This window comes from Girardinichthys multiradiatus, chromosome 7, assembly GCF_021462225.1.
Source record: "Girardinichthys multiradiatus isolate DD_20200921_A chromosome 7, DD_fGirMul_XY1, whole genome shotgun sequence".
NCBI classification, from domain to species: Eukaryota; Metazoa; Chordata; class Actinopteri; order Cyprinodontiformes; family Goodeidae; genus Girardinichthys; species Girardinichthys multiradiatus.
The window spans coordinates 24,316,133-24,459,442 of NC_061800.1; the positions used below are offsets into that span (position 1 = coordinate 24,316,133).

Genomic DNA, 143,310 nt, shown 5'->3' on the forward strand with positions numbered 1-143,310 from the left:
TTCCTCAGCTGGATCCTGCAGATTTGAATGCCTAAACTCAGTGAATCATCGGGATAACCTTCAGAACTCAGCTTTGTTCTGGATTTTTGGTGGAAACATCCAGAAACTCCCCATAAAGGAGGGGTACTGTGACGTTAACGTTTCATTAATCACGTGTTTTTAGTTTTGTATAATTGTTTTTAGTTTTAGTGAATTCTTGTGTTGGTTTTGCAATGCATGCATTTGAGTTTTTGAGTCATTCTTGTCTTGGTTTGGGTTCAGTTGGTTTTGTTGGTTTCGTCCTGGTCCTTTTGTCCCAATGCTCATTTCTTCTCACTACTTTCCCTTATGTATTTGCTCTATGTAAATGTATACACTGAAAAGTATATAGTCACTGAAAAGCAGATAGGATGGTGTCTCTCTGCTATTGCAATTTGTCCACATTTAAAGGCTATGAATGCATTTAGGGAATAATCTTCCCATATTTATTCAATTGCATGCAAATTACTCAAGGGGAAAAAAAACTTAATGTAGGAGAAAAAAAAAAAAGGCAAAGAAGGAAAACTAGCAATCTGCTGCACTGGTGACAGGAACACCAATAAAAGGTATCATTTATATTTTCTTGCAGTAAGGAAAGTATTGTTGCAAATTATTTCTGTCATCTTTCATTTTTAAGTTGAAAGAACATCATTCTTTTTCTGACAATATATCACAAATTAAATTAACCTAGACTAACTTTAATAATTGTAATTGTACATGCTTTCTACTTCTACTGCTTTTAACCTTTGAGTGAATCTTCAGCTGTACTTGTTGACATCTCTTACTAGTTTCCCAAACCTATTTTTTCCCTGATACAGTCAGGTATTTAGCTTTGAGGATGTACTGCTAACCTTAACTGTGGAACAACATTTCCAAAGCCATAAAAATGTCAATCTAAAGCACAAGACTCCAAGCTGCTCACACTTGTCTCATTTACACTTGTTTCTCCCAGCATATGATTGTGCTATTTGCTTTGTTAAATGGTCATTCATACGGAGTATGTAGCATGCAGAAAACCACTGAGCTCATACTCTGTGTTGCCCAAACGTAATGGATAAAGTCCTGTTATTCATGAAATTTGCTTAGTAAAGACAGTGTTTAAAATTTGTCGTGCATTTTACAGTTGTCAATGTAGTTTTTCCTTGTGTAAAAACATTGATAAAGGCAAATGTTTCATAAATCTCTGAACACTTTTGCTACACATTTAAAGTCGTTGAAACTCTGATTGTTAGGAATTGCAGCTGCACACACAAACACAGAAAGCTACATGCATTTATTCCTTTTCAAGGGGTTCAACAAGAGTTTTGCTGCTTGGAACCGATACCATTCACGCCTCCTCCTATCTATTAGGTGTACAGTTTGTCTGAGGAAAACTTAAACACACCACTTAATCTGTAAAAGGTTGTAAGAAACAGTTTTTACATTTCTGGATAGAAAAGTTAGACAAGTCTAATTTGTAATGACAAATGGCAATGAATCATCAGACAAACAGATGGTGTAAGGAGTCTGAATTGGTTCAACATAACTTTTTTTACTCACAAGAGAACTTTATTATTATTAAATGTAGCTGGGGCTAAGTACTAGAAGTTGTGGAAATTTATTCATGCCAGACATTTGGATTTTTTTTATTCAATGTACCTTAGAGAGTATATTATAGTCCACTAGATGGCAGCAGAATATCATTGCTTTTCCACACATAAAAACTGAGAATCAATAATTTTTCAAAAGAAATAGTTTTACAAACCACAAATCTGTGGTCAGATATTCAGTATGTATCAATTAACATTATTTTTAACACAGTCCCTGTGTTTGGCTGCTTACTGGCCAGTATGTTATGGTGAGCAGGTTTAGGAATTGTTTTCATCAGTAGTAGGGCAATATTTACTTTACATTCCTGTATTGTTTTTCAGTGATAATGTGAAGCTTAAATCAAGCTACTCCAAAGTTCTTTACATTCTGAAGATGGTTTGGGTGGAGATACATTTCTTCAACACTTTTGTGCATCTCAAACCACAATGATCTAATTGCAAGTACAAGAGGAGAACACTAGTCCAGAATTAATTTCACATCCTGTTCCCAGGTTTTCACAAAGGCTGTTTTGTTGCTGCATTTAGCCTGGAGCTTTGGGGATTCATAAATCATATCAGCTTAACATTGCCTATATGTTCATCACTCCACTCTAGCTGCTGGAGTTGGTCACCACAGCTTCTCCACTGTCTGTTTGGACCCAGGGTGTGATTCATAGTATTTGCAGAGCAACAAGCAGAAGTTGACCCATGAAAACCCTTCCAAGGAATGACGTCTGATTTGCTAATCACTACTCAAAGACAATCAACATTTAAACGACAAAAGAGGAATGCAAGTCTGATTAGCCTAAAGCAGGCATTGTGTTTTACAGACAGAGAAGTTAATCTTTAAGTTTTAAAAGACTTAAGACAGGTTATACAACATATTTTTTTCTCTTTTTCCCTAAGATGGCAGTGGAACAATGTTTTCAACCTTTTTACTTAAATGCAAAACCAGATGTTGATTCCCCGCAGAAATCCACATGAGGTCAAAGCTAGTTTCCTAGCTTTTTTCTCCCTAATTTTCAACGGAGTTCTTTACGTATGCTCATACCAAGTGCTTCAGCATGTATCTGACATTATTGTATGAGCTTTAGTTAAAGAATAATCTCTCTGCAGACATTAATCTGTAAGTGTATGAACGTTCTCAGCTGTGTATTTAAACATATATATACAATCATGCTTTTACAGTGCGGATAGCTGACAGGAATTCCATAACACAGAGCATGATCTGGGATGGTCATTTAAAGCATTGCAGTTATTACTTTTCTGTGACATAAATAAACATGTGACAAGGAGAAGAATTGTCTCAGATAACTCAGCTAAAAGCTCTGGCTTCCTCCTCATTCTCAAGTCTTTCTTCCAGCAATGCCCTGTATTTTCCTCCAATCATATCTCCTTCAACTCTGACTAGCTGCCTTGTTGCTGCTGAAGAAAGGCATCCCCAAAGCCTCACCATGTTTCACCAAGAGGATAGTGTGTTCAGAGTAATATGCATTGTTAACTTTTCTGCTACACACTCCGTTTTGCATGTAGGCCACAAACGTCATTTCTGCTACCATCTGAACAGAGCACGTTCATCTACAAGTTTGCCGTGTCCCCTACTTGGAATCTTTATGTCTTCCTTTCAATGACAGCTTTCTTCTTGACGTTATTTTATAAAGACTGGATTTGTGAAGTGCACATTTTGCAGTTGTGCAGCTCCTCCAGAGGTACCACAAACCTGTTGCAGATGATGGATTGAACAGTGCTCCATGAGTTGTTCAAAGCTTTGGATGCTGTTTTATAAGCTAACCCTGCTTTAAACATCTCCAGAACTTTATCCCTTAGCATTTACAGAGTTCCTTGGTTTTCATAATAGTCATAATAGTCAAACCTCAGATTTTCCTTCCACTTCACAATTATATGATACTTTGTGTTGGTCTATCACATAGCATCCCAAGAAAACAAATAGAAGTCAGTGGTTGTAACATGACAAAATGTGAAAGGGTTCAAGGGCTTCAAGGCAGTTTCAGAGCCTTGCGTTTAACCCATGACCCTCCCCTAATATTTGAGGATTTCTGTCTTTCCATTGAGCTTTCCCATTTTAGCAGGCATCATTATAATGTGCATGAACCCATTTTATAATAAGAGTCCAAAGACTTCTGCTGATCCCACCCTATTAAAGGTTGGACAGCCTCCAGCCTCTTGATAAACCTGGTACTAAAAAGGAGTAAAGGCATTTCTTATAAACCTTTTTGATATGTGTTCAGAGTATATAATGCTTTTACATCTCGTAGTGACTCACATAAACTCAAATTCATGTTGGCTCAAATTAAAACTCCTGTTTCATCCATTACTGATAAAACTGGAATGCAGAATAAACCTCAAAACATTTGAGCTGGAAAGGTTTCAGTGCAATAAATGAAAACAAGAACAACTTTTTAAGCTTTTTTTCTGCTCACATTAAAAAAAACGTATTTTGTAACTAACAGTTACAGGGAGCTTTATCATTCAGGTTGCATTTTCTATTTTTCTGATGACCAAAGAAAGGCTTTTGAACCATGGTTTTATTTAATCTTTTCCACATTTTGTCAACCATGATCATGTAAATCCCTGGTAAGAGCTCTGGGGAACTCTAAAAATATCTTGATTGGGGTATTACAGTCTACCTCTTATTTACATGTGAAACATTAGAGCCTATTTTCTTTGTAAAACTACGTGGATTTTCACATTCAGTTGTTCTCCATAATGAGGTAACACATTTTAAAGATCATCCGTAACTCATTGTTGTAGCATATGATCTAATGCCAGCTTTGCTCTCAACACACATTAAACTACCTCCCATTCTGAGCCCATTTTCAGCATCTGCCATTTTCCCAGTGCTTAGTAACCATAGTGGCTGTTATGTTTGGTGTAGATCTTCAGCAGCTTTTCTTTATTTGCAATTAAGTGTCACAGAATTGCCTCAATTAGCTCCTAATGCTTGCCAGCATCCCTGTTTCACAGTGCTTGCTCTTAATTAGAAACACAACATAAAGTACAGCCAGGAAAATGTTCATAGAAAAGCTTGATGTTCAGTTATTGTTGGTGTTTTTATTCTTAGAAATATATTTGCTGTATTTGCCCATAGGATATAATTGGACACTGCCCTTGCAGCGATCAAGTCAACCAATAAATAAGTGAGCTGAAGGACCACAAACAGAATGTTCTCATTGTTAATAGGTTTGTGTTTTCTTGCTGTTTTTTGTTAGTCGTTATTTCTCCCTGTAGATTGATTGCTGAGCCACCTTTATCAGCAACAATAAAATGTTTGACGTGAGAGACTTCACTAGTCTCTAATGTCAGAGTGGAAGAACGAGAAAATCTCTTCTTTGAAACTGTGTTTAAGTTCATTAATGTCTGAGGGTATTTGTTTTTTTCACAGCTTTCTAAGGTCCCACTACAGCATTTCCATCAGGTTCAAGACTGGACTTTGACTGGACTATTACAACATCTAAAATGTTCTTTTTCAGCTATTCAATTCAATTCAATTCAGTTTATTTATATAGCGCCAATTCACAACACATGTCGTCTCAAGGCACTTCACAACAGTCAGGTACATACATTCCAATTAATACTAATCATTGAACAGTGCAGTCAGATTCAGTTATTTATTCAAATTGGATAAAAAGTTTTTCCGTCTAAGGAAACCCAGCTGATTGCATCCAGTCAGTGACTTGCAGCATTTCCTCCTCCTGGATGAGCATGTAGAGACAGTGGACAGTCACTGGCGTTGACTTTGCAGCAATCCCTCATACTGAGCATTCATGTAGCGACAGTGGAGAGGAAAAACTCCCTTTTAACAGGAAGAAACCTCCAGCAGAACCAGGCTCAGTGTGAGCGGCCATCTGCCACGACTGACTGGGGGTTTGAGAGAACAGAGCAGAGATCCAGGAGTCCTTTCTATGTGAAGGAAAAGTAAATGTTAATGGATGTAGCTCCTTTAGTTGTTTCACCTAGAAAGAAAGAACAGATCAACTCTGAGCCAGTTTTCAAGGTTAGAGTCTGAAAGAGAGCACATATAATTAGTTACAGTTAAGCTCAGTCAATCGCCATGTCTAGGAGAGAGAAAGGGTTAAACACTGAAAGACAAGGTCATGTAGATCATCGGTAGAGGGTGAGCATTAAGTTGTTGCCAGCAGAAGCTTGGACGATGCCCCTCTCCAGAAAGGTGTCACATGTAGATGCAGAGCCAGGCCAGGTGTAGCTTCTAGGAAGAGAAAAGAGAGAACAAAGTTAAAGGCTGAAATAACAGCAAAATAATATTCTGTTGTAAGATTGCGGGTGTACCCCGGACGATTGTCCTTTTGATTACCTCATTCTGGCAATGCCCAAGATGTTGGAAATATGGCCTCACAGCTGAGCCCAGAATAGTGTGGTTTACAGTAGAGCTCTGTAGCTGCCCAAGAAGCCCAAATCATCACTCCTCCACCTCCATGCTTGAGTGGGATGAGCTGTTTCTGTCGATATGGTATGTTTAGTTTTTGCAAAACATGACACAAGGCATTATGGCCACACAACTTTCTTTGGACTCATCTGTTTAAAAGGCATTGTTCCAGAAGTCATGGGCTACATTTAGATTGGACTTTGCACTTTTTTTTTTTTTAAGAGAAGATGCTTTTCCTGTCAGTTGTTCCAAGCAAGATATACTTGTTCAGTCTTTTTATAATTGCACTATCATGAGTTTTTGTGAACCTACGTAGTCTGAGGTAGAGCTATCTGGACTGTTTGCACTTTCTTTGAGCAGTGCCCACTTTGACCCTGGGGTGGATTTGCTGAAACATCCAATCATGAGAAGATTGGCAACTACCTTAAATATTTTACCTTTTAATAATCTTGGATCTTGGATGGCATAATGATCCTTCACAGACTGATCGGAAGCAACAACAGTTTTCCAAAGCGTCTTAAAGGCACACGTTTTCTGGAGGTGCTCAAACCTCGGTTATTATAATTAATTGTCTTTGATCAATAGCACTTGATAGCACTTGTCTGGGTAGCACAATTACCCAGACAAACCCATAGACAGGGACACTATGCAAACTCTCCACAGAAGGCTACACCCTATAGCTTTGAACTTAGGACCTTCTTGCTGTAAGAAATAGTATTATCCATCTACTCTCCTGCAGAAATGAGAAGTGTTTTTATTTTGATAACCAAATATATCCCTTCCACATTGATGTTACTGTGCTGGTATTGTTTTGGCAACAACAATAATAAAAATGAACCTCCTTAGAATCACTAAGAGTCCACCTGGGAAGTAAAATATCACATGGATGTGTTGTTATATAAGTGAGATAGCTCCGATTGAAGAATAATGAGAGATTAAAAAGCTGTGTATGATGTATTCTGTTTTTCCACGGTTCACTAGTATGCCTGCTGTCTGCCAGCTGCTGTAACAGCCAGTGCATTGCTGGAAGGTTCCCATGCAGATCCTCTATTCAGCAATGGCCTCACAGACACAGACCTGCTGCAGCTCCCAAACAGAGACACATACATTGAGCTTGCCACCATAATGCAACAAACCCATGCTATATCAACTAAACTCAATCTCTGCGTTGTTTGGCAGAAATTGCAGGGCTTATGGTAAACACCTGTTTTTTTAGCACATTTAATCTAAAGGGAAATATTAAGGGAAAAATAAGTGCATACCAACATGTCACAGTTAAGAAAAGTTTAAATTTGGATTTTTTTAGTTGCTGAATCTTTTTGCAGAATAGCATAGTGTTTTTAGCTCTGAAGTTGATTGGTTAATTCTTTGCCTTTCAGCCTCTTTTGAGTTTGTCATGTTGGGACGATGCCCTGTTAGACCATGAAACAAACCAGCGAGAAATGCCCTCTTGGCCAGCTTTGAAAAGACTGGACTGGATTAGCAGAGGGGAGGAGCACTAGAACCTCCTTGGATACCGGACACCAGTGAACTGGACTGATGGTGACTGGTATTGTTTCTTTTTAGGGTCTCATTTTGTGAAAAGCCTGCCTTTTCATCACAGTTCACAGAAGTAACGTAAGCATGAGAGGATTTAACAGAAGTAAAATCAAAAAGTTCAGGCATTTATAATAAGCTTGAAGTAATAATAAGAAAAAGTCACTTTTGGGTCGTTTTTTTGTCATGGACCCTGCAGATGCAAAGGTGCACAAGTTGTGCAAATGTGTGTTGAAATTATTAAACAATTTTTAGTAAGAAACAAATCGTGTTTCTCAATGGAGGCGTTGCTGTGGGTTGATTGTCCCTTTTTCTATGTGGGTTTTCATTTTAACCCAGAAAACATTCATAGGAATGGGAAATTATCATGTCAAAGTAAAATCACATCAACCAGTGCAATTTTTTCCAGAACATAAATTATCAGCGATTGTTAAAACTTACAGGAGATCATTTGGTAGATGTAGCTTGTACAGTAGTACAGATTGTATTCTTTAAATGTGGTGGTCATTGATATAGCACTGCATCCAGGTCACTATTGCATTTGGGGTGGCAACAAAAATAAAGACAAAGTGGTTTTCACTTAGTTGAGCCTTTTTCTATTGTTTATTTGCATGTTCACTCAACAGGGAGAGGGCACATCCCCCCTTCATCCTAAGGAGACACGTGTGGTTCTAAGTTTTATCTCAAAATATCTCTGACATAATGTTTTTTAAATTAACTTGTGATCTTTTTGTACATTTTTGTCATATTTTTATTCATCTGATGGTGATTTTTTGTTGCCATTTTGTGAAATTTGGAGTATTTCATGTTCAGTTTGTTTCACTAAGATTTTGCCTTTAATATGAGGCTATGTTGTCTGGGGCCTAAATGCCCCTGGTAGGGTTTCCCATGGCAAACAGGCTCTAGGTGATGGGTCAGACAAAGGGACAGTCGGGGACAGTGCCTCTGGACTGGCAGACTGGGGTGGTGGTCCCCCTTCATAAGAAGGGTGTGTTCCAACTACAAGGGGATCACACTCCTCAGCCTCCTTGGTAAGGCCTACGCCAAGGTATTGGAGAGGAGAGTCCGACCGATAGTCGAACCTCGGCTTCAGGAGGAACAGTTTGGTTTTCGTCCCGGCCGTGGAACACTGGACCAGCTCTATACCCTCTACAGGGTGCTCGAGGGTTCATGGGAGTTTGCCCAACCGGTTTACATGTGTTTTGTGGACCTGGAGAAGACATTCGACTGTGTCCCTCGTGATGCCCTGTGGGGGGTGCTCCAGGAGTATGGAATCGGGGGCCCTTTATTAGGGGCCATCCGGTCCCTGTACGAGCGGAGCAGGAGTTTGATCCGCATTGCCGGCACTAAGTCGGACCTGTTCCCGGGGCAGGTTGGACTCCGGCAGGGCTGCCCTCTGTCACCGGTCCTGTTCATAACTTTTATGGACAGGATTTCTAGACGCAGCCAAGGGCCGGAGGGGGTCTGGTTTGGGAACCAGTGAATTTCGTCTCTTCTTTTTGCGGATGACGTGGTCCTGCTGGCCCCCTCTAGCCAAGACCTACAGCATGCGCTGTGGCGGTTCGCAGCCGAGTGTGAAGTCGCTTGGATGAAGATCAGTTCCTCCAAGTCCTAGGCCATGGTACTCAACCGGAAAAGGGTGGCTTGTCCTCTTCAGGTTGGAGGGGAGTTCCTGCCTCAAGTGGAGGAGTTTAAGTATCTCGGGGTCTTGTTCACGAGTGAAGGAAGAATGGAGCGGGAGATCGACAGACGGATCGGTGCAGCTGCCACAGTAATTGGGGCACTGTGCTGGTCCATTGTGGTGAAGAGAGAGCTGAGCCGAAAAGCAAAGCTCTCAATTTACCGGTCGGTCTACGTTCCTACCCTCACCTATGGCCATGAACTTTGGGTCATTACCGAAAGAACGAGATCCCGGATACAAGCGACTGAAATGAGCTTCCTCCGTAGGGTGGCCGGGCACTCCCTTAGAGATAGGGTGAGGAGCTCGGCCATCCGGGAGGGGCTCGGAGTAGAGCCGCTGCTCCTCCACATCGAGAGAAGCCAGTTGAGGTGGCTCGGGCATCTATGCCTCCTGGACGCCTTCCTCGGGAGGTGTTCCAGGCACGTCCCACCGGGAGGAGGCCCAGGGGACGGCCCAGGACACGCTGGAGGGACTATGTCTCTCGGCTGGCCTGGGAACGCCTTGGGCTCCCCCCGGAGAAGCTGGAGGAGGTGTCTGGGGAGAGGAACGTCTGGGCGTCTCTGCTGAGTCTGCTGCCCCCGCAACCCGGTCCCGGATAAGCGGAAGACGAGTATGAGTATTTTTGGTCATTTGACAGTTTTTTTGTTGTATTTTACAGTTGTGCATGTACTCTTTCATTTCATTAACGTGTGCATCACATTTTGGGGATGTTTTATTTTGCAATTTGTGTTTTATTTTGACATGGTGGAAGAGTTAAATGTACTGAGGATATGCTTTATTTAACTTTTGCTATATTGATTTATAAAAGGCATTATTGAATGAATCTGTTCAGTGTCATTTAATGTCTCATTTTCATTGTATTGAATGTTTTTGCAGACATCTTGGCCATTTTGTGGCTCATTTGAGACACTTTTCATATCTCTTTATATCTTTTCTATATTTGTGTGGTCAATGTGTTTCACTTTAAGGGTGCCCTGTGTCACTCATTGTGTGTTACATTTTAGCTGATTTATAGTACATCTCTTTGTAGCCATTTTGTTTCATTGTGGTCATTCTATGTTTCTTATATATGTGCCTTTGGAGACTGAGTGGATTTATTTTTCCTTCCCCTGTCTAGCATAAAGCAACATTTTCCAGGATAAAAGCAGGAACCTGCAGACAGAGAGCCATGGAGACCGTGGGGGCCTACAATCTCTCTCTTAATAAGTTCAAATCCAGATGTGAAAATGAGGCTGAAAAAGATCTTCAGAACTGCAGGAGAACATTTTCAGAAGCTTAAGACATTGTAAAACATATGCTCCTTTATCATACTAAAAAACAAACAACACTGCAAGTTCAGTTTTAAGAAAACTCCTGAGTGACAAAGACTTGAGTCAGAGTTCTTACAGAATCAGGGCTGTCGTGCAATTTGTTTGTTATTTGACATACAGTGCCTTGCAAAAGTATTCATACCCCTAGACTTTTTCACAGTTTGTGACAACCATAACTCCAGTTTATTTTATTGGGATTTTATGTGATAGATCAACAAGTATTGGATTATTGTAAAGTGGAAGGGAACTGATGCATTGTTTTCAATTTTTAACAAATAAAATTTGAAAACTGTGGCCTGCATTTACATCCAGGCCCCTTTTACTCTTAAATCCAGTGCAACAAACTGCCAACAGAAGTCATCTGATTAGTATGTGGAATCCATCTATGTGTAATGTAATTTTAGTATAAATCCATCTGTTCTGTGAAGGTTTCAGAGGTTTGTTCAAGAACATTAGTGAACAAACAGCATCTTGAAGACCGCTACAGACAGGGCTAAACTGACAAGCCAGAGTAATGGAGCATTGATTAAAGAAGCAGCCAAGAGAGCCATCATAACTGTGTAGGAGCTGCAGAGAAAAAAAGACCACTTCACATCATCTTGAACATACCATCCCCGCCGTGAAACATGGCAGTGGCAGCATTATGCTCTGGGGGAAACTGTTGAAAGTTGATGAGAAGATGGCTGAAGCAACATGTGGTAGATTGTGGAAAAAAAACCTAAATCCAATTAGTAACTGGCAAGTCTTGAAATTGATGTTTACAGATGCTCTCCATCTAATCTGAGTGAACTTGAGCTATTTTGCAAAGACAAAAAATTTTGTCTGTAGAGCTGCAATGCTGCTAAAGGAAGACTACCCTAAAAGACTTACAGGTGTATTAGCATTGAAAGTTGGTTTTACAAAGTATTTAGTGAGGTGGAGACAAGCTTTTCAGATTTGTATTTGTAAAAAAAGAAGCTGATAACCACTTCAATAACAACACACTTGGTTGTAAAGTTACAATATGGGAAAACGTTGAAGAGGTTTGAATACGCTGTGGCACAATCACCATAGGTTATGCTTGACCAACAGATCCCAATCTTAGCAGAAACCAATGTATTTGTTCAGCCTGGGGTGTGATAACCCTGGAATGTCAGACTGGACTTTGCGCACATGACAGCACAACAAACGACGGTCCAAACTTCTTGGTAAGGGATTGAGAAAACGAGGAGGGGGGAGGCTGTGGTTCCCATCAGTAATCCCCTCAGTGTTGACGTCAGCCACGCTGCCTCCTCCGCGGGGACGCAGTGGATGAGTGTCGGAGCGGAGCAACCTGCGGTCATTGTTCATCCCAGGACGCGGCGTCATTGTAGCTGGGGCTCAACTTTTCAACTCATCTCTTTCCACTTCGTGCCCGTTCGGAAACTTTAACAATGGGTGAGTTTTTGATAAAAGATTAAATAAAGTAAACGGCGTGTAAAGCTGTGAAACGGGTAGTCCGTGGAGACTTTTTAGTGATTACAGCGTGGGTTAAAAACCACGCAGCTCCTCAAACTTCTCAGAGGTGCCGATTGTGTTTGACAGGAGCGAGGATTTAGCTGTGAAACAGACCCGGGCTGTTTATCTGACCCGCTTTTGTAAGGATTGGCATTAGAGCAACCTACATGTTGAGGAAAGCGATTAGTGAGATTATGAAGATTCCTCCAGTCAACTCAGAGCGGAGGTGTTAACTCCAAGCCAGCGAACCGTCTTCCCTGTTCCCTGCAGATAGACAAAAAGGACACAAAGACGATAAAATTGGTAAAAACTTTTCATTTTTGCAAAGCCCTCAGCATCTATTGACACTAGTTCTCGGGACTGGTTGACTCTGGCCAGGGGCGTTGCTAGACATAAAGCCTATAGGGCAAAATCGAATTGCCCAAATTCACTTTCAGTTGCTAAAATTTCACTTTCAGCTTAATTTAATTGGATATTTTCTAAAAATGTTGTGTTACAACTTATTTGTGTTTGTTGTGGTTCTGGTTCCTGCTTGGTCCAGTTGACAGGACAGGTCTTTAGCATGGGTTGTCTGGAGCCCCACATTATTTTTTTTATTGTTTTAAATACGTTTTTTTTAATGAATAAATGTTTTTCAGGCAGTGTTTTATACATTTACAACGAAAACGTATGAGCTTATTTCATTGCAAAGTGTTTTAATTCCTTGAATTTTTGTGTAGAAAACAAATATGCTACTTTTTGAAAATGATGTCATAGACACACCTCTAACCTAACCATAATAAGCATGGGTAAAATAAGCTTGTGTGGGTAGGGCACCAATACTGGCTCTAGCCCAGGGGCCCACATCCTCCTAAATCAAGCCCTACAAGTTCAGTTATAAAATATGAGAGATTATGACTCTTGATCAAACAAAAAATATATACTCTAAGCGACCTTCTTATTCGTTATTTGTTTCAGTCAGCTGAGTATTAGTAGAAAATATAAAACTATTTTAAATCCGCAATTGTCAAAGCAGTTACAAGTTGACATGTTTGGTACAACACGTCCTTTGAAAGATTGCTTCTTTTCAGGCAGCAAAAACTTAAGTATGAAATGGTCAAACTACAAAAGAATGAAATGGTGGTCGGGCAAAATAACCAACATCTGCTTTAAAAACAAAATAAACTAGCCTACATATGAAATTAGATAGAAGGAGCAACATTTATGGACAAAACAAACAAACAAAAAAACTCTCTTTAACTGTTTTACATTAGCCTGTTGTCATCTGGACTGTCTTGTAATCTTTTAAAATTTATCTTTAGGCACTTTCTTGCTTATCAGTAGCAATCTTTTTCTGAAATATGATAGGGTTGGAATTTGGTCTGGCAACACAATGATTTGTATGAAGGTTAAAGGTTAGTGTGATATTTCCCACCCAAAAACTCAATATGTTTTCCCTAAAAGATGATGTTATTGGAAGCATCTTGAAGCCTGCATTCTTTTGAAAGCTCGTAAAATACAATCTAAAGTTCAGAGGGAGACGTCCCCATCTTTACATGAGGGCTGACCATCTGTGCTCCAAACCCGAGGGGTGAAAGATTCATGTTTGGAAACTTCTCACTCATGTTGAAACTATGGTAAACTGAGACACAGTTCATGCAGAATAGAACAAACGGACTTAATAACTGTAGGATTTTGAGTGGTGGAGCTGGGTTTTGGAATCTTTTTTAATAGCTGGTGTTGTTCCACATGTTGGAGCTGAGGCTGTAGGGAAGAACGCTGTGAGAAAGTGTATCAATGCTCATTAATTCACTCTGAAGTTCTCACAGAAGCGCCTTTGTGCTCCTAATTTGGAGCCGCTCCTTTGTGCGACTTCAGTGGCTCTTAATGTAGAGAGAGAAGTTCACTGAACTGCAAGTTTCATAGCGGATGCCCTGTGAACCAATTCCCCACAGACCCTCATTCTCTGTCTCAGAGAGGATATTACTTTGCATAGCAATCAACCTTTGTGCATTGTCTGTTTTATATTCAAATATTCTCAAAGGCTGTTTTCATGATAAAGCAGCGTAGCCTGTTGTGAACACGAACAGATTCACTTGGAGACTTGTTTGCTTCTTTAAAAAATCCTCTTTGGTAATCTTAGTTCTCTGTATCATGAGAAATAGAAAATAGATGAACTGTGAGCACAGCCCAGAAGAAACAGGATTTCATAAAGCTGATTGTGCTTGGAGCTGTGATGTGAACCTAAATAACTTGCATCTGATTTATATTTTTGCGGAGACTCTCGCCTCTAAGAGGAGCTTTTTAACTCTTGAGGATCACTCCATCCTTGCTCCAGGTGATTTATTTGTGCACTACACTGTGAAGGTTTTGAGAAGGTTACCTGACTTGAGTTAAAGCCAAGCCACCAGTGTTCAGTTCTGTGATCCCGACTGGGAGTATTTGGAGAACATTGTGTTAAATTTTGCTTTTACAATAAAAAATCTACAATGCACAACACATCCAGAGGATGAAAGCATTTACATTGTCGCTCTAGTGTTTCTATTTGTTACCGATCCAAATTCCTAAGGGTGTGATACAGCAAATTTTGGAAAGTAGTATTTCATTGCTTGAAATGGTAATCAAACAACAGATATTTAAGCTTTTTTCTTTATTTCTGACTGGTTATCACTGAATATTTTTGTAGCTTATGTAGAAGTCTTTTAGGTGTTTTTTTTTCTGTCATCTGCATGTACTCTCCCCTTCTCCTGTCCAGTGGGTGGTGATCGAGTGCTTGCAGTCTGGCATGTCAGTTGTTAATTTAAACAGAAAGGAAGTTTGAGTGATGTCTCACTAGTAGCTGTTTGACATAACCTAGAACTATGGATGCTGGGGGCGGTCAGTTGTACAATTTGTGGAGACCGGGTAAACTCTTTTTGAATGCAGGAGCTGATGTCAGGTCTTAAAATATTTTCGCTCACTCTACCCTCGACTCTCAAAGAAGTGAACAGAATCAGCTGTACATTTAGACTATATAGGATTATAAACAGTTTATTTTACTTCTGTGGATTTCTAAAATTGCAAGGATCTTGTGGGGCTTCGGAGCGGAAGCAGGGTCTCAGGATTGCATTGGGAGTCTGCATATTTTTGGATTTTTCCTTGTACAGCATCTCGTGAAACAAACATCTATTTTGTTCTTTTTTTACTGCCAGCGGGTGGACTTGTGGTCCTCTTTGTCTGGTCTGTGTCTTTGGTGCCCTCTTTTTGAATAGCAATTTTGTGATGGGGGATGTTAATTTAGCATTCAGATTACGTGTGATCCTAAAATTGTGGTCTGCTTGCAGCTGGTTGCAGCAAGACCTTGAGACCCCTTCTGGACTGGCTGCAGATAAAGACATTAACATCACGCAGGGCTCGTGGTTTAGCAGACAGTAAAACCAGGAACTGATTTTGACTACAGGTTGATTTTTGTGTCACAAATCTTTCCCATGACTAAAGTGAAGTTTTCATAGCTGAATCTCTGTCTCTTGCTGTTTCTGAGCTGTCGTTGTCGTGTGCTCTACAATTTTGCAAATTTTTCGGTCAATCTGAACTGAAGGTGTCTGGGATGTGTCACTACAGTGAACTGTATTTGTTGTGAACTTGCATCCTGAGTCCAAGGAGAGGAAAAACCTGTGACTGGTAGTGCTGTGTAAGCCAGGCGCTTTGGCACAACAGCCACTTGTCAGCCGGGGGCAGAGCAATAATAGTCAGATAAGCTCTTCCTACTTTCAGTTGACTTATGATTCTCTTGCTCAGAGGCAAATTGGAGGTCACAAGCACATTCTTCTCTTCCTAAGAAGTGTAATAAAAAACAGGATTGGACAATGAGTTGCTCTGGGGGTGATAAGTGGGTGCTCAGAGCAGCAGTAGCTTTGCTATTTAAATAAAAAAATTGTTTTTTAGGCCTTCTTTGAATTTTACTCTAAAACATGTTTCCATTATGTCAGTTTTAAAATCTTTCAAGACCTAACATGTTTATATCACCATCAATAATCTGCAAATTGCTCTCCGTCTTTGCTTTGCAGTCTTTAATTACAGTGAATATTCTCCATAATGAGCTTGCCACTGTCATAGTTATGTGATTTCTGGGCCTCTTTCCATTTGGCATTGAATGTGACCAAGCATCTTAGATGATTGTACAACAGATGAGGCCCATCTGAGCACTTTCTGCAGCTGTGGAGCTCTGAAAAGAACCATTTTAGTTCAATCAAAAACTTTGTTTATCTCTATCCACACCTTCTCCTCATCTTCCTCCTGCTCCACTCTGTTTCCTCTGAAATCTTACTTCTTCAGGGTTTCTTTCATCTTCACTCAGCTCTGCAAGCCTGCCAGAGCGGTCATGTTAATTTGCTGAGCTAATAACTCCTCAGACAACAAAGAGAGCCACTTTGTGACATGACATGATAGAAATTGAGGTTTTATGGTGGGGATTCTTGCTCAAGCATGTGCTTCCACCTTCACTAAAAGCCTAATAAACAGAAGTAATGGAAGGTGGTGTGTGTGAGTGGCAGTGGGATTATGTGTGATAGACCAACACAAAGTGGTACACATCTGTAATGTTGAAGGGGAAATTTTTGTGTTGTAAAATCTTTTTTACAAATAAATTTTACATTGTGCCATGATTTTGTATTTTTTCTCCTCTAACTTGATACCCCTAAATATAATTAATTGCAACTAACTGCTGTCATAAGTCACCTAATTTCTAAATGGAGTCCACCGGTGTATAAATCTCAGTAGGCTATAAATACAACAGTTTTATAAAAATAGTTTTTAGTTAATAAACATATGTGGAGCAGATGTTTGCCTGCCTTAAAGCTGATGAAAATATATCGAACATATTGTTAGAATGGCCTAGTTAAAGTCCAGACCTAAATCCAAGTAAGACTGTGTGAACTAGGACTGAGACAATTAATCAGATTGATCTTGATTATTGAAATAATCGTCAACTAATTAAGTAATCGAATAATGATTAACTGGAGTATACAGACTCTAAAACATGCAATTTGGTGAAAGAACAACCCACTTAGAGCTGTAATTAGGCCAAAACTGTTCAAAAATATGTACATTTTGCATTTAAGATGAAAAACCTTCTCTGTCTTTAAATTTGCTGTATTCAGAACTCCTCGACTGACAGTTTTAGCTTCACCTGGTTCAAATTCTGTGAAATATCTCCTACCTAACTCCTTTTTGCTCTCCGATTAATAATCGATTCATCAAAAAAATAATGGACAGATTAATCGACTTAGCGAAATGATCGTTAGTTGCAGCCCCAGTGTAAACCTAAAAATTTCTGTTGACAGATGCTGTCTATCCAAATTGACTGAGATAAAACTATTTAACAAAGGAAAAAACAACTTTTTTTTTGCAAAAATTCCCTCTCCTGGTAAAATCATTCACTACTTTGTGTTGGTCTTTGACATCAAATCCCAATAAAATACATTGAAGTTTGTAGATTTAATGTGAAATTATATCAAATAGTTCAAGGGATGTTAATGCTTTTGTGCTGGCACTGTATGTCAGAGTCACTGGGTATAATACATATTTAGAGGTTAGCTCTTAAAATATCCTCTCTATGCAAAAAGACACAAGTTTTATGATATCCACATGCAGCTGTAGGTTTGTGTAGAATAAATGATTCCTTTCATACAATCTGGCTTTTATCTGCAAATTTAAGAGCACATCTGATTATTAAACTTAGGCTGATGAATACAGTTTCCTTTTCAGTTTGACATCCTACTGGCTTTACTTCATATATTTAGCGCAAAATGGGGTTCCTTGTTAGTGGGGCTGCAGTTTGGATCACTGTTTTGTTCACAGTCAGATGATTGTTCTAGAAGGCCTGGTGGACATAATGGGTGACGGTAAGCGAGGAGATACTGCAGCTGATGAACATTTCACTGATCCAACAGGCATTCAGCCTCGCTGCAGTGCTTTCTGCTATGTGTGCCGCTTTATATAGCCACATCTTGCACAGCACCACAAAAAAAGATAAAAGGACTGTTTGTACTTTGCTGCTCTTCCTCTGATTAGACTATCAGTAATTTTCTTTTCTATAACACACATCTTTCTTTCACCAGCACTCAGATTACACTACAGACCAAATGTTTGGAATCACCTTGAAGTTTATGTTTACAATGTCTTTCATGCATAAAAGAATGTGTTTTATGAATTTTGTGATATTCGCTGCATCATCAAACTTTGATTTCATAAATATACACCATTTCTTCCAATTTTCTTTTAGTTTATATTAATGTTACCAGACCACAGCTGAAGAAATGTTTCAAAAGATTAGGGCATCGCTTAGATTTAGGTTTGGGGATATTTGCAAGAGTCATAACTTTGGTGCAAAAGTAAAAAAAAAAAAAAAGAACAAATCCGAGTTTCATTTATGCAATTCTGACAGTGACCTTTTAATATAATTAAGTTTATTTTGTCGCAAAGTATCATAATGAAATATATATATTTTTAGACGAATTTGATCTTGCTTCCGAACTTTTGCCTTGTAGTAGTGAAGGTTTCTGTGGAGTTGTTGCCAACAGTAAGTGTCTTACCTTGCATAGATACTCGATTTAAGACAAAAAGACTAGGTCTAGTCATGCTAACTGCTAGTCCGACCAGGGTCACTTTCAAAGTGCATTTCTTCCATCGTTAAGGACATCAATTGCCATAATTGCACAGCATTTCACGCAAAACTATTGTTCTGCATTTACACCATTGTTACTTTGGTGTCACTTATTGATTATTTACATAAAAATCAGTAGTAATTTAGACTTAATTGGTCCTCTGTCTGTTGTCCAGATGTTACAAAAAACGTTAACATGACTTCTCCAGAGAAATTATAATTATATAAAAACTACATTTTTAGCGATATAGGAAAATGCTGTGTTGTTGATCTTTTTTATTTGCAATATTGGGATACTTGATACCAAGTTTGAACCAACAAAGTCTTCAGTGAAACCATCCAATGAAACAAAGAGTTGTTTAAAAAAATTACTTTGTGACATTTCTTTGACATTTGCGTGACTACAAATAGCATGTAAAATTACTTAGATGATCTTATTAGAAATAGGGGCCCCAGCTTTTGATCCTGTAAGATACCCTGTCAGGAGCAAAAGCCGACTGCATTAGTCTGCTTTTCAGCTGTGGGATCCTATAAGATTGAGCTGTTGGCTGTGTGCCTGCTGAGTGTATTCAACCCTCCACAGATAGGTCTTTGTCCTCAGCCCTTTAACGCGGCTGCTAAACAACCGTAAGACAAAAGCATCTGGGGTACCCCGGCACACCAGTGAGAAATGGTCTTCATACGAAGAGCCATGCCAGACAGCCTGGGACTACTGGGAGACAGCCAAACGCAACAGTGGGGTTGAATTGAGCAGCAATTTAAATGAATTCCCAAGCAGCTCCATATAAATATTTCTGCAACTCCATATTCAGAATTGGGTGTCAAATCCCACTGAAGATGTTTGCTTCATAGCACTGTTATAAATCTTGTAGAGATAAATCTGCAATGACTGGTGTTTGGGTTACACAAGATGCTGGATATGAGCATGACTCATTTTTTCTATTGTTGTGACAGGTTATAATAGTTAGGAATCATTCTTTCCTACCAGAAATTTTTTTTCCCCACAAACAAAAAAGCTTTCCGAATGAGAATTTGCATCGTCTGTTTATTATCTTTTAAAGATGGGCTCGATAGAAAGGACGAGTCACTTCTGCCAAGCAGATGAGTCTGAAAGAGCTGAGCTTTTATAACGGGACAGCTGCAGGAAATATAATAGCTCAGGGAAAATGTTTGGGTAGGTTCAGATGCAGAGAGCTTGGAGATGTGACAAAATGGATTTTAATTTAATTAGATTGCTAAAAAATAGAAAAAGATCTATTGAGTAGTTCAGTGATGTTTTTTTTCATTATGTGTACAGTTTAGGATATTGTGTGTCACTCAGCAAAGGTTTACTACAAAGTAAAGGAGAAAAAAACTCCAGCTAAGTGCTGCTTCAGGACAGAGGACATCCCAGATTTTTCTATCTGAAAAACAGCTTAGCTCTGTAACCACACACAGGCCAGAGTAGAAATCAGCTAGCTGTATGAATATTATTGCGGCACCACCCAGGGGTCTCTTAAGTCATTTTAGCTTTTGGCTTCTAATATATGGGAAAACAGTAAATACAGTAAATGTAGAGCAGCAACAGCTGTAAAGACATTTTTAGAGGCAAAAAAGCTGCAAACGTTCTGCATCTAGATAGATAGATAGATAGATAGATAGATAGATAGATAGATTTATTATTATTTTTGAAAACAGTCTTTTCCATGAATTGCCTGGTGTTTGTCTTGCTGAACATTTCCTTTTTGCCACAATTGTAATATTTACTTTCATGCATGCAAACTAGAGCTTTGTAAACATGATTACGGGGAGTGTGTACAGTTGAGAATGTTAACTTGAAGATTACATTACACTGAATGTTGCCACAAATGGCTTCTTATTATCGCCTTGTCATGTGAAGATTTATGGAAAATAGATGTGCATCAATAGACTGAGCTCATGATATGAGACAATGCACAATATTTGGTTCACGGTAATGAGATGAGACACGTTTTTCACAAATATACTGAAGATTTCACAAGGCGCAGAATAATAGGTTGGTTTGGATATGAATAGCTATTTACAAGGGGCAATTATTAATAAAGTTAAGAATTTTAATCAAAATTAACCCGTTTGCCTATTCACACAGAATGCCAATCCTGTCAGCCCACACAATACTGAGCCCACAGACTCACCAATGCAAGACTTTTAACAGATGGGAAAATTGTTGCTTGGTTTAAGTTTCAGTTGCAACTGGGACATTTAGAGAGTAGGGTGATAAATATAGGTGTCAACATGAAAACTTACACCTTGTATCATCGGTTTCGGCTGGTTATGGGGATGTAATGGTCAGTCAGTCAGTCATTTTCTACCGCTTATTCCATAGTGGGTCGCGGGGGAGTTGGTGCCTATCTCCAGCAGTCTATGGGCGAGAGGCGGGGTTCACCCTGGACAGGTCGCCAGTGCGTCGCAGGGCAACACACAAACAACCACACACACTCATTCATACACCTAACATTAACCTAACAGGCATGTCTTTGGACTGTGGGAGGAAGCCGGAGTACCCGGTGAGAACCCACGCATGGGGAGAACATGCAAACTCCATGCAGAAAGACCCCTGGCCGGGAATCGAACCCAGGACCTTCTTGCTGCAAGACAACAGTGCTACCAACTGCACCACCATGCAGCCCGCCTTGTATCATCAGTTTCGGCTGGTTATGGGGATGTAATGGTTTTGGGCATATTTACTTGGCACACTTTGAACTAACTAAGCATTGTTTAAACTCCACAGCCTACCTGAGTATTGCTATTGACCATGTCCATCCCTTTAATGACCATGGTGAACCCCTCTTCTGATGGCTATTTAGACAAGAATAAGGCACCATGTCACAAAGCTCTAATCACTTTAAACTGGTTTCTTCAATATGACAATGAGTTTACTGTACTCCACAGTCACCAAATCTCAATCCAAAAGAGCACCTTTGGGATGTGATGGAACATCACAAGAGATTTGCAATATAGGTGTGCAACTTACAAATTAACAGCATATTTATAGCCATAATCATGCAATAATGTCAAAATGGACTCTGAGGAATGTTTCTAACACCTTGTTGATTCTATGCCATAAAAAAATGAAGGCAGTTCTGAAGGCAGAAGGGGGTCCTAACCAGTACAAGCAAGCAGCACTTAACATAGTAGCCAGTGTGTCTTTTTTCTTGCTTATCCTAATCTCAAACTGTGTTTTAAAGAATCTTCTGACACTGTGGCACTCAAATGCTGCCAGATAAGTGGCTTAAAGGTGATGGAGACGTCTGGGATGCTTTTGTACCTGGATCAAGTCTTTGTTAGTTGATTCTGCCAATACAACAGGTCAACTCAAGAACGACTTTCTTTTTTACTTCAAAATTAGCCTCCAAACATATACAGGTCCTTCTCAAAATATTAGCATATTGTGATAAAGTTCATTATTTTCCATAATGTAATGATGAAAATTTAACATTCATATATTTTAGATTCATTGCACACTAACTGAAATATTTCAGGTGTTTTATTGTCTTAATACAGATGATTGTGGCATACAGCTCATGAAAACCCAAAATTCCTATCTCACAAAATTAGCATATTTCATTCGACCAATAAAAGAAAAGTGTTTTTAATACAAAAAACGTCAACCTTCAAATAATCATGCACAGTTATGCACTCAATACTTGGTCGGGAATCTTTTTGCAGAAATGACTGCTTCAATGCGGCGTGGCATGGAGACAATCAGCCTGTGGCACTGCTGAGGTCTTATGGAGGCCCAGGATGCTTCGATAGCGGCCTTTAGCTCATCCAGAGTGTTGGGTCTTGAGTCTCTCAACGTTCTCTTCACAATATCCCACAGATTCTCTATGGGGTTCAGGTCAGGAGAGTTGGCAGGCCAATTGAGCACAGTGATACCATGGTCAGTAAACCATTTACCAGTGGTTTTGGCACTGTGAGCAGGTGCCAGGTCGTGCTGAAAAATGAAATCTTCATCTCCATAAAGCTTTTCAGCAGATGGAAGCATGAAGTGCTCCAAAATCTCCTGATAGCTAGCTGCATTGACCCTGCCCTTGATAAAACACAGTGGACCAACACCAGCAGCTGACACGGCACCCCAGACCATCACTGACTGTGGGTACTTGACACTGGACTTCTGGCATTTTGGCATTTCCTTCTCCCCAGTCTTCCTCCAGACTCTGGCACCTTGATTTCCGAATGACATGCAGAATTTGCTTTCATCTGAAAAAAGTACTTTGGACCACTGAGCAACAGTCCAGTGCTGCTTCTCTGTAGCCCAGGTCAGACGCTACTGCTGCTGTTTCTGGTTCAAAAGGGGCTTGACCTGGGGAATGCGGCACCTGTAGCCCATTTCCTGCACACGCCTGTGCACGGTGGCTCTGGATGTTTCTACTCCAGACTCAGTCCACTGCTTCCGCAGGTCCCCCAAGGTCTGGAATCAGCCCTTCTCCACAATCTTCCTCAGGGTCCGGTCACTTCTTCTCGTTGTGCAGCGTTTTCTGCCACACTTTTTCCTTCTCACAGACTTCCCACTGAGGTGCCTTGATACAGCACTCTGGGAACAGCCTATTCGTTCAGAAATTTCTTTCTGTGTCTTACCCTCTTGCTTGAGGGTGTCAATAGTGGCCTTCTGGACAGCAGTCAGGTCGGCAGTCTTACCCATGATTGGGGTTTTGAGTGATGAACCAGGCTGGGAGTTTTAAAGGCCTCAGGAATCTTTTGCAGGTGTTTAGAGTTAACTCGTTGATTCAGATGATTAGGTTCATAGCTCGTTTAGAGACCCTTTTAATGATATGCTAATTTTGTGAGATAGGAATTTTGGGTTTTCATGAGCTGTATGCCAAAATCATCCGTATTAAGACAATAAAAGACCTGAAATATTTCAGTTAGTGTGCAATGAATCTAAAATATATGAATGTTAAATTTTCATCATGACATTATGGAAAATAATAAACTTTATCACAATATGCTAATATTTTGAGAAGGACCTGTATACTGAGAGTCAACCTAACATACCAACTTTCATATCTGGAGCTTATATTAATGCTTACACTTGCTGCACCAGATGACGTCACATGCTGACTGTAGGTGAATAGCGCTTGGTTGCAGACTTCACTTTCACAACACATATTGTGGTGTTTTAATATCGCAAGATTGTGTGGCATGCAATTTCTCTATCAAATCAATAAAGGAATGGGCTGGCCAGCTCTTATGGAGACCATTCAGAAATTGAAAATATTTCTAGGAAGTTGTTATCATCAGACCTTACCAGTATTTGCCAATTATTAGGGTATCATTACTTAAAGGGACAGACACTTCTTTGCTGGGGTTGAGGTGTCAGGTTCAGGTTATGATACAGATTATGATTCCAGGATACAGTTTCAGGATGCCTAGCCTTGGGACTCCACGGGAACTTTATGCAACAATGGCATTAAGGTGATCTGCGTATTAGACGCTTTGTTGTCATAGTGCTGTCAACAAACCGTGACACAGAAGAGTCGAGCTGGCACAAAGGAGGGGGGTCTTTGCCTAATAAAGGTTGGGTAAAAGACCCAAGGGTTTTGAAAACAGTTGAGGTCTAATGTCAAGGGTGAAAGGTTGGCAGAGTGAGGTGGGGGACAATGGGACTGAGGGGAGTGTAGCAGAGAAAAAAGATTTCTAGAGCAGCTGGGGTGCAGGGTACGTGGAAGGATGGGGCTGGTCATGGGAAGAAACCTACAAGATTAGCCGACGGTCTCGTCTGCTGCTTCAAGAGCTCTGGACTTCATTATGTCTCTATTGTGCTGCCCGTGTTCACATGCACAGCGCAGTGACGTTGAAAATGGAAGTTTTCTTCCACTGTGTTATTTGCTGCCCAGGCAACTACAGTGTGAGAACCTTTACATATGTAAGAGCCTCACCTGAGGATAATATTTGAAATCTGATATTTGTTTGCCATATCTTTGACCCCTGATTTCAAATGTTAGACTCACCTTTATATGGAAATATATGTCACTAAACTGTACACATTTAGCACATAATTCCTAAAATACAAATTTGATGGACATAATAATTGTAATAAGGAGCACACATTCCTTTATTTACTGTAAGAATATTCAGTATTGACAGCTTTCCTGTCACTAATTTAGCATAAGATTCAACAAAGTGGTCTTTGTGCTGAGCTCAATACAAAAAAGCATGTAAGATAATACCTTTTAAAGGAGAAACACATTAAAATTAAGGCCCGTCAGATACCAGTCCAGGGTAGTTATAATGAGTTTTATTTTACTCAGTTTTCCGTTTATTAATTGTAAAATTAACTAAGGGGTGAATCCCTGTTCACAATTTATGTTTCACGGTGACAGACACAGGTTGTGTATTTTGTTTTCTTCTACCCATAAAGGCTTTAAGAGTAATCTTCCTAACACTAAGGCAGCAGGTGTCAACTGATGAATCTAGTAATGTTTTTATCACATAAGATCTTGAGACCTAACTCAAACTTCACAGATTTTAGTACCTAAACTCAAGCTTGCAGCGACTGAAATAACATGAAATGAAAGTGAGCCAAACCGAAAAGGTGGCTGGAAGTTTGTTTTTATTTTTTTTGGCCAATTTGCCCATTTGTACCTGTGTTTTGTACCTAACCCATTGGCATGTCGCCCCTTCCTACATTTGTACTTGTAAATGAGCAATTTTGCACCCATGTACTTAAACCAATGCATCTCAGTTAGTTTTCTTTGTAGTTAAGTGTTATAATGAATTCTAGACTTAAGTGCTTATAAAAAGCTCAAATCTCACATGTGATTTAAAAAATATTATCTGATAACTTTGTATTTTACATTACTGCTCCAGCACACCTGATTCAAATTCTGACATGACCTCCTATACAGGCATCAAGAATGGAGGGTCAAACTGGACAAAATTAATACAATAAAATCATCATCAAATAAATAAATGTTGTGAATGTCCCATAAATGAAGTAAATGTAACATGAAAGAAATGTAACATTACATGTGCCATTAAATTAAAGGTACCATTTATTTATTTAATACATCATTAGAAACAATAAATGTACAATTATAACATCAAATGGACTATTATGCAATTAAATGTGCCACTGAGTAATAAATTAAGTATAATTTTAAAGACGACATAACGTAATTAGTGGTACACTTAATATTTAATGATGTATTAAATAAATTGTACTTTTAATGGTACATTCAATTTTTTCTATTTAACAACTTATTTCTTAAACCTTTAGCGCACATGAAGCAATTTTGTTGGTCAGATGAGACTTGACACATGATGGTACTTTTCGTTTGACGAATGAAGAGACGCAGGGCTGATTTAATCCAGAATTTGCCTTCGTGTGGCTTAATCACTGATGTACTTGATTACGACTAAACACATTTTACAAGCAGCAGACTGCGTGTTAAGACTGCTGCATTCAACTCTCCTGACGTTCGGTAATATTTGCGACTTTCCTGTCAGCTCTATGAGTTTAATAGATAAGTCCTTATTTCTGACTTTACGTTACAAATCCAATTTTACCACGTTCAGTTCTCCACCTGCGTTTGCTCCCTCCATCCTGAACACAGGTGGAAAACATCGATCAGAAGCACTGTTGGCTTGTGGGTCGTGTAGTTTGTTTGACTCATTATAGTATAGGCTTCTTGGAAAAAAACTACACAATCCCAAGTTTTTTTTTCTTAAAGTTTATAACAAAGTCTCAGTTTTACATTTCCAAGGACAATTGATCCTAGTTTATTTTCCCTCCTATTGGTTAGCTCCCGCTCCCGTCTGCTCCCGTTAATTTTTTATCCTGTACCGTCCCAATCATGTGATCTTTACTGATGCTGTCTCCCATCCCACAGGATTCACATGGGAATCCCGTGACTCGTCGGATTCCCGAAAAAATGTCAGCCTCTACCGTAGATAACGCCAAACAAAAAGGGTGAAATGATCAATTTACGACACTAATTTTGAGACATTTAACAGAATGCCTTGGCATTTTATCCCTTTATCGCCAGCCACAGTATCAGGAATGCAGTATTATGTGTTTCACTGAGACTTTACTTCTGGATCATATCCCTGACACCAGCGTCACTCTGCCAGGCTTTCTGACCATACAAGCATATACATATTTAAAGAGGAGCGACAAAAACAAAGGAGGTGGACGTAGTGTTTGTGAACAACAGCGGATGTAATTCAGGAAATTTTAACAGGAAGTGTCATGTCTGTAGCCGGATATTGAACTGTTAGCAGTTGGTTTTCGTCCAGATAATTTACCAAGAGAGTTCACCACTTGCGTTCCAACATTAGCTGTTGCCAACACGGGATGGGATGTCATCAGCTCAGTTACTGCTAAGTTACAGACACAACACCCCAATACGTTTATGGGAATATCTGGTGATTTTAATCATGCCTCCTTGTGTGCTACAATTCCAATGTTTTAACAGTTTGTCAGCTGCTCTGCCAGAGAAAACAAAACTTTGGATTTGTTTTTGCAAATGTCAATGATTCATACATCTCTAAAGCAAGACTTCCTCTAGGCAAATCAGATCACAGTCTTGTTTTTCTTGAAATCTAAATCCCTTGTTCAGAGGCAACCTGTAATGGAGAGAACTGTCAGAAGATTGGTCACAGGAAGTTGAAGAAGCCCTGCAGGGTTGTTTTGAGGCTACAGACTGGGACGCACTGTGCTAGCCATATGGAGAGGACATCATCAAAAAAATAAGAGGCAGCAGGGAAGTGTACAGAAAAAAGCTGGAGAGCAAGCTTCAGCAAAACAGTATAATATATATGTGATCAGAGATGAAGGTCACCGGCTTCAAGTAAAAGCAGGAACAGATAGATGGAGGTCTGGACAGAGCAACTTGTTCAGTTCAGATGGCTGCTGCGCATGTATGACTTACAGAACGTTGCGAGTATAAACAGTGTTTTTGTGGCTGATGGCTGTTTTTTTCCACTAAGCCACCAGTACACATACATAGTATTTTATTACCGCTATTTGTAAAAAATATACTATCTGCATTCTGATACAAAAAATGGAGATAAATAATTTTTTATACCTTGTATTGCTGGTAGTAGCTGCAAATTAGCAAATTGGATGCAAATTTCCAAGATAGCATATTCCTCTGGTTTCCCTATTTTTACCCAGAACATGCCAAACTTGGATGCACTGCCATTCCCAAATTTGTATTATGACCTACAAGAAAAACATAATGCACAATTATTATAGCTTAAAATAATCTTACAAAAGCTATTTCATTGTGGTCTTATGAGCTACTTCTTATCACAGAATTGAGTAAAGTAGAGTAAAAGAGCACTGGCTGCATTATTATGAAGCAGAAGTGTTTTCTTCTTATGCCTGTTACTGATTGATTTGCTCTATAATCTTACTGTGGCAGACTACAATCACAGCAAATGCTCTTACAGATGAGAGACATCATTAAAATGTTTGGAGCAGACTGAAGGACAAACAAACAATTATACAAGGACTATTTATTGTCTCTAAAGTGGTGGTTTGTTTTTCGTGTAGGGAAATAGAATGGGTGAAGCAAAAATTTCCAACAGATTTCCAACTTTGGGTTCAGACTTAAATTACATACTTTTAAGGTTATGCCTTTTATGCATTAATATGATATGGCTTTCTGCTTGTCCAAGCCACTGTGGCAGTGTCTAAAGTCTTGTAAGTTAGAGGGTCTGGATAATAGGAAGCATCTGTGTTTCTTACTTTGCCTGGAACACACATTGGCCAAAACCACAGTGGCTGTGGAGAGTCAAGGTTGTCAAGGCTGTGAAGTTGTTTTTTTAAGAGGAGAAAAAAATGGGTGCCAGGCTTCTCTGTGTGAATGTTATTCCATATCCAGACCTAAGACGATATTAGAAACATGCAATTAAAAAGTGCGGAGTCAGATTTCTTGGGCATTGTTTAGTAAAGTACTGGAGCGAAAAATAAAATCTGGAATTAAAGAAATGGTAGAGATGCCAAGATGTGAAGTCTGTCTTTGTCATCAGGGATTCAAACTTAATAGTTGACTGATTGGTTTGTTTGCTACTGTACAGCTCAATTAGATGTATTGTGTAGCTTTTCTTTTCAAGAAAGAACTCTTGCGCCTGTGGTAAATCGTTTCGAACCACAGGATAAGTTGTGACATCAAGTAATGCACAGACTGGTTTTTACGTAATAATTCTGAGGTTTAGTGATTGTTTGCTACATAAGAATGTTTGTTTAAACATTAGTGGACATCTTCACCCAGGCTGAAAGTCTATCTTTTTTGTGTGTAAATGAAATGTCTTGCAAATGCATTCTTCCTACTTGAGGTTTTTCACATTTTGCCATGTTACAACCATTTAAATGTACTTTATTGGGATTTTGTGTGATAGAACTACACCAAGTACTGCATTCTTTTGCCAAAAATTCAAAAATATTATTTCAGACCCATTTTTGATACCCCAAATAAACTGCAGTAAAAGCACCTGCCTGTAGAAGTCATCTAATAAGTTAAGAGTTCACCTTTATTTACGAGTATGGCACGACTACATAACTACCAAAACATGACTTTCGACCTAAATTAAGGACATTTAAGGACTGGCTTTATTTAGAGAACCAACCAAGAGGCCCATTGTAACTACAGAGGAGCTGCAAAGATCCACAGCCCAGGTGGAAGAATCTGTCGACAGGACAAGTTTTATTCATCTACTTCACAAGTCTGACCTTTACGGAAGACCAGCAAGAAGAAATCCATTTTAAAAGAAATTCACGAGTAGTTTCCCAAATTACAAATGGAACTGACACTTCACATCACTCTTAACATACCAACCCCCGACCCTAAACGTACAGCCAGAGCTATGATGGGATGACTTGGATAAAAGAAAATGAAAAGGTTAGAATGGTCCAGGTAAAGTCTAGACATAAATTCAATTAAGAATCTGTGGTAAGACTTAAAATAATTATGATTGCGGATGATCTTTGTGTAATCTGAGGGGGTTTGTGGGTTTGCAAAGAAGAATGGGCACATATTTTCAATCTACAGTTGTGGAAAGATGGTACAGACATACTCCAAAATACTTGCAGCTGTCATTTTGAAAAGGTAGTATTACAAAGTATTCACTCAGGGTGGCTGAATACAAATACACTTGACACATTTTCAAAGTTTTATTTGTAAAAACTTCCACTTTACAATTTTGCACTACTTTGTGTTGGTCTCACATAAAATCCCAACTCAGTTAACCATTTCAACATTAAACATTACAATCATGACAATAATCTTTGCTGATTTAGGAAAAAAAATATTTTAGTTAAAGTGCCAAATGGAAATTGGGTTATAAACATCCAAAAGTGCAGTGAAACATCAAAGACAGTAAGTCATTTAAAAGGCTTCCACTTGAGCCTTTAACCTTTACTATGGTCAAAGACTGAGCTTATTTCCTGTGCTTTCTTTGTACTGCTTTTCACACAATGACTCTGGAAAGAAATGAACTTTTTACCCCTTGTCCATGGCTTTTTCGATGGAACAATAGGAAGCACAAGGCTCATTATAAGTCAGGCAGGCCACTGTGTTTTTCCCTCTTCACTCTCAATATGTCCTATGATTATTTAGGATGGTAAGCTAAATAAAATCCAGTAAAACATGAAGAGTTTTTCTGTGGTTATTTGCCTTTTAGTAGCTGTACTTTTAACTTTCCAAATCTTGTAAGTCTTTTGTTCTAGAACCTACAGCAGAAAATGGGTCAACAAACAAATGTATAGATCTGTTTAATGGGTTTTTGGTAGGGAGTTGCTGTAAAACAATCAATAGCTTGAATTCATGCCAAACATGTCAGGATAAACACCACGCAGGCTGACCTACGAAGAGGGACTGTATTTCAAACTAGGTCAGTGATGGTCCTCTGGAATGAGACTCACTTACTGCAGCAAATTGCCAAAACAATGTTTACAAGAATCTCAAACCCCAAGACAGTGGATGTTTTTGTTATGAGCAAAAATGTTTCTGGAATACTTTAATGGACTGTTTGCTTGCTGTTCTTGGCTTACTTTTCCTTTTCAGCAGACACCAATGAGTCATTCCTCATATGGTACACACCACACACACACCCATCTGTCCTAATCTGTCTCATTCCTCTAGTGTCAAGGCAGACTTTGCTTTACAGACTTCTAGTTGGTGCAAGTAGGGCTCAGGGCTCGTCATGGACCTGGTTCCCTGAGAAATCCATTTTTAGTTTGAGCCAGGAAGGGTGCAGGTCTTCATGGGTGGCTGAGCACTGAGGAGCATTCAGGGCTCTCAGTCTCACAGAGTGAAAGGTAGATCCACAAGGAGGCCTGTTTCATTCGTGTGAGCTTCATCATCATGCAGATTGTGTCCTCCAGTGGGGTGGGGTGGGGTGGGGTATTGGGCACGTCTCAATGCAGAGTCTTGAGTTTCCAGCCTTCAGGCTTTGTCGCCTATATTCATGTGGATGTTCCCACAGTCACTGAGCTTATTATTGCTTTTGGTAAAGCTGATTCCAATTGTTATGTTTTACTTGATCAATTCCAGTTAATTGTGCACTACTTTATTTTAACAGAATATCTTAAATTCTTATAATTAAAATTAGGGGTGTAGTGTACATCTATATATAAGGAGTAAATGATTGGGGTTGAATGAGACGAGACAAGGCAAACTTTGTTTTAAAGTATCAGTATTCATTGTAGAATATTCTATTACAGATTTCCATATATTGTATTTTTTTTCTATATATTATTCTAAGGTGGTCCAAATGCCAAAAGCCATTGAACATCCTCCTGTTTTCTGTTTTCGTAAATTTAATAAACATCTCATAGAACTATGTGTTTTAAAAAACTTCTGTTAAAGCTTTGAATTATTTACTTCAGGATCTAAGCTCTTCATACCAGGGTAGTTCTGGTGAGTCCTGATCGAGTGGGTGGGAAATGCCCAAAGAATTCACACCTTCATTTGCTTGGGTCACTTTCACACTGCACATCTGAAAGCACATTCGAACCATTAAAATGACTGGTCATATTGAGCTCAATTACAAGAAGCTGCCAAGTATGAGCAGCACGTAGGTACTGAAATGTATTTTAACATTTTATCAAATAATTACCAAGGTTTATACATACCACTTTTTCACAAAATGTGTCTTAACTGTCCCACTTATGAGCGCATACTGTGTAACGAGTCAGATATCTAGGCTCTGATATTTTTTGTTTGACGATGCTTATTTGCAAGAATATAAAGATATTCTTTCATTTGTTTCTCTAATTCTTGTGACTAGGATATTGTCCACACTAGCATATTTTCAATAACATAGATATTCCTGCACTTGCACCTACCGTCCAATGAAAGTTGAGTTTTTGTTGTTGTGACAAAACAACTACTTTTATTAACTTTTTAAAGTGTCAAAACATTTGTGGAATATCTGTGTAGACTTGATATCTTGAGATAGAATAGACGAGAAAGACGGAAATCCATCATTTCTTTCTGTGTGGGGATTCTTCACATCTGTCTCAACTTGTTCAGATTCTGTCTCTATTAAACCTCAAATGTTAGCTAAAGAAGGTAATGATGGCAAGGAAATGGCAAAGGGAGTCAGAGAAAACACTAGCAGATGTTTTGGTGGAGTCTAGCACTGCTTTAGCCATGCTCATGATATTGTTATTTTTTATTTTGATGCTGCATTTGTAAACTACTACCATTTCCTTGCTGGAAAAATGCTGGTAAATTGACAGGTTTTAAAAAAATGGGATGGGAATCGTTTTTGCATTATTTTATGGATGTACAGGGTGGGCCATTTATATGGATACACCTTAATAAAATGGGAATGGTTGGTCATATTAACTTCCTGTTTGTGGCACATTAGTATATGTGAGGGGGGGGGGGAACTTTTCAAGATGGGTGGTGGCCATGGCGGCCACTTTGAAGTCGGCCATTTTGAATCCAACTTTTGTTTTTTCAATAGGAAGAGGGTCATGTGACACATCAAACCTATTGAAAATTTCACAAGAAAAACAATGGTGTGCTTGGTTTTAAAATAACTGTATTCTTTCATGAGTTATTTACAAGTTTCTGACCACTTATAAAATGTGTTCAATGTGCTGCCCATTGTGTTGGATTGTCAATGCAACCCTCTTCTCCCACTCTTCACACACTGATAGCAACACCGCAGGAGAAATGCTAGCACAGGCTTCCAGTATCCGTAGTCTCAGGTGCTGCACATCTCGTATCTTCACAGCATAGACAATTGCCTTCAGATGACCCCAAAGATAAAAGTCTAAGGGGGTCAGATTGGGAGACCTTGGGGGCCATTCAACTGGCCCACAACGACCAATCCACTTTCCAGGAAACTGTTCATCTAGGAATGCTCGGACCTGACACCATAATGTGGTGGTGCACCATCTAGCTGGAAAAACTCAGGTAACGTGCCAGCTTCAGTGCATAAAGAGGGAAACACATCATCATGTAGCAATTTCGCATATCCAGTGGCCTTGAGGTTTCCATTGATGAAGAATGGCCCCACTATCTTTGTTAACCTCTGCGACATGCCAATGGCTGTAAACAAAGAGAAACTTATAAATAACTCATGAAAGAATAAAGTTATGTTAAAACCAAGCACACCATTGTTTTTCTTGTGAAATTCCCAATAGATTTGATGTGTCACATGACCCTCTTCCTATTGAAAAAAACAAAAGTTGGATTCAAAATGGCCAACTTCAAAATGGCCACCATGGCCACCACCCATCTTGAAAAGTTCCCCCCCCTCACATATACTAATGTGCCACAAACAGGAAGTTAATATGACCAACCATTCCCATTTTATTAAGGTGTATCCATATAAATGGCCCACCCTGTATATTGAGTCAATTAATAAAACAATCGCTATTGAATGCAGTATACCTGTTGCTGTAAACGCTGTGTTTAAAATGCATTCGAAGTTCAAATGAATTGCTCCTGTCAAAGCCTAGGAAACCTTGCTTTATTTATAAAGTACTTTTTTTACTTAAGTAAACAAAAACACACTGTAAGCAAACTCAATACCGTGATTCATTTTTGTTCTACAGTAAACTACTTGTTGTCTGTAAACTCTAACACTGGAACACTGGATCGCTTTTAATCTTTTATATTCCACTGAAATGAGTCATCGCGCATCCTTTGTGTACATATATTGTTCCGTTTATGATCTATCTCATTTGATTCTTTGCTCAAACTGCAAGCATTTATGTGGAAAACTTATTGGATGTCACTGAATGATCTGGAAAACCTAGATAGAAAGTATTTTTTTTCTATTTGGGGGTCAACGTCTCAACCTAACGACGAAGATGTTAGCTCTCCGAGTATTTACAGAGTTTTTGGGAGAACTGCTTAAACATTAGCGTAGCAGTTGCTGTTGTGGGATCCCCGCTAAGTTCACTTCCCCTGACCCCTGAGGCTCCCCTCCCCCTCTGACCCCCTTTATCTCTGAGGTCTAGTATCCGTGAGAAGAGCCCACTCTAGCTCTACTCCAGCAGCCTCCACTCTGCTGAAAGGCCTCTCTCTCATTAGCATACCCCTGGGGCTCCTTAGCCTGTTATTGCCAAACAAACACAGCCAAGATCTTCTTCTCTCTCTACCTCGCTCTCTTTTGTTCTGTCATTCCTCATCATGCATCTTCCCTGTCTCTGTTTTTATCACAAGTCTCTTATCCTATCATTGTTTTTGGCACTTATTCCCCCATGTCTTTATTTGCTTCATTGTTTTTAGGTTTTTACATTCCTCTGTTTATACAGTTATCTGTTTCTCCCATTTTCACATGCTGTTTCCTGTGTTGTATCTATCAGTGCAGAGGATACTCTGCTTTTTTGTTCAGGAATAGTAGATTTGCTGTTCCGCTTCCGGATTTAAGAGTCACCAGATGGTGGAACAACAGCGGTCAGGGCGTAGTTAAGTATAGGGTGTCTAAAAATTAAGGGATCACCGTTTGGCATCATTCTTCAACAGTGTTGTTGTGTAGCAGTGCAGTGTTTTTCCGATCTCAGTTACACAATTTAGAAACTGTTTGGGAAGAGAAGAAACCAGGTCATGTTCTGACGCTGGTCATCTTCACGAAAATGTTCCTTTATGACAATGAACTTTTTTTTAAAGCGGTGACAGATGGTCATTGTGTGTCAGCAATTCGTTCAGAGGAAACTGATGATAAATGAGCTGAATGAGGAAGATGGAGAGAATAATAAATTATTTAGGCATCAACACTAGGCAAATATACACAGTAATTTGCAAAGGTATTCACAACCCTTGAACTTGTTTAGATTTTGCCTTACTGCTACGATCTTTAATGCATTTTAATGGGATTTTATGATACAGCCCAACAGAAAGTAGGGCAGAATTATGAAGTGGAAGGAAAATCATACATGTTTAAACATTTAAAAAAAAAATAATTCTCTGAGAAGTGTTGCATGTATTTGTATTGGAGGAGCTACAGAGATCCACTCCTCAGGTGGGAGAAGCTCCTGACAGGACATCAATTAGTCACACACTTCACAAATCCAGCCTTAATGAAAGAAAACCACAGTTTAAGAAAGCCATTACAACGCCCATTAGTTTGCCTACAGCCATGTTGGGGATGCAGCAGCATGTGGAGAGCAGCCCTCTGGTCAAACATTCCCGTTATTGGTCTACAGGAAAAAAACTGTGTGGCAGAACAGGAACATTGCACATCACCCTTAACACATTATTTTGATGGTAAAACCTGGTTGTGACAGCATCATGCTCTGGGGTTGTTGTTCTTCAGAAGGGACAAGGAAGCTGGTCAGATCTGATATGGAGATGGATGGAGCTGAATACAGGGCAATACTAGAAGACCACTTCACCTTCCAGCAGTACATTGATGCTAGACTGACAGAAATGTCTACAAGAAAATGCTTTAGGTCAAAGAACATTAATGTGGGTGTGAGAACAGTATCCAAGTTCTGCATCAATTTAATAAAAAAAAAATGACCAAAATGTAATGCATTATTTGGTAATTGTGTAATTACAGTAAATCATTGTTTTCTAGATGTTAAACCCATAAATAACCTTAATCATCTTTATCACAACAGTTAGTTTTGCATCATATCTCATATCCACCAGACATAGAAAAGTGATACAATATATTTTGACCATACAGAATATTTGATTAATTTTACTGTATTATGAACTAAATCTAAATAGATTGTATTATCTGCAGGGTTTATCATTATTTGTGCCAAGCCACTAATTGTTTGCTGCAGGTTTAATTAGTACAGAAACACCGGACTGCCCCTGAAATATAGTTTTGTGTAAGAAAACAAGCATGCCACTCAGTGGGGTTTATGACATGAACATTTTTTCTACTTTAGTAGCAGTCAACAGTTGCTAAAAATTAGAGTTAACGTTTTACCTTTCAGAAATGTACTGGCTGAGAAGTTTGCCCCTAACATCGAAGGTTGCTATTATGGCATTTTTAAACATCTCTCCTTTCAGTAGAAGATGGAAAATGAGATGTTGTTCTGGCAGTTTGCCCCAGTGGGGCAACAAACAACAAAACTCAGCTGTAAACAGAGACATCTGTTAGCAATGAGTCTGGATTTCAGAGTGGACCTGGATGGTGTTTTTAAAGATGCTGGAAGGCAATTTGTTGTTCAGGACTCACGAGTTCCAGAGTGTGGGTGTGAACTCTGTTTGTTCTTTGCTTTTCCATATTATAATAATAATAACATGGAGCTTGTACTTGCGTTTAGTTAAAGCCATTGTTTTTGGTGTGTCTGTGTTTGCGTGTGCCTTGGAGGAAGGATTGAATGGTTTGTTTGAATCTGTATCACATCTTTTTGATGTTTCTCGAAACAGTTATGGATGGACATACATGTTATTCCACTTTCCAGCCGACATAAAGTTGAGCAACTTGTTTATTGTGTCAACTGGTTGTGCTTGTGATGGCTGTGGTTGAGGGATAAAGGTACTAAATAGGGCCAGCTGCAGGGGTTAGCGATGAGTCTGAGCTCAAGCCTGTTGCAGTGACTCATAGTCAGACGTACCTGATTAGAGGCAGAAGAACAAACGTGTGCTTTGAGGCACAACATAAGAAAGTGTTACACAAAATGCTGCTAGATCAGTATTTTGCATATTACACTATAGTTTTATGTTTTTTAAGATGTGTTGCATTTTCTGCTTTGTTGACATGCTTTTTATTTTTCCGCAGTGATGACCATTTTGTTTTGTGCAAGATCCTTTGGGCTACAAAAGGGGTAATCTACCACATTTCACACAAAAAGGCTTAATTTTTACCCAGGTAATTTAAAGCAATTTTTTTTAACTTGCTCATCGTTAACTGTAGGCATTGGAGGGTATAAGATAACTTTGGATAAAAGATATGGTATTTAGACAAAGATGCAGACAATGTTCTATTTCTTCATGGTACAAACTGCAGACATTGAAAATTTGAGGTGCATGTGTTGGGGAGGTGTCTGCTAGGCTAATCTCTTTTACAAGACCAGAATTATAACATTAGGGTACATGGATCTAAAAACTATGAGACAAAGGCTGTTGAGCTTAGTAGTAGTTGGAGATTTGTTGAAGATAAAAGATGCTTGCGTCTGAAAAAAATCTGTTTTTCTAGGGCATTTGTGGCAGAATAAAGCCTCCAATTGTTTTAATTCTGCTTTTTCCTGCAAACATTCTGGACCTTTAAAAACAATTTTTATTAAGATAATTCTCTTCACACACCCAAGGGATAAGAAATCATCCCACTTTGCTATCTACTCATAGCTTTTCAACTGTAGTGTTGCCATAACAAGAGTGTAGAGTGATGTACCTTTAGTTTCTACCCAATGACGGTTCTTTGTTTTTCCAAGTATTTCCAAACATATAAAATAGGGCTGCAAAAAATATTGCAACTTTATTAATATCATTATTCATGGTATGTATAACTGCAAAAAACTACATTGACTGCTATATATGTTAGCTAATTAAGTACCATGCATTTAAGCTCTCTATTTCTGTATATTTTGGAGACACTTATTTTTAATGCAGCAGAAAACTTTTTAGAAGGTAAAGAAGTTGTAAAATCATTACAAAATTACAACTTGGTTGTTTCTTTTCCAAAACACCCAGGTAAAATCAGCATTTTTCAATTAGACCTCATTGTTTAGATGGAGCCCTGCAATGGACTGGCGACCTGTCTAGGGTGAACCCAGCCTCGAGCCCATAGACTGCTGGAGATAGGCACCAGCTTCCCCGTGACCCACAATGGAAGAAGCGGTAGAAAATGACTGATTGACTGACTGTTTAGATTTAAGTAATAATAATAATAATAATTTATTTAATTAATTAATTGTCTAGAGTATTCCTATATGGTGGTGTAGTGGGCTAAGTCCGTGTATTTGTTACAATGCCTCCCAGATTCGAATCCCTGTTTCGTCAGGAAGGGCGTCTGGCGTAAAACCTCTGGGGTCTATATTTGTTCTGACCGAAAGAAAAAGAGCCAGTAACACTTTTTAATTCTTTGCTTATTTATTGGAAGTCCCATCTTTATCAGAATATTCACCAATATTATCACTCGTCACGTTTTCCTAAAATTGCACAGTCCTAATTCAAACTCAGTCAGCATAAATATAGAAACCTTATTTCAGCCAGCTGACCATTGATGAGCAGCAACAGGTGGGGGAAGGACATCTCATTTTTAGTAGATACTTCAAAGAATGATATGATGTAAACTTATCAGTGGTTTTAAAAAAGTAACTTTATAAAGCCCTGGTATAACTTCATAACAGAAACCAGTGCATGCTTAGTCTACTGTATAATGATTGTTTATTTACTCAAGTAAATAATATCTACCGGTAAGAGCTTGCCCATTGTTATTAATCTCTCATATCAAATAACATTTGTTAAATTGTTTGGGTCAGGTAACCTGATTTAAAGAAAATAGGACTAAATATGACCAAAAAGAAGAAACTCAAATGCAATGTCTGAAGTCATGGGGTCGAAATGGTTGATTACGGGTAAAAAATATTGGACATCACAACATGGGGCAAAAATTAATGAAGGGGTCAATTGATTGAATTGGCATTTCTATTTGGATTTCAGGTTTTTCTCCAGTTTCACCTTATTTTCCGGCTGTTTCTTTTTTTTTTTCCGATCCCTACGGCGTTTGTATGTAAGCTTTAAGGTATTTTTTTATAACTATACTACACCATTAAGAAAACTACACCTCAACCAGAATAAATTGGATGGTTGTAATGAAGTGTTTTAATGGTTACTATTTAAACTTGTATCTCATATCAGTCTTGTCCCTTTACTGACACAATTCAGAAACAGGATCCTCGGAGTATTAAGGGGCTGTTATGGACTTTGCACTGTTCTGAAGGCTGGTTGTACAAAGGATGAAGCTCAGTGGTGGGTTTATCTTGGGCGTCCAGCCTTTGGGCCGGAAGCACAGAGTCGTGGCTTACTGCTATTCTGAATAGCCCCTGAGAGTCCAGTGTGATGGACAGTCTGTGGCTATACACACTGGCCCTTTGTATCAAGACTTCTTGGACTCTTTCTGTTCCTTTTTTTTTTCTTTTTTCTGAGTTTCTCACACAATGTCACACACATTCACACATTATTTTTCTCACACAATAATCTTTTTTCCCCCTGCTTTCCTCGTGATCTTGATGTGGCAAATCAAGCTGCTGCTTTGAGGCCAGACATTGTTGGGTCAAGCAAACTTGTCGGTGTTTCTTGCTGTTACTGTGGTTTTGAGTTCTATCTTTTCTTGTTTCGATATGTTCTGTGACAAAGACGAAAACACAGCCACTAGAAGGGGCCGGAGGTCTGACCAGGAGTGTTGGTGAGGGACTGGAAGCATGTGAAAGTCATCAGAGACCAACGTGACTGTCATTTTTGGTTATTCAGTCAGAACAAGACTGCAGTTTCTGCCTATAATTTCATGTTTTCATATTTAGTTGGTCATTGTTAAAATCTGAAAATGGGAAAACATGTTTTTATCTTTTTTTCATTTAAAAAACTTATCTGAGAATTAGCAAATTAATCATGCATTAATCCTTCTGCTGAGAACTTCTTTTTTGGTTTTAGCTGCTATAGCTTTGCTCTCTCTGCCATAAAATTCAAGTACAGTGCCTCCAGACAGTTCCACAGTCACTACATGCATGCTCAATATGAGAGATTGCTGCAAAGCCAACAACACAGTGCCAGCAACTGTCCACTGTCGCTAAATGCTCATTCAGGAGACTCCTCCTGAATGAGGAGAAGTCACTGACTCAATGCAATCTGCTGGGTTTTCTTAGAAAACATTTTATCCAATTTGAATAATAAACTGAGTTTTACTGCACTGTTTGACAACTAGGATCGATTGGAATGTACCTGACTTGGAATTTATATGAATCGAATAAACTGACTTTGTAAAGTGGCTTGTGAAAACATATGCTGAGAATAGGCCGTATATAAATAAACTGAATTGAAATTGTATTCAATTGAGTTCAAGCTCACTCAAATTAGAGAAAAAGCATATGTCAGCATAAACCTTTAAGTCTTGCAACAATTTTTCTGGTGGTTTTAGGTCGATACTTTGACCAGGCCTTTATAACATTTATGCTCTGAGCCAAGTCATTTCACATTGCATTGTAGCTCTGGGTGTAGGTTTAGGATCAGTATCCTTTTTGAAGACAAACCTCTGCACCAGTCTCCAATCTTTAGCAGTGTCTAACAGGATTTCTTCCAGCATTATCCTCCATTTAGCTCTATCCATCTTCCCGCTAGGTCTGCTTCCCTGTCCCCCTGAGTGTCCACCCAGCAAAATGCACCAACCACAATGTTTCACCATAGGAATGGTGTGCTAAACCTGATATGCAGCATTAGTTTTTCATCACACAGATGGCTTTGCATGTAGGCCAAAAGGTTTAAACATGATCTCATCTGACAAGAGCATCTTCTTCCCTTCCAAATGTTTGCTGTGTCTCCTGCATGGCTTGTAGCAATCTGCAAACACAACTTCTTTCTTCTTGCCGCTCTTCCATAAAGGCTAGATATGTGGATTTTTATACTGATAGTTGTCCTGTCAACAGCTTCTCCCATTTGACTTTTAGAACTCAGCAGCTATTATAAATAAAGCTACAGATACTTAGGCAGTCATGGATATTTCCCACACGATATAGATTAATAATAACTATAGTGCCCACCAATAAACCTACCATACCACTTAAATTCTTGCCTGCTGTCTTTTAGTTTAGCTATAAATTTAAACCCCAACCACACATAACACATTGAATCATTTGTCGACTTCAGGAGCGTAAACATTGCAAAGAAAGCTTTTTATGGTTGTGTAAATGGCCCTTTGCAGTGTTGAACGGTCAAACTGAGTTGACCTTAAGCTAATATCTTCTACTGTTGGTACCATGTAAAGCAGGAGCAGCTCTTTCTTCAAACTGTTATTTACTTTGGAACTTGGCTCAATATCCCGTCGAGCTGGATGCTCCACCACCCATTGTCCCTGGCTGACATATTTGTCAGAGAAATGTAGTCGACAGTTTGAGCTTGCAGCTCCGCAGTGGGCACACTTATAAAGATGTGGTTAACATGCTGCCATGGCAACTCCTATGCACACACAATTGGAGAGAAATGTTTTTATCCCCCGGTACACCACAAACATCCCTGATGAGGCCACTGACACCAGAAGTATTGGCCTAGCAGCAGTTTATCTGTTTTAACTTCCTTTATCACATAAAAATATAAACAGTGCAGAATGTTCAGGATGGTGACTTTAGAAAAGAGGCACAAGGAAAATACATTGCTCCAGAAACCTTGTGGTTTGTTCAGATGAAATTTTCAGCCCAGGTAAAGAAGAGTAACTTCTGTTTAAACTCAGCATAAAGGCATGCTGTGCTGCACCTTCAAATGGGCAGCCTAAAACAACCATCCATCCTATTTTGAACAGAATCACTGGATCTAAACACTATAATTGCAGGTTTAAAAACCAACAGAAAGCATCAAGGAGCTGGAAGAGTAAAAAAACTGGGAATAATCACTATCAGTGACCTTTTTCTTAAAAAATGAATGTAAAAACATTTCCTATGTCAGTTTTAAACATTTAATTTACATTGTGACATCAGGCAATGGCACATAGCTAAAACATAAAATGACCTAGTTTTCCCTTGACTCTTTATTTCCAGTCAGACGCATGTGGATTTGATTTGAAGCGCGGAGCTGCTTGTTAGCTCATGCTCACAGACAGGGCATTGTCGTAGATGACTCCACCTCAGAAAGCATAAGAACCCATTGGATTAGACAGACCCATCTGGGTCAACTCACTGCCCTCATGTTCATCTGCCATAGATTTCCTTTACAGCCATTAGTGCCCTTTAAAAGTAGTGGTGACTTGTCAGATAAACACAACAAAGGCACCATGTGAGTTGTGAAACCACAGGGGCACACAGCAAGCTGCTTCCGCCGGTGCTTTACATTACATATATTTGTAGACATGGTTGACAGAATGTGCTTCCTCTCCAGACAAACTGTGGGTTAAAACATGAGCCATACACAGACATGAGGGCTTATGTTGATCTCACTTTTCTTCACTTTTAAAGCAAATGGGATAAAATTTCAGTTGCCTGTAACACATCTTTTCTCCTTTTTTTGCATAGGTTGCTTTGAGTGCTGCATCAAATGTTTAGGTGGAGTGCCGTATGCGTCACTTGTTGCTACGATCCTCTGCTTCTCTGGTGTTGCCCTGTTTTGTGGATGTGGCCATGTGGCTCTCACTGGCACTGTGAGCATCCTGGAAACCTACTTCTCCAAGGTCACAACCGATCATGCCATGCTCACTGATATGTAAGTCACCCCATATTCTGGTTTAATACTGCTGTACATACAGTTCCTCTTTAAAAGGTTCCTCATGTTACAATTAGGAAAAGCTATTGTATTTTATTAGAATTTGATGTGATTCACCTACTTAAAGTGAATTAGAAGAAAAATGATTTGTGGTTTTCAAGTAGGTTTTTTTTTTTTTTTTTACAAAAGTTTTTGTGTGCACTTGTGTTCAACCCCCCTCACTATGAAACCCTTAAATGCACACAAACAATGTCCAAAGCTTCACACAGAACATAAACCTTACTTTTATGGAACGGTGGTAAGTAAAAGCTATTGTTTGAAAGGAAGTCATAAGAAGTCCCATTTAAAGTTTGCCTTAAGCCAAACATGTAATATACAGCCACAGCTACAGTGGAATAGTTAAGTTGGAATGGTCCAGTCAAAGGCCAGATTTGAATCTATTGCAAGAGTGGAAAATTGCTGTTCATAGGCACTCTATGTAAAGTGTGAATTCGCTGGAAACATTTTGCAAAGGGAGAAAAGAAAGGCCAAGTATGTAATTCTTTAGGTGTGCAAGGGCCATGCATTCATGCCACAAACCCTTCAGCTGTAACTGCAGCAAAATTTGGTTTTATAAATTTTGACTCAGGGGATCTAAAAACAAACGTTTTTTTAGATTTTCTTTTAACTGATGTATCATTTCCTTCCTGTTCACAATTATTCTGTATTTGTTGTTTATTAATCACATAAAATCCCAATGAAATATACAGTATCTAAATACCCAGAATGTGCCGAAATATAACAATATATTTGTGTGATTGTAACATGACGAAGTGTAAAAAAGTTCTAGGGGTATGAATCCTTTTGCAATGTACTCTATTTGCTTTTGAGAATTGCTGCTCACCATTTTCTAAAAATGCAAACAAGGGGAACATTGTACATTTGTAATCTCATTTTAGGATCCTTTTTCCAGCATACTCACAGGAATATATGCTTCTGGGTTTGCATCACAATAAAAAGTAGTCTATATTTTAACAGATAATTGCAGTAAAGAAGGTTTGATATGGGGTATTTTTAGCTGACATTGTCTCCCACATTTATCTGATCCTTGAGAACAATCCTAATATGGATCTCTTTTAAAAGCACCCTCATTTGTCCAGTTAATAAAAAAGGATGACATTAGACAGGGCTGCACATGTGTTTTATGTTTAGCACTGTTTAATTTAAGATGTCTACAGTTTGTCTTTTGCCTGGAGGATTTCCAGAGACATGCATCACCTGTTATCCCCACATTTGGACTTGCATCTCTCGTCACGTTTTGCTTAATCCCAACCATCTGTTTATGGTTTTCAAAACCCAGATTTCTCATGTTTTAAAGACTGAACGGAAAATAAAAACTCTGCTTGCAGGCACCTTTCTTTTTTCCACAGCAGTGGAATCTACAGAAGCGTCACCTGCACACCAAAGCCTAACTGTGACCTTGCCCTTTAACAGAATACAGCTGATGCAGTACATCATCTATGGCATCGCTTCGTTTTTCTTCCTGTATGGAATCATCCTGCTTGCCGAGGGCTTTTACACAACCAGCGCCGTCAAGGAGCTGCACAGCGAGTTCAAGACCACCATCTGTGGACGCTGCATCAGTGGAATGGTATGTTAACACAACCACACTGTTCTTATTTAAACAGGACATCTTGGGAAATAGCCCTTATAAGAGGCGATAGATTGTAAAAATCTAGAATGTTCTTTGGATTACTTTTTATAGCTGCTTCCTTCTTTCGTTTATATATCCTTAGTTTGTGTTCCTCACGTACATCCTGGGTGTAGCCTGGCTCGGTGTATTTGGATTCTCAGCTGTACCCGTCTTCCTCTTCTACAACATGTGGTCCACCTGTAACGCCATGAAGTCTCCGATGGCCAACCTCACAAACATCGACTCCATCTGTGTGGATGTTCGTCAGTACGGTAAGAGAGCCACACATTGTTTGTCTTTTAAAATTTTAGTTTTAGTTCATTTTAGCGGAGATCAAACACGCATGCAGTTTGAAACCAAGAACCACAACAACAATTATATGAAGGATTTGAATGTTGTATTTTTGGCTTGAACGCTCTTCACACTTCTAAATTTTTGGGAGGCTTTGTTATCCTTTTATATGTGACCACTTCAGTTAAACATTCTTGTTTGAAGAATTTTAAAACTGGAACTGGTAGTTTATGCATTTTTAAATAAATTTTCAGGTTTTTTCTGCAGGATAAAATTACACCATACTCATATGGTGAGAGGGTTGAAACCCATCAGAATTCTTGTAGTTCTTCAGTGCCAGAGTACATAGCAAAAGTACTCTTGAACTTTTCCATATTTTTTCCTGTTTCAACCACAAACTTCAATGTATTTTTTAGTGGTATTTAGTGGGATGATAGATCAACATAAAGTGCTGCATAATTGTGAGATGGAGGGAAGAGGTTGCTTTTCTTTTTACCTTTAAATGTTTTTACATTTATTAATAAAAAATAAAAAAAACATCTATTCATTGTCTTTTGCTTATTCGAGACCAGGTCGTGGGGGCAACAGGTCCGGGAGGCAACCCCATACAACCCTCTCCCCGGTGACATCCTTCAGCTCATTCTCAGGGATCCCAAAGCATTCCCAGGCCAGATGGGATATATAGTCCCTCCAGTAGGTTTTGAGTCTTCCCCAGGGTCTCCTCACAGTGGGAAGTACCTGGAAAACCTTTAAATGGAAGCACCCAGGAGGCATCTTAATCAGATGCCCGATCCACCTGAACTGACACCTTTCGATGTGAAAGAGCAGTGGCTTTACTTCATGCCCCCATCCCCCAATAAACTCTTCCACTTGTGGCAGAGACTAAACCAAAAAGAACAGGGGGCAAAGAGGCAACCCTCTTGCTAACCGGAGAAAACTCCAAAATTGAAGATCCCAGCCAGGGTTTGCAAGAATTCTCACATGCGCCAGACACGTCTCTCCCTAGACACAACCTAACACAACAGCTCTTGTTCCTTGACCTCCAGTGAGGTGATGTCTCATGACCTCAAGACAGATTATGTCACTAGGAATTAGCACACCAAGGCTCCTGCCGCCCTGCTACGTAATTTGTAAGGTACCTGATCCCGATGTTTGTTTCTGGGCCCACATTAGGGGGGGCTTCCTATAGCTTCTTTGGGCTGACCCTGGCCATAGACGACCAGGCTCATCGGGATCATTGAATCGCTGAATCATAATTCCTAGATGAAACCACTAAAGGAGCTACATCCATTAACATTTACTTTTCCTTCCCATGGAAAGTACTCCTGGATCAGTGCTTCTGTGTTCTTTTTGTGTCTCTGCTCTGTTCTCTCAAACCCCCAGTCGGTTGTGGCAGATGGCCGCTCACACTGAGCTGGTTCTGCTGGAGGTTTCTTCCTGTTAAAAAGGAGTTTTCCTCTCCACTGTCGCTACATGCATGCTCAGTATGAGGGATTGCTGCAAAGTCAATGCAAGCGACTGTCCGCTGTCACTACATGCTCATCCAGGAGGAGTGAATGCTACAAGTGTCTGACTTGATGCAATCTGCTGGGTTTTCTTAGATAGAAAGGTTTTTAACCAATTTGAATAAATAACTGAATCTGACTGCACTGTTTGATAGTTGGGATTTATTGTATGTACCTGACTGTATGATTCGATTGAATTGACTTAGCCCATTTTAAAGTTACCCACCTTTCACACAATGCAACAGGAAACAACACTCCAATTATTTTTACCTCTGCCTTCCTCCCTCCCTGTTGGATGGAGTAAGGTGGAGTCAGGTTTAGCCTAAACCTCAGTTATGGTTGAGGTGCAAACACACCCTCCGTTTCTGCTACCTGTATGACCCCTTCTCTTTTCCAATGGTTATAATCAGTCTGACAGAGAGAGGTATCCCCAATCCTTGTGGTTTTTAGTATAACAATGGCCACCAGTGGGCTCTAGATGGACAAACTTTATCAGTTTATTATTTAACTTAGTACCCCTACACATAGCCCATTCTAAAATGGCCAAACTCAGTAGTTTATCCTAACCTCCCCAACAACCCCGCACCATTCCAAACCCTCTGTGAAGTGCCTTGAGACGGCATGTGTTGTGAATTGGCGCTATATAAATAAAACTGAATTGAATTGAATAGGGGTACACAAACCCTCCACCATGTTAAGGTGGCAATTTAATCATGTATAATGTTTCTTACTACCAATAAGTATGTGATGTTTTGTGTTGATCTATCACATAAAATCCCAATAAAATACATAGAAGTTGGTGGTTGTAATGTGACAAAATGTGAAATAGTTTAAGGGGTATGACTACTTGCATGGCACCTTAAAACTAGTGCTAAATGGGCGTGGCGCTGGTGTTAAGGGCGCAACTACGTGCAGAGGCTATAGTCCTCGGCGCGGCTGTCCCGTATTTGAGTCCTGGACCCGGCGACCTTTGCCGAATGTCTCCCCCTCTCTTTACCCTGCCTTTCCTGTCTACCTACTATCGAAAAAATGAAAAATAAAGGCCTCTAGTGTAGCGCAAAAAAAAAAAAAACTAGTGCTAAAAACATATTTTTATCTATTGGCATTTGAGTTCATTTAATGTTTTCCCTTTATCTATTTGAGGGACTCTTTAGCAGTTCTATTCCTTTGTTTTCTTTTAATAATGTTATAAATAAAGTTGTAATTGAGGTCCTCATTCCGGAGAGAACCTGCAGAGGTTTTACATCTCCTTCCACATGATGTGTGAAACTTCCTGTAAAAATAAAAGTGTGAAATCAGTGGAATGTCCCTCTGACACTTTAAAATATTATGTTTTGGCACCTTCTACTTGAGTGACATTGTCCCAGTAGACTGTAGCTCGAGATCTGTAAGTCACATGTTTTCCTGGTATTGACAAAAGGGACATGTTGAGAACATAAAAGTAATCCTCTGAATCTTGGCTGCAGGAATTATCCCATGGAACGCCACACCAGGAAAGGCTTGCGGATCTACTCTTGGTAACCTCTGTGCCAGCAATGAGGTATAATACTGTTAACTTTGCTCACAAAGTTGTAATACAGGTCCTTCTCAAAATATTAGCATATTGTGATAAAGTTCCTTATTTTCTATAATGTCATGATGAAAATTTAACATTCATATATTTTAGATTCATTGCACACTAACTGAAATATTTCAGGTCTTTTATTGTCTTAATACGGATGATTTTGGCATACAGCTCATGAAAACCCAAAATTCCTATCTCACAAAATTAGCATATTTCATCCGACCAATAAAAGAAAAGTGGTTTTAATACAAAAAACGTCAACCTTCAAATAATCATGTACAGTTATGCACTCAATACTTGGTCGGGAATCCTTTTGCAGAAATGACTGCTTCAATGCGGCGTGGCATGGAGGCAATCAGCCTGTGGCACTGAGGTCTTATGGAGGCCCAGGATGCTTCGATAGCGGCCTTTAACTCATCCAGAGTGTTGGGTCTTGAGTCTCTCAACGTTCTCTTCACAATATCCCACAGATTCTCTATGGGGTTCAGGTCAGGAGAGTTGGCAGGCCAATTGAGCACAGTGATACCATGGTCAGTAAACCATTTACCAGTGGTTTTGGCACTGTGAGCAGGTGCCAGGTCGTGCTGAAAAATGAAATCTTCATCTCCATAAAGCTTTTCAGCAGATGGAAGCATGAAGTGCTCCAAAATCTCCTGATAGCTAGCTGCATTGACCCTGCCCTTGATAAAACACAGTGGACCAACACCAGCAGCTGACACGGCACCCCAGACCATCACTGACTGTGGGTACTTGATACTGGACATCTGGCATTTTGGCATTTCCTTCTCCCCAGTCTTCCTCCAGACTCTGGCACCTTGATTTCCGAATGACATGCAGAATTTGCTTTCATCCGAAAAAAGTACTTTGGACCACTGAGCAACAGTCCAGTGCTGCTTCTCTGTAGCCCAGGTCTGGGGAATGCGGCACCTGTAGCCCATTTCCTGCACACGCCTGTGCACGGTGGCTCTGGATGTTTCTACTCCAAACTCAGTCCACTGCTTCCGCAGGTCCCCCAAGGTCTGGAATCGGCCCTTCTCCACAATCTTCCTCAGGGTCTGGTCACCTCTTCTCGTTGTGCAGCGTTTTCTGCCACACTTTTTCCTTCCCACAGACTTCCCACTGAGGTGCCTTGATACAGCACTTTGGGAACAGCCTATTCGTTCAGAAATTTCTTTCTGAGTCTTACCCTCTTGCTTGAGGGTGTCAATAGTGGCCTTCTGGACAGCAGTCAGGTCGGCAGTCTTACCCATAATTGGGGTTTTGAGTGATGAACCAGGCTGGGAGTTTTAAAGGCCTCAGGAATCTTTTGCAGGTGATTAGAGTTAACTCGTTGATTCAGATGATTAGGTTCATAGCTCGTTTAGAGACCCTTTTAATGATATGCTAATTTTGTGAGATAGGAATTTTGGGTTTTCATGAGCTGTATGCCAAAATCATCTGTATTAAGACAATGAAAGACCTGAAATATTTCAGTTAGTGTGCAATGTATCTAAAATATATGAATGTTAAATTTTCATCATGACATTATGGAAAATAATTAACTTTATCACAATATGCTAATTTTTTGAGAAGGACTTGTATGTTCAACCAGAGGTGATAAGTACTGGATAGAACCAAAAAAAAGATGGTTTCAAGGTTTAATTGTAAAAAAATTTACTTTTTCAGTTCTACCTATCTTACCACCTGTACATCGTGGCGTGCGCTGGTGCTGGTGCCACTGTGATCGCTTTGGTAAGCTGCCCTCTATTTTTTTTATCCTTTAGCTCATCTTTGCATGGTTATTATCAGCAGATTATGTGTTGAGTGCTCCTCTCTTCATTGCTGTATGGTTTATGTAACCACACCAAGGATGGTCTACCATTGGCTTTTTCACAGCTTCAAACCCATTTGCTGTTTACCATTTGCTTAAATGCTCATGGCTGTGTTTATTTTTCAGGATGGGTGGGAAAAATAACTTTAATTTCCACAATATAAAATATATATATTTATTGTTCTTTGACATTTTATTTTTAAGAAAACGATTAATCACTTTATTACCCAGCAAACATTTACGGGTGCATCTCAATAAATTAGGATATCATTGAAAACTTAATTTATTTCAGTAATTTAATTTAAAAAGTGAAACTTATGTAGATTTATTAGATCCAGAGTGATATAGTTCAAGTGTTTATTTCTGATAGGTTCGATGATTACGGCTTATAGCTAAAAAAAACCCATATTAATCTTCTTTAAAAATAGAATATTACATATGAACAATAAAAAAGATTTATAAAACAGATTTTTGCCTAATGAACAGTATTCTACAGTATATACACTCAATGCTTGGCTTTTTCAGAGCTTCAATTTTCTTTTTGCATAAATCATTGCATCACTGCAGCATGGGATAGAGGCAGTCAGCCCGTGGCTCTGCTGAGGTATTAAGGAAGACAAGATTGCTTTAATCACAGCTTTACGGTGGTCTTCATTGTTGGCTCTGGTGTCTCTCATCTTCCTCCTGACAATACTTCATGGATTCTCTGTAGGATTTAAGGTCAGGGGAGTTTGCTGGTCTATTGAGCACAGTGATAACATGGTCCTTGAAACAGGTATTGGTTCTTTGGCAGTGTGGGCAGGTACCAAGTCCTGCTGGAAAATAAATCAGAATCTCTGTAAAGCTTATCAGCAGAAGGAAGCATGAAGTGCTCCACATTTTCCTGGTAGAGGGCTATGCTGACTTGATGATAGCGAAGGATAAAACACAGTGGACCAACACCAACAGAAGACATGAGTCAGCCACTGACTGTGGAAACTAGACTGGCCCTCAAGTAATTGGATTCTGTGCCCTTTCAGTATTCCTCCAGAGTTGGCGACCTTGATTTTTGAAGGAAATGCAAACTTTGCTTTAATCTGAAAAAATGACTTTTTGTGTTTTCCACTTCTTCTGACGTTGCCTCTAGTTCAGAAATGGGTTTACACAAGGAATGCAAAAGATGGAGACTATATCCCACATACAGTACGTCTATGTGTGATGGCTCCTGAAGCACTGATTGTAGCTACAATTCACGCCTTCTAAATGAAGCTCTTAAATGGGCTTGCCTTTACAATCCTCCCATGGCTGCGGTTATCCCCGTTTCCTTTCCAGCAACACTTTTTCCTTCCATTCAGCCTTTACCTTTGCATACAAATGCTTGGATGCAGCAACAACCATTTTGTGTCAGGGATAGTCTACTGGACATCTGTCAAATCAGCAGTCTAACTCATGATTCTGTAGGCCATAACATAATGATAGCATTGCATTTTTGTATTCAAAATGCTTTTTTGTAGGTCAATATTGAAATATTGAAAATTTGAGAAACTGAATTTAGGGTTTTATATTAGCTGTAAGCCATAATCTTCTAAATGAACATAAATAAACTTTTGAAATATTCTGTTACTGATTACTGATATAAATGAACTTTTTGGTGATATTTCTAATTCATCATGATGCATCTGTAAGTGACAAAGAGATCATCAGCATGTGCTCTTATCGCCTTTTCTGTTCTCTTCCACCAGCTGATCTACATGATGGCTACCACTTATAACTTTGCTGTTTTGAAGTTTAAGAGTCGGGAAGACTGCTGCACTAAGTTTTAAGCTAGTTTAGGAGCCTGGCCGTGACTGTGCTGATTAGACAGACACCACTGACAACAAAGAAACTAAAAATACAAAAACCTGAGAATAGAGAAGTCGACATCTCTTCATTAGTTATCACACAAAGTGTAAATAGCTGATTGTGTGCTTCTTTTAGCATTTGGTATCCAGGGAGTTTCCTTGTCCTGATAAAGTGGTTCTCATATTGGGGTACTGCTTACTCCACAGGTTTTCCATGACACTTTGCTTCTACAGATTTGTCACCACAAAACATTTAAGGGAAAGTGCAAAGCTAGAAATCTATAAATAGAGGTATTTAAATTTGATACATGTGCAGCTGTTTATGGCCTGTATAAAGGCATTGTCTGAATGAGTAAATTAGATCATTGAAACAAACATGATTTACAGCAAGCAGCAACCCGCTGTGCCAGAACCGGTTGAATTATATCACAGTAAATTGCAAATTTGTGAATCACACGTCAAACATAATGGTGTGCAGGTTTTTAATACTGTTTTTAAAGGCCTCACATTGGCCTTAAGACCGTAACAGGAAATACATTGTACCAGAAAGCTGCACATGGCCTTAAAGTTAAGCTAATGAGCAGATCAAATCATGAAAAATATAAAAATATTCCCAGGGTTGATATTTTAAATTGCAAGATTGGCAGTTTTGGTGTGTTTTCTGGAGATACATCTGTAAAAAGATGTGCATCATTGGCAAAGTAGCTTTACCCTTTTTTTGGTTCCCTTTTTCAGTTTATTATTTTGATTTATTTGAGATATTTTGTGCCAAACAATCACAGAAAACCTTCAGTATTATATTTTTCATTGCAAAATGGATCCTAAACAGACTTTCATCCACTGTATTATACTAATGCATATTATGTTGATCTGTTGTGCATTGTAGATTTTAAAGTAACAACTCCTCCGTCAAAGTAGCGTAGGCCAGTACAAGTGGTATACTTCTGCATGAGGCCTCAGTTTATAAGATGTAAGAATAATTTCTGTTTTAAAGTAGCATATATGTATTCTGTTTCCTACGACAGCTGATCCTCAGCTTTGAAAGATGCTCCTTTTATTTTTCTTCCTTCCTCAAAGTGCCATTAAAGAGACGTCTGTTGATTTTAACACAGCGCCTGCAAGCTTACAATTTTCATTCGTTGATCTGTTTATAGTGACTTATACTTCATATTGCATATATTTAATTTTCTTTAAGTTTTACTAGACTGTAGCTTTTACTTTCTACATAAATAAACAATCTTTGTTTACAAAAGTATCCCTACTTGGTCTTTTTTTTATTCTAAAGCTCACAATGGTATGCAGTGGCTTGCAAAAGTCTTAATAAATCTTCAACGTTTTCGTTTTTTTTTCACCTTAATTTGACAAACTCCAACATAACTTGGGATTTTATGGGGTAGACCAACACAATGTAGTGCATAACTTTCAGGTGAGAGGAAAACAACATAAGGTTTTCAAAACTTAAGTAAAAATAGCTCCCAGATGACAATTTACTGTTGTCCTATTACAAAATATTATCTCCTGAGCTGTTTATTTCTGCAGTTCCTCCAGTGTTGCCATGGGCCTCTTGGTTGCTTCTCTGATTGATTCTTGCCCCACCTGTGTAGGTCTTGGTGGGGTTGGAGTTGTGCCATTCTCTGTTTTTGAACTCCATTGGAATATCATTCTGAGCTGACCTTGCTTTAAACTCTTCTAGTGTGTTGAATTTGGGTCTGGGCTTTTACTCAGTAAAATATAACAAAGTATATTGAACTTTGCAGTTGCAACATGACAAAATGTGAAAAAGTTGCAGAGATATTAATACTTATGCAAGGTGTTGTTAATCACGTAATGAGCGCTGTATGAAGCTCAGTCAGGTTTACAGAATGCAGAATCTCAAGCTTTGCACTAACCTCCCAGCTTTTAATATCTGCACCACTTTGCACTTTATTTCCTGTCACTCATTTTCCTACCATAAAAGTGTAATTTCTCTTTTACTTTACATAGAAAAGTAGAAACACCTACAGTAATTGTAACTATAACATGTTTTTCTTGTAGGATGTCATGTTTTATGCTGTGTGTTTTGTGTACGTACCATAGCCCTGTTTCCTGTAGCTCGCTTTGCATCTCTGACATGCTCACCAGCCATCCACCTCACCCTTCTTTTGCAGATCCACTACCTTATGATTCTCTCAGCAAACTGGGCCTACCTTAAGGATGCCAGTCAAATGCATGCCTACCAAGACATCAAAATGAAGGAAGAGCGGGAGCTGCAGGACATCACCTCGCGCTCTAAGGAATGCCTCAATTCCTACACATAAGGATGTAACACCCTTACAGAAAAAACAAAAAATAAAAAAACAACAACCATGCAGATATGCTTATGAACACTATGACCAGCCACTACAGGCCCCTGTTTTGGACCAACACTCAGCTAGTATAACCTGCCAACTCTGTGCAGTACTAACCCAGCTCCTAACAAACTAATGCATAAGAGCTGCTTTCTGTACTAACCCACCAAGACGTGTTTCAGGACTGCTACATTAAGGTATTTTTTCATTTTCTTTGTTGTAGGGAAATCCAGTGTAGTTCTGACATTCATGCTGTTGATTTTTCTTTTTGTAGCCCTTTCTATAACCAGTCTCTGCTGGTGAATGTTAAGACTTTGCACTATTCTTACACAGCAAATAACTGTTTTTTTACTGTCTGTTTTGCTCTGTCTTTTGACCCTTTGTGGCAAAGTTTCAGCTGTTTTTCTGCCATTTTCCTAATAAAGAAAATGCTAATGGCTTGTACACAATAAGGAAGGCCTTATGTCCATTCTCAGTTAGCGTTTTCAAACTCTAATTACTCTGACGTTGCAGGAACTGCAGCATGTATGTAACATAAAACAGACCCAGCTAGGCGACCTACGTAAATACAGAGTCCAATCGAGTAATATGTGCAAATTATACTGCATAATCATCTTAGCTGCCAATCATTTAAGTGCGAATTAGTTTTGGATTTCAGTTCCATTAGGATGTCCAGAAAAACAATTGCCTGCATTAACACTACCTCAGGTATGCACTAGAACTTATAGACAACATAATTAAAAAATGTCATCTTGATTAGAAATGGGATGTATTTGGAGCAACACAAAGCATTCATGCAACCTGATTAGATCTTATTTATCACGGTATTACTTAATAACAGTTCATTTCTTATACTTGATACATGAATGGTGCAAAGTTTAATCAGAATACATGTAATATCTACTAACTTTGGTAAATTTGCATTTAGCCAATTTAAAGAAAAAAAGACTTTTGCCAATGAAGTGAGGCTAAGATTTCAGATGTCTTTCTCAATAAATAGCAGTTTTGTATTGTAAATCAGAACAATACAAAAGTTTGCTGCTTTTTGTTTTGGCTCCTATAACATGAATAAAACTACCCCACTTGTATTGGATTTAAAAGCAGCCAGAATTCCAGTTTTGAAGTGTAAATATGCTACGATTTACATTGTCTTTTTAAAAATTGAAACCTCATACTTTTCTAAAATTGCATTCATTTTAATGTGCAATTGTTATATTGTTGATATAATTACTCATGTAATCTTTTATTTGCTTTTAGTGAAGTTACAGGGATAACTTGATGTTTTATTGCATGAAAACCATTGTTTCTGCAGAGACACGTGTGATGTACGGTTAGGTATACTGACATCAGTAGTAGGCAGTGTTTGCCCTTTTTTAACTGTTACTTGCTTTTATATAGCTAATTAGTTATCAATATTTTTAGACTCTTGTCTTTTTAAAGTTGTTTTGCATAATAGAACAGATGTTTTCTACAAATGTCAAGGGCTTCCTCAAGATTACCTAAAAAACAATTCATTTCAGTTAAAACAATATATAAATGTAAATGTAGCCAAAGTGTTAAAGCCAATGCTGTCCAATGTATAAAACAGTATCTTGTGATATTAAAGTCAGTCTTTGTTTCCTGCTAACTAGATAGATGTACAGTGGCACCGCAGAGAAAGGTGTGGCATGCAATGCCTCGCAAAAGTATTTTCACACTTAAGCTTTTATGTATCTTGTGATGTAAAACCCACAAACTTTAATGTATCTCATTTGTGTGGAATGTGATGGACCAACACATAATTGTAAAGTGGAAGGATTTGGGTCTGGACTTTAACTGGGCCTTTCTGGTGTCTTGGTTAAGACCAGCTTTCCTGTTGCTGCTGAAAAAACAACACGATGCAGCCACCACCATGTTTTCTTATTTGGATGGTGTGTTCAGAGTGATGTTTGAATTATACAGCATCTTCCATGTAGACAAAAGTTAGATTTCTATGGCCCCCCTACATGACTTTGGCTTTCTTTTTGTCACTTTTCCATAAAGGCTAGATTTGTGCACAACTAATAGTTTTCCTGTCAACAGATTCACCTGATTCCACCTGAGCTGTGAATCTCTGCAGCTCCTTCAGAGTGACCATGGGCCTCCTATCTGTTTTTCTAAATAATGCTCTTCTTGACCAGCCTTTCGGTTTAGCTGTAGGGCCACGTCTTATTATAGTACAGAGATTAAATTGAACATACATGGACTCAGTTTACAAAACACTGATTTCTGAAGGCGGTTGATTGCGCTGGATTATATTTCGCTTATCAGATAAAGGGGGTTGAATACTATTGCACAGCAAATATTTGTTAAAAACAAACATCATTTTTTTCCACTTGTCAGCTAAGCATTTCTTTATGCAGGTTTCTCATATAAAACCACAATAAAATACATTGATGTTTGTGGTTGCAACAAGACAAAACATGAAAATGCTCAAGAGGTATGGATTCTTTTGCAAGGCATAGTACAGTACATCATGATAATGTACATGACCTTTGATTGTTTGTTTTTCATACTGAATGAACCAAAAGAAAAAAAAAATGTCTATGAATCACCAGGAGGACATCAATCAATCAACCAATCAATGAGCACCATGTCTGACTGGAAACACAGCTCAACTGGCCTGATGACTGTTTTTATGAAAATAAAGAAAACATAAACTTAAAAATGTTGTGAAGTGTGTTTCTTTATTAGAGCACGGTTAGCAAAATTCGTTTTTCACATTTGCAATCCTTGCAAATAGGCCAAATAGAAAAAAACGAACAAACTTAAGGTTAAAAAAGTGACAAGCTTGAAATTTGTTGCAGAACTTTGATTCAGCTTATGAGACGGCTCACCAGAACTCATCTTCTTCATCCTTCAGTGAGTATGCTGCGATGCTGAAAAAGCAAATGGAATTAATAAGTCCTTAAGGGACAGAAAAAAAGCATAACCCAACAGAGAAAGGTATTTTTAAATTAACTTGAAGTAATTCTAGAGCTGATAACACTACCCAGCTATCAGGAGATGAGAAACCACAAAAGCAATTAAATAGTATTGAGATTTCATCATGTGGCCTTGTTCTTTTATTAAAGCTTTCTAGAGTAACAACATATCTTTTGAATTAGAAAATAGACTTGTTTTACATGCAATAAATTAGTACGTATATATATTAAATTCTGTGGCCTTGTAAAGGCATGTGTTACCTTTCATCTTTTTCTTCAAATAAACTCTTGACGTCCGGGCTCATCTGTCCTCCTTCCTCTATTACAGGCATCTAAAAATGCAAATTAAAAAAATACAAATGTGAGGTTTAAGTAACATGAGTTATGCATGAGGTTTTGGCTAATGCGGATGGAACTGACCTGCTCATGCTGCTTCTCTCTTGCTTCCAGTACCATCTTCATGTATTTCTCCAGTGGATTTTCTACTTGTAGCTCTTCCCTGCTGTGCTCATTATCTTCGCCTTTCTTAATATCTGTTTCTTCTTCCTTTTCCGGTTGCACCACCTCTTCCAAAAGCTGGTTAGACAGAGATGTTGTCACTGCGGATTTCAAATAATTGTTATCTTTTAAGGATCAGCGTGCTGGATTAACAGTTACCATCTCCTTCTCCAAACATTCCAGTTCCTGTCGCTCTCGCTCTTTGGCTTCTTCTAGCTCTCTCTGCCTTTGTTCTTGTTTTTCTTTTCGCTCTCTTTCCCACCTTTGCTCCTCTTCTTCCTCTTGCTCCTTGACAGATTCACCTGAAGTCTCTTGAACTTCTAGATAAAAGTGGAATGACATCAAATTAGGATACAGGAAATGAGCGAAACATGGTACAACTGGTACAGCAAGAATGATGACATTCAATATAAAATGACTGCATATCGTCAAGGGTCAATCAAGATCAAGGGCCATTTCTGGGCGGGTTGACTCACCAGGCTGGCTGTGCAAGTGTGTTGGGTCTTCTGGGAGGTCCTGGGGCTGGGGGGTGGTGGTGGACCTTTCAGGGGCCTCCTCAGAGAGAGGGACAGCAGTGTCCAGGAGAAGCTCTGGAATGTGGCCGGGCTCTGGAGGGAGACGTTGCACAAAGAGATCTTTTATGCTCTACCATAATGCAACTGAGCCAGAGAACCAGCACAGAATACATAATCAGCTGTCCTTCATCTTCACCATTGGGTAGGGCTGCTGAAAGGACATGCTAGGGGCCAGATTCATACTCATTAAAAATACAGAGAAAAACCCCTATGTCTGTACGTGGCACCTGTTACAAATAACAGCAACAAATTGTTTGAAATGTTCTGCAGAAAATGTGCAACTGGAAGGTGGAAGATGCAAATAGTCTTTACACACTGTTAATTTCCTGCACAGCAGTCAAACTGTGTAATGCCTGAGTACACCACTAAATTCTTTACAATATCACAACCACAAATGTCTGTGTTTTTCAATGGAGTTTTATGTGACTGGCCAACACAAAGCAGTACACAATTATGAAGCTGCAGGAAAATCATTCTTGGTTTTTACATTTTTGTCAAATAAAAATCCAAAAAGGAGCAAATGTTCAAAGCCACTTCTTATGGTTATCATGCAACAGTTATTGTTGTCATGTTCCTACGTAGGCCAGGTTATCACAGTGCATGACACATAGTTGTCATAGTTACAATGCCCTCTTCTCAGGCCTTCATATTCCAGCTGTATTTATACTTAAATATTAAATTACACACAAATGCACTATATTAATTAAGTGACTTCTGAAGGTGCATGGTTACAAACGAATCCCATACTTTTCAGAATTTTATTTTTAAAAAAATATTAAAATCAATGCATCTTTTCCTTCCCCTTCACAATCATGCCCTGCCTTCATTGGCCTATGACATAAAATCCCAATAAAACAAAATACGTTTGTGGTTGTAACGCAACAAAATGTGCCATGAATACCTTTTCAAAGAACTGTATATAATGTATGTCTGTTAGGACGGAGTGCACAGTCTCGTATTTTTAGTGCTGCAATGTGCTTCTGTGGCACATCTTTTCCACATGTTCAACAATCAGCGTTCAGCAGAACTCTTGACAGACTTTAAGTGCTAACACACGTGAAAAATCCATAGCAAATTAAGTTAACTTTACTTTAAAATGAGGAGCATGTAGAGATGAAACCAGAATTAAGAAGAACTAAACTGATTCGCTTGTCTGTCACAAACAGAAGAAATATTGAGATTAAAAACATGCACCATGACATGACTGTTCATAGTCTGGAAAACCTTGCAATTCTCCCATTAGATCTTCAAGGTTTATCTTCTCCGGCTGCGGGGAAGTCTCTGAGCTGGAGAATACAGGCTGTACTTCGGGTGGACTTGAAAGAAACAAGGGCAAACAAGACATCATTAGAATTCATAACCATAATGTGAAATGCGTGTCCTTGTCTTAGCTGCGGCAGATGGTACCTGAAGTGGCCCCGTGCTGTGCTCCTGTGCTGGGGGCTGTGAGGTGGACTGAGCTCAGGAGAAAAGTCACCTGTGGTTGTGACAGTGACGACAGAGGCATGAAAGAGCCGTGTGTCGGGTGGCGGCGGCTGGGAGAACGCCGTTGGAGACACAGCTGGTTATAAGATGGGGGCAAAGATTTATAATATGAAACAAGACTAAAAGAGGAGAAATTTTAACTAAAAATAATTGTGGTTTTGGTATTCTTTGACAAATATATAAAAAGAACATTTTTTAAAGCTACCTTCTGCATTCTCCTTCTGAAGTCGCCCTCTGGAAGACAATTGTTTGGATGAAACAGAGCTTTCATCAGGACTTTGTCCATCTCTTAGAAGTACAGGTTTAGACAAACCATTCTGACTGTGGTCAGAGACAAATGGGGCCTGGGGCTGATCACGGACTTCTAAAGGTGGCATGATGTTTCCGGTGTCGTGGGATACCAAAGAGGGGGATTGGACACATTGAGGAGTGAGCTGTTTGAGTAAAGTCTTTGGCCTGTGGGTTAAATAGTCGTGTGAAGGCTGACAGTCTTTTTTCCTCGAAGGGAAGCTGGGGTAATGTGAAGAATAGGGTGGGGAGAAAGGCCTGTGTGAGATGGTGGAGTGCACTGCCCTCTGCTGGTATTCCCTGTAAGCTTCCTCTAAGCTTTCGGCCTCCTTCTGCAGCTCCTGGATTCGAGCCTTGGCTTCTGCCACAAGCTCCACGTCAGAGTTTGGAGAATCCCTCCAAGGAGACTTGTGTCCTTGCGACGGCCCACCTGCTTCACAAACATCATGGTAACTCACCCTGGGCCTTAGCACAGATGTGTCCACATAGATGTTGGGTGGAACCAGCTTGTCAGTGATGAGCTCCAGAACAGAGCGATCAACAAGAGAGGGCTTGGGGTTACGCAGCACTTCATTTTCCAGCGCTGTCATTATTGATGGAGTCACATGGAAGGACATGAAAGAGTAAAAACGAACAAAGGGGGGGGGGGGTTCAACATTAACACAGAAGACCACCACCAGATAAAATAAATAGAGTAGATTCGCAAACAAGTTACTACCGTTTAACAGTGGCTTTCTGTTTTTGGTTTAATTTTGTTACAGTGCCTTACAAAGGAGTTCATGTCCCTCTGAACCTTTTCACATTTTGTCCCAAAAAGCGCAAACTTTTTTTGTTGTTGTTTTTTTAGCATTTTAGTTTGATTTTACAGAACAGACCAACACAAAGTAGAACATAATGGTGACGGGGATTTGGTGGAATGATTTGGTTTTCTAAAATGTCTACAAATAGAAATCTGAAGAGTGGTGCATGTTTGTATTCAGCCCCTTCTACTCTGATGCCTATGTGTGTACTTTTATCTCAGTATATATCCAGCAGTTTTGCCAAGGCCATTAGAACATTAGTTAACAAACAGCATCATCAAGACCTAGGACCACAGCATACAGATTTGGGATAAAGTTATGGGGCCATTTAAAACAAGGTTATGTAATAAAAAAATATCCCCTAGCTCTGAACTTCTCAAGGAGCACTGTTCAATTCATCATCTTCAAAAAGGTAACACTACAATACAATTGGAAACCTACCAAAACACGGCCATCCACATAAACTGACAGGCGGGGGCAAAGAAAACATGAATCAGAAAAGCAGGCACAAGGCCCATGGTAACTCTGGAGGAGCTGCAGAGATCCATAGCTTAGACATCGACAGACATCTAAGCTATTTTACACTCCACAAATCTGGTCTTTATGAAGAGTGGCAAAAAGAAAGCTATTGTTGAATGAAATCCATAAAAACGTAATGTTTGTCACAAACCATGTAGGGGAAACAACAAACGTGTAAAAGAAGGTGCTCTGTTCAGATGAGACCTAAATGTAAAATTGTAGGTCTATATGCAGAAGACAAACTAACACTGCACATCAGCCAGAACATACCATCCCCACTGTGAAACCTGATGGTGGCAGCATCCTGCTGCGGGAATGTTTTCCTTGCAGGGAAGCTGGTCAGAGTTGATAGGAAGATGGATGGAGCAAAATAAAGGGGCAACCCTGGAAGAAAACTTGTCAGCAGCTGCAAAAGAGTTTAGACTAAAGAGGAGGTTTATCTTCTGACCCTAAACGTACAGATAGAGCTGCAATGGATTTATCGCCATATTACAAAAATGATACCTATGTGCTAAAATGGTCCAGTAAAGTCCAGACTTAAATGTTAGACTTGAAAATGTTTATTCAAAGCTCTTCGTCGAATCTGACAGAGCTTGAGCTATTTCGCAAGGAAGAATGTGTAAAAACTTCAGTCTCTAGATGTGTAGAGACATACCCCAAAAGACTTGCAGCTGTAATGGCAGCGAAAGGTGCTTCTACATGGAATAGACATGCGGGAGCTAAATACAAAAGCATGACCCACTTTAGGTCAAGACTTTTGAAGCCATGTCTCACTTTCCTTCCACTTCACAGTTATGTTCTACTTCGTGTTATATGAAATAATTACAAAATGGGGTATGAATAGTTTGGCAAAACACTATATGGGGAAAATATTTGACAACTGAAAATATTTTCACTCGAAAGTCAAACTGTTGATAAAGAGTTGAAAACTTGACAGCACAAACGCTACCAATTCTAAAATGCATAACTGAGCCTGACACACAGTGACAAGCCAAGCTGACACATATCCAACACGTTCCACCACATGCTACCTTGCTGTGTTTGGCGGAGCTGCATCTTTAACTCCTCAAGATGTTTCGTCATCCACACTGACCTCGTCTCACACTCTGCCAGTTGAGCTTTAAGCTCGGCGCATCGTTCCACCTGCAGGGAAAACATTTTATTATCACACACTGTCTTGCATTGTTTAGTATTTTTACCAGAGGCACAAAGGCAAACTAGGAAATAAATATAAGTCACATAATCTGTCAGTAATCTGGTATGATAGGATTCACCTCACTCTGAAGCTGCGTTTGCAGAACCTGTTTCTGGTTTTCAAACTCCTCCTTGTCTAGTGTTTGAGCGTTCTGCAGTCGGCGAAGCTCCGTCTGCAAGGCCAGTTCTTCTTTAGATGGTTTGATCATTTCTAAGACAGGGATTTTCAAAGGATATTTAAAGTATTTAAAGTCAGTAAGTAAATGTCTCTACCAGCTTCGCACATCTAGAGACAGACGTTGTGGCGTTTCCTCTTTGGAAAATAGCTCAACCTCAGTTAGATCGGATGCCCAAAGCTAATTCAATGTATTCTGATAAGCTTCCCTGTCCTTCCTGGAAACAAAAGCATCACCAGAGCATGATGTTGGCACCACCATGTTTCAAAGTGGAGATAAGGTTTTCAGGGTGTGTATAAAGGCCAGATTTGGGGAGTTTATGACTGAAATGTTCAAAGTCTGGCATATTGTGTTAAAATCTAAGCTTGTGTCATTTGGTCTTTATGATGCTCAGGAGCCTTCAGAAAACAGCTTCAGTCATATTGAGATTACAGGTCCTTCTCAAAATATTAGCATATTGTGATAAAGTTCATTATTTTCCATAATGTCATGATAAAAATTTAACATTCATATATTTTAGATTCATTGCTACTAACTGAAATATTTCAGGTCTTTTATTGTCTTAATACGGATGATTTTGGCATACAGCTCATGAAAACCCAAAATTCCTATCTCACAAAATTAGCATATTATTAAAAGGGTCTCTAAACGAGCTATGAACCTAATCATCTGAATCAACGAGTTAACTCTAAACACCTGCAAAAGATTCCTGAGGCCTTTAAAACTCCCAGCCTGGTTCATCACTCAAAACTCCAATCATGGGTAAGACTGCCGACCTGACTGCTGTCCAGAAGGCCACTATTGACACCCTCAAGCAAGAGGGTAAGACACAGAAAGACATTTCTGAACGAATAGGCTGTTCCCAGAGTGCTGTATCAAGGCACCTCAGTGGGAAGTCTGTGGGAAGGAAAAACTGTGGCAGAAAACGCTGCACAACGAGAAGAGGTGACCGGACCCTGAGGAAGATTGTGGAGAAGGGCCGATTCCAGACCTTGGGGGACCTGCGGAAGCAGTGGACTGAGTCTGGAGTAGAAACATCCAGAGCCACCGTGCACAGGCGTGTGCAGGAAATGGGCTACAGGTGCTGCATTCCCCAGGTCAAGCCACTTTTGAACCAGAAACAGCGGCAGAAGCGCCTGGCCTGGGCTACAGAGAAGCAGCACAGGACTGTTGCTCAGTGGTCCAAAGTACTTTTTTCGGATGAAAGCAAATTCTGCATGTCATTCGGAAATCAAGGTGCCAGAGTTTGGAGGAAGACTGGGGAGAAGGAAATGCCAAAATGCCAGAAGTCCAGTGTCAAGTACCCACAGTCAGTGATGGTCTGGGGTGCCGTGTCAGCTGCTGGTGTTGGTCCACTGTGTTTTATCAAGGGCAGGGTCAATGCAGCTAGCTATCAGGAGATTTTGGAGCACTTCATGCTTCCATCTGCTGAAAAGCTTTATGGAGATGAAGATTTCATTTTTCAGCACGACCTGGCACCTGCTCACAGTGCCAAAACCACTGGTAAATGGTTTACTGACCATGGTATCACTGTGCTCAATTGGCCTGCCAACTCTCCTGACCTGAACCCCATAGAGAATCTGTGGGATATTGTGAAGAGAACGTTGAGAGACTCAAGACCCAACACTCTGGATGAGCTAAAGGCCGCTATCGAAGCATCCTGGGCCTCCATAAGACCTCAGCAGTGCCACAGGCTGATTGCCTCCATGCCACGCCGCATTGAAGCAGTCATTTCTGCAAAAGGATTCCCGACCAAGTATTGAGTGCATAACTGTACATGATTATTTGAAGGTTGACGTTTTTTGTATTAAAAACACTTTTCTTTTATTGGTCGGATGAAATATGCTAATTTTGTGAGATAGGAATTTTGGGTTTTCATGAGCTGTATGCCAAAATCATCCGTATTAAGACAATAAAAGACCTGAAATATTTCAGTTAGTGTGCAATGAATCTAAAATATATGAATGTTCAATTTTCATCATGACATTATGGAAAATAATGAACTTTATCACAATATGCTAATATTTTGAGAAGGACCTGTATGTTCTACACAGGAGGGCTCTTAATTCAGTGGCCTCTGAAGGCAATTGGTTGCACTGAATTTTATGAAAGGAGGATAAGAGTAAGGAGGGCTTCATACGGATGCATACCACACTTTTCCGATTTTGTCTTTAAAAGAAAAACACATCATGACTTCACGATCATGTATTGTTTTGCATTCGCCTATCACGTCATATCCCAATAAAAAACATTGAGGTTAGTAGTTGTTAGGGGTGGGGGATATGGACAAAAGCTTTTATCACGATATTTATTATCTGTGGTACTATTTTGATACAGATAAACGTAATGATAAAAAATAAAACTATTTAGAACTTCTTTTCAGTCTTTTTTTTAGGTAACTGTGTGGCTGTGACTGCTGGTCACAGAAATCATAGAGCCACAAACACAAATACTGCTCTTGAAACATATTCCCATCTTCTTCAGGACACCGTTTACATCAAGAAGTGTGATTTTTATCTCTAAAATGCACACAGTAACTGCATTTAATCATATTTTCAAATGTATTGATATTTATTGATGCTCTCGTAGAACCAGTGGTGGAGTGTTTTTAATCCAGTCATTAAACAGGGTGAATGCAGTCTTCCTCAGAGAGAGGAACATATTTGTTTGCTGTTGGTAAATAGAGCTTTCTGTCTCTGCTTACATTCACTTCACATTTTATTCGCTTTCTTTTGTGAACCATCTGCAAAGCTTCAATCCAGGCAAAGAGGCCCCACGTTGGTAGGCCAGGCCCATTCATGCAGAGGTAGGAGGACAGACTAGAAATAATGCTTTATAGCCCACTGAATCTCACACTGAATGCAGCCACAAACACTCTGAACACAAGACACGAGTTAGATGGATCAGAGGTAACGTTTACAGCACGTGTATTTACATTGTGTACATTTTCTGGGTAACACCTGTTTATTAAACTACCACTAACATAAAGGGAAAAAGGAAACAGGAGCTGCTTAATATTCACTAGAAATGCGGCGGTCTCTTTTCACCTGCACGGAGCCGCTGGTTCTCTTCTTGTGATTCCTGCAGCTGTTTCTTCAGCAGCTGCAGCTGTCCCAGCAGCTCTGCTTTCTCCCTTTTCAAGCCGGGATAGTCGCTTGTGCTCTCGAGTCGTTCCTTTAATAGCTCCTTCTGTTGAGTCAGCAGAGATATCTGCTGCTGTGCGGTCTCTAGCTCAACCTGGGAAAACAAGCATAGCCAAATAGGGAAAGAAAAAGGGAAATACAAAAATAGAAAGTTAAAAAACACCTCTGTGAACAGTAGCATGTAAGTTCTTGCAATAAAGTGTAGTAGCAATACTTTTATCACATATCCATAATATCGTAAGCTAAGCAATGCCTATAAGATGGGATTGTAACGTTTACCCGCAGTCGCTTCAGCTCTGCGCATGTTCTGTTGTGCTCCTGTAGCCTGGCATCAATCAAATCCGACTCCTTTTGGATTCGAACTGTTTCTACTAGAAACAAACAAAAAAAACAAAGTAAACACTGTGAAAATGCACTCATCATCAAACTGGTTTTGTTTCATGCAGGAAATGAAATGCTTGCCTTTGTGTCTGTTCTCATTTTCTGTGAGTTTCTCTGTTCTTGTAAGAAATTCCTCCTTCAGCTCAAGCTGGCACCTAAAATTATAGAAGGCAGGAGGCAGTTTAGCAAATAGTCGAGTCAATGATTGCTGACACTATCAGGAAAAAGCCACATTTCTCCTGAGCTAATTAAAACTGTCCTAAGTTTCTAAAAACCAGACAAGATTGCACCACATTTACAGTATTAATCAGAATTTCACAAAAATATTAATTTGGGCTTGTCCATGTTTTTATTGGTGGACTGATAATACAGCATACAACCTCAATGATTATTTAGGACTGGAATTGGGTGCATACGTTTGAATTGATTGAGGATTTTCTCTAATTTCCTCAAGGTTTACTTTATATAAATAAAAAGTACAAATAAATGCACACATATCTTCTAATAATTGGTTACATGTCCCTTAGCAAGTTGCAGAGAAACCACATGTTTTTTGTAGCCATCAACAAGCTTCTGGCTTAATTCTGGCTGGACATTTGACCACTCTTCTTGACAGAAATGTTAAAGTTTAATCAGTTGGTTGGTTTGTTTCCTGGAACCGGCCCAGCATTTACATTAGGTGTAGTCCACTAATTTTGCAAAGGTCTGAGGTTGGGGCCGTTCCATTAGCTTAATGTTAGCCTGTCTAATCCATTTCAAAACCAGTTTTGATGTGCTTTTGGGATCAATATCCTGTTCAAATGTCCAATTGCGTAGAAACGTTAACCCCTTAACAGTTGGTAGAGTGTTTTTAGGTTTGAAAGCCTAATCTCAGTTTACATCTTTTTACTGTGGATAGAATAGCTCAGTTTTTTCTCATCTGACCATTGGCATCTCCATATGAAAAGCTGCAGATTTCAGTGCTCGTTTTTCCTTGGTCATCACCCTCTCACTGCATGTTCATTTAAAACTTATTTTTTTCACTTTTTAAAGAGACACTGGTTTTACAGAATATTTAAGCTAATGATTGGCTTGTGGTCCCTAGTGTCCTTATCAATTTGGTTTCAAGTAAGAAAACTTGGACCCAATTGGGTGTTTCAACAGGATAATGATCCCAAGCATACATGAAAACTAGTTTTTGAATGAATAAGGTAGAACCATCTTAAGGTTAAAGGTCAGGTCTCTGTCAGGAAGCAAACTCATTTAAAATTAGCTATGAGAAGAGTCAAATATGCAGGTGGAATTATGCCAGAACCTTGTTGATGACTACAAAACGTGTGGTTTCTCTACAACATCCAGAGAGATTTATTCACATAGTGGAAATGTATTTGAGCATTTGAGCCTTCAGGCTTAATTTTATAGATTACAGAAAATCCACAACAAATTAAAACTTGGGGCCCCAATTTTTCCAATTTTTTAAAATCAGTCAAGTTGTATGTTGTATTATCAGGAAATCTGAGGAAGAGATTAAATTCTCAATTATTATGAAACGTCTGTCGATGATGCATTAAAACTTGTGACCGGAGCTGTAGTTTTTAATACCTAGTGGTTTATAGCAAAAAACTGATATATTTCTGTAAAACTTATTAGCATTAAACAACTTGAGCATAAATGTCTGTTTGATTTTTGCTGATAAAGATCAAGATTACAAATGATTCATACAAGATGAGATTATTACCTTTACTCAACCCAACAGTGACATCCTCTGGTGATACAAGACTAGACTTAAACTTAGTAGTTTTGTTGGACGTAATATGAGCTGAATAAAGCAAGAATTATTTTTTTCCCCCGGAAATGAAAAATACCTGGCGAGCTCATTTTTCAACTTCTGGTCGTATGTGTCCTCAATCATCTTTACAGCCAGATCTCTTCTCCTCAACAACTCTTCAGTAGCCCTCACCTTCTCTGTGTGAATTTGACAAGACCTGACATGGAACCGAAGCAGAACAATGAATCAGATACTGCAAAGAAATATTTAAAAAAGGTCATTTAAAACATCTTACTTTTCAAAAGCCTCCATCCTCATCCTTAGCTCGTTTTCTCTGCTGCGCAGTGTTTCGATTTCTTTCAGCAGGGATTGTCTCTGCATGTAGACATTTTTTTCTTCAATCTAAGAATAACGTTAAACAATGTTTACATTAATAGTTCAAATTTATGGAACACAGTTGCTAGATTTTGAAACATTTAAGAATACAAGAAGTTAACGAGGTCTAAAGTCAATTGTACAATAACTTAAAACATAACAGCTTCAAAGTCAGCAATCATTTTCTTTTAAACTGAGGAAAAAACTCTTGACGTACTCATGTGACGTTCTTGTAAATCTACTCAGAAATCTGTGCGGATTTTATTTTTATTTTTACCTCCAACAAACACCAGGGTGCAAATATTGCTAACTGAGCAGCCCAGTGATTCTGAAAACCATTTATTTTTTCATTGTTTTATTCTTCACACTGTATAAAACTGTAAGGTTTCTGATGGTGCAGTCCATAACTACCTAACCTTAGAAATGCTGTATCATAAGCAGGATTAGGCCAATTAAAGATCAACACTTAAAAATCTTGCTGAGAGATAAAGACACTTAACTGCATTCTTTACTCAAATGTTCAAAACAGAGAAAGCAAAACTTCCGCCAACAGAAGCTGGGTCCTGTATGTAAAGCTGCTTTTATTATATGGGTGTAAGGCTTATGCAGAAAACCATTTCAGTTATCTTTGGCTGACATTAAATATTCACCAAGCTTCTAGCTCTTATATGCCAAGGATTTAAAGCATATGAAGGAAAAGAACAGGGAACCATTTCACCTCTTGCTGTCTTTGCAACCTCTCGATGGCATTTTTCTCTCGCTCCATCAGCGCCTTCGCCTTCGTTTCATAAGTCCTCTCCAGTTCTTGCTTCAGCGTTTCAAATTCCTTAATAAACTTGGATTTTTCCTCCATCCTCATCTTTGCAATTTCAACTTCTTTGAAATGTTTCAGCTGAAAAAGGACACAATGTTAGAGCATAAATAATGATGAAACAACCCTGAGCATTAAACATTATTCCACACACTGATACGTGTTTACCTTTGTGTTCATTTCTGCTTCCTTCTGCGCATCAATCTCTTGTTTATATGCAGTCAGCTTTGACTGGAGTGGGAACATTTTGGCTTCACCTAAACTGAAGCTCTCGTATTGCTTGTCAATCATTTTCATTTTGTCAACTGTGAACAGAAAAGAGGATAACTGTGGTTAACGCTAAACTAAACCTAATGGGCTTAAAGGAAAAATAAAATGCTGTTTTAGACATGTGTTCATCATACCAATGGACTCTCCGTAATTTGTCGAGTTGGTTGTCTGAGTATCTACGTCATGACGGAGGTCGTGTGTTGAATGGTGTGTCAGGTCGGTTAAAAGGCTGAACAGGAGCCCTGCAAGACACAACCTTTATGCTGACAAGAAGACTTGGGTGTAGAAGCAGTTTGAATGAAAAAAAAAAAAAAAAAGTTACTGAACATACCTTTATCACTGTTTTCTTTATTTAGCTGTTTAAAATTTAAAATATTAGCATTACAAAACAGTTTAAGTGTTAATTTGAGTTTATTTTATTTACTGTAATCACATTAATAATTACCATAGATGTAACAAAGGTTGATGAAGGATTAAATTTAAGAACCTGAAGAAGGTCTTCTTTCTTGAGAATCTGCCAAAATTGATCAAAATTGTCATTATTTACAGCTTAAGTGCATTGCAAAAGTATTTACACCCCTTGAACTTTTCACATGTTGTCACATTACATTGAATGAACTACAATGTATTTTATCTGGGTTTTATGTAACAGACCTACACAGTTTAGCACATTGTTGGGAAGTCAGAGGAAAATGATGCTGGACTTTCATAATATTTTCTAACAAAAAAACTGAAAAGTGAGGCTTGCATTTGGATTCAGCCCTCTTGAGTCCTCCTTGGATGGAGAGCATCCGTGAACAAAAATGTTAAAAGTCTTGCCACTAACTCTTTACGTATGAACTTTGACTGGGACCTTCTAACACACATTTGCTTTGATTTAAACTATTTCACTGCAGCCAGTTCAAGTCTTTTGTAGATCAACGCTTTTTTTTCCTGTATTTAGTTCAACGTACTCTCATCAACTCTAAACCGGCGTCCCTGCCGGTGGAAAAAAAGTACCGCCGCATGTCCCAAAGTGGGAGTAGTGTGGTCAGTGTGATATGTAGTGTTACTGTTGTTCATATGAAACATTTTGCATATTGGTCAAAAAGTTACACTTCAGTCTCATCTGACCAGAGCACCTTCTTCCACATGTTTGCCATGTCCCCTGCATGACTTGTAGCACACTGTTAAAGGGACTTCCTATGGCTTCCTTTCAACAATGGCTTACTTCTTGCCCTTTTTCCATAAAGGTCAGATAGGTAGAGTGCACAATTAATAACTGTTCTTTTAACAGTCTCCTACATGAGCTGTGGATCTCTGCAGCTCCTTCAGTTACTATGGGCCTCATGTCAGCTTCTCTGAATAATACTCTTCTCGTACAGCCAGTCAATTTAGGTAGAGATAATTTCTTGGTAGGTTTGCAGTTGTGCCACACTCTTTCCCTTTTTGGATGGTGGATTGAACAGTGCTCCCTGAGATGTCCAATAACTGGGATATTTTTTGATAACCTAACTCTGCTCAAATCTTCTCCACAACTTTGGTCTTTGTGGTACTGTTTGTTCTCTAATTTTCTTTAACAAACCAATGATTACAAAAACAGCTTACACACAGGTGAACTCTGTTTACAAATTAGGTAATTGAATAAGGCAGGTGGTTGCACTGGATTTTATCCAGGGGTATCAGGGTAAATGGAGGCTGAATACAGGCAGATTTCAGATAATTTGTAAAAAGAAATATATATATATATATATATTATTTGTTCCACTTCAATAAACCAAATAAAATGCATTAGAGATTGGTGATTCTTACAATTAAAACTGGAGAAGGAAACAAAAGCTGTCATACACACCTTGTCCTTAGACAGACCACTCTCAGGGCAGAATACAGAAAGTGTGTACTCATACCCTGAACTACGGAGGTGATCAGCCACCATACTGTTGCAAGCTGAAAGTAAAAAAGTCTCAGATGTCCCTTGTAGTGGCCTGGGAGCTGGATTGTGTCCCTTCGAGTGTGGATATTTCAACTCCTGGATGAGCTGATTCCGCAGCTGCACCTGGATCAGATCCAGAGAAGAGCAACAAGATGTATAAGTGTATAAGTGTTCACACTGATCCTTAACGCAAAGCTCTGTCACATCTACGAGGTTATCATTACTTACTTTGAGTGTGTCGAGCACTCCTATGTTTTTAAAGGTTTGATAGAGTCTTTTCCTCAGCTCCTCTGGGGATAACGTATCCTCCTTAGAGGAGGACATAGCGATCACAAAAAAATAAGAAAACCCCTCACTATCGACAACTGTCTAAGCGTGTTTAGTTATTTTATCTACCCTGAAAAGTTAATTACCTAACAAAAGAAAGGAAAATGTTTTGCGATTCAGCTGCTTTACTACTCAAAACGTCCCTGTGCTCCTTTTAAAGATGTAGACCCAAAACATTTAAACTCGCCAACGGAAATTCTGCAGCAGGCTGGCGCACATCTATGACGCAACTAAAATAAATCAGTTTCATTATTTAAAAGTATAATATATGTTGCACACAGAACTAGTTTAGAGATGGAATTTAAAAATATGCCAAAATACTTAAGACAAACAAGATAGTTTTAAATAGTTGGCTAGCTTTTTGTTATGTCGTCATCTTTTTGCGACCACTCTTTCAGTTCTTCAGGAAGTGAAATTAACGGGTAAACAACAATCGTTTTAAAATACACCTCTGTAATTCTCTTTTGGGTTGACATTTGGGCCACGTTTACGTTAGTAACAAAACAATCCCTTAAGGGCTCTCTTGAGTTAGTTGTCTAGCTTAAAGGTGTTCACTCATTTACGTAAGATTAACGTTACGTATGTCTCGAAAGATTTTGTCATCTGTTCGACTTTGTTTGCTTTTGACTGATTTCAGGGCATCTTGTGCTTTGCATAGAAGATAGCTATACGATGTCGGGAAGCTTTTACTTCGTTATGGTTGGCCATCATGACAATCCCGTGTTTGAGATGGAGTTTCTACCCGCTGGGAAGTCTGAATCAAAGGTATTAAACATGCTCACACTGTACAAATGATGCTAACTGCCTTTTAAAAGAAAGGTTATTGATAAGACTCGAAACGAAAAAAAGTGCATACAGTGGCTGTTGAAGGTGTACAAACATTAATAAAATGCCAGGTTTTTGTTATGTTAAAAAAACACACACACAAAAAAAAAAAAAAACCGTAGACTAAGATAAATAATTTCGAAACGTTTTCCACATATATGACATTTGTTCTGGGCAATTAAACTGAAAAATAAAGCAATCTGATATGGAAGTAAAGATGCAGTAACCCAGTTGCAGTGTGAACACCCCGACATTAATATATTGTAATGAAGGCTGACATTTCTGTGTTTTAAAATATATGTTTTTGAAGTGGTCTGGGGCTGCACGGTGTTAGTAGCACTGTTGCCTTGCAGCAAGAAGGTCCGACTCTTGGCCGGGGGTCTTTCTGCATGGAGTCTGCATGTTCTCCCCATGCGTGGGTTCTCACCGGGTACTCTGGCTTCCTCCTACAGTCCAAAGACATGCCTGTTAGGTTAATTGGTCACACTAAATTGCCCTTAGGTGTATGAATGAGTGTGTGTGGTTGTTTGTGTGTTGCTCTGCGATGGACTGGTGATCTGTCCAGGGTGTACCCTGCCTCTCGCCCATAGACTGGTGGAGATGGGCACCAGCTCCACCGCGACCCACTATGGAATAAGAAAATGACTGACTGAATTGGTCTGTGAAACTTTTATTAGCTGTAAGCCAGTTAGCAAGTTAACATAAGCGCTTGAAATATGCCAATCCGTTCTTAATGAATTTTTATGAGTTGTACTTGTTGAACGGAATTATTGAAATAAATAAACCTTGTAATATTCTTACTTGAAATGTGTTTGATAGCAAATATGCAAAAAAAAAAAAAAAAAAACCTTATTGTTTTTAGGCCTGCCTTTTGGATTTACTTAAACAATGCACCACCTCTAACAGTGAAAACAAACACCTTATGAGTTGAGTATTATTTGTAATCCTCTTTTTTTGTACATTAATGTCTATTCACATCAAGCAGATGTTAGATTCTACTAATTGTTCAGGTTTCTAACACATTTTACATTTCAAAATTTGGTACCTTTCTTAAAGCTGAACTGCAAGTTCCACATTTAGTTGGTTTTTGTGTCATTTTTTATTCTTAAGTGCATTTAATTAGTGATAAGGCTTTATTAGTTGCATGCCCCACATTATAATCTACAATCTCTACAAATAAAAGATGAATAGCAGGAAACAGCACTAATTTACAGGTCCTTCTCAAAATATTAGCATATTGTGATAAAGTTCATTATTTTCCATAATGTCATGATGAAAATTTAACATTCATATATTTTAGATTCATTGCACACTAACTGAAATATTTCAGGTCTTTTATTGTCTTAATACGGATGATTTTGGCATACAGCTCATGAAAACGCAAAATTCCTATCTCACAAAATTAGCATATTATTAAAAGGGTCTCTAAACGAGCTATGAACCTAATCATCTGAATCAACGAGTTAACTCTAAACACCTGCAAAAGATTCCTGAGGCCTTTAAAACTCCCAGCCTGGTTCATCACTCAAAACCCCAATCATGGGTAAGACTGCCGACCTGACTGCTGTCCAGAAGGCCACTATTGACACCCTCAAGCAAGAGGGTAAGACACAGAAAGAAATTTCTGAACAAATAGGCTGTTCCCAGAGTGCTGTATCAAGGCACCTCAGTGGGAAATCTGTGGGAAGGAAAAAGTGTGGCAGAAAACGCTGCACAACGAGAAGAGGTGACCGGACCCTGAGGAAGATTGTGGAGAAGGGCCGATTCCAGACCTTGGGGGACCTGCGGAAGCAGTGGACTGAGTCTGGAGTAGAAACATCCAGAGCCACCGTGCACAGGCGTGTGCAGGAAATGGGCTACAGGTGCCGCATTCCCCAGGTCAAGGCACCTTTGAACCAGAAACAGCGGCAGAAGCGCCTGACCCGGGCTACAGAGAAGCAGCACTGGACTGTTGCTCAGTGGTCCAAAGTACTTTTTTCGGATGAAAGCAAATTCTGCATGTCATTCGGAAATCAAGGTGCCAGAGTCTGGAGGAAGACTGGGGAGAAGGAAATGCCAAAATGCCAGAAGTCCAGTGTCAAGTACCCACAGTCAGTGATGGTCTGAGGTGCCATGTCAGCTGCTGGTGTTGGTCCACTGTGTTTTATCAAGGGCAGGGTCAATGCAGCTAGCTATCAGGAGATTTTGGAGCACTTCATGCTTCCATCTGCTGAAAAGCTTTATGGAAATGAAGATTTCATTTTTCAGCACGACCTGGCACCTGCTCACAGTGCCAAAACCACTGGTAAATGGTTTACTGACCATGGTATCACTGTGCTCAATTGGCCTGCCAACTCTCCTGACCTGAACCCCATAGAGAATCTGTGGGATATTGTGAAGAGAACGTTGAGAGACTCAAGACCCAACACTCTGGATGAGCTAAAGGCCGCTATCGAAGCATCCTGGGCCTCCATAAGACCTCAGCAGTGCCACAGGCTGATTGCCTCCATGCCACGCCGCATTGAAGCAGTCATTTCTGCAAAAGGATTCCCGACCAAGTATTGAGTGCATAACTGTACATGATTATTTGAAGGTCGACGTTTTTTGTATTAAAAACACTTTTCTTTTATTGGTCGGATGAAATATGCTAATTTTGTGAGATAGGAATTTTGGGTTTTCATGAGCTGTATGCCAAAATCATCCGTATTAAGACAATAAAAGACCTGAAATATTTCAGTTAGTGTGCAATGAATCTAAAATATATGAATGTTAAATTTTCATCATTACATTATGGAAAATAATGAACTTTATCACAATATGCTAATTTTTTGAGAAGGACCTGTATGGTCCAGATCATAGGCTTCAGTCCTTTAATAAAATACAAGGTTCTTTCTATCAAACTTTTTGGTGAATAGTTTTTATTACATACATCCTAAATCTTAATTGTAGGGTTTTTGTGTTTATGATCCTCTTTGACCAAATCATGTCTTACTGGCCACAGGACGACCACCGTCACCTCAACCAGTTCATTGCACATGCTGCCCTAGATTTGGTGGACGAGAACATGTGGCTGTCCAACAGCATGTACCTGAAAACAGTGGACAAGTTCAACGAGTGGTTTGTCTCAGCCTTCGTCACAGCAGGACATATCCTTTTGTGTATTTTCTGTAGTTATTTTTTTGCTTCTCCGTTAATATTTATCCACAGAGTTAGTTGACAAATTTGCTGGGAACTGTATCGGACCCTTTTCTGGTCAGAAACATATCCATCTTTTTCCATTCAGTGAATGCTGATATCGGTCTTCGGTGTGAATGCTTTTAACTGAGGGAAGAAGACTCAAAGGTGGTCATTTCAGTATCAGTGAGGTGTTTTTAAAATGAAGGCAGAGGAAGCACAGAGATGTAAAACACTTCTAGTATGTACGTGAAAGAGCGTGAGAAAACAAGATTTTTTCATTATTCTTGACTTATGTATTTTTATTTCATTGTTCTTAAAGAGAAATTGCAATTGACACGTTTTACAAAAACTGGACGCAAGATGCATCATCTTGTGTATTTATTGTGGCTAATTTTGTGTTTTTTAAAAGCAAAAACCAAACAAGTGTTTATTGGTGGTTTTTTTTTTTTTTTTACTAATTGAAGATGTAGGAAAGTCTTAGTTATGTTTAATAAAGATTATTGTTTCCAGTTTGGACACAAAACTTCAATAGAATAATGTTACTGAAACAGTTTGTTCTCAAATGTTTTGTCACTTTTTCTGAAGCTTCAAATTGTGTTAAATAGGACTTTAATGATACCACCTGGAGGAGGAAAAACAATTTGTCATATTAGACAAAATAGTAAATATAATGTATGATCTTCCTTATTTTAGTTTATAATGTAGGTTGTTTTTTTTGTTACCTAATATATGTTTGTCATATTTGCCATGCTTTTTCTTTAACTACCTGCCATACAAACACGATTCATCATGCTGCACGATGTTCGACAAGAAGATGGAATCAAAAACTTTTTTAACGATGTGTACGATTTATACATTAAGGTGAGTCGTGCCTATTGTGACTGCAGTAACTCAGAATTGGTAGATTGTCTTACATTTTTGCGTTTTTATCTTCCAGTTTGCAATGAATCCTTTCTATGAAATCAACGCACCGATCCGCTCGACGGCATTTGAGCGGAAAGTCCAGTTTCTTGGAAAGAAACATCTCCTAAGCTAATCGCGCCACAAATGTACTCTTTTCCTTGTATATATATCAAAAAATGGGTGTCTGCTCTTTCTTTTCCTGGTGCATATAGTGATATTTATGTCCTTAAATAAATTTGTATGAAAGTGATTTAATTTTCCAAAGTGACCTTTTTTTTTTTTTTCTTCACACAGGCAAGATTTTTATTTTGCTGTCATTGTAGCTTGGTTCTAAAATTATTCACTCAATAAACCTATTGAATACATAACATGTTCTTGAACATATCTGAATGTCCCTTAGGATAGGATTAATAAAATCATGGCAGCACAAACAAATCAAATCTCCACCAGAAGTTTTGTTTAATATCTTGAATAATAATCTTCAGGTTACAACGCAAGCTGATCAGACCATTCTGAGTGTTTCTCATTTTAAATACGTCTAATGGGAGCCAAAATTGTCAAAAATGCATTTCACAAGTCAGTAATAAATAGTTATATATGTGCCAATTGAAATAAAACTGAAAAAAACATGAAATAAAAATATTTTTATTTCTTAATCATGAATTAAAATTTTAAGTCGTATGTTATGTGCAAATATAATTATTTCAATATTTAACCATTTCACAGTACTAAGTTCCGGCATGAATTTATTTTCAGTACACTTTACCCAAGTAAGTTAGCTGGCAGTTTAACAGAAGAGTTGTGATGGACTGTAGCACAGGAAACATGACAAAACATAAATACCGCTTAACATAATGTATTTAATTTTTAATAATTTCTGAAATAAAAATTACATGCCTTTATATAAATATTTAAATGTATTTACTACAGTTTTAAAGGATCACATTCATAAATATTTGCTGGGTTGTGGCACCTTTGGCCCTCTATACCAGCTTTAACATTCTACATTAATTTTTCATAAGATTCACTTAGGAGAAAGAATTGATTTTCTCAAATAATTGAAATGGTTTTTCTAAAGAACTTTAATTGAATGCATTAAGGATTAGTATTTCATTTAAATAATGCCTGAAAGAAAAAAGTTATTTTCATTATATAAAAAAAAAATATTTGTAATTCAAACATCAGCTAGGCTACTGAACGCAAAGGTTTGCAGAAACTTGAAAGATCAAGATTGTTACGCACGTTATGCCTTGGGTTAATTTCCAGAAGGGAACATTTTCTCAACACTTCTTTTTTTTTTCATGATGCAAATACATAACACAGTCCTAAGGGGTAATAATTAAAAGTCTGTGGTTAGCTTTTCTAAGAACAGGATTTAGATACCTTATAATCATTGGAAACATGGTTATTGGCTGATACAAATGATGTTCATGTTCTGTAGTTAAATTCTTCATACAAATATCTGTAATTGCTTTGCACAGTCACATCTGGAAGCCCAATAATATTTGCACTTACACATCTAAACAGGATGTATTTGTCATTATGACCGCAGAAAACTGGAACACTCAGTTTTTTTATGTTTAAAGACAGTCTGAATTTTAAAATGTGCCAAAGCTAATTCAATGCATCAGTACCTTGAGTGTATTTGTATGTGGACATGGTTAGATTTAGTGTTTCTTGTTTATTTCAGGCAGAAGTCCAACAGTTTCCTTGAACCTTGGACGAATGAGAAAAAGCTAGTAGCATAATTTATCACTACAGCATATTATGGCTACAGCCTCAAAACATCACAGGCATAACAGAGGATTATTTTTGATAGATTCGGAATTTTAAGAACAGCAAGCGGTAGCAGAGCGGGGCTTTCTGTGGAGCTTGACTGTGTCCGTGGGGATGAGGTGATCTGCTTTGTCATCTGCGGCCAATGCTCTGTGCACCGCTTCCTCAAAAGCCACCGCTACATTTGTGGCATCCTTGGCACTGGTCTCAAAATATGGGTAGTCACCATTTTCCTGGCACCACAGCCGAGCCTCCTCTGATGACACCTGCCGCTCTGTCACATCCAATTTGTTGCCCAGGACCACAAAGGGGAACTTCTCTGGCTCCTTGACATCTGCGTAGTAGATGAACTCCTTCTTCCAGTTGCTCAAGTTGAGAAAACTCTGGTTATCATCCACGCTGAAGGTGAGCAGGCAGCAATCGGAGCCACGATAAAAAGGAGTCCTCAGGCTGCGAAAGCGCTCTTGGCCGGCAGTGTCCCAGATCTGTAGGGTTACCTGATTCCCGTCCACCTCGAGGGTTTTGTTTAGGAACTCAACGCCGATGGTGTGGAAGAGGTGGGCATCGAACTTGTTGGTGACGTACCGATTCATTATGGAGCTCTTTCCAACGCCGCCATCACCAAGCAGGATGACTTTAAGCAGGGACTTTCTTGCCGTCATGGCTATTCACTACTTATCAAAAAACACCTTGAAATTATTTACCTGATAGAAAAATAAAACAAGGATTTTTTTCATAACATTTAGAAATTTAACAGTAAAAATACATCTCAATAAGTTTCACTTTTTGAATTGAATTCCTAAAACAAATTGACTTTTTGATGATAATTTATTGGGATGCACCTGTTAATAGATCACACTTTAAAGCAGGAATACAAAATAGGACATATATTGTCTTTTATTCTTACCCCAGTTTGATGTGCTCCTCAACTGGTCCAGTAATATGCTGTTAGCCACAGTGCTAGATCACATGCTCATTTGCTTAATTCTGATGATGGCAGCCATATGGAAAACATCTATCTCTGTGAAAAACAATGATAAGGAATCATTTTCCTGATTAACACACGCTTCAGGGCATTAATTACGGATGAAAATATAAATAAACTGTTAACAGAACATGAAGGCCTAGCTTGTCTTTATGATGTACACAACAATAACCCACTGTAAAATGTAGAGGCTAAATTAAAAAGAGACTGATTATTCTGAGTCTATAAGCTAGCTATTCTTAGGCTTAGCTAGGCTAACTTGAAAATAGATAACAGATGGAAGTAGGTAAATAAGGAACTACATTAGCAAGCCTGGCTATACTTACCGAAACGATTTCTCTTAATGTGCTTCGCAGTTTTATACAGACAGCTGCTGAAATAATAGTAATATTGATAAAATATGTGAAATATTATGAGTTCATTCGTTTGACAGCTCAAAAAACGTCAGGTCGCAGCTTTTCCTGTTCAACTCACAGAGACTGCTAATAACGCAGCTAGCTGCTAGATCATGTGATCTTAATAGAAACACAACGAGGACTGCACGAACACCTCAAGCCCTCACGACTGCCACGTCTTATATTTATATTGATTTATGAGAATACTCAATACTACGTTTGTTAGACAAAACCAATTACCATGTGCTTTCTTTATAAATTTAAACCGATAATAAACACGCCACTTTTCTTCTAGGTTTTTGTAGTAATCCTGTTTCACCACTAGATGGTGACATTTAGGTTGTGTTTGTACCCTGTGGTGCAAAGCCACTTTAAATGCCTTGCAAAAGTATTAATATGGAGAGCTGTTTCATTCCAAATTAAATAAATACATAAATACTGCAATTGATAAATTATTAATAAATATTTCATGAAATAAAACAAACTAATTATGTTAAAATAAATTTTCATCTTATTTTATTTAATTCATTTCAAGATTTATTTAATTTACTTAAAGATTTATTTATTTATTTATGTATTTATTTCATAATGTTTTATTTTGTGACACTTTTATTTTGTAAAGCTACTTTACATATTTCAGTGACTTTTACTTTTTAACCCCGTTTTTCCATTTTAAGGTCTTTTTATTTCTTGTTCTTATATTCAAACGAGGGGACGGAGTTCTATCTGTGGGGCGGCGCTGGGACAGCAGGGCTGAGCTCAATTCGTGGCAGTGGCCGGCAGAAGCATGCCGCTGCCTGCCAGAAGACAGCATGCCGTAGGGAGCCAGGGGATTCTGCGAGGAAGCCCCTGGCTCCCCTGGTGCCAGACCGTCCGTAAAAGCCTGCCACAGCGGAAACCAATGCTGATTGTGTCAAACCAATGCTGATTATCGGCAAACGGGATGTCATTATTGTTATAGGCTGTTACTTTTAAATGATGTCTTTATTGGTTTTTATTTAATAAACAGAGTTAGACCCATAACGTAAGGTGGCTGTATTTAGTTGAGATGGAAAATAAATAGCACTGTGTGTGTATGAATGACGTGCTGAAAGGATGATGAAGACTTATTGCACAAACAGCAGAATCCCATGGGTCCCTCCGGCATGCTGTCTCCTGGCAGCCACAGCCACGAATTGAGCTCGGCCCTGCTGTCCCAGCGCCGCCCAGCAGATAAAACTCTGCCCCCTCATCTGAATATAAGAACCTGATATAAAAACAGCTTAAAATGAAAAACGGGGTTAAAAAGTAAAAGTCACTGAAATACATAAAGTAGCTTTACAAAATAAAAGTGTCACAAAATAAAACTGTTTTATGAAATAAATAAATAAATCTTCCAGTAAATTAAAGAAATCTTGAAATGATTTAAATAAAATAAGATGAAAATTTCTTCTCATAATTATTTTGTTTTATTTCATGGAATATTTATCAATAAGTTATCAATAGCAGTATTTATTTATTTATTTAATTTTGAATGAAACGGCTCTCCATTATTTCAAACACCTTGATTTTTTTTAAAATTGTGTCACATTACAACTGCAAAGTTTAATGTATTTTATTGGCATTGTATGCGACGGATTAACATAAAGTTACTCTTTGTCCCCTAAATAAAATCCATTGCAATCAATTTACTACATAACACATCCACTTCAAGTCAACCTGTGTAATCTGATCTCAATATAAAAGAGGAGCTGCAGAGATCCACAGCTCAGGTGGAAAAAAAACCTTTCGGTCCTGCACTACCCACATCTTGCTTTTCTGGAAGAATCTCAATATTGTAGAATTTTTTTTAAAGAAAAGTCTGGTTTAAAGTTTGTTAAAAGCTATGTAGGGGGCACATCAAATAGGTGGAAGAAAGTACAACTTCAGGGAACTTTTTGTGTATTTTTCTAGCTTGATACTCACAATTTTTAACTTCTAATTAATACTTAATATCTTTAAAACTGCATCCTATAAAGAATCATGCAAACCAGGTGGATCAGAATGTTTTTCTTTTCTTTTTTTATGAAGTAACCTGGCAAAATGTTAAAGCTCTTAAGTCTTGCTGTATTACTGTCTCTCAGTACGGTGGTACTTAACATTTTGTCGGGTTCTGAGGTTTAGAGTGACCAAAGCACAGACAAGAGCTCGGCAGCTGCATGTTTAAAGGAGTCTCCTTCTTTTATTCAAAGATAAGTTCAAAAAGGTTTTCCAAACGTAGCAAGAACGTAGCAAAATCACTGCAGATACAAGAAATCCAAAAACTTACAAAGTTGATACTGCAGGAACATAGTAGGCAAAGTACATAGACGAAAGTAGGTGAACGGAGATATGAACGGGGATTCGAACGGAAGGAACCAGCGAGGAACAAACAAGAACAGAGAGCTTATGAACAGAGGGAAGTGGAGTATGGACCAATGAGAATGAGAGATAGGAAATCAGGAGAGATGGAATTCAGGTGTGGACCAGGCTGTAGAGAACTGAGGGAAAGTGAATAGTTGCTAAGGTGACAAGGCTAGAAACAAAACACGAGAGCTAAACCATAACATAAATCCAGAGGGGAAAACATGAGGGAAGATAGACAGTAACATAACCAGAGGAACCTGACTACAAAAACAAAACTATAAATAACAAAACTCAGGAAAAACAGATCAAAGCAAAACTATGGACGAAGATAATAAACCAAAAGAAACATAAGAACCTGGAATAATCATTAACTAAAGCAAACTGAGAAACGAAAGGGAATAGAAGAAACACCAAAACCTAATAATTAACAAAGAACCCATAAAGGAACCCTGACTGTAAATAAACAAAACCTAAACCACAGAAAGGGAACCAGGACGAGGAGGAACAGAGAAAATAAACTAGTAAACAAAGAGCGCAGGTGAACAAATACCAAAACATAAATAAACACAGATTTACTAAATGGTAAACTAAACTAGAAATTACAAGGAAGACAAAGGAGCTAGAATAACAACGAATATAATAATAGTCATAATCATAAGAAAATTATAACAAGTAATAGAAAAGAAACCACTAAAGGAACTAGGAGCGAAGGGAGAGAAAACAACAAACACTAGGAGGCTGGACATAAACAAACAACCATGACTGCAAAACCAAACTAAAGTAAAAACATAAAACCACAACAAAGTCCAAAGATGTCGCCTCACGACACATTTACTGTTATAATGTTAAAGAATTTAGAAAAACAGCTTAACATTTTAAAACTTTTAATTTACAAGTATTTGTACAGAAATGGTATAAAGTTATTTCAGCTTCCTAATAATGTTGTCCATATGGCTCCATATTTACTAAAAGGAATAATCTATTCCAATGTTAGAAAAGACATGTTTATTGTAACCATACACAACAATTTCAATACAAATGTTGCAACATATATGCACTGATACCTTATTATTTTAACAAAACAGCCTTCAAACACTTAAGTCATCTACCATTTGATTCACATTACATGTTTTATTTTATGTAGTTTACTTCACCAATGTACTGTCACATACACAACACAAGCTAGGCAAAATACTGTTCAATCAAACGGAAGGAGTTAGCTCTACCATCTGTTCCTGAGATATGGATCATCTGTATTTTATTTAGACTAGTTATTAACTCAAAATAAAGAATGTAGCAGATCAATGTACCAGCATTGTGTGAAAGCAAACTTGCATCCACCTTTTGTACATAATCTGAGTGTGCAGGTAATTGATGAAAACGAACCGTTGATGTTTGATTCCTAAAAGATTGGACCTACATCTTCTTGACAGGGCCCTGAGGTCAACACAACATTATCCAACCCTATTTCACCTCCAATGCCTTTCCCACGCTGAGCTTCAAAGATGATCTGAAAGATATTCAATGGTATCATTGTACTATTAAGTTGCAGAATCCATTTACATTTATGTTTTTACACACTTCAGTCAAATTCACTACATGAATCATAGCAAGTCAAACATTTGATGTGACATTCAGCTGTTATTAAAGGCAATTTCTCTGTTATGACAATAATCTAAGAAAAAAGTATCCCATACAAAATGACTCACAGACTGTGGGGCCTCCTCCTTCCAGGCCACGGTGAGGAGTTCTGTCTGCCAGCCCTGGTTTTTACTTTGGCTCTGCTCCCACACAGGGTAAGCATTGTTGTCCAGTAGCACCCTAAGCGAGCCCATGTCATGACCAACCACACGGTAGTCAAAGGTGAGGCAGAAGCTTCCATATTGGGCCCGGTCACTCAGAAGCAATTTCAGCTTTGCCACGTCTTCTCTGCCACCTAGCAGCCCACTCAAAGCCATGTAGTACTCACTGCCTGGAAGATTTAATGGTAAATCAGTAGGTGTATCTAAACAGGCAAAAAATATTTTTTTTAACACAATTTCGTCACCATTTTCATGGTATGCCACAGTCCAGTCCATGTCATCAGACTTGTCTTGGACCCATTCACAGGCTCCCTGATCGAAGTTGCAGTCCAGGATATATTCTAGTTGGTAAAAAATTAAAACAGTGATGCACTTTCACAATCCGCCACCTAAAGGCATTTTTTATTGTGTCTAAAACATGTATTTGATTACCTTCCTGAGGTGGTTCAATGTGGATTTCTTTGACTTCTGTACCTGGGCCGAACACTGAATCAAAGTCCTCTGAGACTGAATTTAGATGAGATGATAAAAATGATAAACATGTATCCATAGATTTTCAGACTATGAAACACCATGTTGAAAAGTTTTGATAATATTTATTTCTTAAGGTAGAGTTTTTTTTATGAAGTGTGGTTTTGCCAAGTTGTTGTTAGCAGTCAATATTTTCCCCAAACTAAATAGCATTCTGAAGGGCCACGGTTTTGAAATACAGAAGCAAGTGTGGAAAGGAGATTTAAGCTAAGATCCACTCAGAGTTGGGCCAGTTCTAACGCGTATTGCCACTCTTTTGAAACAACTCCAATACTGTATCCTAAACCTTTACAGCTTTTGTCCCCTTTGCAACAAAGGGTTATTAACACAAAAGTCTTTGGTTAGTTACGCTGCAGACTGTGTTGCTTTGTGCTGTAACCAGTAGAACTTCATGTGCAAACTTGGGTTGCACAAAAGGTGTTCAGCATACTCAGAGAAAATCAGAAAATCACTGTATTTATGTTGGATGTAGTTTTAATTTAATAAAATCAATCATGCAATGGGAATTCTGTCTTAAGATATTTTTTTTGTAGAGCAAAACCGCCCTGGCACATTTAAGCAACCAGCCTCAATATAAAAAATAATTAAAAAAAACAGTGTGACATTTTGTTAGAGTTGAGATGTTTTAAGATGGTAGAAATTCACCTTGAAACTGGTTTAACTCTGACTACTCATTAGTTAACTGTAGAGTGGAAACCTCAGGGCTCCATTCTTGGCTATCTCCTGTTCTCTTAGTATTTACTTCCACTTGGTGATATTTTTAGAAAGTATTGCATCCAATTTTATTTTGTGGGTGGATGACTGTCGGGTCTATTTCCATTTAAAACTTAATGGCTCTGTTCAGCCTCTTCTTGATTGTCTCTGTGACATCAGTGGATGGATGACACTGAATTTCCTTAATTTTAATGAAACAAGACTGAGATCATGCTTTTTAAATCCAGCTGTATCCCTTCCATTATCTTTTTTTTCTTTTTCTTTGGCCTCGCATAAAAAAATACAGCATCACTTATTTAGGTATAAAAATGGACCGCAGCCCAAAACTTAACTCACATGTCAACGTTGTGGTTAAGTCCTCTTTCATTCAGTTGAGGCGGCTGTCAGAAAACAGGCCCCTCCTGTCTAGACGGCACTTAGAGAAACTGATCCAGGCTTTTATCACCTTACGCATGGATTATTTACATTTATTTGTACAGCTTTTTGTTTAGCTGCTACGTTGTTTTTTAAGTGCTTTAGAAACAAACTGGTATGTTACGGCAAAATAAAAGTTGAACATACATAAAATGCTGAGTTAGTTTTTTTACAAGTCATTTTGCTACTCGTACTTACACAGTTTTACTTAAAAAAAGGTTCTATGTCTAAGATTTTGTTACCGAATTGTAAACTGTGGTGCCCATATGGTATGAAAGTTGAATGAGACAAACAGTGCCGATCTTTGTTGTGAAGGGACACACAAGCATCATATACAGGGGTTGGACAATGAAACTGAAACACCTGTCATTTTAGTGTTTGAGGTTTCATGGCTAAATTGGACCAGCCTGGTAGCCAGTCTTCATTGATTGCACATTGCACCAGTAAGAGCAGAGTGTGAAGGTTCAATTAGCAGGGTAAGAGCACAGTTATGCTCAAAATATTGAAACGCACACAACATTATGGGTGACATACCAGAGTTTAAAAGAGGACAAATTGTTGGTGCACATCTTGCTGGGCCATCTGTGACCAAGACAGCAAGTCTTTGTGATGTATCAAGAGCCACGGTATCCAGGGTAATGTCAGCATACCACCAAGAAGGACGAACCACATCCAACAGGATTAACTGTGGACGCAAGAGGAAGCTGTCTGAAAAGGATGTTCGGGTGCTAACCCGGATTGTATCCAAAAAAACATAAAACCACGGCTGCCCAAATCATGGCAGAATTAAATGTGCACCTCAACTCTCCTGTTTCCACCAGAACTGTCCGTCGGGAGCTCCACAGGGTCAATATACACGGCCGGGCTCCTATAGCCAAACCTTTGGTCACTCATGTCAATGCCAAACGTCGGTTTCAATGGTGCAAGGAGCGCAAATCTTGGGCTGTGGACAATGTGAAACATGTATTGTTCTCTGATGAGTCCACCTTTACTGTTTTCCCCACATCCGGGAGAGTTACGGTGTGGAGAAGCCCCAAAGAAGCGTACCACCCAGACTGTTGCATGCCCAGAGTGAAGCATGGGGGTGGATCAGTGATGGTTTGGGCTGCCATATCATGGCATTCCCTTGGCCCAATACTTGTGCTAGATGGGCGCGTCACTGCCCAGGACTACCGAACCATTCTTGAGGACCATGTGCATCCAATGGTTCAAACATTGTATCCTGAAGGCGGTGCCATGTATCAGGATGACAATGCACCAATACACACAGCAAGACTGGTGAAAGATTGGTTTGATGAACATGAAAGTGAAGTTGAACATCTCCCATGGCCTGCACAGTCACCAGATCTAAATATTATTGAGACACTTTGGGGTGTTTTGGAGGAGCGAGTCAAGAAACGTTTTCCTCCACCAGTATCACGTGGTGACCTGGCCACTATCATGCAAGAAGAATGGCTTAAAATCCCTCTGACCACTGTGCAGGACTTGTATATGTCATTCCCAAGACGAATTGACGCTGTATTGGCCGCAAAAGGAGGCCCTACACCATACTAATAAATTATTGTGGTCTAAAAGCAGGTGTTTCAGTTTCATTGTCCAACCCCTGTATATAAATATACCTAATTTATATATAAAAGTTGCACACTAAACAAGCTTTATGTTTTTAATTATATTTAGTATGGTGAAATAGTAGTTTATTTGCATTTACTGACCCGTCAGCTCCGCACCAAGAAGAAAATGGCCAATAAACCCTCTTGATCTATTGCCTTTATGTGTGTGCAGTCAATGGAGAGATGGAAGCCCTCTTCTTTTGCCAGTGTGTGAAAGCTACCTTTAGCTACAATCAACTGGGAAATATGAAGAAATTATGTTTTTTAAAATTACACTGTAGGGGGGTTTAGGGGCAGAAGGAGAAATGGCTCACCCAGGGTATCTTTCTTGCAAAAACCATCCTGGAAAATGGCCTAATAATAGCAAGTAAGATTCTTTAAGTAAACATGTCTACAGAATAAGAAATGGAATCAGACAAGCTGTATTCTTATTAAGCTTAATAAAGATGCTGGTTATATCAATGGTAGAACATGGCTGTTAACCAACAGGTGCAGACCTGTCCTCCTTTTACTATATTGTCCTGTAGTTACAACTTTAGGTCAGAACTTGCCTTCCCAAACATTTTAAAGCTCCTGCAGCAAAGCTCAGCCCCCTCCAAATGAAAGGCAGCCCTTTGAGAGGCTCAGAGGAGTGACAGCTGGGGTTACTGAACCTGCTCAGCTCAGAGTGGGGCTTGTGTTAGAGAGGCCTCGAGTGCTGATGACAGGCTTTTCCTACTGGGAGGCAAGTCTTTTAGCACAACAGCTGTTTGGGCGAAAAACATAATAAAAGACTTGTGGTGGTTTTGCAGCCTCCCTTCTCCTCCTCGCCCCGCAACCATGGGTCTGGAAAGCCTTCTCAGAAGAAGTTTCATCTTTGGGACTGCACATGCCAGAAGAGTAAAAAATTCCTCCCCGGAGGTGATGGATGTTATGGGGCCTGTCTTTTCTTGCTATCTTAGGTCTAACACAGATGCCTGTTTTCACAAAAGATTAACGTAGGCAGTGAAAGTCAACCTGGTTTTCAGGTTTCTAAGTGAAATGAATGCTACAACGTGACCTCTTTGCTCTATGAATTTATATCTGATAAACAGGAAGGTCATTCATCCGATCAGTTCTACGTTGCTTGCTTCTCAACCTGTTGTTTGTATCTTCATTTCATTTAACAAATAATGGGGCGTAAGAGGAGCAAACCTTTTGCAGTCAGGTTAACGTTGAAAGTACTATGGGATAAATACTGTGCATGTAAATGCGTTCATACCCTTTGTACATCTTTACTTTTTGTCACATTACAGATTGTTTAATAAACAAACTTGATGTAGGGCATAACTATCATGTGGAAGGAAAATGATACAAATTTCTTTTTTCAAAATAAAAACCTGAAAAGTATGATGTGGATTTGTAGTCACCATCTTTGACTCAGATACCCCAAAACAAAATCCAGTGATCAATGACCTTCAAAAATTACCTAATTAGTAAACAGAAGCCCTGTTAACACAGTCCTGTGACACTGAATTAGTTTGGCAGTCTGAGTGCAATCTATCCTGGGACACAATGACAGCATTATAGAAGGCATTGACTCAGGCTGGCTGAATTCACTTTACAATTATGCTCTACTTTAAGCTGGTCTGTCAAATCTATTAATCTTCTACTTCCGACTTAATCCTTGCTAGGATGCTTGGAGCTAGTCTCCAAGAGGCAGGATAGAGCGAACACGCAAATTCTCACGGCTGGGATTTGAACTCAGGAGCTTCTTGCTGCATGGTGACAGTGGCTGTGCCACCAGGAACTGTATTTTATCATAACAGAATGGCAACGAGACTGTTTTGATGCTATACAGAAATATTCAGGTACTTTTCTATTTCCAGTGTGCAACAGGAAACTGATTACTATCAGCAAACCTCACAGGCTGGGTCAAAGGTGTCTGTAAGTTAATGGACCCTAAAGCATCAACCCCCCTTTGCTGCTTCTTTGGTCAAACGCTTCATCCTGAGCTGATCTTTATTTCAGCTGCTGGTCATTGTGTTGAACCCAGACCAAAATCTCTGTCTCTGATTTATTACAGGACAACAGAAGAGAAGACACTCACTGAAAACATCTCCTCTTGGATTGAGCTGGTTTTCTTCCTCTTCTTCCTCCTCGTTTTTCTCCTCAGGAAATTCCCCTTGCTTTTCCTCTGTTGGGGTCCCAACATAGACCTCTCCATCATAGTCGAAAGGTTGATGGAGGACCTTAGGGGGTGGTGTTGTGACTGTTTCTTCGGAGATGGCATTTTTTATGTCCTCGTTGCTAAACTTACCTCCCAGAATCTCTGGCCTCACCTGGGAGTCTGGGATGGCTGCAGACAGGAAGAGGAACCAGAACAAACACATGGATCTGCAGTTTAAAAATAGTATTTTGCCAGAACCTGTTTGTTGTTTGTATGCATTCTGCAGGTGCTATTATTACCAACTGCCTGTCTGCAGCTTCTTACCAATGAAGTCACCATTCGACAAAAGCAGAACAAAAAGGAGCATGCAAAGTCTGCATGCAGATAAAGAGAAGGTTTTAAAATTATTTTATGAACACGAAAGTTAAAATAGTGCTTAAAATGCAGAAGCAATTTCCCAGATGGACTCTGTCATGCTGGAACTTTCAAGCAATGGTTACTGTGGGCACACATTTCCAGCTGTGAGCAATACAGAGACGAAATAAGCCAACAAAAGGAAGGGGAAGACATTGCATGAAATAATGCTCACAAGGCAGGGAGAGAACAGCAGATGCTGGGTTCCACATAATCTCACCATTGAGGGAATCATCTGCACTGCCTTTGTCTCCATCCCATGACCTCTGATAAAAGGGCTTAGCTATAAAAAATAAAGGCATCTTCATTTGTGCTAAAACCTCTGACCTAGACAGTCTTTGTTTATTGTATTCTTGGCCCTACTTCAAAGCGCACAGCTTTGTCTTTCCTTCTCATTTTCCCCAGAATGAGCTGGCTACAATGGGTTTCATATTTACACAGGTGTCTTTTCGATCGGAGTCTCTTAAAGTCTTTAAACGCAGAGTGGAGTCCAAAAGCAGGAAATAAACCTTGGCTGTGCTCCTGCTTGCTGATGGTTAAAGGATCAATGAAATGTGCAGCTGTGAAACTACTTCTGAGCAATGTGACTTACTGCTTTGATCTGGAAAAGTTCTCACTCGTGCTTCTTGCTTGTTACCATACAGCTTGTACTGCACTCATAAAATAATTATTTTTAAATATTGCCTCACCAGAGCATTCAAAGCCATTGCCTCTGAAGCCAGGTTTGCACCGGCACCTGTAGGATCCATGAGTGTTCAGACAGATGGCATGGTGGCTGCACTTATGGGTTTCATCTGCACACTCATCGAGATCTGCAATCAGAAGAACCCGGCTTGTACTTTCAAACACATCATTAATAGCAGACGTTTCACCTTGAAGAAAATATCCCGTAGACCCACCTACACAGTCATATTTGCCGCTGACGTATTTCAGATCAAAGCCAACCTGGCACTTGCAGTAGTAGCTGCCAAAAGTGTTCACACATTGTCTGTTGAATGGGCAGAGGTTCTTCCCAGTTAGGCATTCATCAATATCTGAAGAGCAATAAAATATGAGGTTATATATTTTTTATAAAAGGAAAACTGGAAACTGAATGTAACTCAAGTTAACTTATGGTGTAAATACACCAGGAAAGTCCTTTGGTCCACTTGTTTGGTCCGGACCAAAAGCGGACTTTATTTCAGTGTGGCTGAATTAAAACAATTCTGCAAAGAAAAGTAGGTCTAAATTCCTCCACAACAATATAAAATACTTGCCAGTTGTTACAGCAAAGGGTGGCACGACCATTTATTAGGTTTAGGGGTGGAAATTACTTTTTCACATAGGGCAAGTTCGGAAACTTTTTTTCCCCTTAATAAATGAAATCATGATTTCGAAACTGCCTTTTTACATTCACCCAGGTTATACTTGTTGGATCTGAAACAATAAAGTGTGACAAAAAAAAAAGCAAAAACAAAGGAAATCTGTTGGAGGGAAATAAAGTTTTACCATTGTAATGATATTCTCATAGTAGAAGGTGCTGATGTATGTAACATTATGGAACAACAGATGTGCTGTATTTTATTCATGTATAACCTGATTATTGCATTTCATCCAGTCAAGCTTTTTCTACCTAAACCACTGCTTTATGATTTGTGTAATAATTGGGCTTCAGTATAGTGCATCCATTGTTTTTTCTTACTAATCTAGGGTGAAACAGAAACACCATGAACAATCCTTTAATCTTTGACTTATATAAATCTACATTAGGCTATGCACAAGAGTAAACATTGTAGAGAGATGCAAGTCATCATTTGGATTTATTCCATCACATATTAATGAGGACATGAATTGAATGTCCTTTCAGTAAATGTGTTTTTGGGATCTACAGATGGATTTTATTGCTACATATGTAGACAAAATGAGAAAAATTGAAGTTTGAAGGCGAAAGGCTGTGTAATCTTATACATAAATGGTGACATAAATGTATACTATATATTTCACGATAAGCAAAGATGTTCACAAGGTTACTTTCAAAACGGACAAATTTTACAGCAATTTCATTTTATTTTAACCAGGCACAATAGTAACAGCTTACTGAGACCGAGAACAGCTTTGTCTGTTTCACAGTGTTAGCGTGGACTGTGTAAGTATTTCCACTAATTTAGTAGTAGGTGTCCCTGTGGTGGATATGTCCGGGGAATACCCTGGGTCCTGTATATTGACAGCTGGAGGTGGGCATCAATCACCATCCACAACCCAACTGGTATTAAGAAGATTTGGAAAATAAATAAATAAGTGTAATCAGATAAAATGTGAAATGACCAGATCCCAATATTCTTCCTGTCATTAAATGCTGGAGTCTTGCAAGACGAAGCATGGTCTTTGAAGTTATGTCAAAAACCCCATTGGGAAAGTTTGTATGCATATATTCATAGACGATTAATTACATAATGGTTTGAAAACATTGAACAGTGTTGGGGTCCCTCTTGTTGGTGACCTATCTGTTATTTCATATCAGTTGCAGCCATAATCTCAGCCAACGAGCCATGTTGTGGCTTTTTGTGTAGCCAATTTTTAAACTTTTCTTTCAAGTGCAGGGCTTGCAAAAGTGCGTTACAGTCCATTATTTTGTTTATTTGATGAATTAGAGTTTTCTACCTTTAGAATCACATTCTTAATTAAAGAAGGATTGTATTGGCTGCTGAGCTTCCTATCTGTCATAAAACCTGACCTATATGCTGGGCTCAGATTTTCCCATACTGCTGTTTATATCAGGGAGAGCAGCTTAAACAATAGTGATAAAATCCTCTCATTAATTATTTAATTGCCTGGAGCAGTATTGAAATAAGTTGTAAGCCACATCATCTCATCAAAACACAGTGTAAACATAAAAAAAAAAACATAAAAAAAAAGATAAAACTATAGGTGTTTTAGGTGGCCCGTTGTCAGAACAGTAACAGAGCTTTCTCAGTCGAGCTCACCCTGTGTTAGAGTAGAACATTAAGACTGCAAACTCCTGTTGTTCTTGTTGCTCTAAACCAATAGATTACACCTAGTTTTTTTTCCACCTCATTTTTGTTGTTTGGGGTCTGCAAATGGGTTTGCAGCTACAGCAGAAACAAGCAGAGGAGTTGAGCTTTCATCTTAATGATTTTTGTTACCTAAACCTTTTCTGTCAGACAACTGAACAGGTAAATAGCCAAAGTAACATCACAAGCATCTTTAACTTGTGTGAGTGAGGATTATATCAGTTGACATTTTTAAACATAATGAAGATCTTATTAAATAAGTACATCAACCTTGTAGTGCTTTAAAAACCTAATCTTAATGTACTGCTTCTGAGTCATTTTGCTGTCTGATTACAAAAGCAGAAAAGTACATAAATGATAGAGGACCTTTAAATAAAATAACATTTATGTGAGAATGTGAGATGAGTGTTTAATCCTGTCTCTCCTAGATATAGCTACTGGCTGAGCTTCTACTGTGAATAAATGTATGTGGTCTCTTTCATAATCTAGCCTTGAAAACTGACTCAGTTCTTCGGCTTAAATCTCTTTCTCTCCTAAATGAAGCCACTAAAGGAGCTATAACCATTAATATTTTGCTTTTTTTCCTATAGAAAGTACTTCTAGATCAGTGCTTCTTTGTTCTTTTTGTGTCTCTGCTCTGTTCTCTCAAACCCCCAGTCGGTCGTGGCAGATTGCCGCTCACACTGAGCCTGGTTCTGCTGGAGGTTTCTTCCTGTTAAAAGGGAGTTTTTCCTCTCCACTGTCGCTACATGCATGCTCAGTACGAAGGATTGCTGCAAAGTCAACGCCAGTGGCTGTCCACTGTCGCTACATGCTCATCCAGGAGGAGGGAATGCTGCAAGTCACTGACTTGATGCAATCTGCTGGGCTTCCTTAGATAGAAAACCTTTTAACCAATTTCAATAATAAACTGAATCTGGCTGGACTGTTTGATAGTTAGGATTAATTGTATGTACCTGACTTTAAATCTGTATGATTTGAATGAATTGACTTTGTATAGTGTCTTGAGATGACGTGTGCTGTAAATTTGGTGCCATTTAAATTAACTGAATTGGATTTGAATTGGATAGAAGGGTAACTGGCACAACACTGGAAGTTGCAAATAGTAAAGTTTTGACCTAATTTCAGAGTTTTGCCTTTTGAAACACTAAGACGAGTGCAGCCACCTGCTTGCCTTGCAGACTTTCTGAAACCCAATCTGCTATTTTTTTTGTCCTTGATCTGGAATTTCCTACTGGAAAAAAGCATGGTGACACCGAATACTGAACAATGTACATCCATGTTTTTAGACTTCTGGCAAGTTAATCTGCTTTGTCATTTTATTTATGAGCTTGGCTCTGTCAAACAATCCTGAATAAGTAGTGCTTTCTGCTCCCCTTTGTACACATATTTCAGTGACAATGATCCACAGAAACTTGCATTTTTTGTTAGCCAGCTGTGTGCCTACTGGAGTATTTTGCTGCTTTTCTTCAGAAAGCTGTAAGTGTATCCAGGAAAATAACTATTCTATCAATGAGACATCAAAAGTCAAAGTCATTCTCATTTCATTGTTTCCTTGGAAGTTTAATAATACTTTGTGTTATCTTGTTAATGGCAGCTTACCCACACATGTTCTCTCATCTTGGCCAAGTTGAAGGCCTGCAGATGGACAGAGACAGCGAATCTCCCCCTCTACTTCCTCACATCCATACTGACAGTGAGCAAGAGAGCACGTCCTGGAATCTACATGCATAAACATAATGAACATGCTCAGACATTCTCACTTTTACTTTACAGTAGGTAAGAGAAAGGTGCTGCACAAAGGAACTCACTGGCACATGATCCATCAGACATTAGCATGTATCCATTTAGACAGTAGCATTTGTAACTGCCATGAGTGTTCATGCAGCGATGCTCACATGGACGAGGTTTTAGGCCGCACTCATTCAGATCTAAGAAAACCCCAAAAGGATCATATTTACATCCAAGTTAAAACTTAGTTGACCTATAGTGGAAAAATTTACTTTAAGAACTGCAAACAAAATGAATCTGAACCCACTCGGACCTATGTTTTCCACAACTTTCCTCACTGACCTGGAATACCCACCTTGATTACACGTTTTTCCGGTGTATCCAGGGAAACATTTGCATTTGTTGGGGCCAACACACTCTCCATGCTTGCAGCCGTGCTCGCACTGAGCTGGTAAAACATTTAACATGGACAAAATACCACAATATACCAGACCTATTAGTGGTCGAGAGTGGTGGACTGCAGTCAGACCACACGTTTCTATTATGCAGGCATTTCCTCCAGATTTTGTGGGTCGAGATATTTTGATGAAAAGAACAACATTTGAGAGAATAAGAGGCAGTATTGTTACAGTACTTTCTATCTATATTATGTCTTGTTACAACCACAACCTTCAATGTGTTTTATGTTTGTTTTGTGCATTAGATCAACAGAAAGTAGCACATAACTGTGAAGTGAGAGGAAAATAAAAAAAAATGTCAAAAGTTTTTTTAAATAAGTATTTTGTGCATTTGTATTCAGTTCTCTTCACTCTTACATTACTAAATAAAATCTTGTGCAACTGCTTGCTTTCAGAAGTCACCTATTTAGTAAACAAAGTTTACGTGTATGTAATTTCAAGTTTTTATAAATACAGCGGTTCAGTGAAGACCTTAGAGGTTTGTTAGAGAATATTAGGTAACAAACTGCATGATGAAGACCCAAGAACACACCAGACAAGTCAGGAAGAAAGTATAGATTATAAACCCAAGCTTGTAACATCTCACAGATTACAATTTTAATCCATCATTCAAAAAGAACAAGAAAAACTGTGGCAGAAGTGCACACCTACCAAGACTTTGTTGTCTACCTAAACTGAGAGGCCAGTCAACATTACAACAAACAACATTAATCAGAAAAGCAGCCAAGAGGCCCAGGGTAACTCTGGAGGAGCAACAGACATCCACAGCTCCTTTGGGAAACAGGACAACTACCAGATTTGTGCAGTGCAGTGCTAATGCTGTTTCTTAGTAGGGACAAGGGGGCTGGTCAGAGTCTTTAAGTTTAAATGTTGCTAAATGCAGGGTAATCCTGGAAGACAACCAGTTAGATGTTGCAAAACAAGAGTATGAGGCAGAGGTTTACCTTCCAGCATAGGTCTGCATACTACATGCCACACTTATCAGATTGTTATTTGTAAAAAAAAAAAAATGAAAGCCATAAATCCTTTTCCATCTCCTTCACAATTATGCATTATTTAATGTATTGATCTATCACATAAAATCTAAGTAAAATACACAATTTGTGATTGTACCTTTACAAAACATGTTTGAGGTGAATGAATACATATGCAAGATGCTGTCTATGCTTTTTTTTTACATAAAATATTTGTAAACTATGTTTTCATTAAAATGTATCAAGTTCCTACCCTCACACTGCCCTTTAGTGTTTTTCATCCAGCCATAGCAGCACTCAAGTCTCCTTCCATAGCGACACACTCCTGGCTGGGTTCCAGTAAGGACTTGTCGATGGTGTCTTTATAGAAGAAGCAGTGAATGAAATGAGTAACAAATTAAGTTCCTCAGCAAACCAAAGCATCTAAAGAGCCACAATAACAAGGTGATGAAAGTTATGTTTTATTAAGCACTCTCCACTTTAAGATCCAAACATCTTTAGAAACAGTCTGACCTCCCCCCCCCTTCCCCCCCCCTTCCCCCCACTACAAAACAGCATCTGTTTTTCGTTAATATCTTGAAAACAAACAACCAATACAAAGTGTGTGCTCTTCAGCTTGTTTAAACATAGAAGTGGGGCTTCCTGTGGCGCAACAGCCAGCTGACAGAATGGAGAAAAGCACAAATTAGACACTCCCCATGATGCATATTGATAACGCATGCACAAGTCAATTTTCTGCTTTACTTTGATCTTTATGTGAGTTCCAGAGTCAAACGCATTTCTAGTGTTAAGCTATTCTCAGCTGTGGGGAAGGGGTCAGCGTTACACCTAAAATAACCCACAGTAAGCAAAGATTAAATTGCAGAAATGTATTTTTAGTTTAATTAAATTTGAATTTCAATGTGGCACTGTTTAAATCAATGAGCGAATCGAAGAAAGCTAAAAGGCCTAATCTTTCCCCGTCATTGTCTTCACATTAAAGCTTTAAGCCTAACTCTAATATCCCAGATGTTTAGATGTTGTGGGAATTGGAATACTAAAAGCAGCTTCGGCTTGCCGTAGGACAGGAGGAATCTGAGACTGGACTAGAAATCAACAGGAATAGCCCACGGAGAAGAGGCTCCTTAGTGCGACAGGTGCCCTTCGGTTATTAACAGCTGCTGCGCCACATTTAGAAGACACACATTCATCATCATCATCTGTTTGCAGGGACAGCATTTCAAACTTCACCTAAGAAATAAAATCCTGAAACACAATATTTTTTTTACTATTCTCAGTGTCTCTCATAAACCCATATAACAGCTAAAACATACATTCCATAACATTTTAATATTTGAAATTAAGCTCATTTCTTATCTGACCGTATATAGTTGACATTAGCCGCAGATATTAGATTGAAACACAGCAAACATCACTTGCTTTCTTCGTCTGTCTTACCTATAAGCTTCTGTGCTGCTGGAGAAGATGTGCAGGATATAAAATGCACCGAACAAAGTGAATGGCTGCATGTTTGGAAATTTGAGCAGCCCTGCTGCTTTGTTTCTCTAAGAAACTGAGTTTAGTCTGGAAGTTCTGACTATTCCTACTTGAGATACACTCATGAAATTCCTCAGACAAGAACACGTCTCACTTGAGCTTTTCTCACCAGGCACGCTGGATTGCATGTGTTTTCAGAACGAAAACTTAACTCCTCCTTCTTTCTAGGGATAAAAAAAAGTCCTTTGGTCCTTTCTCTGTCCTCCAGCTACTCTTTGTATCCCATAATTTGCTTCCCCTTCATCCCCTCTGAAATCCTGGAGGTGGGTTGACATTCTGCGAAAAGACACTCCTCTGAGACAGACAGGGGGAGACTTTTAGAGGTAGGACTGGGTCTGTAAGTGGGGGTGGGGATTATGTTTGGGTTTTCACTCCAATCCTTTACTAGTCTACTTGAAACTCATGCAGGAACAGGAAGAAAAAGGATTCAGTTTTACACAGGATGACATTACTTTCTGTGAAAGCTAAGATGAACTTTAAATACAAGTTGTGCCCAATAGTTTATCTTCACTGTATTTAAAAAGAAACATGCGTAGTTGCATCCTCTAATTGTAAAAGACAGAGAAACACAAAGTGCCATGCTGTTAGCTGCTGCAGCACTATTTGATGTGTTGCTCAGAGGTAACACATAAAACTTTGCTGTTTCACACATACCTGTTCTAGGTTTAGTCATAAAATCGTTTTCACACTTCTAAACACAGCTCAGACATCTGGTCCTACTTGTTTGTTCAATCAAAAAAAAATTAACAGTTTGTGATTCCCCTGAGACCTGCATGATTTTCTGTGTATTTGCTGTTGAATTTTTCTTTCATTTCCTGTCTGAAGATGTCAGCTCGCAATCTCTTTTTTTTAAACTGCTATCCCTTTGGAGCATCTTCGGGATGTTTTTTTGTTGATCAAGGATTTACAAAGATTCACCCATACACACAAAACCTCAAATCTATGTTACTGTCGGTTAGTATTACCTTAAAAAGAGCCAGGTGTGTGTTTTGAACAAGTTAATAAAATGTTCTTAAGTCATTTTGAAAGGTCTTTGAAATCCCTGCCTAAAGCACCACATAAATATTGTATGTCTATTTGTTTTTTTTAACCTGTTTCACACCTAAGTTTACAACTACCTGTATTGGGAAGTAGAGTGAGTTGATTCAAGCCATCCCTTAGATTAACACACAAAATCTAATTAATATAATTTTCTATTTGCACTATATGTGCAGCACCTTTTGTCTTTTATTCATTTAGGGTGTTTGCAATACTATGTCAGCTGACTTCCTGTCCTCTGATTTGAATGACTTGTTATGTTCTGACTGCTGGAGATAGGCACCAGCTCCCCCGTGACCCACAATGGAATAAGCGGTACAGAAAATGAATGAATGCATTAAAGAATGAATTATGTTCTGAGCTGTTAGCAATCAGAGACACCAAGATGGGAAATCGCTAACTGATCACAATGGCAAACTGATGATGAATAAATGGAGAAATGATCAAGATGGTCTTATTGTCATAATTAGCACAGGAGAAAAGGAGGATTTATGGCCTGCATATGGTAAATGGCCTGTACTTGTATAGCACTTTATCACGTCTGAGGACTCTAAAGCACTTTACAATCAGTCATCTACCCATTCACACACACATTCACACACTGACCGTGGTAAGCTACATTGTGGCCACAGCTGCCCTGGGGCAGACTGGTAGAAGTGGGATGGTATACAATCAGCACCACTGGGCGCCACTGGTATATCCGATGTAAAACTAACACAGCAATTCAGATAAAGGGCATAATTTCAACAATAAAACGTGGTTACGCAGAGGAGCAAGCATAGTGCTGTGGTCTACTCAAAATCCAGACACTCAGTGACTGGATTTAAATGAAATTGAGATACTGTGGCAAGGTCTATACAGACTTAAACATACATACTTGAAAAACCTTCAATTTGACATTTCTACTTTTGTAAACTGCAAGTTTTATTAACTCAAGTGATTTTGGTGTAATTCTATCTTTCTATTTTACATACATTATTTATTGCTCATGCACAGACCAAATTTTGTTTTTTTCTCAATTTTGTTGTAATATGTGATAATGACAATAAAGGATATTCTGAAATTTGTTTGAGGCTCGGAAATGTTTAAGTGTGGCAGGAAAGCAAAATTAAAGAAGTCTATAAGGGGGTAAGGACTTTTTTCATGGCACCGACATGCCCAACATTATGTGCAGTTTTCTAGCATCAATTACCTGTAAGTTAGTCTGATAATTTTACAGTCCAGGTTAAAAAGGCTCATGTGCTGCACATGATTAAATAATACATTGTCTTCCAACTGTAGTTTGAAATCGGACTCTGTATCACTGACATTTAAGGCATATGGGTCACCAATACTTTAAGGTACACTGAAGTAAATACAGGGGTGAATTTACAGGAAGATAGTCACAACAGCAACAAGAGTGCCCTCACATGTGCTGAATAAAACTTCAAATTTGAAGATGTGACTAAAGAATCTTTATTTGATTAGATTTAAAATACCTCGCATAGTATCACATGTTTCTTCTTTTTGTGCTGCATGAGGAGGAATCAAAACTGTATTTATATTTTAAAAAGACAGTATACAATTTACTTTGAAAGTCCTTTATTACCACTACCGTACAAAAATATATCAGTATTAAAACAAACCAGTCTTTACTTGCATATTTAGGGTAGTTGATGTCATAAAATAATAAAATATTACAATATTGACTTTGATGTTTCTGAGTTATTTCTCTTAGTAATTAAAGAGCAGTTTCTTTGTAGGGGCACCACCTGACTGATCTACTCTTTGGAGGGGATAATTATAAACATGAATGTCAAAAGATTGCAAGACGTTCTTGTACTTAAAAAAGATGAAATAACTTTATTTTCATGGCATGGTCAACAAGAACAGCTCTAGGAGTTTTTAAATCACAGCTAAAAACACATATGTTTAGACAGACATTCGACACATTGTTATTGTTTAGGCATGGTTGATGTTTCATGTGTCACTTATCTGCATGTGTCCATCCAGAAAATATCTTTTGATTTTTTAAATATATTTTCAAAAATGTTTTTAGAACTTTCTTTATCTTTTAATCGTGTTACTATGTTTTCTTTCGGGGTTTTTTTACCGTGCATTTGCCGTTTTTTGGAAAGTGTTATATAAATGAACTTTGATTGATTGATTAATATGTACATTTTGTTTAGTTTACATAATTAAAAGGTTTGATTTTAAAATCCTCTCACATTCGTTGTCTTGGTGGTATTTGTTTTTCCTCTTTCCTGACACAAGGGGTCTCTCTTTGCATGTTGCCTACTTTTGATCTGAGTATACGGCAACATTTATAATGTGAGCAAAGACTGTTGTCAAAAAGTAAATTAGAAGTGCTGAAGTGTGTGGTACAGGAAGTACAATAAGTCCTTGGTCTTTCGTGGATTGTGGTTAGGAAATTTTCTAGCAGATTCTTGTTGCAATGTAAAGGATGAACATTTTCCAAGCAGAACATCGCACTGTAAGAGGACAGGTTTTGTGTGCTCTATTTACTTGTCAGGGGTAATGGTGTTATGACTGAGGCATTGTGCTTTATATTGCAACTGCGAGAAGTAACAGAAAAAGAAAATTAACATAGTCAGTTTTTTAAAAACAATTTATCGTATGGCTGTAACACTTGTTATGTGAAAGAAGTACACTACCTCCATCATTTCCTACACCTCACTGAGGCAAATTATTCTCCACATTGAAGCACATATTTCAAAGAGCAGCAGATATTTAAACTATACTTCAATAAGCCTTATTCTGTAGTACGCAATATCAATTTATTTTAAAATAGCTAATTTAGAATTTGCTTTAACTTGGTCGCTGACTATGAAGCATCATCCAGTAGGCGAGGCCTTTACTATAAAAGGACAGGGAAAGTACTGTAGTTATTTTGAAAGTAATGTGCATGCCCAACCACATCCTGCTTTCATAGGGCGATGACATTGGCATTCAATGCACAGCAGGCAGTACTGACTGCTTTTTAAACGGGCCACTGCTGATCAGATATAAGATGCTTCCCTGTTTTAGGAAATGTTTGCTGAGTGCTGGCCTCTAGATTTGACCAATGTTTATGTAACAGTTACATTAAAAAGAAATATGTTTAGTTTTGATCGCTGTGCTTCCTGTTAGATCTGCCAGTTAGGTTGGTGCATTGAACCTGTTACACAATAAAAGTGCTCTATTAAAAGTGTATTACATCAGGAAAATCTGGCCTTGATTTGAGGAAGGGAACTCTGACTTCCACTTGCATTAGTAGAAGTGGCTAAATATGTAACGTAAATGCCTGGCTGTGCACTCGCATTCTGAGTATCTACAACAAATTGCTGTCAAAGCGTTTTAAGATTTGAAAAAACAATAAATTGAAAAGATTCTGGCTGTAAGCCTATGTTTTATAGCATGACAATGAAACACATCACAATGCAGTTGCATTGTTGTTTTACAGCAAGAAGGTCCTGGGTTTCATTCCTGGTTGGGGGTCTTTTTGCATGGAGTTTGTATGTTCTCCCTGTGCATGTGTGGGTTCTCTCTGGGTACTCTGGCTTCCTCCAACAATTGGTCTCTCTCAAGTGCCCTTAGGTGTGAATGGTTGTTTGTCCTGTGTGTCTCTGTGTTGCCCTGCGATGGACCCTCTCACCCATAGACTGCTGGAGATAGGCACCACCTCCCCTGTGACCCTGTATGGAAGAAATGGGTATAGTAAATGGATGGATGTTTATAACTAACAGAATGCACAATGCATAATGATTCTAAAGGAGACTGAACCAACTACACAAACAGACCTCAAGCTAGTGAGGCTTTCAATTATACAGATACTTTTTCTGCTCAGCTTGTGAAAGGTTTAACCTCTGAGTTCAAGCCCAGCTGGATACCTCCTATTCTATCCTTGTTAATAAAAGCAGTTGTACCAAGACTGTCTGGGGCCTGGATGAGGAAACACCAGCACTAAAGAAGGTCGATGAGCAGCTCATTGCTATTGCCTTGTTAGAGACACTGCAGTGTAATATTCAGTTTGTCAGGGTTGTTTTTCAGTCTTGCAGTCTTCTTTGAGAGAGAATACTATGATTTTATGTTTTACTGATGTCAGATATTAATTAATGTTTGCTTATGAAAGATTATCGGGTAGGACCTGCCTACATGATTTAACGAACCATTAAATCTTGTAGAAGGTAGTCTTTTTACATTTTCTTCAAATCTGTGCTTTATTAAAAGAGAACTTAACAAGTAAAACAGCCATTAATCTTTCAAATGTTTTTAATTTTGTTCTGTAGACTTTAAAGCACCTTGTAAATGGCCCTTGAGCCTTTTCACATTTTGCCATGTTACTACCAGAAGCTTTATTATACTGTATTTAGATTGTATGTGATAAACCCACAAAGTGTAGTGCATAATTGTGAAATGGAGGGAAAATTATACACAGTTATCAAAAGAGGGCCATGCATTTATATTCAGTCCCTTTTAGCGTTGAAACTCTAAATAAAATCCAGTGCAGCACAAGAAAAAGTATTGGACAGATAGGACAGAAAAACTGTTAGTTGGGCCTTCCACAAACCCAACATTTATTGAAGACTGGCAAGAAAACAGCCATTGCTGAAAGAAATCCATTAGAGGTCCTGTTTGCAGTTTGACACGAGTTATGTAGGCGGCACAGCAAACATTTGGAAGAAGGTGCTCCCGTCAAATAAGACCAAAACAATAGAACAATAAGACCAAAACAGAATCTTTTGGCATCTGGACTGTACTTCACTCTGAAATGCCGTTTTTTGAATCTCACTGCGCGTAACCTGTTTTGTAAAGAATGGTGAGGTGTGAATACCTTTGCAAGGTGTCTTATACCTGCTTTGTTCTAATTATGACGAGACACACAATGTTTATTGACAACTCCATGACTTACTGCCTTACATACTGGAACCTTCCAACCTTTTCAGACTTGCTTTGTGTATTTTCTTGATGTAGTACATAGGATGTAATTACAGGCATTTTGAATTTGCATTAAAGGTTTTTTTTTTAATCCACAGTTAAGTACAAGTGCCTCAATAACAATAAAGAATGGACAGGACTGGTTTACCTCAAAGCTTTAGTGTCCTGTGTGATGGAAGAGACTCTGTTTTCACTGAGCTCTGAATTAAAGCTGCCCTTTATTCTCTCCCTACTGAAGAGGTTTGTGTGGGCTGTAATTACACAGCTATGTCCCCTAAGAAGAGACCCCACCTCACCTCAGTGCATGCCTAACAAGATGGGACATGCTGCGGTATGGCTTTTACCTTGCACAGGTGTAAATAATGTCTGAACTATTATTACAGTGTTGTGTTGTCGCAGTAAATGAAAGATGTAATTTCCAGTTATGATCAGAATGTGCTCTACAGCTGGGTAATAAATACCCAGACTTGACATTTTACACTTCAGTTACAGCTCTGAAGATTGCTTAGATATATTTGTTTATGCACACAATACACATGGATGGCTGTCACGTATGTATGTGTTTGAAACAGTCAGTATTGAGGCTTTTGTGTTACAAGTGCGCAGCAAGTGGAAAAAGGCTACAAGGGGAAGAAGGAAACTGTCATAAACAACAGAAGTCGGAAGTTACATTTCACGAACAAAAGCCCTATTCTGTCTTCATGGTGTACACAAACACACTACATATTCAAATACTCACACGCACACATCTCCCATTATCCATATTGATGCACAGGACATTGAATGTTGAGGACAATAAGGCAGAAGTTATTGAGGCTAGAGAGTGTACAATTTTAAATAGGTGCAATAATAGCTGCAAGCATTTCTCATGGCTCAACATGTGGATCCCTACACTTGGGCAATACTTATTACATCAAGTGGAGACTTGTGTTGTATGATCAGGACAAAAAGAGCACTGTTGGCTAATCAAATTCCTTAGTCTGCTTTCATCGTGCAATCTGAATCAGCCTGCAGCTTTATGTGTTTCTGTCAGATGATTTATCAGCATTCAGTTTTTCTATCCCAGTAAACATTTTCAAGGGGAGCAAATACTTTTGCGAGGCACTGTGCAAGCAAACTACTTTACATTATGATACAATCTGACATGAATGGTATATGTATACATGGTCACTGGCTTTCAAATGGGAGCTTTATTCTCTTGTAACCTAAAATGCGTATGTCACAACAGTGTTTCCAGCCCAAAACACATTTTGACCAAATGAGAGTCCTGCATGCAAACTTGTTTTAGGATGTAATACTTTTTATCGTCTGACCTTTTTAAAATTCAGAAGTAGGATTTGAGTAATGAAGAACCAGGTCCACAGAATATAAAACTAACCTTTAGTCTAAAACATTTGTCTTTTTCCGGGTCCAGCTGTGCACATAACTAAACTGAGGGGTTTTGCATGAGCAGTATGACTCTGCAGCTCTAACCACATCCTGTTGTTTAACCATGAAATGTCTGAGTGACACTATCAGTTTTTCAATGTGGGATGCGTAAAGACGTAAGGGCAAGAAATGTCTTTATTGTCTACAATTGTGTAAAAACATACTTTGTCAATTTAGATGGTAGTGAATTATTTGTCCCACTGCTGCTTTCTTCAGGAAAACAGATGTTTGACTTCAAATGTTTAAGACTTCAGTATTATCTAACATATAGAAAGATGCAAATAATTTTTATTAAAAACAATAAAATACATTTTTCTCCATTTCTTAATGGTGTAAAGGAGATGCCACGGGATTCCTCAGACAAAATGAACCACTGTGAGAGCCTCTCATGCATGCTTGTTCTTTAATTACGTCCCACCTTTAAATCAAGCAAAGATGCAAACCAGTAACATCCCACTTCCCACTCCCTCCTCTCACTTCCTGTCTCAAGTTGATTGCAATCTCAGTATAATCGCTGTTATCATGCAAACCCAAAATTCTCATCTAGTCCTGTTTTCTGCATACTCCTGTTCACTTCTGGGTGACTGTCTTGCAGATGTAAGGTTGACAGTATTTAACATTATTAATCTCGGTGCATATTTTCACTGAGAGCACAGCTGCTACGCTCTAACCTCACTGAGGCTCTTTTCAGGTATTGCTGCCAGACCGTGAGATTAAAGGTTCTTTCTCTTCTCAAAATGTTTTCTTCATACACAGGCACGTCTCAAAAAACATGAATATCGTGAAAAAGTTTAATAATTTTGCTACTCATTTCAGGAAATAAAAATCACATATTACCTGGATTTATTACACATGAAGAGAAAATTTAACCTTTATTTCTTGTAAATTGACTGAAAATGACTTACAAATAATAAAAACTTAAAAATTTAGAGTCTCAGACAATTTGAATATTACATAACACCAATTTTACAAAAGTATTTCTAATGTATAAATAATATGTAACGGCCATATTATGGCCTACACAATCATGAGAAGACCACTGATTTGACAGATGTCTAGGAGACAGTCATTGACACCCTCCATTAGGAGGATAGGTCACAAAACGTAATTGCTAAAGAAGCTGGTTGTTCACATAATGCTCTATCCAAATAGAAAGTTGAGTAAAAGAAAAAGGTGTGGTAGGAAATGATGCACCAGCAACAAGGATAACCACAGCTTTGAGAGGACTGTCAAGGTAAATTAATTCAAGAATTTGGGGGACCTTCATGAAAGATTTAGCAGCTGAGGCTGAAGTTAGCAGATCAAGAGCCACTACACAGGTGAACCTACATATAGGCTACGCATTCCTCGTGCCAAGCCACTCCTTAACTAAAGCCGCTCCTGAACCAGAGACGTCAGGAGCGTCTTAGCTAAGGAGAAAAATCATTTTACTGTTGCTTTGTTGTAGGCCCAAGTCCTCTTTTCAGATAAAAGTAATGTTTGCATTTCATTTGGAAATCAAGGAGTCTGGAGGAAGAGGGGAGAGGCAAAGAATCCATGTTGCTTGAAGCCAGTGTGAAGTTTCCACAGTCAGTGATGGTATGAGTTACCATGTCAACTGCTGGTGTTGGTCCACGGTGTTTTCTGATGTCTGCAGTCAACGCAGCCATCTATCAGGAAATCCTGGAACACTTCCTCCTTCCTTCTGCTGACAAGCTTTATGGAGATGCTGATTTCATTTTCCAGCAGGACGTGGCACCTGCCCACACTGCCAAAGGGTCCGAAAGCCAGTTTAATGATCATGGTGTTACTGGGCTTGATTGGCCAGCAAACCCGCCTGACCTGAACCCCTAAAGAGAAGGGGTATAAAGGAAGATGAGAGACACCAGGCCCAAAAATGCAGATTACCTGAAAGCTGCATTCAAAGCAACCTGGGCTTCCTTTACAGCTCAGCAGAACCACAGGCTGATCAACTCCATGCCACGCCGCACTTAGTAATCTGTGCAAAAGGAGGCCCAACCAAGTTTTGATTGCACTGAAATAACCATACTTTTAAGGAGCCTGATATTTCTGTTTTAAATATTTTTTTTGTTGATCTAATGTGTTATTGTAATTTCAAGAAATAAAGGCTTGAAATATTCACTACATGTGTAATGATTCTATATAATATTTGAATTTTACTCTCTGAAATGAGGGAGAAAAATATTGCACTTTTCTACAACATTCTAATTATTTTTAATCTAAAAAGACATAACCTTATTTTCCTAATTGTCTGACATTAAATAATCAAATTAGACAAAACATTGTAGGTCAGTTAGGATATCCAAAATTATTTGTACTTGCTCAATGCCTGAAAAAAGAGAGATGTGTTTTTTTTGTTTTTTTTTTTAGAAATTATTACTTTGATTATATTCAGAAGTTTGCATACATCATTATTAGTGTAGCTCGAAAAAAATTGTGAAAGCCTAGATGATGGTTTAAGTGCTCTGTAAGATGTTTTGTGAGGTGAATTCACAACATTTGGGGGAATTAGAAGCACACATGTGGATGGATGTTAAGGCAGGAGAGTGTCATCATGCACTGAGAGAAGTCCTGCAATGAAATGCACTGGCAGTCCACACCTTAATTTTGGAAACATGTCTTGTGGTCTGATGAGACTAAAATTAAAGTGTGACTTTTTAGCAGTGGCTGTCACAAAGCCCCGACCTCAGTCCCATAGAAAATGTGTATGCAGAGCACAAAAGGTATGTGAACAAGGCAACAAAGCATAAAACCTTGTGGCGTAACACTGAAGATATTTGACACAAGTCATACAGTTTGAAGACAAATGAACAAAACACCAAGAAAGTGTATGTCAACTTCACATTTTAAATAAATGAAAAAAAAAACTCAAAGTACAGCTAAGCAGTTGAGTTTTGTTGATCCTAACTCAAGGAAAACAGGAGAGGTTTAGTTTAAAATAGGTCGTATGTGTCTTTTTACAAAGCCTATGTAAAGTTCTGGTTTCAACTGTACATCAAAGTACAAACCAGGAACTGGAAATTGTAGGTCAGAGCTATGCAAATATACACAACTAAGTGTTTCTCAAAATACTGGTGTACAATTCTGAATTTGTTTCAGACCATTAAGGTGCAAAAAGATCAAAGCGACTTTTTAAAATAACATCAACCTTGCATATAAATAAGTTTGTTCACTGCAATTATGCCTGCATTTTGTAGGTGTCTATATTTTGCTCAAAATGAGTCATGAGTATTTTTAGAGTTTGAGTTCTGTTACCTTGTGAGAAAGTTCGGGAATACAATATGTTCATTTAGTCGATTTAAATATTCTTTGCTCTAACTTGTAAGCCTGGTCAAGTCGCTCTGTCTTTGCGTTTTGTTTGGCTATGTGTGAACACTTTTTCGTCAGGCTCTGCGTTTTACAGAAAATGATGAAAACTGAATAGAGTTCTCTTTAATTATTTGTACAAGTAGATTATTATGGCGGTTAGTTTCACTCTTGAAAACACTGTGAGTTATACTGTACCAATATTAGTTATGTTTCCTTTTGATAATACTTAAGAAGGTCTGTGTATGTGGTATATTTGAACCAGTCCTTTTATTTTATTTTCCATGGCCTGCAGCCATAATTTGGTGCTCAACAAGAACATAAATCTATGTACAAATCCCCCTAAAAGTGAGCTGTACGATCCTGCTTTTTTACAAGTTATTTCCAGCTACTCACTTGCTTATCTGCATTATAAGCCTCATTTGGGTAGTACCACTGGGTTCGTTTTCTCAAAGCACATTATGTACTATATGCAGCCACAAAAGCATCAGTGTTCTTTGTATTGAGCTTCATTCTGTCACAGAAGCTGCAGAGCGTGTCTGTTTGAACGGTGGCAGATGGAAATTTGGTGCACACTTCTAAATTCATCTCAATCAGTACATTGTTGTTTCAGAGTCATTTGCATTTCTTTGCTTTGATGTTAGCAGGTCCACACACAGGGTCACTGGATGGAGAGTCACACATGCAACATTAGCATAAACAGGATGACTTTGCATCATGTGCACAATACTGAAGCCATTAACCTAGACTTGTTCAGTTTTGAAAAAAAAACAAAAAAAAAAAAACAGGCTGTTTGGAGACGGAGATGACAAAGACCAAACTGCACTTAAAGATTGAACAGCAAGAGATAGACACTCATTACGGATGTGCTGTTTTTTTTTTTTTTTTTTGCTGGATCAGATAAATGGGAAAAGTTTATTTTCTCAGACTAAAAATGGCCTCCATAAATGTTTCCTGGGGGGAAAGCGGAGTGGAGGAACACGAACATGCAGTTTTATTTGCAGGGCCGATTCTCTCATCACAAATGTTACATTACAGTCAATACACAAAGGACATGCTGTAAACTTCCCATGTACCAATTGTTCAGTATGCAGAAGCATGAGGCCATAAAGTATTTCTCCATTTTTTTAGGGAACCTAGATCTGTATACATCTGGGTTTGTATTTATCAAACTTCTCAAAGTGGAATTTTAGACTTAAGTGTTGAGAACTTCAGTAATGTACTCCTACTTTTACACTTAAGTGTAAATGCAAGTTATCGCAATTATTAAGGAATCATTCTTACTGTTCCGGTTATAAGACAACTCCAGAGGTCTTATAACTAGTTAGGAGTTGCCACTAGGGGCATGATTGCACGAAGAAGACAGATAGGCAATAACGTTTGAGGAAGGATAAAATGATTTGAAAATGTTATCGTCACAGTGTTTAAGTGAAACTTGATGAAAAAAGAAATCCTTGCATTTGAGATGCATTTTCTATTGTCATTAATGCAGGATCCTGGGTCCCATCCACTCCAGAGATTGCAGCACTGTCCTCCCCAAGAATGTGCTGCACCACCTCAGAAACTGGGTTCAGTGGCTTGACTGGGGCTCTGAGTGTGATTACTAGTTATGTGCAGAGTAGCCAAAGCAAGGTAGGAAAAATAGGCTAAGGCATACAATACAAAAAAGGTGGGAGGTGGGGGGGGAAATGAGTATGCATGCCAATGCAGGCACTGCTGGACTTAAATGTAGATATTTCCATGCAGCTTTTGGAGATATTACACAATTTAACAGATGGTGAGCAAATGCAGGCTACATGAAATGTCAAAAGTCTTAAGATGTCTTTCAATACTTTCTTGTCCACACTAAAACAGATTGAACTTTCTTTTAATACAGGTCCTTCTCAAAATATTAGCATATTGTAATAAAGTTCATTATTTTCCATAATGTAATTATGAAAATTTAACATTCATATATTTTAGATTCATTGCACAATAACTGAAATATTTCAGGTCTTTTATTGTCTTAATACGAATGATTTTGGCATACAGCTCATGAAAACCCAAAATTCCTATCTCACAAAATTAGCATATCATGAAAAGGGTCTCTAAACGAGCTATGAACCTAATCATCTGAATCAACGAGTTAACTCTAAACACCTGCAAAAGATTCCTGAGGCCTTTAAAACTCCCAGCCTGGTTCATCACTCAAAACCCCAATCATGGGTAAGACTGCCGACCTGACTGCTGTCCAGAAGGCCACTATTGACACCCTCAAGCAAGAAGGTAAGACACAGAAATAAATTTCTGAACGAATAGGCTGTTCCCAGAGTGCTGTATCAAGGCACCTCAGTGGGAAGTCTGTGGGAAGGAAAAAGTGTGGCAGAAAACGCTGCACAATGAGAAGAGGTGACCGGACCCTGAGGAAGATTGTGGAGAAGGGCCGATTCCAGACCTTGGGGGACCTGCGGAAGCAGTGGACTGAGTGTGGAGTAGAAACATCCAGAGCCACCGTGCACAGGCGTGTGCAGGAAATGGGCTACAGGTGCTGCATTCCCCAGACCTGGGCTACAGAGAAGCAGCACTGGACTGTTGCTCAGTGGTCCAAAGTACTTTTTTCAGATGAAAGCAAATTCTGCATGTCATTCGGAAATCAAGGTGCCAGAGTCTGGAGGAAGACTGGGGAGAAGGAAATGCCAAAAGTCCAGTGTCAAGTACCCACAGTCAGTGATGGTCTGGGGTGCCGTGTCAGCTGCTGGTGTTGGTCCACTGTGTTTTATCAAGGGCAGGGTCAATGCAGCTAGCTATCAGGAGATTTTGGAGCACTTCATGCTTCCATCTGCTGAAAAGCTTTATGGAGATGAAGATTTCATTTTTCAGCACGACCTGGCACCTGCTCACAGTGCCAAAACCACTGGTAAATGGTTTACTGACCATGGTATCACTGTGCTCAATTGGCCTGCCAACTCTCCTGACCTGAACCCCATAGAGAATCTGTGGGATATTGTGAAGAGAACGTTGAGAGACTCAAGACCCAACACTCTGGATGAGCTAAAGGCCGCTATCGAAGCATCCTGGGCCTCCATAAGACCTCAGCAGTGCCACAGGCTGATTGCCTCCATGTCACGCCGCATTGAAGCAGTCATTTCTGCAAAAGGATTCCCGACCAAGTATTGAGTGCATAACTGTACATGATTATTTGAAGGTTGACATTTTTTGTATTGAAAACACTTTTCTTTTATTGGTCGGATGAAATATGCTAATTTTGTGAGATAGGAATTTTGGGTTTTCATGAGCTGTATGCCACAATCATCCGTATTAAGACAAAAGACCTGAAATATTTCAGTTATTGCGCAATGAATCTAAAATATATGAATGTTAAATTTTCATCATTACATTATGGAAAATAATGAACTTTATCACAATATGCTAATATTTTGAGAAGGACCTGTATGTTTTCAACTAACTTGAGTATTATTCTCTCAAGAACCCATGGTTGCAAATGATCACATATTTAGGGTTTATATACAAGTCAGTTAACCCGTTTCACACGTCACTAGGAAGTGGTTGGAATAAATAGAAAACATACTTGCCTTTAATTTACTGTATGAATTGAATGGTTTGAGATATGTGATACAATTAAAAAAAAAAGTTTAATGTGAAATTGTATTTCATTGAATATTCAGAAAACCAATTCAGTGATTGGTCCTTGTGGTTTTTTTGTAAATACATCATGCAGGATCAGTTTTGCTGCTTAGGAACATCAAATCAGCTCCAAGACTGAGGCTTTAGATTGTGTCCAACACTTCTAAAGTGAGATGTTTGATAAAAGGTCCATTTGTTTTCCATTCATTTGAAGAAATCACAGTAATTCAATCCTACAATTTGGAACTTTAACTCTGGTTCTCTTTACTTATTGAAGTCAAAGTGTCAATTTCAGTTCAGCTCAAAGTAAAACTCAATTGGCAGGGTTTAGGCCATCACTCCAGGTATCCTGCTTTTGGAGTGTTCAATTAGAGAAAAAAAAATAAAATTGACTGAAGCACAGGTTCTTGTTATATTGCACACCTTGTGAATCTCCCCGTTTTCAAGGGCCTGAAACTCTACCCATTACCTCTGCACTCTTTACCTACCACTCAACATCCCAATATGTTCGGCTTTATGCCTTGTGTTTCTCTTTGATACTGAAAACCGTAGGCCTACAGCCTAATTTTCCTCTTAAATGAGAGCTGGGGAATCATGCGTTCTGCTGCATCTGCATTAAGGCAACCCAAAACACACACATCCCAACATTGAGATTGGCTTTTATAGCAGCCGCAAGACCTGTCTTTTAGCACAACATGCAAGTGTTTGAGATCCTGTTTGGACACCCACCAATATGAAATGTACACTTTACCTGCCCTCAAGGAAACACCAGTTATGTTCTATAGAAGACAGACTTAAATGTGTACTGTTAAGATTCAGAAATTCGTTGACAAGCCTGTCAGCAACGTTTCAAGTTTTATTTTACACATTTAAACTTGTGCATTCCAGGGTTACAAGAGAGACCTTGCTTAGTGAGCATTCAGAGTTGGCTAGAGTAGGCCAACATGGATTGTGAAGTGCAAGTCCATCATATGATTCCACAGCAGGGATTCAGATGACTTGGATCCCACACCAAAGGGAAGCCACTTTCTTAGACATCTGGTGAAATTTGTAGCCATTGCTTTGGATTATTAAGTGTTAAGTTGCTCAAATCAGCAAAGCTTGTGGAATGTGCAGCACATGGAATGGTCTTCATGATTACTTTGCCTTTTCCTGTTCAATGGCTGGAACAGATTGAAGAGTCAAGAGTTAGCCACATGAACCAGGACAGGTCTGCCATACGTTAGAACAGAACTTACTTTCTTTGGTTGGCAGTGTGTTCTTCTCTTGTGTCTCAGTCTTCTTCAGCTTGGTTTTGTCAAAGGTAGTAACCTCAGTGATGTCGGGTTTGTCAGACATGATTGCAAAGGCACCTAAAAAAAACAAAAACCACAGGCTTGTAACGTTCATTCATCATTTTAGTAATGAGATCAGCACACCCGAGCAATGTTTAGTCTAGAGGTCAATAGGAACATGACAGAAGTTTAGTCCTCTACACCAGAACAAATAGGCTTAATCTACTTGGTGTAGACAAATTAGGAGAGCAGAATGCCAACTTAATACCCATTTGTCACTACTCAAGGTATCTGTTACAGAAAGTGCTGTCTTTTCCTTTGCAAACTAAAATGATAAAGTGCACATTTTTACATTGGCAAATTGTTTAATAAAAAACAGACACTCACCAAGCTTGTAAGCACAGAAATCACACCGGAAGACCAGCTCAAATGCGCAGGGGCAGAATGTGGAGGAACGGCTCCTTCATTCAATAAATACTGCCCAGTATGTTAATAACCCTCTGACGTCACCTCTGTTCTGCGTTTGTCAACCAACCACATATTTCTATATTAAAATTGAATTTATATTGTTTAAGGTGATTTGAAACAAATGCTTCACACATCCGTACCGCAACATAAGTTTTAACAAGCGCATCCATTTTTGACGAAGCATAACTGCCATTAATTTAGCACCACCAGCTGCGTCTCATTACGTGATTAAAAGGCTGTCCGGTAAATTTCTCCGGACGTCACATATGTGCGGATCACAGCAGTGGTTCTATATGTGTTTTTTCACGCACAAATTATGTAGGTAATGTAAGAGTTTATGGGTGGGATGATGAGTTTTTACTTCTTTACCACTTGTGACCCCATGTGGGCTAAAGTGGTAATGCAGGGAAGAAAGAAGCCTTGTCTAAATGGGAACCACAGATTTAGCCAAGAAACATATTTCTTTTCAGTTCACACTGCGTATAAAAACTTCCAATGGACATTGATGATGCAATTTAGTTAATTATGATTTATTTCGACAACTTGCCATTTACAGATTCTATTAAATGTGCAGCATGATTTAAATTAACACAAACTTATGAAGAGACATTTTCTAAAATTTAGTTGATTTACACTACATACAATTAATTATTCTTACCATCCTACTGAAGACCCAAAGTGTCACAGTCCAAGATATAAAAGCAGTTAAATAAATATGTTATAGTTTTAGGTCAAACATGATTGGAAATGTTTCAAATAAATACACATCAGTCTGTTTAATTTGAAAATGATATTTAAAAATATTTTTAGTAAATAGAGATATTAGAAATACATAAAATGGAATCCATATTAATGAAAGTCTCTCACATGTAATGTTTTGCAGACCACCATGAAATAATTTGAACTGTCAATGCAGACCCCTAACATGCAGTTCATTTACCTGGCAGCAACTCAACCTCAAACTGCTTACCTTGACTACAGAACTCTTAGCCTGAGTCAGGTATCTGGGTCTGTTTGAGGAGCACCAGAAACAACCTAAATTGTTTACATGGTGGCCTGTACAGTATAGCAGGAACAATGGAATAATTAAACATACAGAAATAATTGTAGGTCATTTTTGACATACAATAACTTAATGAATTCAACTAACGATTGCATGTTAATTCAGCGTATTTATGGGTTTGTGACACTTATTGCCCTTGATTACCATCCTCTTTTACTTGATGGTGAAAAAAATAAGTCATTTACATAATTAGGTGCTTTTCATAATTTCTGAAATTCAGTAACAAATGTTGCAAAGACTCAGCTGCAATGGCATATTTAAAAGTGTAAAATTCCTAAAAGCTCAAACAATTCCTAGGTTATTATGAACAACCATTATCCTCCTCCCTACTTGCTGCTGAATAACTTTTTATAGGTCTTGCTGTACATAATCTGATTGTCCACTCTTACAACATTTCTCAAGTTTTGCCAGAACCAGAGTTCAGCAGCTGCAGTTTTAGGCCACACAACAATACTTTTCTCACACAGCCTCCTCCTGAGCCGCAGGAAGTGAGAATGCTGCAGGACAGGTTCCAGCATCAACAGCACAATTACATCCACATTTTCATCCAGCAGTCTCTGGTGGGCCAGATACATTGCCAGTTTGAACACTCCGGTTTTAACGTAGGCCTCTGTTAGGACAAACAGGGTTTTGCGACTATTTTGGATGCTGTGTGTAAGGTTATCCACTAGTGGGACTCCTGGGGGCCAGTCTCTCTCCTCCAAGCACAAAGGAAGAAGCTTCTCACCTTCCTCTTCCAATTTCACCCGCAGATTCATCATTACCCACTCAGAGACACGTGGATCTTTGGTGTCATAGGTCACAAAGACGTCATAAATATTTTCCTGTGAGTACAAAGATTTGTATCCCTTTAGTTTAGCCTTGATATAGTGGATGACATAGGAAGCATCCCAGTAGAATAAGTGAGCAACTGTTGCCACAAACATAAAGAGAATAAGAAAGAAGGTTGTGAGAACAAACATCCTGAATGCCTGATCATCATTTACACATTGGTCAATTTTAAAGTATATCAGTAGTTTGTTCCTGTCCTTTTCTGGTGTTTCACATCGGACCTCAGTTGTCAATCTAGGAATCTTTATCTGTGTTTTTCCAATCCATACAACGAAATCCAAAGAATCACATGTACATTGAAATGGGTTTTTCTGCAAAAATAAAGTTTTAAGATTTTCAGGTCTCGGTTGGAATGTGGACTGATTGATGATGGTCAATTTGTTGGAGCTGAGGCTAAGAGTGTCAAGGCTTTTCATGCCATTAAAAGCTACATTACCCAAGTGAAAAATGTCATTGTGAGTCAGATAAAGAAAAGTCAAAGAGAGGCTAGTAATTTTTTTAATACCTGCTATATTGGACAAGGAATTGTGACTTAAGTCTAAAATTTTAAGCTGATGGAAATAAGTCAGACTGTCCCATAAAAAGTCAGTGATTTCATTATGACTGATGTGTAGTTCAGTTAGGTTCATAGGAAACTTTTTATAAACATCATAAGGAATCTTTTTGATCTTATTCCACGATATATCTAAAACTGTCAAATTAGTGAGGTTGGTAAAAAGAGTCTTATATGAGTCTTCCCCTTCTTTCCAAAGAGTCCCAAGGTCATTATGTGTAAACTGTAGTTCTGCTAAAGATCTGCTGTGCATCTGTTTTGTTGTTAATGTGGAAATTGAGTTGTGGCTCATATTCAGTACTCTCAGAACAGGCAAATATTTTAGGAAGTTTAAATTATGTGTTATCCCATAAGATTTAAAGTAGTGCGAATTCCAACTGAGGTCGAGCACTTCAAGTTTCTGCAGTTCCTGGAAATTATGATCATAAGCCAGATCAATCTTATTGAAGGACAGGTCCAAGTAGGTCAAATTCGGCAGTAATGAGAACTCTGTGCCATTAGGTGCAGCAGAGAATCCATTCCCAGATAGATTCAGACATGCAATATCTCCATAACCTTCAAACTGCTTTTGAGAAATGAAAAACAAGTTATTTGAGCTGAGAACAAGAACTCGTCCAGAGTTAAAGCACTGTGGCTTTATAAGGCCATGAGTTAATTCAAATGTAAAGTCTTTTGGAGGAAGTTTTATAAATGAAGAAACAGAAACGTCTGATTTCTGAGTGTATCCATCTTCCAAATTTAAAACCTTTTTGTGTGGAGTGGGATAAAGCCTGTTTTCTGCCAAATAAATCATTTTCAAGGGATGAAATTTGGTGAAGACAGTGGAATCAGCCTGAATTATAAAGTTAGTCCCCAAATTCAAGGCTGATAGATTTCTAAGTCCATAGAGAGGCTTGAGTGTGTCTGGTCCAATATTTTGGAAGACCATACCCTCCATATGCAAGGTTCTTAAAGACTTAAGATTTGAAAACTCATTTGAAAGATTAATGGTTACAGGATACTGTTTTAAAGCATAGTTGAAAGAAAATTCAATCACTTCAAGCCTTGGGAGGAATTGCAGAAATTCAGCCTTTCCAGTAATTTCATTGAGTAAGAAGTTAAATGAAAGGAGCAGATGTTTAAGCTTCCTCAGATTCTTAAACCATAATGGATTCAGATATTCCAGTGAGTTTCCTCCCATATTGAGTTCCTCAAGTTGTGAAAGACTTTCAAATGCATCAGCGTCAATTCCAAGAGAATGTTTAGGGCAGGGCACACAGGGATATGGAGCGTTTTCACACCTCGGGCAGTTCCCTTGTATTTTAAGGAGTTTTAAGTTATTCAAGCCAAAAAAATCATTCTTAAGTATGTACTGTATTTTGTTACAGCTCACATTAAGCATTTCTAAAGACTCTGGTAGTCCTTTGGGAACTTGGGTTAAGTTGTTATAAGATAAATCCAGATATTGCAGTTTGGACATGTGGGTAAGACTGTTTTCCCGGATTGTCACAGGTCTGCCACATGGATTCCAGTAGTAGCAGTTTTTGGATAACCACAGTTGAGTCAGGTTTGGTAAGCCGGCAAAGCTACTTTGATTCAGAAATGTAATATTATTGCCGCTCAGATCAAGGATTTCCACAGTGACAGGGAGGGTACTTGGAATTTCTTCAAGGCCATTGCCACTCATTTTTAACTCATGCAGTTTTGTTAGGTTTTTGAGGTTTGCCATAAATGTCACTTTCTTGTTCAGGTTTGCCCAGTTGAGATTGAGCCAAGTCAGATTCAGCAAACTGGAAAATTCATCAGTTCTAATAGTCTTCAGGGAATTTTCTGATAAATCAAGAGCAGTAACGTTGCTGGTTATCCCAACGGGGACCTTTTCTAAGGCACGTCGACTGCAGTCAAATAGGACCTTGGAGGTATTGGAGGCTGTCACATCACAAAGAAACTGTGCTGTCCAGTGAGGTTCACAGGCAGCAGGTTGGATCTCTAGATGGCAGTAGAGACCAAGGAGAAGCAGATGAATCCAACAGTTTACAGTCTGAAATGAATAATAAAGTCAATCATATGGAGTAACAAAAGCTTGTTATAAGATCTGTATGCAATATGTTAAAGTTAAAACCCTCCTGTTACAATGAACTGCTCAGGTTTGCTTGATTTTCACTGTTTTAGTACTATTGAGAAAGAGTTTTGAGATTACTCCATAGGGCCATTATAAACAAAACAAATTCGTATATGTCAATGTACTAAAGAATATGTCAATGTACTGTAGAGTACATGCATTACATTCTTGGACTCATCTCCTTTTGGGTGAAAGTGGTTTTCTGTGTTGCTTGTTAACCTTTGTGAACCACACGTTTTCCTTACTATCAACTTTCCATTAATATGCTTGGATTCAACACTGAAAACCCATTAACCTTTTGTGGCTTCCTCTCCTTGTGAAAGGTGTCAATGACTGTCTGCAGAAATCAGCAGTCTTTCCAGGATTATGCCACCATTAAACAAAAACACAAGAATTTTGTATTAACTGGGTGAACATTAATCATATTTATAGGATGGGTAAAGATCACTCACTATTGCCCAATATCACTTGCAGATCTTAAAATTACTTAATTGAAAATTTCCATTTGCTACCTTACATAAATTTGGATTTGGACATACCCTTTTGTCGTGGATCAGATTACTATATAACTCACATAATGCCTGTGTGAAAACAAATTACTGGATTTCTCAGAGCTTAAACCTTGAAAGAGAGATCAGACAGTGTTGTCCTTACTCCCCCTCATCAGTTGCAGCTGCAGTTTGTCAAAAAAAAAATATTTATGCAATTCAAACAGCTAGTAGAATCGACAAAATTTGTTTATATGTCGATGATGTGTTGCTCTTTCTAAATTAGTTCAAAAATGTCAGACTATATCAAATGGAAGAAATCAAAGGCCCCTTGTTATCTCCTCTAATGTTCACCTTTCTCCAAACAGTTAAACCACCCCAGACTTTGTTCAGAAGCTTAGATTTTATCATATAAAAAGTTCAATGGACATCTAAACCTCCACGCATAAGTTGAAAAACTTTACAATAGGCTAAAAGTTCAGGAGGACTGGAACTCTAAAACTTTTATAAATATTATCTGACACATAGATTAGAATAAAACTTAAAATGGAATTGGAAAAATCTATCATAAAGTCTATGGATAGAAATTGAACAAACACTATGTGAAAGTGAGTCTGCATCTCTCCATTTATCAACCCTTTTGTTAAGGAGCATAGCTGTTTTAAAAGGATCAACATCAGTACATCTTTGACAGCCTTGTAGGAAGATCTCAAAATGAATAGGTATTCATTTCTCCCATGCTGATGAACACCCATTTGGAACAACCTAGACATCCTGCAAAAAAAAATATATACTGCTCAAAAAAATAAAGGGAACACTTAAACAACACAACATAACTCCAAGTAAATCAAACTTCTGTGAAACCAAACTGTCCACTTAGGAAGCAACACTGATTGACAATCAATTTCACATTATGTTGTTCAAATGGAATAGACAACAGGGAGAAATCTTTGGTGATTAGCAAGACACTCTCAATAAAGGAGTGGTTCTGCAGGTGGGGACCACAGACCACTTCTCAGTACCTATGCTTTCTGGCTGATGTTTTGGTCACTTTTGAATGTTGGTGGTGCTTTCATACTCGTGGTAGCATGAGACGGACTCTACAACCAACACAAGTGGCTCAGGTAGTGCAGCTCATCCAGGATGGCAGATCAATGCGAGCTGTGGCAAGAAGGTTTGCTGTGTCTGTCAGCGTAGTGTCCAGAGCCTGGAGGCGCTACCAGGAGACAGGCCAGTACACCAGGAGACGTGGAGGAGGCCGTAGGAGGGCAACAACCCAGCAGCAGGACCGCTACCTCCACCTTTGTGCAAGGAGGAACAGGAGGAGCACTGCCAGAGCCCTGCAAAATGACCTCCAGCAGGCCACAAATGTGCATGTGTCTGCACAAACGGTTGGAAACCAACTCCATGAGGATGGTATGAGGGCCCGACGTCCTCAAATGGGGGTTGTGCTCACAGCCCAACACCGTGCAGGATGCTTGGCATTTGCCAGAGAACACCAGGTTTGGCAAATTTGCCACTGACGCCCTGTGCTCTTCCCAGATGAAATCAGGTTCACAATGAGTACCTGTGACAGACATGACAGAGTCTAGAGACACCGTGGAGAGCGATCTGCTGCCTGCAACATCCTTCAGCATGACCAGTTTGGCAGTGGGTCAGTAATGGTGTGGGGTGACATTTCTTTGGAGGGCTGCATGGCCCTCCATGTGCTCGCCAGAGGTAACCTGACTGCCATTAGGTACCGAGATGAGATCTTCAGACCCCTTGTGAGACCATGTGCTGGTCCGGTTGGTCCTGGGTTCCTCCTAATGCAGGACAATGCTAGACCTCATGTGGCTGGAGTGTTTCAGCAGTTCCTGCAAGATGAAGACATTGAAGCTATGGACTGGCCCGCCCGTTCCCCAGACCTGAATCCGATTGAGCACATCTGGGACATCATGTCTCGCTCCATCCACCAACGTCACGTTGCACCACATTCTGTCCAGGAGTTGGTGGATGCTTTAGTCCAGGTCTGGGAGGAGATCCCTCAGGAGACCATCCACTGTCTCATCAGGAGCATGTCCAGGTGTTGTAGGGAGGTCATACAGACACGTGGAGGCCACACACAATACTGAGCCTCATTTTGACTTGTTTTAAGGACATTACATCAAAGTTGGATCAGCCTGTAGTGTGTTTTTCCACTTTAATTTTGTGTGTGACTCCAAATTCAGGCCTCCATTGGTTAATAAATTTGATTTCCATTGATGATTTTTGTGTGATTTTGTTGTCAGCACATTCAACTTTGTACAGAACAAAGAATTTAATGAAAATATTTCATTCATTCAGATTTAGGATGTGTTTTTTGAGTGTTCCCTTTATTTTTTTGAGCATTGTGTATATATATATCTCCTAATTTTTTGGCGTGGAACAGTAAACGGATAAATCATTTAGGAGGACATACAGTATTTGATGGAAATTATTTCATTCCCTTCATACGGATTCATATGGCATTGATAAAAATTAATTCTTTGATCATCACTAAGTAAAATCTATTATCCAGTCCAAATTTAAGATTAAACAAATACACATAGAAGTTCGTCCATATAGCATAAACGTCTTCCCCCAAAGTTACTCTCAAAAACTTACATAAAACGTTGAGAAGTAGATTTAACGATCTCACTTAATATCAGTAAATGGGATGTCGATCTGTCTGCTGTTACATACCTTAACTATTGGTGTAAAGTTTACACAAACCTGTCAAGTTAAATTTTGGATGTAGGACCGAAATGCAGAAAAAGGTTGAAATGATAAAAAAGGTTTAATGAAAATAAACTTGGTCAGGAACTCAGGTGGTGAAAAAACAAAAACTGGATGGAAAATCCAGGCAACAGACATGGAAGAACTCAGGACCAGACCAGGGCAAAAACACAGGGTAGGTAATGAGGTGTAAACAGATGTTAAGAGAAGGAACCAACGGTGAATAATGGAAACCAAAGAGCTTAAGTACAGAGGGGAAAGAAGTGTAAGCCAATGAACAAGGAGACTGGCTAATCAGGAGCATTATGACACAGTTGTGAATCAGGGCTCCAGGGAGATAGAGGGAGTGACGAACCTGATTAGCAAGAGAAATAACTGGGACATGAGGAACTGAACACAAGATACACAAAGAGACTAGACTAGATAACAAAACCAAGGGAAAACAGATCTAAAAGGAAATGTAACTAAACACATGAAACACCAGAATTCAAAAAGTAGCAAAAAGTAAACAGAAGAGATCTAATAAACCTGAATAAACAGAAAACACCTGGCTGAGAAAAGTAAACAAACTCAAACAAACCAAACAGATCAAACACTTGTAGAATGACCCCGAATGCCAACAGTAAGCTTTTACAATACAAAATCCTTCATTGAACACTCTACACAAAACAAAGGATGTTCTAAATGGGTTTCTCACTTACAAACACATGTTCAAACAGCATGAGAGATTTACCTGATGACAGTCTACATTCTCTCAGGCACTGTCTGCCTGTTTGTGTATTTTGGTGAAAGTATGTGAAGGCCTATTAACATCCCTGGAGAACTGGAAGAATAAAAGAGTTTAAATATGATTTCTTAAAAAACAATGTTATTAGATTTTGTTTCTATGGAGAGAATGTCTGCGTTTAAGAATGTTGGATGGGTGCAAAAACTTGTTATCACTCATGTAAAAACTTTGTGTTGCAAAAACTTGTTATCACTCATGTAAAAACTTTGTGTTGCAAGGCACCTGCACTATGCCTTCCTCCCTGTGTGTGTGAGATCATTGTTATCCCTGTGTGAACCAGCCTCCTTTCTGTCTCACACACATACACCCTGTCTGAACTGTCTGTTGAATTGTGTATATAAATAAAGAGATAGGGTGTCAAAACTTTGTAGTTTCACTGCAAAGTGGGCTACCCTTGCTGCAAGTAACTATGACTGTATCGTTCTTACCTCTGAGTTGACTAAATAATACCTAACATTTATTGGTCCTTCGTAGCCGGATTCATTCAATAACCTTATTTCTCTTTGCTTTAACAGTGACTCTGGGATCCGTGGGGGAAGCCTGACGTCGAGCGAAGCACCGCTGCACAGCCTCCATTAGTCGGAGTGGCTGAAAGTCCCGGTGTGTGTGAATTCACACCTGGCCAGTGGGTTATCGCCTTCCTCGGCGCGGGGTGACTCTCACAGGGTCCAGAGAGTCACCAAGAAGTCAACTCCGAGGTGAGACAGTTTTAAAATACAGTTCATAGGAAAAGTACTTAACAGTCGTTGGTAGTGCGTCGCCGGTAAGGACGCTGCATTCGGATGGTTTTATTCCACCGTGAAAGGAATAGTGACAAATTTGGTACAATCCCGCCGTGAAGGGGATTAAAGTAAACGACTGAGGATTATTCCCCTGCGAGGGAATAGAGTAAGCGCTATATAAATAAAAGAAGAAAAGTACTTAAAAGTTGTTGGTAGTGCGTCGCCGGTAAGGACGCTGCATTGGTATGGTTTTATTCCACCGTGAAAGGAATAGTGACAAATTAAGGTAGGGCCCCGCCAAGAAGGGGATTAAAGTAAACGACTGAAGATTATTCCCCTGCGAGGGAATAGAGTAAGCGCTATATAAATAAAAGAAGAAAAGTACTTAAAAGTCGTTGGTAGTGCGTCGCCGGTAAGGACGCTGCATTGGGATGGTTTTATTCCACCGTGAAAGGAATAGTGACAAATTAAGGTAGGGCCCCGCCAAGAAGGGGGCCAAATAAAACGACTAAGGGTTATTCCCCTGCGAGGGAATAGAATAAGCGCTATAAAAGTAAAAAGAACGGAGTAAATTGAGCTCATGAAATAACACCAAGTTAACTTAGAAAAATTACAAGGTACCTGAAACTAACTTTGTGACTGTGTTGTGTGTGTTTGGAGGACTAAGCATTTTAATAGAATCAGCAGGATTCTGCTAGTCCTGTGTTTTATTTTGCCCAGATTAAAACTACGTACTGGTGACTTTGGAGATTCAGGTCGGATTTCATTCCAGAAAATTAACACCGCTGCGAATTAGTTGCAGTAGAAGGGCGTGTTAATGTCCTCTCCTTAAAGTCTCATGCCAGTGACCTTTTATCTGGGACATTTATACTACAATTAAACTAACATAAAACATAATGGGGAAGAAACAAAGTAAACTAATTGACTTAGAAGGGGAGGTAAAGTTTATGGAGAACTATGTAAAAGGAGCAGGTATGATCTGTCATAGATAAAAAATAAAAAACATGGGTTTTTGGGCAAATTAGATACAAAGGATGTCTTAAAATTACAAGGGGATCTAAAATTAGAAATAATGAAAACTAAAAAGAGAAAAATAACAAAGAACAATGGGGAAAGAACAGAGAAAAATCTCTGATTTAACAGAAATATGTACACGATGGCATAAAAATACGGATTTTCAGGTAACTTAATTTTATCACTGAAATCCTAAAACTACACGGGGATCTTAAACTGGAGATTATGCATTCAAAAGATTCAAGAGACAATAAAAAACCTTGCCAGATTATAATTTCAAAGGGGACTTTTCAGTCCCTGAGTGCACACAGTTGATAAACAGATTAAAACAAAAACATTAATTAAAAAAACAACAATAAGAGCAGCTTTTAACTGACATAGCCATAATACTGAGGCCTTAAGAAAAGCACAGGAAAAAACTTTCAGCTTAACTGAAAACAAATAAAGGGGGGCGGACCGCCACCCATCCCAGGTTAGAATACCAAGGTAGCCCCAAATTATAAAGACTAAGAGGTGGTTTTAGAGGACGTGGTAAAAGAAGTTAAAATAGGAGGTGACAATGTGGACAACATGGAAACTATCCAACTGGACAACCCAGTGAACAATGACTAGAGAAGAGAGAACAGAATGTTGTTAAAGAAGTAATCTGAGAGTAAAAGATTTTGTAGGCAAACATTAGTGAGAAACAGGTGCTTTAAAAATCATTCTATGGTGTTATACTACCAACAATATCATGATAAAATGCAAAAGATTCATTTTACAGGGAAATAATTCCATATTTGGCTCAGATTGTGTGCATTCTTGATTTTTCCTCTTTGAGAGAAGTTAAATTTCAGCTCTGTGAAACGACCTTGACAAAGAGATGCAGCTGCCTGAAAACAAAGATAAAACGTCTGCAAACAGCAGAAGCCTGTCTCTGCTGAAAGGTCTGAAAAAAATTGTAACTCTACCCTGCATGTGTCAAACTCAAGGTCCGCGGGCCAAAACCGGACCTCAGAAGTTTAGTGATTCTCTAGAAGTAGAGCCTTTTAATATGGTGATTGTGTGCTTGAATGTTATTTTGTCAATCAATAAGCAGTTTTGTCTACATTCTGCCACAATCTGCCTTTTGAAAATGTTTTGAATCTTGCTCTTTATGTATAAAAAAAAAAAAGAAAAGAAAAATTGGCTAAAGTCTGCAGACACAAAATGAACCTGGATTGAAGCTCTAACTAAGTTTATTTAATCTGAGATCCTCTCCAAATGCAACAGTATATGTCAGTCTACATGAGATACTAACAACTTCACCTACTGGTATAATATAAAGATCTGATTGAATATGTGGAACAAACAATGATGAAGGTTTTTCAACAGGTGATGCTCATCCAGGAGGAAGACAGTGTTCCTAGGAAATGCAGCTCATTCATTAACAATCAATTTTTCTCCTATAGGTGGAAGTTTTGCTGACTAATCATAGGCTGGATCTATGAAACATTATGTGCACAGACCAAATGACCAAGGTTCTGACTGACTTATGAACCTCACTGACCTGACAATGATAACATGACACCCAACAGATAACACCTTTAAGGTGGACCCCACTAAGACCACCTTATTGATTCTTGGTGAATAAAAAAAAAGAATTGAAGTGTTCAAAACAGACCTTGTGGAAACAAAAGGGGTTATGAGGAAACAATGTGCATTTTAAGAATAATAGAAGTCAAATTATGTTCAAATTTTTGCAAATAAAAATTACTCTGACAGAGAAATAAGTAAGTAGTGTGTGAATGTGTGTGAATGGGAATGACTGATTTCATTGTAATGCATCTTTGAGGGACCTTCAAAGCGCTAATAAAGGTCTGATGTTCTGATGATCTTTGCCAAATTTATATCTTAATAAGGTTTCCAGAATCTTTTTCGAAAAATCATATAAAGATGGCAAAGGTTCTACCTGTATTGAAAATACTGATAACCATAGGAAAGTTCATAGATCCGTCTTCAATTTTTCATAATTCTTTTACAAACAGGTTATTTAAACTTTCATGTGGCCAAATGTCTGTATTTGACTGTCTGTTTTTGTGAAATAAATGTCTTTCATGTTATGTAAAAATTAGAGTCCTCAACATTACCATAATAATATTAGGTCAGTTCTCTATGGTAAAACAAAAAGATTTTAACAGATGTTTAGACTTTTTCCAGTCAGGTTCAAAATGATTGAATTAGACTCGAACTTAACACAAGATGAAATGAACCTTAACAGAATTACTGGACTGGACTGAAATAGAGAAAAATTGAGTTAATTGAAACAAACTTTAGTTACTTGAACTAAATACAAAGCTGACTGAAACTGTATGTTGTATCTATAAAACTGGGTAAGATAAACTAAGATTATAAGATATAATATGCCCTTCATTTTTTGTGTTCATCAGTGAGTGAGTTTTTATTTTTTATTTTTAATAATAACTAAACCAAGCATTATTTATAATAATAGCAACTACCAAAAATATTGATCTCATTTTTAAATGTAATAAGGACTTACTTTATAAAATATGATAAAAAAGAATAATAAGAATTTGGAAAAACAGAGGCTTTAAACCTCTGCAGGAACAGCACTGACACTGTCAAAAGTGGATCCTAATACAGGAATCTGGAAGCTCATTCTGGCGTGGAGAGTCAAAGTCCATCCAAGGACACATTTAGATGAGGCAGAGGGACAAATACAGGGCTTAGCTGAGAGCAAAGAGAGCAACATGCATCCTGCCCTAGCTGCTGTCCTACCTGAACTGTGGTCCCAATCATCAACGGATGTAGGACTTATAAAGGGGTTCCCACCATATAAGGTTAAAACTAATATCTGAAAAAAGGCCATTAGTCCGCTAATACCCCTTAAAGCCAGAAGCTGAAGAAGGTACTAAGCCAGTAATACAAGATATGTTGAAGTCAGGAATATTAAGAGAAGCACCTGACGCTACATGCAAGGCATATCACACTGACATCGCTATTATTATCACAGCCAACCATAACTCTAAAAAGATGTGCCCTTTAAATCCAAGTACTCTAATACCTACTGCAGAAGATGGAAAACCACATTCTTATAAAGCAAAAGTTGAAGAAGACACAAAACCCAGACAAGACATTTCTCAAACCCTTATACCTGATTCATGTGTTGTGTTTGTAGATGGCTCAGCATCTAAAGATGAATATGGAAAGAATAGAGTTGGTTATGCAATAACAACCATCGATAGGATAATAGAAGCTAAATCTCTACCCAATACATGCTCAGCCCAAACAGCAGAATTATATGCTGTAGTAAGAGCATGTGAATTACATGAGGGACAAATACTTACTATATACACAGACAGCCAATACGTTTACGGATCAGTACATCACCATGCTAAGATTTGGCAAAATAGAGGTTTTAAAACATCATCAGGGACAGAACTAACTCATTTCAACCTATTAAAGAGAAAATGTCAGATCTGCTATTTATAGACACAGACGTGCTGAAAGACGCCCAACAGTCAGCAACCAAGACAGAAATAAAGGCCTGGCTAAAGAGAGGAGCACAGAGAAAAGATGACATCTATCAGATAGAAGATAAACCAATCCTCCCAAAACATTTATACAACACAGCGGCTACAGTGACACATTGGGAAGACCCACGTGTCAAGGGGGGAATATGTCACATCTGGTAAAGCATCAATTTAATTTTTGCAGATCATGCATAATTTGTTGCAAACACGGGGGAAGAAATATTGCCTAGTTGTAATAGATGAACCTAGTGACACATTTCTTCCCCACATATGGTATCCCACAGATTATAAGGTCAGATAATGGAACTCATTTTGTAAATAAATTAATAGAACTAAGTTCTAATGCATTAGGGTTTCAGTTAAAGATTAAGGAAAACAATGGAAGAAACAGGGAGGCCATGGCCCGAATGCCTATCCCTGGTTAAATAATGGATGAGAATAACTCCAAATCAAACTGGTTTTACTCCATTTGCCACCTACTGTACATCATTGTATAACTCCACCCACTGTGTTCTGAGCCTGAGATCACGTGACACCAAGTTGCTGATGTGAATTTGTATTCTCAAAGAAATAGTACATGGCAGACCGTTTTCTCTGCCCTCTGACATGAATGAAATAGAGAAAGCACAACAGGAAACTTCATTAGCTGAGTGGATGAATAAAATGTTGCAGACAAAAGAAAAACAAATGTCCAGTGGTCTGCCGATAATCTCTGCTCCTATCCCACAGAATGACCTGAGGCCTGGAGACCTGGCCCTGATTAAGACACTCCACCGGAAGGATTGGAGCACTCCTTGGTGGAAAGGGCCGTTTCAAGTGCTCCTGACAACGCCCACGGCTCTGAAAATAGCAGAGAGGCCTTCCTGGATCCATAAAAGCCACTGTAAGCCAGTTTTGCCGTTACAGGAGCCAAACCAACCAACGGGGTAGCAGAGGAAGTCCGGGTTCAAAGGAGTTGGAGGACCCATATGGCCCAGCGTCTCAAACCGGTGAAGAAAACAGCTGATTTGCGCCCAATTATAAAATGGCTCTCTGTAACATGAGGACAGGACTGATAAGCCTGAGCTTAATTCTGGTAGCAGGACTCTTTCTCTATCTAAAGCAGGATCCACAGGAGGTGATACCGAACCAGAAGAGATGGACATCAGACGGGACCCATCTCAGACCACTGACGGAAGGACATGACACACACCCATTTCTGCAAAATTACTGGTATCGTTATGTGTATGACACAGCTAAAACTCAAAATAAAACTGATTGTTATGTGTGTTCTATAATGCCCGTGCATTCCCAAGGCCCCACCATATATGTCAAAGCTATGAACCTCACCGAGTCAAGTTGCACCATATCAATGGGCCTGATAGGATATACAAATAAAAAGTTATTTCTTATGCCAGACCATTCTTTCAGTAACCAGATATTAAATTATAGTTGTGACCCAGAAAACTGCACTTGCGACAGAAAACAATGGCAACCTCTCAACATTACAGGGAAATCAGAACCATTCAAAGCATATGTAACAGACCCCGGAAACCATCGACACTGCATAAGACAAAATATTACAGGGAATCATACTCATTTTGAAGGGAATACTACGAAATGTAACTACTTCTACACTTACAGGAATAATCCTGGAAACGGCATATACTGGATAGAAGGGGTGGCATGGTTATGTGATAATAACGCTTATGTACTTCCACCCAGTTGGTATGGTGTATGTGCCCCAGTTTTCACATCAGATCACACTGTGGTACTTAGTAAGCAGACTATAGTTATACCACATAGGAGGTCAAAAAGGGAAATAGATGTTAAACCACATGACCCCATTTGGGGAACAAATGTCCCAGATGAATTTAAACTTTGGTCTAAAGATGATAAAACATTATTATCTCTCTTACCCTGGTTAGGTGTGGGCAAATTAATGCTGCGCGTGGAAACTTTAAGTTATCGATTTGGATTGTTTCTAAATAACTCCATAATAGTAGAAGAGGGTCAAAACACAGAAATAAGCGCTATGCGAGCCATGATAATTCAGAACCGCATGGCTTTGGATATTCTAACAGCATCAACGGGGGGCGTTTGTGTTCTATTGAATAACACCTGTTGCACATATATCCCAGATAATATACACTCTGCAAACATAACGGGAGCATTAAACAACCTACGGAATCTGCAAAATGTCATGGCACATGACCACCCAGATCCTAACTCTTCTTGGTTAGATTGGATGCTCACAGGGGGATGGATAAATATGTTTAAGGTTCTCTTAGTTGCAGTAATAGCATGCATGGGCCTTCTGTGTCTCCTGTCAATATGTATTATCCCATGTTGCAAATGCATGGTACAAAGAATAGTAACTCAGTCAGTCACGGTGGCATATGCAACACTGAACCAGGTAGAAATGCACGAAAATGAAGGGGACGATTATGATGACATGTTGTAAATAAATCACATCAAAAGCCTGAGTGTACTCATACATTGTATTTCATAAAATGACCTTACAGCAGAAAATCAAAAGAAGTTGTTGCTTAAGTGAAATGAGAAAAAGTACAATGATGACATAAACAGGGCAGATTTTTAAATTCCTTTATTATGTTTTACTGTTTTCATTAAGTATTATTCTTTAATTTTTATGATTTCAAGTATTATTCTTTTATTTTTATGATTTCAAGTATTATTCTTTTATTTTTATGATTTCAAGTATTAATCAACATTTAACTTTTAATGGTTGCCGAGGGCGGCGGGACCGTATGAGTATTTCCCACAAAATATAATCTGTTTACCGTCCGTGGGTTTCTGCTCATACAGAGTATTTTTCTTATTTGTTTTTATATTAAATGTTTTTACTTGTGATAAAAGGAGGGACTGTTGGATGGGTGCAAAAACTTGTTATCACTCATGTAAAAACTTTGTGTTGCAAGGCACCTGCACTATGCCTTCCTCCCTGTGTGTGTGAATTATTGTTATCTCTGTGTGATCCAGCCTCCTTTCTGTCTCACACACATACACCCTGTCTGAACTGTCTGTTGAATTGTGTATATAAATAAAGAGATAGGGTGTCAAAACTTTGTAGTTTCACTGCAAAGTGGGCTACCCTTGCTGCAAGTAACTATGACTGTATCGTTCTTACCTCTGAGTTGACTAAATAATACCTAACAAAGAAAAACTAACAGAAATTTGAATTGACCTGGTCTCCAACAATTAAATATGTCACTTAATGGCATAACTGGTATGGGCTTTGCTGCCTCGGCATTGGTGGCTGAGGGTTGAGGGGGTTCTCACACTAGGGCGGTACTGTCCCTAGGCAGACCTGACATTTGGGTACTGCGACTGCCAGGCCTGAGAGGGGCCTGGGCTGTGGACCTTCAATGTTGGTATGCAAGCTGGGTGCACCTGCTGGGGTTTGCTGTTGCCCGGGGTCCTGGCTGGTCCAGCAATTCTCTAAGTTCTGGGCTGTTAGCATTGGGCTTGCTTTGCATGGCTGGCCTTGGTCAGTGCTGTGTTGGTGTGGGTAAAGGTGGGACTAGCGGGAGCCAGTTAGAAAGTTGGCCTCAAGGGGTATCCGTGTTGTCACCATGACACTCATCCCCTTCTCCTTAAGATATGCAATACCGCACATCAACAGGGTCTTGAGGTGTGGCACCTAGCAAGGTCTGCCAGGCGTGTTTGGGGCTTTGGGGGTCTATTTTGTTAGATGCTTGGATGTCTTGTTGCTGGCGGTCTGTGTTGGCCCTCGGTTGCTGGTTGGGCTGGGTCCTAGGTTTGGCTTGCGTGGCAGGGGATGGCCGTGGGGCGGGGGTGACTCTGTGCCCTACGTCTCACCCTGTGCCTTTTTGGCTTAGAGGATGCTGCTCCTGTGCTCCACTGACGACCTATCTCTTTGCGGGGTCTGCCCTGATGCTTTGTGTCTGTCTACCTGAGGCTGCTGCGGCCATCTGGAGTCAAGTCCACCTGTTCTTTGATACTCTTGGGTACTGTCTGTAGAAGGCTTTCTAACATTCTCACCACTTTAAAAACTGTGCATATCCAATGGACAAACCTGCTCACATCCACACACACATACACACACACAGCAAGACACAAAAAAGCCAAATTGTTGAAGGTCATACAAACAAAGGTTACAATTACATCAATGTGGCCGACCTATTTGGATGCTGGATGCAGTCTTGAGATAATAAAGTCAATTATGCAATTAAGATCTTGAGAAATTCTTAATATCGATCAAAATTGCCCTGGCACATGTAGGCAACCAGTTTCCCCATATCGTATGCCTAAACGGCCACGATAGGACAAGTGGAAAATGGGACACTTCCATAAAAAAAAGTTGTTCTACCCCAATTTTCCATGCATCTACATGTCAAAATGTTAATTTCTATTTATTTTCATGTGTGACTATTGTTTTAACACAATCACATCAAGGGAATTTACTTTTTAATAAACACTTAACCTGAGCACTGTTTTATTATGCCCCCCCAAAAAATGTAATCTCAGAAAAATCTGAAAGAGTCTTCATTATCTTCTAGAGCATGTTTTTCTCTACTGAACAAATAAGATAAGATTAAAACTGTTGTACAGAATCTTCTTTGTCACAATGTGCATGAACGAAGACCTGAACATAATCAGCATTGAATTTGTGAGAAAGTATGAAACCAGCATATGGAAGAATTCATAATGCAATTTACAATTAGCTAAAATGACTGTTGTTCTTTGCTAATGCCTTCTTCCAGGCTATTGATTTAGTTATCATTAACTGTTTACATTACCAATGTTAGTTGAGTTGCATCACTGTAAAAGCTGTTATGTATCTACGTATCCTCGGACACTAAAACAGCAGCACAAGTCAGTAAACCATAGACACATTTAAGAAACATCCTATCAAATGTTTTACAAAAACCACTATAATTAATAATTTGTGGTTTATTTATTTTGAATCCATAATTTCATGGAACTGGACCATACTTGTTTTGAACCTAAAAAGTATTTCAGTAAATGCATTACTGTATAGCTTGGCATTACCTGGACACTGACTGTTGATCTGCCCCCACCCCCCCAAAGGTATTTAGGTTTAAGGTTTAGTAAAAATCAGAAATGATTAATGCACCTTTATGTCCTAGTTTAAATGTAAAACATTTGCTATAGAACTCATTAAGGCAAAATATCTTGCAACAAAATCCAGAACCAGGATCATGTCATTGATCAAATAAACATATACAGATTCTTACTCGGTTACTGACTTAACATAACACAAAACAGTATATTTAATAACACATTTGACAAATGTATGGTTTCTGCAACACATACACATGCTGAGAAACTTGTGTCAGTAAAACTCACCATTGCGCATGGATTGTATTGATCCTTTAAAAATTTGAAACTTTAAAAACTGATTCTTTCAATTAGTCTATCTTAAAAAAGTCAAATCTAAAAAGCATACAATGCCAAAAACCAAGACAGTTATTTTTACATTACTGTCAAGTCATATTGTACAAAATCTGCTCGTTCTTTATATCTGCATGTTATGACACTAATAATCCTGCCTCTTAAAGATATAAAAGTGGTAAACTGTTTTGCCAAATGGACAGGAAATGAAAAGGGTTGCCTGTAAATTGCAGAAGTAACTGTAAAACTGTTTCATTTCCTTTTTTGCAGCTTTAGAGACATATCAGTTCCCTATCAGTCGAGACAGATTGTGTTGTTATTTAAACAGTACCACACTAATGTTTTAGTAATTCAGGGAAGTTTATTCAGAGCAATAAAGTATGACAGAAGAATTTAAGTATGTGTCTGTTTTGTGGTTTCTTATACAGAGCTAATACCGGGTTTTACTGGACCCAAAGGTTTTTTCCCTTTAAGTGGGACTCAATAAATAATTTCACTAATTTGTTTATAGTTGCAGTTAAGCCTAAGATTATTCAAACCCCAAACAGATTTAGATTTAAAATTATTTTAATTTGCCCAAAAGGTTTATTGCTGTAAATGCCTTTCGCCCAAAAGATATTTAGATGGATTGAAACTCCTTCGTTTTCTATCCGAAGTTTGCTTCTGAAACAAAATAAGGAAAGCCATGTTTTAGAAGAGAAGGCTCCTCTCCTGGCTGTAATGAAACTTCACACATGTTATGACATGTAATTGAGGTGACCAGCTTTTAAATTCTCCCATTGCAGGATTTCACCTCTGAGGTGTCGCTCCCATGATGAAGAGCCATGAATGGAAAATGATACAGTATGTATGACCAGGACACAGACATTATTTTTTGTTGGCGACGGATATTTAACCCATGGTAATGCAAGTTTTCATTCCATAGCACTATTTATACACCTTTAAATGCTTTATGAAAATACTAAGGAAAAACATTAAAACCGTTGGATATATAAAAAAATGCTGAAATCACTCATCAGTGACAATTAAAGATCAAAAGCTTGAGTAAACAAAAATGTTTTCATTCCTGATTTAAAAGAGTCTCAGGTTTTTCAGAGATTTCTTCCAGAGCTGAGCATAGCAGACACTAAATACTACCATGCTCTTGTTAAGTTTTGGTCCTGGGAACAATGAATAAGTAGGTCTACATGGTTCATCTTTGAGTAGTAACTCCAAAGTGTTTTTTTTCCTAGACCATTTTGTGCTTTTTAGACAAATAGCAAGTTGGTCTCCAAAGTCCTAAATTCCATAAAACCCACATTGAAATATTTTAGAAAAATAAAATTTCACTGTAGCTATTGTAATATTTATAATCATTGTAAGTATAAAATTCATGATTCAATAGTATATTCATTGCAAGGAGTATAACAGTCATTAATGGAGTTTAGACGAAAATTCAGAATGAAAGACTCACCTTCACCACCTCCACCTTCCAATGACTCTTCTGTGCGTCTCCCGGCCTTCCAATCAGCATCATATCCACCTGATTCTCCATCCAATCACCTTCCGACGCCCTGCTTTTAAAGGACCTTCAGCTGTGTTCATCCTTGCTTGTCAGCTGAGCCCATCACTTGTCCACCCCACCTCCACCATCTTCCTTCACATCTACTCCTTGCTTCCTCGGTCCCTGGCCGCCAATGCACCACCAGTGTCGGATCAGGGGGAAGACATATCTAAATCTAAGCCTTACAAATGATCATCTTAGCTCATGTCATTCTCAGCATTCATGTCTTCCTCCCAGGTCCGAGCGCCAAAGAAATAACCATGTAATTTCACATCATTAAAACTTTTCTAATTGCCAACCCTTTCTTTGTGAGTAATTTCAGATTGAATTAGCAATTAGAGCTTTAAAGTTATCACAGAAGAATGACAGTTGCAAACTAAGATCAAAAATGCAGCAGTTGGACTAAAAACTTCAGTCCCAAATGGGAAAGTCAGGGGACTTGATATGCACACACCCCTATCATTGTTTTGAGTTAAAATAAGTGGATAGTACTTCAGTGAAGATTTCTTTTTTAGGTTACATGGACACAAATAATTACAGTTAGACTGAACTGATTTATTTACACAATCTATCTATTTATTGTGTATACTCTTAAATCTATACAGGGTGGTGTATGCTGTTGCGTTGTGGGGGTAGATGAGGGGATGAGTGCCTATGTCCAGCAGTCATTAGGAGAAGGGCTGGATACACCCTGGAGAGACTGCCATCTATCACAAGGCAACACAGAGACACACAGGACTGATAACCATGCACACACATATTCAGACTTGGCAATTTAGGGAGATCACTTTAACTAATACGTATATTTTTGGACAGTGGGAGGAGCCAGAGAACAAGGAGAGAACCTATACATGCATGCATAGGGAAAACATGCATAAAACCCCAGCCAGAACTAAAACTCTATACTTTATTGCTGGAAGGCAACAGTGCTATCAACTGTGCCACCATGCAGCCCCTTATTTATCTATTTTAAGATTTACAAATTCTATGCAGTTTAGGTATCAGTGAGTCAGTGTTAAATTTTGAAAAGCTGTATAACTCTCATATTTTCTGAGGTTTAGAAACAAACACTTAAATCGTTTAAAGCCAAAATGAAAGTCCAAAAAAATGCCAATTATTTCATGCTGAAGACTTTTGTATAAGTCTTGTTGTATGATTTGATTATCCACTCTTAAAATATTTCTTAGGTTTTGCCAGAACCAGGGCTCAGCATATATCAATGGTTTGTTCCTGTCCTTCTCTTGTGTTTCACATCTGACCTCAGTTGTCAATCTAGGAATCTTTATATGTGTTTTTCTGATCCATACAATGTAATCCAGAGGTCACGGATTAGCGGACCAGGGTCTGGATCCGTACCTACGTGCCGTCCAATCCAGATCCAGCCTGATTTTAAACATTTATATATTACCGCATGTTCTCCAACAATGTCTAACTTCACTTGCAAGTGCATCTTGTGTTTATATGGTATAGCCCTGTGGATCGCCTGGCCCCAGGCTGCACTTGATGCAAATCAGGCAATAAGCTGCTTCAGTCAGGGCTGCTGCTCCTACCCTAACTGTAAAGCCATTTCTCATTTACTTTGTAGATATAAAAATTGTATTCTTGTCCGTTGCCGGGTCTGACTTTTGAACATTCCGGCAGCTGTTTAGGTCAGGGACATTCTGGTCCACACTCCAACCCAGCTGGTGGCAGTAATGCACCACATCGTTGTACGCCAACCACCAAAAAACGACAAAGAAGAAGCTATGCGGGTCCTTGAACGCGGGTTGCTAAGTTACTAGCTTGGCAGCTCATGCCTGCTGATAGTTCAATGACTTGGTGCACAGATGAGTGACTAATAGAAGATGGTGTAATCAAAAATAAGTAAAGGGGACTATGAGAATCACACATTTAAAGATGAATGGACAGAAGCATGCGGTCTGTTACAGAACAACAGTGAGCATACGAGTGTTCAATGTGAGAACAGTGGATTTTGCGAAAACACAAAAAGCTTTTCACTGACTGGGAAATTATCACAGAGTGCATGGAAGCTGTGGCAGAAACACTTTAAGATGGAAAATAAGGACAATGTTGGACCACTTGTTGCTGAATATTGGACTACTTGCACAGACACCAGGCCTCCTGATGCTTGCGGCCATTTTGTATCCAGGACAAGGCGGCTGATATGACACGCCCCAAGTCTCACGTCAGAAGACGTTATATAGGAAGGCGGACATTTTTAAAACTCGCTTTCCAGCTGGCAATCTTGACGGGGTCGCCACGCAACTGGAGCGTCCTTGGAAGTAACAGAGATCCCACGTGGAGTTTTCAGTTATTTCTCTCTCTCTTTGGCCAACGAACAATTCATAACTGAGGTTTCTGGACTAGGAAGGCCAGGAATTTCACTCTGCCGATCGAAGACGTGAGTTTAACACGTAACTAAAACACGGAGTTCGAGGAAACGAACCGCCATCGTGTTTCATCCCTAGTCGACTGCTGATAGTCAGCTCCTATTTTTTCCTTTTCGTCAAGAAGACCAAAGGACGGGACTGACCGCTCTCTTGGAGTGTAACTGCGGACGCGCAACAACACTCAGCCCCCCTTTTTCCTCCCACTCGCTGCTCCGAAGGAAGCTTCAACAAGTAAAACCCATCTTTTATTTAATCTTTTATTTCTTTATCAGAAGGCCCGGGCAGGGTCAGAGGTTGTAGAAGCGATCAGAATCGCTGGTTAGGATCTCATGTGTTCTGAATGATATGTGCATGTAACCTTGCTTATTGAAACTTTGATGTGTTATTTTGATATCGGGATCCGCCACGGTCCTAGAGCTGCTTGTGTTTACTATCTGAGAGTCAACGCGGGTGCATTGTAAGACAGGACTGTTAAACGACCTCATGGTAAAATTCTCCATTTCCCCTTTGTCTTTAATCTCACTGTGCTAGCTTGCCGCCAAAAGTTAGAATCCTTTGTGCTCAGGAGTTGGGGGGAAGTTTTATGATCAGAAGATCATTGAGTACAGTCGGAGCTGCGCTCCAACCCCCCACCACTCGCCACCACGCCCCTTTTCATATTCTCATTCCTTCTTCTGTTTTTGCCATAAACTGCTGGTTGATTCAATACATACCCACTGCCGTTAGTTGAATTTTGCTTAGTTAGATGTGTTACCCCTGTGTTTGTAGAATTTTGCATGTTAACGGCCGGTATTCACAGGACCACTCTTAACAGACCAAAATATTATTTGATAAAATATTAATATTAAATATTAAATACTATTCTCAGATTCATAATCACAACAATGCTTTGCTCTCTTGGCATTCTCTCCATGATCTTCAGGAGGTGGTTACTTGGAATGGTTTCTAAAGAGTCTTGAAAGAACTTCCTCAACTTTCATTGAGAGACGGCCAGAGGTTACTATTTCAGTCATTACAGCAAAGGGTACCTTCTTTAAGGATTCTAAAATATAACATATTTAGGGTTATTTTACAATTTTCGGTGTATATATATTTTTCAGGAAACTTTCACTTTTAAGTTAATGATTGCGGTTCTCTTTTGGTATTTCTGTGTCATTACTGGTTTTATTTCTGTTTTACTTCTCCATTTTGTCATTTTGGGACTTTGTCATTTTTTTCCTTTTGTGGGGATTAATGTGTAGTATTTGTTTGAGGTCTCCAGTTATTCAGCATCTTTTTAATGACAATGATGGTTGTCTTTTTAGAGGTTTTTACAGTGGGTGTCATATCACACCCCAAAAAGAAAAAAAAGGATTCACTCTTCAGACAGCATTTTCATACAGACTGGTTTATGAATGTGAAAATAATTTGACATGGATATATTTTACAAAACAAATTTTTGTTTATTGAAGATTGAAAACACATCAACAGCTTAAGTCTAATTAAATTATATGAGAAAAACTAACTAAATCACAAAAGTTCATTATAGTTAAAAATACTTATTCCAAAAAAATCTATTTTCTTTCAGCCTCACTACCTGTGGGATCAGCTTGGGTATGCTTTTCATACCAGAGTGACCAACACAGCCACATTGTCTGACTTGTGACAAATGCTGGTTGAAGAAAGAAATGCCATCCCACATCAGTGTATGACCAAGCTGGTGACCAGCAGGAGTGGGTCATGCCATGCTGTTGTGGCTGTGTACTGTTTCCCACACTCTATTTATTAATTGTAAAATGGCTATATTGCTAAAATGTCTTGTTTCTTTAAACCTCCGACGTTTAATCTAATAAGCGACACCAAACAAAAGTAAAAAGCAAAATAAGGTGTTTGTCATTGGCAGAGGTTATTTGGCACATGTCACACACTCTACTCTGCTAATTAACTGAGAAATGTAGTTTTCATGCAAATGTGGCACCATATTAAATAACTATTATCAGGCTTTCTAAAGATTTGTTGCCACGAAGCATTGTTACAAAAAAGAAACATTTGATCAAGCACAATTTGCCTTTCTTTTTTGAAAACTATATATTGTCATCCATTCAGAGTGTCTCTTTAAAGAGATTGCTATATTGTTTGTGGCCCTCAGTGGCTAATACACTCCTGAGGCTGAACCAGAAGTATGGTTGAGCCTGGGGGTTTGTCGGCCACTCGAGCACAGACCGCTTGTACAGTCTTTTTCGTAAGCGCAGATACTTTGAATTGCAAGACACATTTTCTAAAAAAATCAACACGATAACGTCATTTTTTTCATCCATTAGTCTTTGATGGGCCATGTAGAAGGCTGTTCTGAAATGACCCCCTTTGATGTATTTTTTGGTAACAATGAACACAGTCCTCTTGCTCTTGTGGATGCTCTGTGAGAGGTTGTCAATCAGGGGACAACCAGGGACCCAGTCTCGCTCCTCCAGACACAGTGTCAATTGGTGGTCTCCATGCTCCTCCAGATGATGGCACATCTCCTTTATCACCCACTCTGACACTGCAGGATCATTTTTGTCATACATCACAAAGGCGTCATAGACGGCACTCTGAGAATACAAGCGGCCATAGCCTTTGAGCTTAGCCCTGCAGAAGTGATAAATGTACCAGACGTCCCACAGGAAGAGGTGACTAGAGATGGACAGAGTAAGGAAGCAAATGAGGAGGGAAGTCATGAGAATGTAGAGAATGATTGACAGGAAGGGGTGTTGGCAGCCCTGCAGGTCTACAGCGACCACAAGATGATATTTTTGCACTCCTGGAGAAGCACAGCTAACGTCTATTCCCAGTCGGGGGATGGTCACTGTGGTCCTGTTCAGCCAAGTGATGAACCAAGAGGCATTACACGTGCACACGAAACTGTTTTTGTGCAGAAGCAACATGTCCATCTGCTTAATGACATCATCTGGGAAGCTGGATTGCTCAATGTGCTTTATAAGATTAAAGCTAAGATCCAGATATTTTAAACTAAAAGCAACCTGGAGAAAATTGGGTGTGAGTTTTAGGATTTTGTTGTCATGTAAAACAAGTTTCTCAAGTGATGTGGTACAGTTTGACAGCATCCTTGGAACAGAGGTTAGGTAGTTTCCACTGAGGTCTAAGACTTTCAGAGAGCGGAGAAGTTGTAGTTCCCCCCATGCAAAAAAGTTCAGTTTATTCTTTTTGATGTAAAGCTCAGACAGCTTGTCTGGCAGACCACTGAAGACTTCTTGTCGAACTGAACGAAGGTTGTTGGAAGAAATGTCAAGCACTCTCAGATTAAGTAACTTTTTGAAATAGTTGATGTATCTTGTGTCCCCATCTCTCCACAGCATATCCAACCTGTTCCCTCTGAACTCTAACCTCTCTAAAGATTCACTTTCCATTTCTGTGTTGGTGGAAGTAGAAATCTTGTTGTGATTCATCAGCAGTATCTTGAGTGTTTTTAAATTCTTAGTGAAATTAAGCATATGAGTCAAGCCCTCTGATTCAAAATAATGGTTATTTTTACTGATGTCCAAGATGACCAGATTGCTTAGCTCTTTAAAAGCAGTGGAGTACAGCAAGTCCAGGCGATTTGATGAGAAGTCCAGGTACTGTAAATTAGAAAGATTCCTAAATTCAGTTCCATTCAGGCTTTGGCTCATGGCGTTTCCAGACAGATTGAGGCACCTCAACTCCTCCAGGTTTAAAAACCTTGAATGCAAGAAAAATATGTTGTTTCTGCTTACATCCAAGGTTTTGCCAAATTTGCTACATTCCTTCTTGACAAATAATGTAATGATTCCAAGTTCCTTATCTTTGTATTGGCAGCTGCGAGCATATTCATCATATCTGAAGTAATGAATCTCTCTCACTTCTTTGTTTTGGAACTGATCAGCAGCTGACATGGGGGACCACAGCTTGGGCTCTCCCCCAGTAAAACCAAACATGTTTTGATCGTCAGAGGGAGATGATATTTTGTTATCAGACAAACTGATTATTTTAAAGCTTTTTAACTCCATCAAAATGCTGAGGTTTGCCATTTTGATAAAGTTTGTGCCCAGATCTAAAACCTCCAGATTTGGTAGATGTTTTAAGGGAGCGATGCTCTCTGGCTTTAGTTGCTGAAACACATAGCCTTTTAGCCTGAGAATTTTAAGAGACTTCAGGGAGGAGAAACTGTCGCTCAGTCTCAGAGTTTGAGGATACCTCTGGAGCTCATAGTTAAAAGACAGGTCCAGTTCTTCTAGTTTTTGTAGGAACACAGGAAAGGTAGTGAACCCGATATCTCTGGCTAAACAGTTTGATGAGAGGTCAAGGACTCTCAGGTCCTTTGTGTTCGTAAACCATTCAGGCAGCACGCAGGTTAGTGAGTTACTGTGCAAACGTAATGTTTTCAATTTTGTCAACATTTTAAAAGCTCCTTTACTGATTTTTAGTTGTGCATTATTTGGGCATGGGGTGCATGGGAAAGGGGCATTGTAGCATCGAGGGCAATTTCCACTTATATCTAAAATCTCAAGGTTTGTCAAGTTCTTAAAATCTTCATCTGAGACCTTTTGAACATTGTTATTGTATAGATACAGCTCTCTTAAACTTGTAGGCAATCTGTAGGGAATAAAGGATAGGTTGTTTGACTTAAGAGACAGTAATGTTAAATTTTCCAAATGTAAGAACGCACCATCTTCTATACCATAGGAAACATTACAGGGGTTGCGATAATAGCAGTTCTGTCCCAGGTAAAGCCACTGAACATTGTAGATCTCAGAAAGGTTTTCCTTAGAAATATAAAAAATGTGATTCACTTCCAAACTCAAAAGGACAAGGTTTGATGGCAAGCCTTTAGGAATGCTGTCAAGCTGATTCCCATCTAGATACAGTGCCCGCAGATTCCTCAGTGCAGTGAAGGTATTCTCCTGAATGGTCACACTCTTTGTGCACACGTTGTCTTTTGGACCGATTTTTATGGGTACACAATTGCACCTCATGTCAATCTCTGTCAGGTTGTCCAGACCCAGAAAAGAGGTTGAGTTCAATGTTGGAATATGGTTTATGGTGAGAGTCAGATTGGTAGTCTCTCCTGGGATGGCGACGGGGACTTCCTTGAGACTTCTTTTGGTACAGTCCACTTTCACCGCAGTCCCATTGTTGACCTCGCTAACATCGCATGGCAGTGTTTTCGGGTAAGAGATGCCACTTGTTGTTTGAATGCAATACGAGGCTAGACCCAGCAGGGCTGCACACATCTGTAAAAAACAAGTGACTTCATGAAAAACATAAAGAGTGCTATTTATACATGAATATTTGAAGTAATTTAAATTTCACATATTTTGCTTTACAGTGCAACAAAAACTCATCAGAACAGTACATTTTCAATAAATTTTCATATTATGTTTAAGTGATTAACCATTTCTTACCAACTATATATATTTAAGTGAATATATTTAAATAGTTCATCTCCTCCAGTACGTTTTATAGACTCATTACACACAGTGATATATTTCAACCATTTGTTTCTGTTCATTTAGATAAGGCAATTAGAGCTTACAGCTAATGCCAAAATGTTGTCTCTTAGAAAATTCAGAGATTAAAAGCAACCAACAAAATAATAGTCTTCCAAAAAGTATTTCCATGTAATGTACGATATACGCACTCACTACTTAATCAGGGCTCTTTTGCATGATTAACTAAGGCATAAATGCTGCGTGAGATGGAGGCATTCAGCCTGTGGCTCAGCTGAGCAGCCTTTATCTGGTTTGCATGGTTGGTTCTGGTGTCTCTCATCTTCCTCTAAAGGGACTGGATCCAGCTGTAGTTCATGTTTGGAAACTCTCTAAACTCATGGACTTTTCTTCACAATCTCCTCAAGGCTGCAGTAATCATTGTTGCTTTTGAATCTCTTTCAAAAGTAATTTTTCCTTCCACTCACCTCTCTGCCTATATACTTGGATGCAGTGCTCTTTGAAAAGCCAGCCAGTTTAGAACACTTTTTTTTTACCCAGGAATGTTCTGTTGGTTAACTGTGAAGTCCGCAGACTTCCCCATGATTGTGTCTATTACACCATTGTCAAAACATAACGATAATATATCAAAACTCTTTTTTTGGGCTTATGTAAAACATATTTTTTGAACAAGATAATTTGTGGTTTTCATCAGCTGTAAGCCAAAGTAATAAAAATTAACATAAATAAACGCTTGAAATATATCACGCTGTGTGTAATAAATCTATATATGTGTTGCACCTTCTGAATAACATTACTAAAATAAAATGTTTCAAATAATATTCTAATGAAGCCACATCAGTACAATACAACATTTCTGATCTACCTAATACTCATTTAGCTCTAAATGGATTATAACTGAATATATAGAAAATTAGGAATCTTTCACTTACCAGATGGACGGACATTATTTTTGCAGGAATATATAAGTATGTCTTGCTGCTATTGTCAGTGCAAGATGAATGCTGAAAAAGCTGCACTACTGACAATCACCTCTAAAGTAAAGATATGAAAGTAGCAGGTGGCTGTTTTAAACTGTTGTGTGTATAAATGCTCAGCGTCGCTTCCCTATTGTTTTGAACCTCAGACATCAAAATTGTTCATCTTGAATGATTCTTATAATTGTGGATTTGTTTGTTTTTGTTTTGTCGATCTATGTTGAGTTTGTAAAAAAATATCATTTAGTTGTAACATAGGGGTAATGTATTTGAGGATTTTCCACCTATAAACTGTATAAGCTGAATGACTAAAAAAGATTGGTTTCATTTCTCTGAAAGTTGAAGAGGAAAAGTGAAATCGATGGACATTCTTTGGGTTTTAAAATTTACATTGTAAATGCTCCAGAATCTTTTTTTGCCATCTGTGGCTCCGTTGTGGCTTCATGGCTGAGCGACTTACACCTTCACCTGTTCACATAGCGTGCATGTCGGATCCTACAAACAAATGGGCAAAACTAAAAATATCTTACTGGTTAGCCTCTTTGACCATACAATTGAGGAATAGACAAATATGTTGGACAGAGGAAGCCAATTCAAGGTGTTTTTCTCAGATTAATTTTAGAAGTTTTTGGCCAAATCCCTAGCTGGACTTTTCTCTATTGAAATGTTTTTTCTGGATTTATTAAGCTGGCCAACTCTAATCTTCAAAAAATACTTAGCTTTTGTCTTCCTATTGTTGTAGGTTAGAACATATCAACATTATTTTTTAAAACCAATATAACAGTTGAAATGTTTTTTTTAATCTGGTGGAAAAAAAAAAAAAAACTAACGAAAAGAAACATTTCCCATTATTTAGTTTTATTTATTAATTGTTCACAGAAAAAAAGCATTTAATAAATTAGGCATATAATTAAAACATTATTTTGACTTTTTGTAAGCCTGGAATCATAACCTTATCTCAAAAGATTCCAAACTAAAACATGTCTGTCTGTCTTTGTTTTGGGTATTCTATATGTTTAAAAATATCCCTTGCAGTGAGCTTTTCAGAATGGCGGGGGTTAAAACTTGTCATTTCTCCAGCTCAGAGTTGAACTGTCCAGTCGCTTCATTTATATTAAACTTTAAGTTTAATTAAGCATGATTTA

General features: G+C 38.7%; 7 protein-coding genes across 13 annotated transcripts; 2 read left to right on the forward strand and 5 right to left on the reverse strand.

Moving 5' to 3' along the window:
- The first annotated feature begins 11,685 nt into the window (after positions 1-11,685).
- On the forward strand, positions 11,686-56,086 carry gpm6bb (glycoprotein M6Bb). The gene is made up of 7 exons (XM_047370485.1): positions 11,686-11,934; positions 42,225-42,411; positions 43,885-44,041; positions 44,187-44,355; positions 47,346-47,419; positions 49,109-49,174; positions 53,221-56,086. The coding sequence occupies exons 1-7, from the start codon at positions 11,931-11,933 to the stop codon at positions 53,368-53,370; spliced, it is 807 nt and encodes a 268-aa protein (XP_047226441.1). The 5' UTR covers positions 11,686-11,930; the 3' UTR covers positions 53,371-56,086.
- Positions 56,087-70,996, reverse strand: ofd1 (OFD1 centriole and centriolar satellite protein). 3 transcript variants are annotated; one of them, XM_047370480.1, is made up of 22 exons: positions 70,745-70,996; positions 70,436-70,639; positions 69,092-69,118; positions 68,936-68,960; positions 68,739-68,846; positions 68,503-68,639; positions 68,242-68,415; positions 67,444-67,550; positions 67,246-67,365; positions 65,483-65,556; positions 65,300-65,391; positions 64,925-65,114; positions 61,782-61,912; positions 61,539-61,650; positions 59,106-59,771; positions 58,823-58,976; positions 58,610-58,731; positions 57,317-57,448; positions 57,000-57,160; positions 56,763-56,918; positions 56,604-56,674; positions 56,087-56,297 (listed from the first exon to the last, which is right to left on the reverse strand). In XM_047370480.1, the coding sequence occupies exons 1-22, from the start codon at positions 70,838-70,840 to the stop codon at positions 56,252-56,254; spliced, it is 3,105 nt and encodes a 1,034-aa protein (XP_047226436.1). In that variant the 5' UTR covers positions 70,841-70,996; the 3' UTR covers positions 56,087-56,251. The 3 variants fall into 3 exon arrangements, with proteins under 3 accessions (XP_047226436.1, XP_047226434.1, XP_047226435.1); XM_047370478.1 differs by having other exon boundaries at positions 69,050-69,118; XM_047370479.1 differs by having other exon boundaries at positions 58,640-58,731; positions 69,050-69,118; positions 70,745-70,994.
- Positions 70,997-71,129: 133 nt separating this feature from the next.
- On the forward strand, positions 71,130-75,977 carry trappc2 (trafficking protein particle complex subunit 2). 3 transcript variants are annotated; one of them, XM_047370482.1, is made up of 5 exons: positions 71,130-71,265; positions 71,481-71,608; positions 74,649-74,793; positions 75,600-75,685; positions 75,762-75,977. In XM_047370482.1, the coding sequence occupies exons 2-5, from the start codon at positions 71,516-71,518 to the stop codon at positions 75,858-75,860; spliced, it is 423 nt and encodes a 140-aa protein (XP_047226438.1). In that variant the 5' UTR covers positions 71,130-71,265; positions 71,481-71,515; the 3' UTR covers positions 75,861-75,977. The 3 variants fall into 3 exon arrangements, with proteins under 3 accessions (XP_047226438.1, XP_047226440.1, XP_047226439.1); XM_047370484.1 differs by having other exon boundaries at positions 75,606-75,685; XM_047370483.1 differs by lacking the exon at positions 71,130-71,265 and adding an exon at positions 71,271-71,390.
- A 185-nt stretch (positions 75,978-76,162) lies between these two features.
- Positions 76,163-79,189, reverse strand: rab9a (RAB9A, member RAS oncogene family). Its single transcript, XM_047370481.1, has 3 exons — positions 78,815-79,189; positions 78,411-78,524; positions 76,163-78,207 (listed from the first exon to the last, which is right to left on the reverse strand). Exon 3 carries the CDS (start codon positions 78,163-78,165, stop codon positions 77,557-77,559), a length of 609 nt encoding a protein of 202 aa, XP_047226437.1. The 5' UTR covers positions 78,166-78,207; positions 78,411-78,524; positions 78,815-79,189; the 3' UTR covers positions 76,163-77,556.
- A 2,925-nt stretch (positions 79,190-82,114) lies between these two features.
- egfl6 (EGF-like-domain, multiple 6) lies at positions 82,115-96,836 on the reverse strand. 3 transcript variants are annotated; one of them, XM_047369642.1, is made up of 13 exons: positions 96,472-96,836; positions 95,288-95,394; positions 93,958-94,050; positions 93,683-93,802; positions 93,474-93,593; positions 89,760-89,894; positions 89,550-89,672; positions 89,081-89,143; positions 88,387-88,635; positions 83,482-83,556; positions 83,295-83,390; positions 82,957-83,219; positions 82,115-82,757 (listed from the first exon to the last, which is right to left on the reverse strand). In XM_047369642.1, the coding sequence occupies exons 1-13, from the start codon at positions 96,540-96,542 to the stop codon at positions 82,650-82,652; spliced, it is 1,623 nt and encodes a 540-aa protein (XP_047225598.1). In that variant the 5' UTR covers positions 96,543-96,836; the 3' UTR covers positions 82,115-82,649. The 3 variants fall into 3 exon arrangements, with proteins under 3 accessions (XP_047225598.1, XP_047225600.1, XP_047225599.1); XM_047369644.1 differs by lacking the exon at positions 93,958-94,050; XM_047369643.1 differs by lacking the exon at positions 89,081-89,143.
- A 16,298-nt stretch (positions 96,837-113,134) lies between these two features.
- On the reverse strand, positions 113,135-131,981 carry LOC124870776 (toll-like receptor 8). Its single transcript, XM_047369571.1, has 2 exons — positions 131,767-131,981; positions 113,135-117,092 (listed from the first exon to the last, which is right to left on the reverse strand). The coding sequence occupies exons 1-2, from the start codon at positions 131,767-131,769 to the stop codon at positions 114,015-114,017; spliced, it is 3,081 nt and encodes a 1,026-aa protein (XP_047225527.1). The 5' UTR covers positions 131,770-131,981; the 3' UTR covers positions 113,135-114,014.
- A 5,453-nt stretch (positions 131,982-137,434) lies between these two features.
- tlr7 (toll-like receptor 7) lies at positions 137,435-140,972 on the reverse strand. Its single transcript, XM_047371048.1, has one exon. The coding sequence runs from the start codon at positions 140,970-140,972 to the stop codon at positions 137,826-137,828; it is 3,147 nt and encodes a 1,048-aa protein (XP_047227004.1). The 3' UTR covers positions 137,435-137,825.
- Positions 140,973-143,310: the final 2,338 nt, after the last annotated feature.

What these genes read in the sequence shown, in the direction of transcription:
- gpm6bb (XM_047370485.1), top strand. An exon ending in CATGCCATGCTCACTGATAT is followed by an intron (nt 42,412 to 43,884) that starts GTAAGTCACCCC and finishes GCCCTTTAACAG; the next exon opens with AATACAGCTGATGCAGTACA. An exon ending in TGTGGATGTTCGTCAGTACG is followed by an intron (nt 44,356 to 47,345) that starts GTAAGAGAGCCA and finishes TCTTGGCTGCAG; the next exon opens with GAATTATCCCATGGAACGCC.
- ofd1 (XM_047370478.1), bottom strand. Translation starts at nt 70,840, where the DNA reads ATGTCCTCCTCTAAGGAGGATACGTTATCCCCAGAGGAGCTGAGGAAA. An exon ending in GAGTGCTCGACACACTCAAA is followed by an intron (nt 70,640 to 70,744) that starts GTAAGTAATGAT and finishes GATCTGATCCAG; the next exon opens with GTGCAGCTGCGGAATCAGCT. An exon ending in AAATTACGGAGAGTCCATTG is followed by an intron (nt 68,640 to 68,738) that starts GTATGATGAACA and finishes TTCTGTTCACAG; the next exon opens with TTGACAAAATGAAAATGATT.
- trappc2 (XM_047370482.1), top strand. Translation starts at nt 71,516, where the DNA reads ATGTCGGGAAGCTTTTACTTCGTTATGGTTGGCCATCATGACAATCCC. An exon ending in AGCCTTCGTCACAGCAGGAC is followed by an intron (nt 74,794 to 75,599) that starts ATATCCTTTTGT and finishes TACCTGCCATAC; the next exon opens with AAACACGATTCATCATGCTG. An exon ending in TGTACGATTTATACATTAAG is followed by an intron (nt 75,686 to 75,761) that starts GTGAGTCGTGCC and finishes TTTATCTTCCAG; the next exon opens with TTTGCAATGAATCCTTTCTA.
- rab9a (XM_047370481.1), bottom strand. Translation starts at nt 78,165, where the DNA reads ATGACGGCAAGAAAGTCCCTGCTTAAAGTCATCCTGCTTGGTGATGGC.
- egfl6 (XM_047369642.1), bottom strand. Translation starts at nt 96,542, where the DNA reads ATGCAGCCATTCACTTTGTTCGGTGCATTTTATATCCTGCACATCTTC. An exon ending in AGATGAGAGAACATGTGTGG is followed by an intron (nt 89,895 to 93,473) that starts GTAAGCTGCCAT and finishes ATTGCTCTTCAG; the next exon opens with ATATTGATGAATGCCTAACT. An exon ending in CGGCAAATATGACTGTGTAG is followed by an intron (nt 89,673 to 89,759) that starts GTGGGTCTACGG and finishes TTCTGATTGCAG; the next exon opens with ATCTCGATGAGTGTGCAGAT.
- tlr7 (XM_047371048.1), bottom strand. Translation starts at nt 140,972, where the DNA reads ATGTGTGCAGCCCTGCTGGGTCTAGCCTCGTATTGCATTCAAACAACA.